The 108,073-nt window shown below is 44.3% G+C and overlaps 1 protein-coding gene and 1 long non-coding RNA gene across 5 annotated transcripts; one reads left to right on the top strand and one right to left on the bottom strand.

The window, feature by feature from the left end:
• The first annotated feature begins 14,780 nt into the window (after nucleotides 1-14,780).
• On the top strand, nucleotides 14,781-89,243 carry ZC3H12C (zinc finger CCCH-type containing 12C). 4 transcript variants are annotated; one of them, XM_082682492.1, is made up of 6 exons: nucleotides 14,781-15,060; nucleotides 51,787-52,535; nucleotides 78,702-78,841; nucleotides 83,241-83,475; nucleotides 85,356-85,462; nucleotides 86,091-89,243. In XM_082682492.1, the coding sequence occupies exons 1-6, from the start codon at nucleotides 15,019-15,021 to the stop codon at nucleotides 87,485-87,487; spliced, it is 2,670 nt and encodes an 889-aa protein (XP_082538618.1). In that variant the 5' UTR covers nucleotides 14,781-15,018; the 3' UTR covers nucleotides 87,488-89,243. The 4 variants fall into 4 exon arrangements, with proteins under 4 accessions (XP_082538618.1, XP_082538619.1, XP_082538620.1 ...); XM_082682493.1 differs by lacking the exon at nucleotides 14,781-15,060 and adding an exon at nucleotides 19,204-19,590; XM_082682494.1 differs by lacking the exon at nucleotides 14,781-15,060 and adding an exon at nucleotides 19,681-19,796.
• Nucleotides 63,873-72,402, bottom strand: LOC309840429. Its single transcript, XR_014298592.1, has 4 exons — nucleotides 72,318-72,402; nucleotides 71,686-71,798; nucleotides 70,739-70,806; nucleotides 63,873-63,927 (listed from the first exon to the last, which is right to left on the bottom strand). It is a non-coding gene; the product is annotated as an uncharacterized lncRNA (long non-coding RNA).
• Nucleotides 89,244-108,073: the final 18,830 nt, after the last annotated feature.

Consider the following 108,073-nt stretch of genomic DNA (forward strand, 5'->3'; position numbering starts at 1 on the left):
TGCATCCAAAGCACATTCTTGGGAAAATTTTAGCGTTGCTTTTGGATGTCAAACTCTACCAGAGTTGGGCGATATGACTGATTTTTTTTTTTTAATGGTGAAAGAGAAGAAGAAGGCTGTATTCTATAGTTTGAGCTCAGTGTTGTGAGAGTTTCTCCATGATCCTGGTACTTCCTGACCATTCTCCAGGAATTCTGATACAGAACAGGTTGCAATGAGAAAGGAAGGAAGAAGAAAGAAATTTCAAGATAGCAGCTGATGGGTTTTGCCCGGTTAAAAAATGGGCAGGAGGAGAGTGGGATAATTTTGCTTTGATAACATTTTCAAATGTGTGAGCTACCGGGTAAGAAACCATAACCAACCAATTTTGCACAAGTTGGGAGAGAAGGAAAATTTGCACCCAGTAATGTTAGTCTATAAGTGATGCGGTGAGGAAACAGACATGACTTCCACTATGAAGAGCCGATGCCATGGGATTCTTACTAGTCGTTTAAAATTTTGTTAGCTGTTTTCTATCCGAATGAGTAAAAAATAAGATAGAGATAAATAAATAAAACTGAGATCTGTAGCTGATTAAATATATTTCTGATGGCTCCACTGAATTTTTAACTTTTAAAAAAATTCTGAACAGTTGGATGGGGAGGAAGAACACATTCTCCCCTCTCTCATGTCTCACCGAGGCTGTACTCATGATTCTCTGACTCACTTCCATGTAGAGGAAGAAACGATCACCCAAGAGTGTACTAAACGAGCTCAGATATTAGTAATAGGATGACAGTCTGAACTCTGCTGCTTTTACTTGCAAAGCACGTATCGATCTCAGCCCGCCACAGAAACCACTGATGTATCAGGGCCTGGTTGGAGAAGGCAATCTCAGCTCTGTCTACCTCCTAACTGGCTCCGGTCGAGAGCCCCTGGGGCAGTGGGATTATTTAGAAATGATCTAGGATGCACAGTCCTGCTGCTCTTCTGCGTGTTGCGTTAGATTGTGGAATCACAGCAGACAAATGAGATGTTTATTAACAAAACCTGCAAGAAACAGTCATATTGAAGTCCCTATTTGATTTCCTATGGGAAAATTGCTGGGATCATTAATGATAATGACAATAGAACGTCTTGTGTGTAATATTTCTTTAAAATAAAGGAAAAAGAGGGGCGCGTGGCTGGCTCAGCATGAGACTCCTGATCTCAGGGTAGTGAGTTCAAGCCCCATCTTAGGTGGAGATTACTTTAAAAAATTACATTTTTAGGGGCCCTGGGTGGCTCCGTTGGCTAAGTGTCCAACTCTTGATGTCATCTCAGATCATGATCTCAGGGTTGTGAGATTGAGCCCCACATTGGGCTCAGTGCCCGCCATGAAGCCCACCTAAGATGCTCTCTCTCTCTCTCCCCCTCTCTCTTCCCCTTCTCACCCACCCCTCTAAAAAAAAAGGTAAAATAATTTATATCTTTAAAAATACATAAAATAAAGGAAAAAGAAACAAATAGGACTCAGACAATTTTAGCTACTCTGAAAGAGGTTGTGTAGGCTTCCTTCTTTTTTTTTTTTTTTAAGATTTTATTTAATTATTTGACAGAAAGAGATCACAAGCAGGCAGAGAGGCAGGCAGAGAGAGATGAAGGGAAGCAGGCCCCCTGCTGAGCAGAGAGCGGGACTTGATCCCAGGACCCCGGGATCATGACCTGAGCCGAAGGCAGTGGCTTAACCCACTGAGCCACCCAGACGCCCCTGTAGGCTTCCTTCTTAACATCAAAATGGCAGCCCAGTGTCTGACTTTGTTGGGTCCTCTGCTCCCAGATTATGATAAAAGCTCTATTGGGTCATTCCAAATAACGTCCATTCTAGCCCTTGTGTGCTATCTCATGACTTGGAAGACACCTTCTCCATCTCTCCGGCTTTTCTGCTATTTTCTTTAAGCATAAGCCTTCCCTAGTAGGAAATTCTCAGTCCTATTCTTTTATTTCTTAATTCAACAAAATGTATAAAGATGTATTGAGAGCCCACTATGTGCCAAATACCATGTTATATATCAGAGATTGTGAATGAGACAGAACCAGTCATGCAACATACGAGCGAAGGTAGGAATCAACTCAGGCTAAGTTAACTTAAGCCCTTTGACAGCTCCGCGGTTTCTCCGGCAAAAATGCAAGCTCTCTGGAGCCTTCTGGCCTTGCAGCGGTGGTCTCTCTGGGCTGAGGGACTCTGCTGACATTACCAGACACGCGAACCCCAAGAAGCAGCAGGTGATGAGACATTCCATTTGCAACCCCAGCTCCCCGGGTCATAAGGGCCTTTGAGGGAGATGCGGCTTAATGCAGGTGAAGGTTCTGCCAGAGGCTACTGACTTTTGAGAATGTTCTGATTCCCACACTACGACCCCCTCTTCTGTGCCCTGTGTTCCCTGCACACTCTGTTTAATTGACAGTAAACTACTCCAGTTCCCTGAACACACTATGTCAATTCTCCGACCTTTGCAAATGCTTCTGCTTACCCTTCCTTTGCCAACCTGTTCATCTGCCATAGTCCTGTTATTCACACCATCCCTTAAGGAATGCCGCCTCCCTGATGCCTGCTGGCTTCCCTCCTTCCTTCCCCTTCCTTTCCTTTCCCAGAGTAATCCCTCCCTCTTCCGTCCTGGAGAGGTATTCGGCAGTGGTTTCTAGTGAGTCTCTGAATTCTCATTAATCTGATTTATCTCTTGGCCCTACCACTTAGCAACTGCGATCTTGGACGATTTATTTAACCTTTCTGGGTCTCAGTTTCCTGATCTGTAAAAGGGGGCAATAATCATCTCTATCTCATTGGGTCATTAAACAAGGCAAAGAACTCTAAGGACTTAGAACAGGTTCTGACGCACATGAAGGACATCTGCCATGGATCAGGCCACATCGGGGAGCAGCTCTGTATTTCAAGTTCACTTCACCCCCTCAACTGGCAGCATCTGAAGAGCAAGAACCATGTCTAATTTATCCCTGGGCCCAGCATACAGCGGATGCACAACATGTGGGGTTTCAGCTGAGCCTAATAGTGGTATATAACATGCGAAAGTCACAATTCCTTGCAGTTCAGGGCAATTCAAAGGCAAGGGATTTTGAATGACTCACAGGGTACTAACTGCAACTAGAGGGCCGCCTCCTCCTCCCCCTCCTCCCATGCTCTCTTTAAAATTGCCTTTCCCTTCGTGGCTTAACTTCAGTCATTCAGCAGTTGTCTACCAGGTTCCCACTCCGGGCAAAGCACCGTGTGAGGCGGAGACTTCTTAGTGAACACGAGGCAGTCCTAAGCCTCTGGGAAAGAGACCAGAGGATGAGCCCGTGCAGCCGAGTCCTGCGAGAGTCACACACAGTGAGAGAGCGTACACGTGCTAAGGGAAAACCTAAGGAAATGCAATGGTCTAATTTTTGAAGTTGGAGAAGTGAAATCTGGCTGAAGGTAGGAGCGTGGGGTCTTGGGTAGCTGTCCTCTGTACCCACTGAGTTAATAGCTGCCCGGCAGCTGCCCCAGGCAACGCTTCTCTTCTTACTACTGGCAGACTCGAGGGGGCTCTGGAGAGCCAAACGCTAGGGTCTGGAGGACCCCCAGCTTCCTCTGCAGCGTGACTTCCTAGAGAAGACTCCACCCTAGAAGTGAGTACGGTTGAAGGCAAGCACGAGCTGCCTGAGGCCGTCCTCCTCCAATTCACCCCAATAATTCCTGCTTTATTCAACTGCGTCTCTCCTCGGAAGGATCCAGACTTTTTTTCAAAACACCTGCTAAAATTACACATGCATACATTTTTTTGTTGTTGTTATGGTCAGAAAGACTTTAATTCTCTTCGCATATCACCTGTGCTCTGCACCTCAAACATTCATCTGTTTTCTCATGAGTCAGACGTTTCATGGACACCTACAGGGGCACCGTGACTATTATGACCCCCCCCCCCCACCCAGGGTTGGCCTGTCTTGACATTTTAAATTCTTCGTTTCCTTTCTCGATTATCTTACACTCTGTTTTCCCACACCTGTGGGTTTGTTTATGTAGTGAAGTGATTTGGGGGAAGTGTTAAATACACTGCAGAACGTGAAAGTCAACAGAATCCCTCATCAGAGCTCATAGCAGCTTCTGGCCATCGCTCCAAGGACTCCATTCTGGAACATCCCGTCTGGTTAGCAAGGGTTGCTTTCTTCCCCTGAGTGTCACAGTAGGGCAGTTCTCTTTCATTCACACTTTTTTTTCCTCCCCATGTGAACGACAGCCGTCCCCCCCAACCCACTGTCTGTTACCAACAGAATATAATTCTAGATGTTGAATTTGAGTTTATTGGTGAAGGTTACAAGTTCTGGATGTGAGGCAGAACCGAGTTTGAATTTTCCAAACCAGTAGCGGAGCTGTGTGACTTTGGAGAAGTTACTTAACATCTCTGGACCTAGTTTTCTCATCTGATTTGAGCTGTTGTCAAGATTAAGTGAGATTATGTGTGTGAATAGCTTAACTAAGCATTGTTCTAAATGCTTTGTATGTAGCCACTCATTCGCCTCTCTCGCAAGGTGCCCGTCCCATAGGGAACTTAGGGGTAAATATCATGTCACCCTTTGATACTAAGTTCCTCCAGCCCGTGCCTCCCTTACATGCCATATTGTGTACTCCCCGGGCAACAGAATAAAGGCAGCTTTCTTGCTGTGGCTGGCCTTGAGATGTTACAGCCGCAGACACCAAGCCCTCGAGCCCCTCTGAAGGGGCCTCCGACACGCCCAGCGCGGCTGCTTGGCTGAGAGGGAGCCCGCCGCCCTCTGCACCAGCTGCAAACACATCTCGCATTCTAATCCAACAGAGCTGGCTTTGCTGACATTAAGGACGTGGTGCAATGCACAAGCTCTTTAGTTTCCAAATGAATGAAAATGACACACTGAGAGCGAGGCTGCCCACAGCATCTCGCTGGAAAACAATAATGAGTCACAGGAAACACAGAGACTGAGTAAGCACCAACGAAAGGCCAGTCAGTCCTTCATTAACATCACTTGGGAAAATATGGTCTCACTATGGAACAACCAAAAACATATGGACAGAAATCTCCCCGGCTTTTGAGGACAATCTAATTCCCATCTGGCTTATCAACCGCGTTCCTTTCAAATTAGCTACTCTGAGCGTTGACAGAGGATGCACAGCGGCCACAGGTATAGAAATGTTAAACTGCGGTATGCATCTGTGTCCAGATTGGCATTGCTAATCGACTGTGAAATAACTATTAGATACCATTAATAAGCGAGATTATTGGGGCACCTGGGTGGCTCAGTGGGTTGAGCCTCTGTCCTGGGCTCAGGTCATGATCTCATGGGATTGAGCCCCACATCAGGCTCTCTGCTTGGCAGGGAGCCTGCTTCCCAATGCCCCCCGCCCCCCGCCTGCCTCTCTGCTTACCTGTGATCTCTGTCTGTCAAATAAATAAATAAAATCTTAAAAAAGAAAAAAAAAAAAAAAAAAGAAGCGAGCTTATTATTTACAGCCTAGATGTTGGACCACAAAAATACTCCACTGGTGTTAGAAAGAGATTGTAGCTTCCTCCTGCATGTAAATACCATCAGAGGTCTGGGTAGAAATTAAAAATAAAAAATCTAAGCATATATCAAATATTTAATGTGCTACTCTTTTCTTGATGATGATGATGATGATGATTATCAGGAGCAGCAGCAGGTGGTGCACAAAAATATAACACGAAAGCTTTCCTTCAACCTATTCACTATGTTTCTGGGTGATCATTTACTCAGTATATTAACAATTATCTTTGTGCAACAACAACAACAACAAACATCTCATGGCAATGCTAGTAAATGTTCACAATTTTGAAGTAAAAAAGAATTCACTTGATATGCCACAGGGAAAAAAATTATATCAGTCAAAGGGATGAATCAATATTACTTTCACTTTCTTGGGGGCTTCTCACAGTTTGCCAACAAGGAGATTGGGAGTTGTAAGCGAAAATATCTTGTATTAACTAAACCAGGGGTTTGGTCACCAAAATCAAGCATTCTCAGAAGACACGCCTCATACACAGTTTTGATGTTTGTGGCCCACCAGCCTCTAAAGCTCTTTGCTGGGCTTGAATAACCTTAAGAGCCAGAGCCCCACTCTCACTGCTGAAGCCAAACATTCCAGGCACGGGCCCGCCCAGCCTCCTTTGCAGCTAGAGCACCGGCATGTGATCTGAACTTTGACTAGAGGTACTCATGTCAGACTGCAAACCAGCAGCTAGGGCCCAAGGAAAGAGAGATCTCATAGAGTTCATTCTGCCAAAAATAATAGAGCCAGAAGTTGCATTTTGTTTTCCAGACACACAGCCATTCCAGTGGCCCTTTCTAGCACTGAAATTGGGGTGGTGGGACAAGCTGTGGGGTCTGTACCCATCAACAGAGACATCGCTACCTTCCTGGAACCCTGCCTCGGTGTTATGTTGGGCACGGCGCCTGGCTCTGCGGCCTCCACATCTGGCTTTCAAGCCCAGCTAGAAATTATGTCCGATACCAAATGTTCTCTAATAAATTCTTTCACAGAAGACCAAACTCCTGGCTATTTCATTGTACTTCCTTTTTAAAATCTTGAACACATTCCTCCAGCTGTATCTTGTAGTTTGAGAAGACGCAGCAGCAACACTCTTCTAGATGAAGAGAGAAGAAAACAAAGAAGCACAAGTACCACGAGGCAGCTGGCAGCCTCGGGAACACATCTGCTGTCAGTCTGGGGCGTTCTCACCCTGCATTCCAGAAGGTACCTTCCTGGTGTGTACTGTCATGTGACGAGTCAGCGTTTAACTGTTCCCTCGCACCCGTCCTAGGAGCCCTCACACCCGCACTTCGGCTTCCAACCTCTTTCCCTCCACCCTGAGTGGCCCATCGGAGAGCGCCTGACCGGGAGTCATTCCCATCCACTGAAAAGAGCTTTGAAATCCGAGGTCAGCTTTCTTGTTCCGTTGGACTTTCCCTCCTTTTTTTACCCATTCTCTTTCTCCTTTCTCCTCAGAGCTTGTTCGTCTGCTTCTCTGAAGGGGAGCCTTGACTCGCCTTTCCACCATGTCCTCCTACATCTTAGAACGTGAATGGCAGGAAACTGCCCGTGTAGACTGTCCTTACTGGAGTTTGCCACACTATCCCTCATTAGCGTTACAGAATTTCTTCTTCCTGTACCTTTGAAAGAAGAGAAAAATCTTTTGTAGGAATTATAGCTTTGTGCTATCCGCAGAGAGCTGTGCCCCTGTACGTGGTATCTTAACAAAGTTTTTAGCAAGGAACTTAACAATTCAATTAAAACCGTATCTCCTACCAGGGCGCCTGGGTGGCTCAGTCGGTGAAGCATCTGACTTCAGCTCAGCTCGTGATTTCAGGGTCCTGAGATCAAGTCCCGTGTAGGGCCCTGCGCTCAGCGGGGAGTCTGCTTCTTCCTCTCCCTCTGCCCCTCCTCCTGCACCTGCTGGCTTTGTCTCTCTCTCAAATAAATACGTAAAATATTAAATAAATAAATAAATACCATGTCTCCTACTGAGCAAAAAGGTGAGTGGGGACCTGGGTGATTTAAGATGGTTACAGTTCACACAGAGCTTTCCCAAGCAAACATCTCTGAAACTATAAGCACATCCACTTAACAAAGGAGAAGGTTAGCGTGAGAGAAATTGGCTGACTTGGCCAGAGCACAGAGCTGGTTCAAAGTCGGACCGGATTTCTGAGACTCTGAGACTCCAAACCTCGTTCTCTTCCTCAATGTCGTCATATCTCTCCACTGTCCGTGTCATCTGCAATTCATGCCACATGCCTAGCCCAGAGCCACTTCCAAAGGAACTTGCTCCATCTTGACCCCTGCTGACAGGGCAAGCGCGGGCCATCCCTCTCTGGCTTCTACTGACTGGACAGCAGCAGTCAGCCGACCGCAAAGGAAGCCAGTCTGCAGGCTGGTCAGCAGCCCATAAGGTGGCTTGACACCAGAGTTTTGACTCAGCGGAGGTGACCTGAGTCAACCAGTTCCTAGCTCATTCTCATTCCCTCTAACCAGGAGACCCTAATTGACTCATCCCTTCTGTAGATAGTTGTGAATACTCTTCATGAACAAACTTGTTCAACTTTCTATTTTATCACTTCCACGTAAACATGTCCTAATAGAACAGGGCATCACGTGTTTGGAAGTTCCCAATCTTAATCCCTGATAACTACTTTTGTTTTAGAAATTTTGTGCTGTGGATTCCCTGGCCCACCCAGTCTTGGTCCTCTCGCGTGCATTTGGTCTCTGCTTCATCTGGGTGATGGGCAGCATGCTGAGTTCTTCAGAGACATGATCCTATTTAAGGCTCACAGCAGCCCCACAAGGGAAACAGTATTCATATCTCCATTTTACAGAGGAATAATGCAAAGCACGGGGAGGTGGTAGTGGTTTAGAGCAGGGTCTGCTGGAGGAGAGGAGAGGGCCAAGTAACAGATGTATTTTGAAAATGATACCAACTAGGCCTGACTGCTGAATTAGAGGTGGAAGTAAGGGAGGGGAAGGGTGAGGGGTGATGCCCAAGTAACAGCGAATTATGAAGCCATTTGTCCGGCCTAATGGTCCCCTCTGATTAGATGTTCCAGAAGCCCTTCCAGAAGACAAGTTCACCATGGCTAACACTGAACTTTCTGACTTTTCCGCAAGACCTGCTCCCCTTTTAATATTTTCTTTTTCAAAGAGCGTCACCGTCCCGATTACCGAGTGGGCGGAGGACCTTACAGAAAAGACTACAAATGAGACAAGCCGTTGAAACGACGGTCAGTGTCCTTCTCGGTATTCAAAGTGTCTTCTCCAACTTACTCATACATCTGCTAGATTTCTAGCTGCATCGTTTGACCACAAGCCTTCCAGGGGCAGACACTGTGTCTGTATTTAGAGCTGATACTGCGTGAGTATTTGCCAAAGGCCAGGCTTTATGTTCACCCCATGCAGTTCTCCCAGCAGCCTTACGAGGCAGGGCCGAGGCTGAGAGCCTGGGTTCAAATCCTGATTCTGGCCCATCATTGGGGAGAAATTACTCAGCTTCTGTGTGCCTTGGTTATCACACGGGACTCTGGCAGAATAGAGAAAAGACGGGTCACCCAGGTAGACAAAGAGCAAAGGAGGCTTTCTAGGATGAAATGAATTGCTGTGCGGAATCTTTGTTCACAAAGTATTAGGGGAAAGCTGTTGCCGGCGGAGAGAGCACTGTGCATGGAGGCCTGGGAACAAACCACACCTCGGAACCTTCCGTGACTGCCAAGGCCATTTACCCAGAGCGAGGATGGGCGACAAACTCAAGTACCTACAAGAGCCAGGCGGGTGTGGCAGTAAGAGAAGCGGGCCAGGGCTAAGACACAGGGAAGACATGCGGTCCGGGGCAACCTGGAGAGCAAGGGACCGTCTACCGGGGCCAGCCTCTGCTCCCTCTGCAAGGTCCTCACTCTCTCCCTCAACCCACACAGCTCATCTCGCCTCGGGCCTCCTGCACTTGCTATGGGCTCCATCTGGAATGTTCTCCACACGGGCTGGCTCTCCGCACGAGCTGCATCTTTCAGCTCAGATGCAGTTGAAAAGAAGGTTTCCCTTATCACAGCCCTCAGCCACCGCAGACCTGCTTCTACTCCACTCTGATTTCTCCAGAGCACTGACTAGTATGTGAAATTATTTTGTTCACTTATCTGTGCCTTTCCTCTCCTTGTGTAGTTGTATGTTTTTAAATCTAAGCTCTGTTGGAGCAGGAAAATTTCCAGCACCCACAACCAGGGCTGACATAGGAAGAGCCCCCAGAAGAGCCATTTATTCGTTTTTGAATCAACAAAGGTGCTTTTATCGTGCACCTACTCGATGCCGGGTACGATGCACTACAGAGACGGATTTGACCATCGTCCGAACTTGGGTAGTACTCAACGCCACAAGACTGGGTGAGAAAACCCAGGGCATGTGTGTGGAGCCGAAATCTACTGGGTCAGAGAGGAATTCTTTGTAGGAGTGGACAGAAAATGTAGGAGGGAAGCAAGTATCATAGAAACCAAGGGAAAACAGAGCTCGTGATATAAATTACACTCAATTAGATAATCGGCTTCTGCCTAATTATGATGAGCGACAGATACTTGGGATAACTAAGGCTTCTTTCCTTCCTTTGTCTCATTTTTGTGCCCATTTGGAAACTTCTGAAGAAAGCCTCATCTACATATCTACCTTCTGTCTGGGTTTCTAGCATATATCTCTATAGTGAGATCATGTCTGTTCCTCTTTTACCTTATTCAAGTAAACTTTCCAGAGTTTTTGTCTTCAGATAAACAAATTTCCACTTAGACATGTATGTATGCAATCTAGAAATAGAGATCTATATCTCTATGTAGAGATATCTCTGGTGTCTTATCGTTCTATATCTGCATCTGTATCTGTATCTGTATCTATCTCAGGTGATTATAAGTGCTTAAAAAAAAAAAAAAGGCAGGGTCAGGGGATGGAGAGTGACCAGAGCATATATGTAGAGGGGCTTCGTGTGAGGAGCCCTCCCCCCGACAGTGTGCTAAGAGATAGCTTCTCCAATGAGGTGACATTTGAGCAGAAATCCAAAGGACATTAAAGAGCAAGACTTGTGGATATTTGGGGAAGAGTGTTCGGGGGAGGGGGAGGTAGCCAGAAGAGCCAGAAGGCCACTGTGGCAGGTGGAGAATGGGCAGGGGAGAGTGGGAAGAGACAAGGGGTTGCAGGGTACAGAAGGGACGGAAGGAAGCGGCAGCAGCCTTCAGCTCAAGAATTCTCCAAGTCTGCTTTAGGAAGTAGGGGGACATCACAGCAGCGCCCAGAACACAACAGGTGCCCAAGAAGCACTTGTTCAATGAATGAATCCCTAAGGCAGACAGAGAGTTATTTTGAGATCTCCATCCTGGGTATCACAGCTCTTTGAATGAGCCCTAATTCAGGCAAGTTTAACATTTGATTATATTTAATCTAGTGTTTTCTCTGGATTTCTTTTTTTCAAATGTGTGTCTTATCTTTCCTTTAAAATTTTGGTTTATTTAGTATATGGGCCATGTCTTTTTTTTTTTTTTTTTTTTAATGATCCAAAGTCCAGTGCTAGAACTCAACACACAGCATATTTGATTTAATTAAATCAAGAAAGCTAGTTGAATATAGACATAGAATAAAAAATTTTCAATTGTAAGTGTTATCTCTGAGTGATAGGATAAGAGATTATTTGTATTTTTGAAACCTTACATTTTTACGTGTCCTAAGAACTTTCTACCATGAACACGTATTCTTTTGATTATTTAAAATAATACATTAGAATATTACAAGGGACTAGATGTCAAAGCCAGTGAAAACCACTTCCATTAACCCTTGTTCAAGATTCATGAAGCTGAAGTACTTGACCCTCAATTTCGTTGGCCAACTACATATATATAAAGGAGCCTTGGAAAAAGCCAGCCCTTGCTTTTGTATATAAAGAACCGACCACCAAGACAATACAAGTTACTGTATGGACCCGATCTTACAGAACTCTAAAATCTCTTACAAACATATTTTAGCAAAGTAAACACGGAAAGTGGGGACAATACATTTCATCAGGACAAGACTTTGTCCTTGCCAAAGTTTACTGAATGGTTTAAGTGCCTCGTGCAGCTATCCAGAGTAAAATACATGCCTGAGTTCCTCTAGCAAGTTCTCCATTAAAAAAGAGACTGCAAAAGACAGATAGTGCTCACTTTTAAAAACAGATGCTTGTAAAGATGACCCCGAAGGCCTAGCCCTTCTTAGTAAACCAGGATTCTGTGACTAAAACTCAAAATCAAGAGAAACATTTCAGGGAAATAGTGATGTTGTTTCAAATAAGGTAATTTTTTTTTTTAAGATTTTACTTATTTATTTGAGAGAGAGCGTGCACGAGCAGGGGGAAGGAGCAGAAGGAGAAGGAGAAGCAGACTCCCCAATGAGCAGGGAACCCATTGGGACCCTGAGATCATGAACTGAGCTGAAGACAGATGCTTAACCAACTGAGCTACCATAAGGTAAATATTTTGACCCAAATGAAGGGCCATGAGACACGGGAGTCAGTAAGTGGCCGATCTCTGTGCCAAGGTCTGGCCTGACTCCACCTCTGCCGACACAGTTTAAATCTGTGCGCTCTGGCCGGACCACAGGCTGGGTAAGACAGAAGACAGACAGTTTCTCTACGGTCAGAACTCACCTCCACCAAAGTCCTGATGGCAATCTGTGACCTACCAAAATCAGTGAAAGCCATCAGATAGCTGCTTTATGGTTCTCTCTTATAGCCTCGGTCCTAGCCCTGAGGCACTCTCTTAGGGGACCTGTGATGTGCTTAAGGTTCTCCGTGTAGCTGGACCCTTCATTTCTGGCTCCCGGGTGCTCTTGGACTGAAGATCCCTGGGATGTCTACATTTAGACAGAAGTAGCTGGCAGTGGAAATTTCCCCTGGACTTCCACTCTGAAGGTTAGAAGTAAATACCTAGAACATGTGGGCTGGCCCTTTACCCTGCATCCCTCTGCCCTTAGCCACGAGGCTCACTTACCTGTCCCCTCTCCTAGATGCTGAAGCCAGCCTAGACCCTGGATCAAGGTGCCTTTCCCACCCCAATCGCCCAACTCCCGCGGTGCGGTGACTCAGCAGCAAATGTGCTGTGCTGAGAATCCTGTCCTTCAGACAAACTGCAGCCCTAATTACGGGGCTTGGCCTTCACCTTTATTGTTATGCACTTAGTTGTTTGTTTGGGGCAACTGTCTTGCTTTAATTTGTTTGTGCATGGTTGTTTTTCTTTTTTCCTTCTTTTTTCCCTTTATTTTTATTATTGTTATTTTAAACCCAGCCCCTACCTTGTTCTGCTCCTTGCCTTGTCCTTCTAAGCATTTTTCTAACTCCCCACTCCTTCGGAGATCTGAACTCTGCCTGGCCCATGCTTTCAGAGACTGGAGGCCTGAACCTGGTTCCCCTGGCCAAGTCCTTACTGCCTTCTAACAGATCAGTGCGTTACAGGCAGCCACAGGCTGGAGAGGCATGGACTGCCATGGTTCCCAGGATGTAGCCAACCCCAGTGCTTGCTACATGCTGGGAACCGAGCAACTGCGGGTGCCCCAGGGATCAGGGCAGAGCTCCGATAGAGCGCTGACATTCTGACGTGGGAAAAGACGATAAAACAAAGAAACCTAATTATCAGTGATGGGTGTTATCAGCCCCGTGCCTCCTGCTGACTTTCTGGGAGGCCAGCAGCCTACTTGAACCTGTCCTGTGTCTGCTCCTGAGAACTTCCCGGTACACTCCCTCTAGGTAAAGCAGTCCCATCAGAAATCCTCATAGAATCGGAGCTTGGAGACTTTGGCGAGGAAGTTGTAAAAACACTGACTAATCCCAACTGCCGTTGGCTGGGAATCCTTTAGCAGTTTGGGGACCGCTCCTTCCACGTGACCGTAGGTATCTTTCCCTTGCCTGGGAAGCCCCAGAATTGCACATGTGCAACTCACGGGACTCCCGCAACTTCCTCTTCCTTGTGGCCGTGGTACCATTTCCAAAAATAGTATCTGCTTATGTATCGTATCAAATAGGAAGGGGTGGATAGTCGCACACGTCACCAATAACCGTGGACGTTAAAAATGTGTTTTTGAATAAATAATTCAAGCACCCAATTTAAAAGTTGAAAAGCTGGGGCGCCTGGCTGGCTCAGGCAGTAGATCGTATGATTCTTGATCTCAGGGTTGCGGGTTCAAGCCCCACATCTGGTGTCGAGCTTGCTTACAAAGAAAATCTTTAAAAAATAAATAAATAAATACAATTCAAAAGCTGTAAATGGCTATGGAACAAAAAGGGACCCTCTTTTGCACTCTTCCTTTCTGATAATCGTCCAGTCCACCTGCCCAGGACATTGAGCATTACCAGTATGTTGTGTGTCCTTCCAGAGATAATACAGGCACAGTTAAGCCCAGGCAGAGATCTTCTTCGTCTTTCACACAGCTGGTAGCATACTAGATTCACTGGTGTCTACCTGACTGCTTTCAAAACAACCCCATAAACATAAAGCCACTTCACTCTCTTTAATAGGTGAATGACATTCTAATGTATGCAGATATTGCAATTTCTGTAGTTTCCTATTAGGAGATATTTAGGCTTATTCCTTCTTTTTTTTTTTTTTTTGCTTTTGCTTTTGCGAATAATGCTGCAATTAATATTCTCCTGATAGTACCTTTTCACATAGGATGCCCTCTAACCTGAAAATTCCATAATTCCCTCTCCAGCTAGCTCAGTGATGTGCATTTGTAATTCTGTATACTGATTCCCTTTTAAAACAACAGATGCTTGATGCTTGCAGAGGTGATGAGGATGTTTTTGGTGCACTTGAAATTCCATGTTAAAACAAAAAAAAACTTTTACACTTCTGAGTGAGGTGAGCTGCTGGGAAACATATGGCCCTTGCCAAAATAGCCAAGCAACACCTTAGGAACATTTTTTAAAATTCAACACTAAGTGTTCATCATTCTCAAAATTCCTGTGTTGACCCAATGTAGTAAATGAGGGCAGCCACGCTGTCTGTCTCAGGTAGAAAACCAAGCGCATGACCGTATGACACAGCAGATTGAAAACCTCGCCGTTCTGCTCTCTGGTGGCCTCCGACAAATGCTAAGGGGAAAGAGAGTCGTGCTGCTAATATGGAATCTTGTGGTAACTCATCAAAAGGAAGCAGTCCTGGGATTGGCCAAGAGCACATATCTCGTGTCCCCTGGTTTCCTTTCCCTGTGAACTCAGCGTTAAAAAGCAGCTCTAAGCCGTGGCTGAAGGACATGGGCAAGAATGTGTTGTATCCCTCTGTGTCTGTCTCACGCAGGTCATGGGCTTAGGAAATGGTTGTGTAGGGTCCTGCTCTTCAGAAAACTTGACATTTCCTAGATGGTTGGAATTAACCAAGACTCCTCCGGAAGACATAAAAGACACTGAATGAAAAATCACAGTAGTCCTCGGGCTCCAGGTATGAAGCTCAGTGACTGAAGAAAATCCAGTGCTGGCCAAAGAGCACGCGATGAAGCCCACAGAAGGGGCACTTGACTTTGTCTCAACTAAGGTAAGTGCTTTGGGAGAAATGGCGGAGGCAGGGGAAATAGTTCTCTCTCGTCCTCAAGTGTGTCCTCTGGGTACACACATTTTCAATGAGGAAACACACAAGGACGGCGCTACGAGAGCTCTGGATAGAAGAGAAGCCGTTGCCATGGGGTGTGCCATTTCTGAATCTGAGGGTGACTTATGTGTCATCACTTTTGAGGTGTCCGGAGGTCTTCGAGAAGGTGGGCGGCCATTGGAAGGTGCCGGCTGAGGCAGCCAGGTGGGATGCGATGGCCGTCCGAAACTCTGGTCTTTTTGAGGTCCCAATGTGAATGTAGGTGTGGAGCAGTCTACCTGGGAGCTATAGATTAAGAAGAAGTGCTGCTCTGGCAATCATTCTCTCCCCTCTCCCCCCACCCCCTATCCCCTCACACCCCCCCTCCCCTGCCCCCAGCCCCTAATCTGTTCTTTCCAAAGCATTTGCTTTGAACTAGTGAGGCTGTCCCAGGGCTTTGCTTACTATGAAGCCACAACCACTCAAATTCTTTAATTATGTGCATTTCAGAGTCACACTTCAAGGTCCAGCCTTGATTTTATAACTAAAATACAGATCAGCCGTCTCTCCAGAATTGGTCACAGCCAATGTGCTGTATTTGCCCAATGCCTATTTTGAAGTTTTCTTGTCAGACATTCAGCCTTTGTTCCTCAGTTTCACCACCTGCAAAATGCAAAGTGGGAGCAGATGAAAATGGTCTCAAAGTTTTCTCTCATCAGTCTTGCGTTCTCTGAACTCCTTGGAATTTCTTTCCTATTTATTCTCTTTTCCTTTTAAGTAAATATAACTTGGAGTCAAGAAAAGATGATTTCCCTACTGCTGGTTTTTCTCAGAGTTGTAGAAGCGTTTTATTTTTGTGAGATTTTCTTTCAATTCTGGTTTATGTAACCACACTTGGTTATTATAATAGTGAGCATTTAAAGTTTTCATACCCTCTCAATAACATAAAAGTCTTGGGGCACCTGGGTGGCTCAGTGGGTTAAGCCTCTGCCTTCAGCCCAGGTCATGATCCCAGGATCCTGGGATCAAGCCCCGAGTTGGGCTCTCTGCTCAGCAGGGAGCCTGCTTCCTTTCTTCTCTCTGCCTGCCTCTCTGCCTGCTTGTGATCTGTCTGTCAAATAAATAAATAAAATCTTAAAAAAAAAAAAAAACATAAAAAGTCTCATTTACCCAACTCTTTGTCTTTTCTAGATAATACTATCAAACATTTCCACATGAATATCCCACTGTTACCACAAAAACATGCCTAAAACCAAACTATTCTAAACATTTGTTCAAAAAAGTAGTTCCTCTAGCCCTAAACTTCCCCTTTTTTTCCAGTCAGCATTACTATAGGTTTCATATTCACACTTGCAAAGTTATTTTGGACTTTTCCCCTTTCTTAAGTCCATCTTCGTCAAGTGTATGCAATCACTCGGTGCTTTTCAGGTCATTATGTCTCACTAAATTGTCCCCTCCTTTCCTCCCTCGCGATTTACTTCAGTAGTTCACGCCTGTTCTGCCATATTGGACGTCAGACTCGTTTCCCTGTTCCAGTCCTTCCCCTTGCAAAACCATCCAGTAACCATCACAATACTTATTTTCCTAAAGTAGGATGTTCTCCATGTCACCCTGTATTCAAAACCCTTCACAATTCCCCACTGTTTACCTGCCACGCTGAGCTCACTCTCCCGATCTCTCTCAGTCTTTGTGTCTCTGTCTGTCTCTCCCCATTTGCAGGTCTCTCTGTGATTTGGTCCTACTTGTCCCTCATCCCCCTATTTTCCACATTTTCCTGGCACTCCGTCTTTATTTATGCTGTTCCATTGATATGACCTTCCCCATCTTCTCTGTCAAAATACTACTCCTCTTCATTATCCAGCTTCATTTTTTTGTTCTTTTGAAGCCACGGTCATCTGTGCCGTCTTCCCCACCACTTCAACTTAAGGCAACTCTTCTGTCCTCTGAAACTTCATTGCCTTTAATATCCATGGCACATATTTAACTCTCCTCAGTTCTCTTGTCTTCTTAGTTTTCTTTGAACTTTTGTATGTTTTTCTCTCCCCAACTACACAGTAAGGTAACTAAGGGCAGTTATGGGACCGTGTTCACATAATGGGTCCTGATGCTAGAGCGAGACGGTGTTCTCATCCTTGTACTGTTACTTACTGGCTGTAATCTTGGTCTGCATTTTCTCATCTGTGAAATGGAAATAGTGATAGTTATTCAATTCTTCACAGGGGTTCTGTGGGCATTAGATGAAAGAGCACATGCCAAGTGCTTAGAATGGTAAGCATTCACAAAATGTTGGCAATTACAATAATTATTCATGTCTCCTAGCTCCAAAGTATCTAATCTAGTGGCTTGCTCTGTAACCACACTTAATCAATACCGAATGGGATTCGGTTGAGTCAACGAGGGAACTAAGGTAGGCTGTGTGGGTGATCTAGTGTGGACTAGGGGAACTCCTGGCATCACTAAAATCACGCCACAGATGCTGTCACTTATTGTCACCCAGCCAGACTCTTTTTAGGTTCCTGCCACTCCCTACTACTGCTCAAGAGACTTTCTGAGGGTTTGGCTCAGTGAACAAGGGATGATTTCCCAGAGCATCCCTCCCTTCCTGCCAATCGAAACTGACCTAGCTGCAGAGGGCAGGTTGCCAGACATAATAAAGGTCTTAAAGGTGATACCGGAAGAGTGGACCAGAGAGCTCTCATGGCCCCCAAGGAAACCTACCGGGCTGCTAGTTCACTTAACAGGGCCCAAGACTGGCCTGCTGAAGTGGGAAGCAGGCTCAGCGAATGCACCCCTTCGTCTTGAAGCATGAGAATACCCATAGGCACCAGCAGCAGGACGCTCACAGCCTGGAACCTCTCATCAATAGCAAAAGCGCTGCAAATGCTGGCCAAAGAAGTGGAGACATCTGTGCAGCTCAACTGAGCCATAAAGGCAGACTTCTTCTTCTTCTTTTTTTTTTTAATTTTTTTAGACAGCTGGAAATGATAAAGCTTTAGCCACAGTAAGTATTATGGATCTCACTACCATTAAGTAACCTATGCAAATTCAACAGATCCAGGCTTGACCCATATATGTGCTATTGAAAACAATTCAGAGGCAAGAAATAATTTTATTAGTGAAAAGTGCCATCGAAGGCATGAACTCTGGTGCAGTGAGACAAGTATGTACATTGGATGCACACAGACCTCTATTCTTCATATTCGAACTGTGTCATTTCAGCAAATTTTTCTAACCTCAATTTGCTGAGGGATAAAGGGGATTATAACACCTAACTCACATGGCTGTGGTGACACACAAATGAGATAATGCATTTGAAGCAGGCTACCTAGTCTGTGGCACATGCTAGGGGCACAAGCCACCTAAATTCCCTTCCCTTTCACTCCACGAGCAGATGCAGCCTGCCCAAGGCTAGGGGCGAGACACCTGGTGAGAAGTCCACAGGCAGGTGAATACGATTATTTGAGCATTACTGAGATGTTGACCTAAATGGTACCAGGTGTTGGACAATTGACAGAAGGAAGAAAAAAGGGGCTCTCCTCTCTCCGTGCTTTTCACACTTGCAACTCAGTGCAGAGGGCTGTCTCCTCCCAACCTCTAGGAAAGAGATCTGGATTTATCCTGGGCTTAACCTCGATTTTGACATGTTGCCATTTCCAATAAGGCCAGTTTTTTTGCCGAAAGAAGTCATCCTTCTCCTGGGTGAAATCCCAAGAGCTCCATTCGTGTAAGTTGCCTTGTTGGTCTTGCTAATGCGGGTGTGGTTTTTTCCTCACTACAGAATGTGGATAACGAGCAAACAGGCGCGGGAAACTCGCCCTAAGTAGGCACCTTCTCGGTTCCCTAGACTGGGGGGCGGGGGGATGGTCCGCCGTTCTTGCTGGGAGGACGAGGTGTTGCAGAGCTAAGAGGCGCCCCCCTGAACGAGGCTGGGGGAGCCGGGATCGGCGGCCGGGGACCCCCCCCCCCCACACCCGCCACCCGGCCGGGCCGGGCCGGGGAAGAGGTGCGAGGGGAGGAGGCGCGGGAGTCGCGGCGGAGCCCGACAGGTTCCAGCGGCTCCCCTCACCCCTCTCCACGCCTCCCGGGTTTTCCCCTTGGCTCGGGGTTTCCTGTTTCAGTTCTCGGTGATCTCCAGCAGCAGGTGCTGGTTTGCCAACCTCGGCTCCAGAGGAGGCGAAGGAGGAGAAGGGAAAGAGGGAAGGGGAGGAGGAAGCGGCGCAGCGGCTGCGGCTGCGGGCGGGCGGGCGGCCGAGGAGCGAGGCGGCAGGCGGGAGAGCCGGGTTCGCTGTCGCCCGCGGAGCAGCGGCGCGGGCGGCGGGCGAGCCGAAGCCGCGGCGGGCGGGCGGGCAGGCATGGGGGAGCCTCCCGCTCGCCCCGCGCCCTAGCGGCGGCCGCGGCGGCCCAGGGCGGAGGCGAGAGGCGGCCGCCCGCCGCAGGGCCCCGGGGCCGCCCCGGCTTCCAGGGCATGTCGTGATGGCCGCTCAGAGGAGACCGCAAGTAGGTTGAGCAACAATCCCGTGTGCGCGCGCGGCCGGGGCGCGAGTTGTGCAAGCCGGGGGAGGGGGCGCCGGGGCCGCGGCCCGCAGGGAGGGAGGGCGCGCGGGCGGGCGCGGCGCCGCGCGGGGAGGGCCGGGCTGGCCGCTGTCGCCGCGGCCGCTCGCCGCTTCCTCGCGGGGTCGGCCATGCCGGGTAGCGGCCCCCAGGTTGGTCCCTCGGGCGGCGGAGGCTGGGAGGGAGGTTGGCCGCGGCCGCGGAGCGGGGTGGGGGGGGCGCCCTGAGGGAGCCCCGGGAGGAGGGGGAGGGTGGCGGGACCGGGAGGCCGCGCCCGAGCGCCGGGCGGAGAGGCCGGCGGACCGGAGCGGCGGCGCAGGGCGAGCTCCAGGCCCCGGGCGGGTCGCCCCCCCCTCCCCCGGAGGTCGAAGGAGCGGGGGAGGGGGGTGGCGAGCGCCCGCGGCTCCCGGGGCTCGGGTGGGGCCGAGCGGAGAGCCCGGCTCGCCGTGGCCGCGGGCCGAGCCGTCCTCGCCGGGCTCTCGGGCTAGGGGAGGCCGGCGACCCGGGCCCCGCGGCCTAGGGCAGCGGTCCACTCCCGCCCGCCCCGGGGCACGGCCGCCGAAGATGGAGGCGAGCCCGGGCGCTCCGCACCGAAACGGACCCCCAGCGCTGCTCCTGCGGCTCCGGACGCCGCGCGCTCGCGGGGTGAGGCGTCCTCCCGCACCTGGGATCCGGCCCCAGCCATGAGCCCTTCATTCCGACCCCCGCGGAAAGCGCTCCGGCGGCCGGTCCCTCCCGCGCCCCTCACCCCGCAGCCTCGCGCGCTCTCCCGGTTCCACCTCGCGTTCGTGGTAGCTGGGCTCCTGCTTGCCATGGCCAACCCCCCGCGCGGACGTGCTCGGGATCGAACTTGGAGAAGCGACCCCCGCTCTCCTTCCCCAAACTGTCTGCCCCTTCACCCCTTAAAGCCCTTCGGAAACAGCCTTCGCTTCCAAGTGCTGATCACTCCGACTGGGAGGCTTGCCATTTGGGTAACCGTTAACAATACTGGTCTGTGCTCTGTGTTTGGTGATAAAGAGATGAAATACGAATCCCGATTTAGGGAAAGTTTTCCTATTGGTTGCAAGACTGTGTTGGAGTATCCCCAGGCCGGTGAGGCGCTTATTGATTTAGATTTTTTTTTTTTTTTTAAACCATCTTCGAATAGTTACAGAGACGCTTGGAGCTGGCATATTTAGAAATTTGGTAAAGTTCATCAATTCTTTACTCGTTTCCTTGTTTAGTTTTTCTAGAGCGTATCATAAACGGAGAGCAGTGGCTGTGTCTCAAACACTTTGGGGGCTTTTCCAGGAACCACAAGAAGTCAGCAATAGAGCGTACTACATATATGTATATAATTAATCTGGGTGTGTATGTGTGTGTGTGTCTGTGGGTGTGTGTGTATTTAATCTGTTTAGGTTGTAGAAGGTATGACTCCCATTTATTTAATCATATGTAAATGAATTTTAGCAGCAGTTTCTTTAATTGATGTCATCCAGTGTTTTGCTTATATAAACATAGCTTCACCAAATGTTTGTAAAATTACTTTACCATCTTACGTCCATTCACGTGTTTTCTTCCGATTTGGCATTCTTATTTTAAGTTACCCAAACCTGTCTATTTGAAGGTACCCTTAAATATCAGAATGATCTAGTAACCCTGTATCTATAATTCAAGATGGTTGAGTATTTTTAGTTTAAGGATGGGTTTTACTTTCAAAGTAGTTTAAATTCTACCTCAAGCCTCTATTTGGTCATCACCTGAAGCACTCAAACGTTACAAGCAAAGTAAAATGAACTTTTTAACAACACAACAGAAAGGCCAGTATTTTTTAAACAGCATTTGATCATGAACGTCTAATGAAGCTAGTTTTATTATAAAGGAAAATATTGGAGAATAGGAAACAGAAACTTGGAATGTTTGTTTGCTGATGGGAGTTTTTATTAGTCACTTCCTTTTACTACATACTTGTTTTAATTACAAGACTAATAAAAACATCCTATTTTCTGTCACTGGTTTCCCTAGAGCTATTTTCATGGATCACATTTGCCAAATTGGACCTTAGGTGCTTCATGGAAATTCTGTTTTTAAATTATTTTCCTCATTCTACAACGGGATTACCTTGTTTTCATTCTAGCAGACTGGATGATTTTTTACTTTAATTTTAATTACTGTAACAGATATAAAAGTGTTGCCATCATTTCATAACTCTTAGTACCATTTCTGTGCCCTTTTATATCCTTTTATACTCTTTTTGGGCTTTTCATTGTTTCTGTAGATAAATTTGGAAGAATTTTCTCATGCTGATTTGATAGCAGTTTTAAAGAAACGAATATAAGATAAGTAGGAAACCTTTTTTTATCTTTTTAGTTAGAATGGGGGATTGTAAAGTAATCTCCTGTTGCTGCTCACTTGACACTGGTACACTTTTATTCCCTCAGCAGATAATTTAGTATTGATCTAGGTGCTGCATAAGGCTCCTGACCTCTAAAAGAAGAGGGATTATGAACAGATAGAACATAATGCTAGTTGAAATATACTAAGTGGGACAAGCAAAGAATAAGAAATGCGGGGACTATAGTAGGGAAGGCTGCATGCCAGGTCTGAAAGGTAAGATGCAAGCCAGTAGAGCTGGAGAGGAGTCATTTCCAAGTGAATAATGCTGTGAGTCAAGAAAAGCAGGGAGTGGGTGGGCCACTGTGTCTGGAACATTAAGTAGGTGATAGGAGTAGTGAGGGATTGAAGTGGCAAAGATGGTTTCAGGATATAGTTTTTTTGGAAGGAGACATATTAAGTGAGAAGGTCAGGGCATCACCAACATGGATTAAATCAGGTTTCCAAATCCAAACTGAAGTAAAACCAAGTTAAAAATACCGAGATTCTGGGGTCTGATCTCAAATCTGCCAAATGCTGAGAAAACAAAAACAGATATTTGTGTTTTTAAGCACTAGCAGTCCCGATGGGCCTACAACCTAGAAAATCTCATGACTTCACAAAGCTTGGATTTTAAGATTCATCAAAAAACATGTTACAATTATTGCTGCTGTTTCACTAGTGGCAGTTAAGAGAAGTGAATTGAGAATATGGTTTTGTACACTTTCATCCCAGAATATGTCTCTAGGAGCTCGAAAAAGAAAACTTTATAGGATACTTGAGCTATTTCAATGAGATAGCATGTGAAAAGTACACCCTGTCTGGCACATAGTAATTTTGATACTTAATGGCGTAAAGATGATTTTCAAATCTGTAATGTGGAGGTTATCAGTTCCCTGTCTTTGCTTCAGTTTTTGTAGCTGACACAGTGATAGCTATTCTGTGCTGGACACGGAGCTCCCAGGCACCATGCTTATGCACTGCTTTTATTACCCTCGTTCTGTAGATGAGGAAGCCCAGACACAAGAGTTGAAGTAACTTTAAGTTCCACATCTAGAAAGTTGCAGAAGGAAGTTTGAACCTATGCTGTCTGACTTTAAAAACCATGCTCTAACCCCTTGGGCAGGTCTGATGCCCTGTGATTCAGTTTTTACTCTATTCCTTGAAAAGCGTGTCCTTGTGTGTACGCATATTGACACACATGGTTTGAAAATTAAGAGACGGGGGCATCTGGGTGGCTCAGTGGGTTAAAGCCTCTGCCTTTGGCTCAGGTCATGATTCCAGGCCAGGGTCCTGGGATCGAGCCCCGCATCGGGCTCTCTGCTCAGTAGGGAGCCTGCTTCCCTCTCTCTCTCTGCCTGCCTCTCTGTCTACTTGTGATCTCTGTCAAATAAACAAATAAAATCTTTAAAAAAAAAAAATTAAGAGACGCATGATAATTAGCATGATGGGTCTGGAAGATAAGAGAGGTCTGTTAACCTTTTCTCTATAAAGTACTCCAGTGACAGGACAACATGAAATCCTGTCTGGCCAAATTGTTTGAAGGCAAGGACCTTGTCTTTCCAGCAGGTTGCTTAGGACCTTAAAAGATCAGCCCAAAGGCAGTTTTGGTCTGGTATGGCATATGTTAAACAGCAATGTAGTTCCACCAAAGAGAGCATTTTTTTGGGGGGTGGGGAGGATGGAAACCTCAAAGGTTTTTTTATGAGTAGTGGTTTCAAGTGGTTTTTCCAGCACTTCTCTCTGATTGTAGTAATGTAATGTACTTAACTGTGGAGAACTTAGAAAACGAAGAGAAATGTGAACAATTTTTAAAATCCCTGTAACCCCAAGATAACTAACAACATTTTGATGGGTTTCCCTCTTTGATTTTTCTATACATTGGCAAAGGATTATTTCACTTGGCTTGCAATAGAAGATAATCCCCCGTAAAGGATAGTTTACATGGTTCTATGTCCCAACACTCATAGGAATTCTTAATGCTCCGTGACCTAGCCCACAAGCACATGTCTGAAAATAAAAAGTGTTCCGCCTTTAAGGTAATTATCAAATCCCTGAGGGTGGATAGGGGAAAAGTAGAAAATCCCAAGGTTGTCCTGTTCGCTTGGAACATTTTCTCCTATTCCGCTTTACCTTTTGCCTGGCCCACATCCCATAGTGGAGGCCTCAGCTCAGGCCTCACTTAGTTTACTCTTGTACTTTTAAGATTTGTAACAGTAGATAACGTTTAATTGTGCCAGTCATTGTTCTGGGGGCCACACATGAATTAATGCGTGTGATGCCTACAATTAGATCTTGTACAATTAGAATGTTACTGTTTATAGAGCCTTGTATCCCCCCTTTCTATCCCAAATTAGCATAAGCTAAGGATTTTCTCATGATATTAAAAATATTTCAGGGTGTGACATGTGGGTGGCTCAGTTGGTGGAGTATCCAATTTTTTCAGTTCAGATCATGATCTCACAGTCCTGAGATCAAGCCCTGGGTCCGGGTCTGCGCTTCACGGGGAGCCTGCTTGAGGAGTCTCTCCCTCTGCCCCTCCCCCTGCTCGTGTCCTCTCGCTCTCAAATCTTTGAAATGTTTTTTCCTCTATTTTTAATTTTTTTTTAACATTTTCTTCCTGAGAACGTGTCACTTTATTTAATCATTATTCTATTTCAGTTAGACATCTGGGTCCCCCCCCAATATTTTAACATTTTAATACATTAGTTGAATATCCCAGTAAGAAAAAAAAATTGTTTTCTGCATCTGTGTTCTTAGGATTCATGGATGTCATGATCAAAGAGAATAAGCTTTAAGGTTTTTGATGGCCAAAAAGCCTTCCAGAAAAGCTGCCTAGATATGTACACTTATTAGCAAAGAGCAGGAGCTAATTTCATCCCACTTTGAATGTACTGTTGACTTTTTAAATTTCTGACAGTTTGTTAGCTGAATATTAATACCTAATTTTAATGCTCACTTTTTTTTTCTACTTATAATTTAAATTGTTAAAGTAGTTCAAGTTGATTTGATTTAAAAAAAAAAAAAAAAGCAAACAGAAAATGAAAGCCACTTGCAATCTCCTTACCCAGAAATAACTAATGTGAATATTTGGACAAATACTTTCCTATTTTTATTTCCCATAGGTATACTTCACAGAATTTTTACTTGGGTTTTTAAGTAAAATCACAAGTGTTTCATAGTCTCCCAGCTTCAGGCAAAATTATTTGCTTACTCCCTTCTGTTTTCAAAGTACAATATATTTCCTCCCTAAGCCTTGACTATATGGTGGTGGTGAACTGTTTTCTTCTTTATTTTCTATCTTCTGTGTCTCTGCTCTCCATCTGTAAAACAGAAGATACTGCCTAGAGCATAGATTTGTCATAACAATTTACTGATAATACAAAATGTTGGTAAGAGTACCTTTATTATGCCTAGGATTTTTTTTTTTTTTAATCTTGTTTTAAGCTTCCTGAAGGCAGGGAATTGATGGTCTATATTGTTGTATCCCAAATCTTGTACAACACTTGGCACATAGTAGACACTTCATGAATGTGTTTCTAGTACTTAAAATGAACCTGCTGATATGGGTAGGATGAACAAAGCCTGTAGATGGCTAAGAGATAGTTACAGCAATTAATTCTGAGCAAATAACACAATTGGTACCCAAACTTTAAAAAGATTACCTAGAATGTATGATGTGATTTCTTTTTTTTTTTTTTTTAAGATTTTATTTATTTATTTTGACAGAGCGAGAGGGGGAGAGAGCACAAGCAGGGGGAATGGGAGTGGGAGAAGGAGAAGCAGGCTCCCCTCTGAGCCGGGAGTCCAATGCAGGGCTCGATCCAAGACCCCAGGATTGTGATCGGAGCCGAAAGCCCACACTTAATGGACTGAGCCACCCAGGCGCCCTAGAATGTATGAGATGATTTCTTGAGGGGCCATACACATTTGCCTCCTGAGAATATAATTAACCTTGCCTACCGCACTTAGAAGGGAAAGGATATTATAGAAGTTAATTTTCTAGAACATTTATTTTTAAAGTCTTTTTTTAAAATTTAATTTTATTTTTTCAGTGTTCCAAAATTCATTGTTTATGCACCATACCCAGTGCTCCATTCAATACGTGCCCTCCACAATTCCCGCTACCAGACTCACCTAACACCCCCCCAAAACCCTCAGTTTTTCTCAGAGTCCACAGTCTCTCATGCTTCATCTTCCTCTTTAATGTCCCCCAATTCACTTTTCCTTTCCTTCTCCCAATGTCTTTTGTGTTATTCCTTATGCTCTACAAGTGAAAACATACGATAATTGACTCTTTTTGCTTGGTTTATTTCACTCAGCATAATCTCCTCCAGTCCCGTCCATGTTGATACAAAAGTTGGGTATTCATCCTTTCTGATGGCTGTGTAATATTCTCTTGTGTATATGGACCAAATCTTCCTTATCCATTCATCTGTTGAAGGGCATCTCGGCTCCTTCCACAGTTTGGCGATTGTAGCCATTGCTGCTATGAACACTGGGGTACATATGGCCCTTTAAAGTCTTTCAAGAGCAAAACACTTACACTATTTTTTTTTTTCTTTGTTTCTCTTTTTGTTTTAAGTAAGCTCCATGCCTGACACAGGGCTTGAGCTCACAACTCTGACATTAAGAGTCACAGGCTCTACCTACTGAGCCAGCCAGGCACCCCATTTTAACTATTTTAAATGGAAAATTTTGTATGTGAATTTTTATATTTTTGTATGTGAATTTTTATATTTTTCTACCATTGAATAATATGCAGCTTATAATTTCAACTGATTGTGAAATGCAATAATAGCTAACATTTATTGGGCATTATGTCAGGCACAGTATTAAGCACTTTATCTACAGTATCTGATTTGGTTTTGCAACAATTCTATATGATTTATACTGTTGTTTTGCTGTTTTACACGTGATAGAACTGATGCCTAGAGATGTTAACTAATTTGGCCGAGGTTATCAATTTCTGGTTTATCTTAAACTAAATGACAACACTTTTTTTTTTTTTTTTTTTTCTTTTTTAAGATGACGGGGGCAGCAGGACCTGATGGCTTCTATTGATTTAGATCAGTGACTTTTTTGGTCTTTTCTCTTTGTTGTTAGCTCTTCCTTGCTGATGTTGTCATTCCCTTCCAAGCTGCTGTGCCCTGCGAAACTGAAAGACAACAGCTCATATTATGCCTAAAATAAAAGTGTCTAGGCAGTGATTGACGGCCTATAGGATGTTCAGATGGTCTCATTTGGGGAACAGAGAGATGAGACTGCACAGGGAGGGCGGGCAGGAGCTCTGCAAGCAGGTAGCATGGATCCGCACCTCCGCTCTGCCCTTGCCTGCCTGTGACCTTAGGCAAGTCTCAGCTTCTCTTTGACTTCTCATCCGTCAAACACTGTATACTTTGCAGAGTTGTTTTTACGGAATCAAGATAATGAGCATAGAAGTGCCTGGCACGTGGGAGACACTGGGTGTTATTATAAAATGATTTAGCAGTATCCACTGATTTGATTGGACAGAGACTTTGTCTCTTTTGTTTTTCTGTCCACTTATTCAGACGCTCTAGATTGTGTCCTGAGTAATTGGGATTACCAGATCTAAAAATCCTATGAGATCAAGTTTACTGTTACTGCTTTTAATATGTCCGTTTATATTTTAGATTTTTTTCCAAAGGGCTTTCAAATCTATTACTTCATGTTTTTTAGGGTGAAGCTAAAATTAGTTTTTGTTCTTTGTTCTTAGTCATCTGTACTCATTTACTATTCAAAATTATGTGGGCTTATTTTTATCCTTATTCTGTGACTTAGTCTGTTTCAGATCTTGGCTTTTACTTTACAGCTCATTTTTATTGTGTACTTACAGGGAGCTGGTTTCCCGTGTAGCTGAGGCTTTCTCCCTGTTGTCGCCTTAGACATTTTTTTGTCTTACCTTTGAGTTCTCATTTTTGTTAATTGCCTCACTGGGATGGTGATCTTTATGTATTAGATACTTTTGGGAATTTTGCTGTAATTTTAAATGACTAGTATAGACTTAAAAGGCTTAAAATGTGCAGTAAATTATCTATTTTGATAAAGTAGGTATCATTTCTGCTGTTGCTAAGATAGAAAAGTACCTTAAGCAACATAAAAGTCAGGGGCATAAACGTATGTTAAAATTGGCAGTATCATGCTTGGGAAAAAACAGGGGAAATGTTTTCTAAACTACATTTCTATTATTTTGACTACTTCATTTTATCTTTTAAAATTAAATTTTAGTTTACTTAAAACATACACTTTATCTCATTCTTAGAATCCGAAAAATATCTAAAATGATACTGAAAATCGTCTATAATTCTCACCTAGAGATAGTTTTGGTATCAGTGTTTTTATTTTTAAAATCTTCTACTCAATACAAACACATCCTTTAAAAAATGTGTGTGCATATGTATTTTGGTTATTTCTCTTCATTCAGTATGTTTTCCTGTGTCATTAAAAATAAGCATTTAAAAGGATAATTAGCTGCATGGTATTCTTCATATTTAACCACTGCAGATAAATGAAGTTCATATCGTTAGGCATTTTTTAGAGCAGTGTTTGAAAACTACTTCCCCTCAAAAAAGATTCAAATAATTTGTAAATCCCCCCAAAACAGTGCTACTATACCCAAAGTTTTCAGTGGTTATCAGGAAAACCACCTTCTGAGGTCATAAGGTTTTTATTAAATAGATTTCGCACTGAAGCTCTAATTTAGCATGTCTAAAAAGATGACCAAGTATGGTAATATGCGCTAGATGAGAATATGGTATTCGCAGATTTGGGTGGACTCTTCTATCATTGGGTTACTGAAACTTTGGTCCTGGAGTCTCTCCTTTTTTCTATAGTCTTCCGTCCATCCATTATTGTATTTTAAAATGCCGTCATCTTGCCAATGACTATCACTGGCAAATGGTTAGCTCTCTCTTTTATGCACCTGTCTTGGGACAACTCCATTTGTATAGCTATTGGTATCTGAAATGAAAATTATCTAAAGCAATTTTTATTCTTCCAAATCTTTCTTTCCAAGACTTCTTCACTTCATTAAGTGTTACTACCTTCTTCTCAGCTGTTCAAACCAAAAATCTAGAAGTTCTTGACTGCTCAGGTCCCTCTTTGCTCTTCCATAAGCAATCCAGTGCATGAGCCTTTCATTGATACATACTATGGATGAACAAATTTGTTCAGAGGCACCTGGGTGGCTCAGTGGGTTAATCGTCTGCCTTCAGCTCAGGTCACAATCTCAGGGTCCAGGATTGAGGCCCACATCGGGCTCTCTGCTCAGTAGGGAGTCTGCTTCTCCCTCTCCCTTTCCTCCTCCTGGGCCCCCACTCATTGGCTGTCTGTCTCTCTCAAATAAATAAAATCTTAAAAAAAAAAGGTTGTTCAATATGAGAAATATCTATTATCATGGAATAAAGTCCACCTGTTAATGTGTATCATTACAATGTAAATACGCCATGTAATTTACCTTTCTTACTTGTAGAGCTTCTGTGGATAGTATACGTAAGATTAGGCATATATTTGGTTAGTTTTTGAGCCATCTTTGAAGGTTTCATCAAGCAGAATTATGCTAGCCTCTTAAACCACTGACACATGTCCCGTGTTTTCCAGTGCCCTAAAATAATCGAAGTGAAGCTGGATGCTTTGAGGTTTTGCTCTAGTGCACCCATAGAAACTATAGGTAGAGCATCCTTTCTCAGGAATGGAATAGAGGCTATAAATCACCGAGTGTTCTTCCACGGTATTAACACTTGTAACCTTTTCTTAGGTCAGCTTTCATTATAGATTCCTAATTTATTGGCATGAAGATTTATGAGGAGAATCCTTTCCATTTCATTGAACTTTACTTTTGTCTTGTGAGGTAGATGCAGAACTCTCCACCTCTTGGTCACAGTTTTAGGACATTCATTATTCATTCGTGCATTCAGAACCAGCTCCATTTTATTAACCGCCTCTGCTTTTTCTTTCTTGCTTCCTCGTTTATTTATTTCTGCTTTAAATTATATTCCTTTGTTCACCTTTATTTGGTTTGCCTGCTCATTTTAACCTTCCCAATTTAAATCTTTAATTCCTTGATTTCTTGTTTTCTATTAAATACAGTTGTACGATTAATTTTTCCTTGAGTATCAGTTTGGCCACATCTCCTAGCTTATAATTTTACTTCTTATTTTTCTTTAACTATACAGTTCTTTGGAAGAGAAGTTTAATTTAGATACTGGTTTTTAAAATTTGTTTTTGGCTATCTGCTGCTATCTCCTCTCTGTTTATCATGGCCAGAGTATATTTCCATTCTCTAGGTTTCGGTTTTTATTAAATACCTTGAAAGCGGTCTTCTAGTGCAAATGTCTGCCTGTATCTCAACTTTGAAGTCAGGCCGCCTGTGGTGAATTACTCTGAGTACTTGAGATAAGGGTCATTTTTATTATCGTTGTTGCTTAAATGCGTGTGTAAACCCCAGAGTTTGACGCCATCAGCATCATTACAAGCCAGTAAATGAGAGAAGTAAATCTAATGCCTTGGATTGTCAAGGTTTTCTGACAATCATTTCTGACAATTCATCTTTGTGTGAAGATAGGATGGTGTTAACTTTCAGAATAAGCCAATCGCGCAGTTTGTTGCAGAAGTATTCGATTTCCTTCAATGGGACCCCTCAGCTCCTGGATCTGCAGGCCTGGTGTGTCCCCCTCCTCTGTGAGTGTCAGGACCTCCTGGGGCCGGGGCCGGGCCAGTGGCCCTGGTTTCCCCGTGGTCCTCGCCATGCTCTTCACCAGCAGAAGATGTGACAGGGAGCATCCTCTGAGTCCTCCCTACCGTCCCCCTCAAGATGGTGAAGCTTTGGAAATAAAAATCGACTGTTCTTTGCCGACCTGTTTATGGGAGGGATGAATAAACTGGCCAAGAGGAAGAGTAGACTCATAGACGTTACTCCACACTCTTGAACATGCGGGACAGTGGCACTTCGAGTGATTCCTGTGAGAAATTAACAAATGACCCTTGTTTCTGATGGAGAACAAAGTGCTTCAGATGGCTGCCTTTGTAATTCCCGGGTGAGCTCCCGACTGCTCTGTGTTCTCGGGTGTCTTCTGGTGGCATTGAAGAGCGAGCCGCCCGTCGGGCCCCATGTCCGCACACCCTCCCCTTCGGAAAGAGGATGTCTGCAGGGAGCAAGGGACATCTGAAGCCCACACCGTGTCCCCAGATCACCGAGATTTTCTTTCCTTAGTCAGAGACTAGATTCAGAGCACAGGGAGCATGTTTAAGGTATGATTTTGAAGAAACACTAGGAATCTGCTCCTAAGAGCCGATGTCACAGGCTGTGGCTTGGGTCAAGGTAGGAGGTTTCGGAGCCGGCCTGGGCGGCTGGGCGGCGGGTACCAGGCTAGCAGCGGCCGCTTAGCCTCGAGACAAGCCCGAGCTGCGAGAGCACCTGAGTGAAGCCGTGGCAGGTGGAGAAGGCGCTCTGGAGAGCCGGGGTGACAGCCAGAATGCAGGTTGGGCAAGTGTGCTGCGGGGGGCTGCGCCTCGGGCCTCAGCATTCCTCAGAACAACAGGCAGATTGGAAGTGTTTCTTTCCCACCTTGGTAGCAAATGAGTGAAGTTTCTGTGCATTTCGGTAGTTATGAGCGCGAATTTGTTGACCGACACCTCAGCTAAGCAGGACGGTTCCACGTGGATTTCCATTTGACCAAAATCCTGAGCTGGTTTCCTTCTACTGTGTGATAGCCGCTTCTCAGCTTTTTGTATGATCACTGAAAAAATCATCGGTCCTGGAAATCCAATAAGATTAGTGATTCATCTTAGAAAGACTGGTTCCAATGTCGCCCAAGCTTCGCTTTCCAGTAAGGTAGCTCTCTGTTTACCAGACCAAGTGGGTTAGGAAACTCTCCTAAGAGTGAGAAACTGAGTAAGCTGATTACGTCCTCCCTGCACCCCCTTTTCTCCATGCGTGTGCACCTGCACGCACACACACGTGTGCACACACACACACACACACACCTCAGAGGAGGAAAGGTGCAGGGACAAGGAAGCAGGACCACGGTGCAGTTAACAGTCTTACACTGAATGGTCTTTCATCAGTTTCTTTATCTAGGTAGTCCTTTGGTTTAACAAGCTGTTGTTCTAATACTCATTGCACCTTTACCCCTTCCTCAGGAATCCTTCACACTTAGATGTTTCATAATTATTTTAATCATGTAAGCTTCCCAGTCCCCTCACTGATCTTTCTCTGGGCGTTTTGACTTTGGGTGGAGGGAGTCTGGAAGGAGCTACTTGAGGGGCATCTTTATAGGAGATTACCGAATGGCAGCATTAAGCTTGTAGGTGTCTCCAGGGCTGGGACAGGAGGTCGTAGATGGATCCAGAGAGGAGGCGGGAGAGCAAAGAAAACGAGTCCTGTTTCTCCCCCCCCCCCCCCCGCTCCAGTCCCCCCCCCCACCCAAGTCCGTTTCCTGACTTCTGGTCCTGACTCCTGGCAGCCCTGGCCCCCTGGGTCGCACAGAGGGAAAGCCTGCAGAGTTGGGGTGGTTTCAGCAGACTTCCCCTCACTTCATCCATATACGATGTGCACACCTTTGTTCTCCCTGGCCCCACCGAATTCATTCTCCGGGCTTACACTTTGTAAAGAAAAAAACCTTCTCCTTCCCTAACAGCCCCCTCCCCCAATATCTTTACCCTGCGCCTGTCCTGCCTAACTTACGAAAAGAAGACGTGTGCTGTCCTTTTCTCTTCCCCACACCGAGGTGGGAGTTGTCATCTGCCTTCTCTGGTTCCCCCGAGGACCCGTGGGCCTTTTGTGATGTTGGCTGGGAAAAATGTGCGTCTTTATATTCCTGTCCTCTCCTCGAAGTCTCGCGTGTCCCTCCATTCCGAATGTGAGTAAGAAATCCAGTGTCAATAATAGCACATAGGACTTTCCCACCTGCAGAAACCAAAAATGTTTCCCTGTCATGTCACAGTTGAAGTGAATTCTCCAAAATACCATTTTTGCTTCTAGCTACTTCAAAATCACGGTAGTTACGAGAACGGCTTCTTCATCTTGTTCTTTCCATGTGTTCATAAAAAATATATATATATGTCACTAAAATCACAGTTTTTACATAACTTGATGACTGTATTTTACTCTGTTTGGCTTCTTTGTAGTGCCCCCCGTGTTTCTGGTTTACATGTTTAGCAGCCTGTCTTTAGAGTGAGGTCTGTGAACTTCAGGAGTCCAGAAGGGCCGTGCGGTCTGGAAGGTTGGTGAAGACTGTCTGCTGTCCGCCCCACTCCTCAACTCACTGAAGTAGCTCCGTCCCGGGCCGCTAAACGCCTTTATCCAGCATTGTCTTCTCGGTCATGATACAATATATTTGTGTCATTTGATGCCATCCATTTTTCAATACTTTTTTGATATTTTTATTTTACCTCTTCCTCTTTTTTAAGATTTTGTTTATGTATTTGACAGAGAGAGAGATCATAAGTAGGCAGAGAGGCAGGCAGAGAGAGAGGGGGAGGAAGCAGGCTCCCTGAGATCATGACCTGACCAAAGGCAGAGGCTTAACCCACTGAGCCACCCAGGTGCTCCCTTTTCCTCTTTTGTATAAATCCATTGGCTCTATCTTAGGTAATATATCTTGTTTCTTTTTTTTCCCCTGCATAACTTTTTTTAAAAGATTTTATTTATTTGACAGAGAGGGAACACAAGCAGGAGGAGAGGCAGGCAGAGGCAGAGGGAAAAGCAGGTTTCCCACTGAACAGGGAACCTGATGCGGGGCTTGATCCTGGGATTCCGGGATCATGACTTGAGCTGAAGGTAGACTCTTAACCGACTGAGCTACCCAGCTACCTCTACATAACTTTAGATACCAAGTCACCTTTTGTTTGAACTATTATAATACCTTCCTAATGCTTCTTCTTTTAGTTTATTGCCCCCCCCCAAACTTAACGCAGCTGGACTTATCATCCTAAAATACAGTTAGAAACACATCAGGGTCGCCTGGATGGCTCAGAGGGTTAAGCCTCTCCCTTTAGCTCAGGTTATAGTCTCAGGGTCCTGGGATCGAGCCCCACATCGGGCTCTCTGCTCAGCAGGGAGCCTGCTTCCCCCCCACTCCCTCTCTGCCTGCCTCTCTGCCTACTTGTGATCTCTTTCTCTGCATCAAATAAACAAATAAAATCTTTTAAAAAACACACACACATCATTCACATTGCCAGAACTCTCAGGGGTTCCCCATTACCTTTCTAAATTGTGGGTAGAGATGCCATTCTCTTTTGAAATTTTAATTCCAGTATAGTTAGCATACAGTGTAATATTAGTTTCGGGTATACACTTTAGCGATGCGACACTTCCATACACCGCCCAGTGCTCCTTGGGCAGGTGCCCTTCTTCATCCCCATCACCTCATTCACCCGTCCTCCGCTCATCTCCCCGCGGGTGACCAGCAGTGTTTTCGTTAGAGTTAAGAGTCTTTCTTGGTTTGTCTCTTTTTCCTTTGTTTTGCTTCTTAGATTCCATATAAGAGAAATCATAAAGTATTTGTCTTCCTCTGACTGCCTTATTTCACTTACCATTATGCCCTCTAGCTCCGTCCATGCTGTTGCAAATGGCAAGATTTCATTCTTTTTTATGGCTGAGTACTATTCCGTTATTTATAGACCCCGCATCCTCTTGATCCATTTATCTGTGGATGGACACGTGGGCTGCTGTCATAATTTGGCTATTGCAAACAATGCTGCCGTAATCATCAGGGTGCACGTATCCCTTTGAATTAGTGTTTTTGTATTCTTTGGGTAAATACCCAGTAGTGTGATTTCTGGATTGTGGGGTAGCCCTATTTTTAACTTTTTTGAGGAACCTCCATACTGTGTTGCACAGCGGCTGCACGAGTTTGCATTCCTGCCCACAGCGCATGGGGATGCCTTTCTCTCCACATCCTCGCCAACACTGGTTGTTCCTTGTGTTTTTTATTTTAGCCATTCTGACAGGTGAGGTGATCCCTCACTGTGGTTTTCATTTGCATTTCCCTGATGATGTGACGTTGAGCATCTTTTCATGTGTCTATTGGTCATCTGGATGTCTTTGGAGAAATGTCTATTTATGTCTTCTGCCCATTTTTTAGTTGGCTAATTTGCTTTTGGGGTATTGAGTTGTGTAAGTTTTTTATAGATTTTGGATGCTAGCCCTTTATCATACATATCATTTGCACATACCTTCTTCGGTTCACTAGGTTGTCTTTTAGTTTTGTTGATTGTTTCCTTTGCTGTGCTGAAGCTTTTTATATCGATGTAGTACTGATAGTTTATTTTTGCTTTTGCTTCCTTTGCCTCAGGAGACATTATCTAGAACAATACTCCTATGACCAATGTCAGAGACATTACTACCTGTGTTCTCTACTGTTCCCTTTTTAAAAAAACCTTCAGTGGTTTCCCAGTATCAAAGTTGAAACTCTGGGATGGCTGGCGTTCAGAACTTTTCATGAACTAGCTACAGCCTGACTTTCTAGCCTCTTCAACAGCAGTACTAATCACACAGTGTTCTGCATATTTTATTATCTCTCACATCTCTGGGCCTTTGATCCTGTTGTTCTCGGGAGAACAGAAGATGCTCCCTGTCTTCCCCTGAGCACAGACGCGTACACCATAGTCCGGCTGGGGCTGTATTGTCGCCAACCATCTCCACTCAGCTTACGTGTCACCTCTCCAAACCTCACACCATAGCCAATGTCCTTGTCTCCTGTACGGACTGATATTGCTGTTAGTGGCATTAATTTTTATATACCCTCTACTTTCTAGATGTTCATTTATCTGGTTTTCCTAGTACAGTTTTATACTCCTTAGGGTAGCACCTGTCTGCGTGTTTATACTGTCTCTCACACTCAGCATTATGCCTTTGACTTTCAAATACACGGTTCTTCAGTGAGCACATCAGTTCATGGTGAACTGACTGAAACTCTCATTCAGTTGGGTTGGGTCATCACAGAACATGCTGCTATTTTTGTACCTGACACCACAGTATCACTGCTTAAATGTACACAGTCTTAAAACGAAATGTGATCAACTAGCTAACATTTATATATAAAAATGACCTAAGAACTGAGGTACTCTATAATTAATGATACTACTCTCGATAAAATCCCTCCGTCATAAGAAATCTCTTTATTTCAAAGAAGATTTTGTTAAATAGCAATTATTTAAGGGGAGAAATCATCATGGCTTTAATTTCTCAGTAGTTAATAACTCCTGGATCTTAGGAGAGAGCAAACTCAGAAACGTGTAGCAATTTATTACTTGAGGAGAGAGTTCTGTGGCTGGAAATTAAAATGATAATGAAGTTACGTTATGAGAGAGGCGGGAGGGATGGCTGCTCCTCATCGAGAGCCATTTATTTTAAAATAATTTGTCACAGCCCACCATCTCCATTGTTAAACTGGAAGAAATGTCTCATTTTCTACAAGAAAATTCCTTGCTTCCTTTCAGGTGTCTCTCACTGTTTCTTTCTTTCTTTTTCTTTTTTTTCTCTTTTTTTCTAATTATATTTGCATTTTCTCTCTCATCCCTTTACTCCTGCCCACTGTCAGACCAGTGTTTTTCTTCTGAATCACTGGCTTTGATGTCCATGTTCCTTCTCGGCTTTCCATCAGCATCTCCTGCTGTTCTCCACTGGCCAAGGTATTCGTGACCTTTACACCTTCAGTATGTTTGGCTTTTCCAAACTAAATGTTACCCCCCCTTTCCCTCTGAGAAGCATTGCCCTAAATTATTAATTTAACAAGATTCGTGTGACAAGATCGTGAACAAAGGCATAGCCTGAGGCATTTGAACTCCCAAGTGGCTTGAGTTCTTGGTTGTGTAAATACGTGGTGAGAAGAGCTCACGGGACACCAACGGGACACCAACGTAGCCTTTGCCTCCACATTCTTTTTTGTCTAAAGAGAAAACTTTTAGAATTACATCAGGGAGAACATAAAACAATGAAAATCAGGTTTTCTGGGGGTTTTGGTTGTACAATTCCACTTTTCCTATAAACTTTAAGATAATACTTTTAAGTATTTACTATGTGCCAGACACTGTTCTAAGTTACCAAGTATATTAACTCATTCGATCTTTATAACAACCCTCTGCCATTGGGGTATTATCCCCATTTTCTCGTGGTTAAAACCGAGACACAGCAATTAAATAACTTGTCCAGTTTGCTGAGTTGTTGGAAGAGGGTATGGTATAGTGTTGGGTTTTATATCCATCTGTGCCTTCTTCCTCTTGGTCATCCTCTTTTCTTTGGGCCCCGTGCTGGAGTAGACGCTTCCCTGGGATTTATTGTCAGGTTCAGGGGCTAAATCAGATCTCTAGACCTCGTGGTGCCTTTGCAGGAAAGCGTGGCCCGGTCTAGTCAAGTTCCGTCTGGTGCACTGAGCAACTGTTTTGTCACTGAGAAAAAGTCGGGGTGAAATACCATATCCCTTTTCTAACCTCAAAATAGGGGTGCGCAACTATGGCAAAGAAAATACATTAAGGAGAGTGATAAGCCAGTCTTACGATTATTGATATAAAAATTCTTGGGGGAAACCATCTCAAAATATAATTGTATTTCTCTATTAGTCTATTAATAGAATTCACAGTGTTCACAATTCACAATAATTCTCAAAAAAAATATGATCATATTCTTACTGCTATCCACATTCCTAATTTTTTTCCTAAATCTTTCATGTAGGAGGAAAACGTATTTCTATAAATGACCTTTTCAAAGGCTCTGTACAGTGTGGTGTGTATTTGTATAGATATATATGTAAACATAAAGTTACATATAGCCAACACTTCCTGAGTGCTTACTATGTGTCTGACTTCATTCCAAATTTTTTTTTTATTTATTAGCTCATTTGGTTTCCAAACAACCATATCCTGTCTCTTTTTTTTTCCTTCTTCTTCTTTTACAATTGAGAAAAGTGAGGTCTGGGAAGGTAGACTGGCCCAAGGTGATGTATGTGTATGTTATTTATCTATGTGTGTGTACAGCCTAACGGACAAGGCATATAAAGCTTAATAATAAAACCCCAGAGGCATTCCCATCGACACTGGGAACAACACAAAATAGCCATTAATACAGTGTAATTAGACAAAAGGATTGAGTAAAAGATATAAAAATTGATAGGGAGGAGGCCATCTGATGATTTATGTTGTTCGAGATACCCGGAGATCCCCAGAGCCTGTGCGAAGCTCTGATAGAGACACGGAGACTTCACGGAAATACCAGCTTCACTAATGCTGTATGTGAATAAAATAATAACCTTTTGGACACATGTAGTAACTAGTCAGTAAATATAATGTGAGAAGGAAAAAGAAACCTTCATTCACAGCAGCAAGAACAAAAGAAAATATTTTAAGACAAACTTAGTAAGAAACTTAGGTCTCTTGTGAAGAAATCTAGAGAACTGTACTGAAAGATAGAAAAAATTTCAGTAAGTTCTTTTTTACTAAAGAATAATTTACAACCACATCCTATGAATTTTCAGGTGTACATCATAGTGATACGATATGTTTTAACGTCACAGAATGACCCCTGCGGAAAGTCTAGCTACCGTCTGCAGCATACACAGTTGTGCCGTGTCCCTGAGCACGTTCCCCGTCTGTACACAACATCTCTGGGCCTATTTATCTTGTAGATGCAAGTTTGCACCTTCCAATCCCCTTTATCTATTTTGCCTGCCAACCCCGAACCCTTCTGTGTCTGGTAACTACCAGTTTGGTTCCTGTTTGTGAGTCTGTTTCTATTTCGTTTTGTTCATTTGTTTTGTGGTTTAGATTCTGCACGAGTGAAATCATATGGTATGTGTCTTTCTTTGAGTTATTTCACTTAGCATCATACCCTCCAGGTCCATCCACGTTGTTGCAAGTGACAAGATCTGATCCCTTTCTGTGGCTGAGTAGTATTTGTGTGTGTACCACGTTGTTCTTGGTGAAACAGTTGAGCAACTCAGAGCGCTTTTTAAGAAGTATTAGGGCAGCATGGTCTCCGTCAAACTCCCAACAGCTTTTTAGTTAAAATCCATCAAAACAATTCTAAAGTATCTGGAAGCATGTATGTATAAAAATAGCCAGGATGAATATATGAAAACGAGGAGAAAACATGTAGGGAAAGAAGACTTGCACACGCAAGGTTCCCAATATGCCCTAAGTCTACGGTCTTAATATCTGGTACGCGCACCGAACGGGGAGAGCGATGGGACCCAGCGGGAAGTGTGGAAGGAGCCCAGGCTTACAGACGTTCCTATAAAGGAGGGTCCTATCCCTCCCTCTACTCAAACTCTGAAGGTTTTCCACCGCCGAATACAAGCCAGAGCCTTAGTGTGACCTTCAGCTTTGCTTCTCCCTGTGGGGTCCGTGGGCCAAGGGCAATGGCATCAGCCGTGGGCTTATTGGGATGCAGCATCTCGGACCCTACCCCAGACTCTGAATCAGGATCTGCAAGATCTTCAGGATGCACACGCTGTGAAGTCCGGGAAGCGCGGCCCTCCGGAGCGCCACGTGACCGCTTCTCCTGAGTGCGCCTTCCTGCCCTCTGTCTCCTCCCCCTGCTCGCTTGCACCCAGTGCGACGGGCCACCTTGCTGGTCCACAAACTCACTCTCCCATCAGGGCTTCACACTTTATCCTCCCTCTTCCCAGGCACGTTTCCTTTGCTTCCTTTAGGTCTCCGCACACATCTCACCTGATCACACAAGGCTTCTGGGACTCAGCTGCTTTGCAGTCTTCGCCATCACCTGACTCGTGTGCGTTGCTCATACTGTCCCCGCTCCCCACCCCACCCCACCCTGCCACTGCACTGTGAGCTTGGTGACAAAAAGAAAGACTCGCTTCCTTCCTGCTGTGTCCCCAGCACCTGGCCCCTAGGAGGTGTCCGACTGCTGAGTGAAATTGGTATTAAAAATTACAGGGGAGCTCTCTAAGAGTTCTGAAGTCGGGGTGGGGGAGGATGGTGAGCGCTGGCCAAGGAGGGGGAAGCCTTGCTTCCCACAGCCTGGGCTGGACGGTGTCCCCCAGCAGCCCTGATGGTCGGCCTCCGCACACGTCCGGCGATGGAGTCAGGCACCGGGTATTCGTTTGCACATTACACATCTGCAAATACAGAATCTGCAAATAATGAGGACCAGCCCCGCACCATTCGCTCAATAAATACTGCGTTTCTGTGCGCTCTGCTCCCAGAATTATCCATCACTCCGACGTTTGTCAAGGCCTGGCCGTGTGCCAGGCCCTGCTGGAAACTCCAATAATCCGAAGACAAATTTAACCGTGTTCCAGGGAGGGCTTCCTGGCAGAGTTGGGTCTTGGCTGAATGTTCAGGACTAACGGGTGGGATTTTTAATACGCGACGCTGTGGAGGAAGATATTTTAGAAGAACGGTCACTGGTCTTCTTAAACTTGGGTACACCTCAGACTCACCCGGCCAGTCCAAAAATACATGTCTCTAGGTATGAAACGCTGGCATCAGTGTATTTTAAATCTCCCCAGATGACTCTAGTGTGCAACCAAATTGCACAAATCATGTTTGGGTAGAATATGGGTTACGTGAAGGAAAGAGTGAATAAGGGATTTTGACTGAGGTATGGGAATGCCATCAGTTTTTTGCATATACCTGTTAGATGCCTGTTGTGTGTCAGACACTTTGCAGGGTCCTGGAGACACCTCCGAAAACAAGAGCCGGGAATCCCTGCCTTGTTCAAGTTTACAGTCGAATGGGGTTGGCAGCTGTTCAGGATGATTCAGGTTCTAAATTTAACTTATGATAGTATATGATGATTTGTATTTGGGAGGAATCTTGTCCTCACTGCTCAGAAATCTAAATTTAATATCAAAATTATTACATCGCCCTCTGATATGAATAGAAGGCTATAAAGAGAAATTCTGTTATAAACCTCTATGCTGATTTCGCTCAGCATCGTCTAACACAACCATATGTTGTGTTAGCCTCTCAGTGGTTTTCCGTTTCTTGCACACCAGGACAGTCATCTAAAACCAGTCGTGTGCAGGAATTTAAAATGACTGGTGTGAGGGCCACTGGAAGTACTAACCCAAGCAATTCATTGCACCATCTCATAAAGAATTAATAGGTAAGGCACTATTTCTGTCTTGATTATCAGGGAGAATTTCGATGGAACTCCTAATCGAGAACTTTCATTGGGTCATAGTTGGTTTGTAGTTGCTTTTGTATCTTTTATTGCATGCCATGCTTTTCTTTCCTGAGTTCCTGTACACGGTACATGCTTACACACTCTTCTAGACCATTAGTAAGAAGAGACGGACCTCATGATAGAGCTTTCTTGTAACCTATCTGATACTTCCTCTTTATAGCTTGACTCTGCCAGTCTGTCTTTTCACAGCACTCCTGGCCAAGCAGTGTTTGAATTGGTTTGCTAAGTAGAATAATTTAACGCCTAAAGAACATGCCCCGTGCCCATCCTCAGCTGGGCTGCACAGCCCAGAGAGAGCCTGATGTATGCAAATGAGCACACATGGCGGGGAAGGGGGGAGCGAGGGATGGCACGTGGACTGTGGGACATAGGTCTGTGATATCAGGAGAGAAGTTCTTCCTAGGCTTCGATGATGAGGTTGCGAATGTTACCATTACTGTAAGAGGCAAAGTGTCATTAAGTTGTTAGAATGCAGAGAATGTCTCGTCTATATTTTATGTAAGATTACAAGCTTTTGGTCAGCTTTTCCTCAGTTTCAGTATACTTAATATTACTGTGTTTTATTAGTATGGATGATGTGCTTTCTATCCCTCTTTTTAAAAATCATTTATGGCCTCTTTCCCTCATAAATTTTCTCTCCCTTCCTCCCTTACACACGAGCTGCTTTAGTAAGTAGCCTGTTTCATCGGCATTTCAGATGTCCTTTGGACTCCCTGAGCTTTTCTCAAATTCTTTGATTATTTACAAGTTTAATGAGAATTGAAGATCATCTTTCTAAAGACTTAGTTCAATGAATTTTTTAAAATACTGAATGAGAAGTTAATACTGGGAAATAATTGAAGTCTTATGCTGTGGCTTATCACTTAAAGTGACTGCAGAAAAGTTTTTCTTTTTGGACCCCTGGGAAGAAATAACTGTTTTTGTGGATTTATTTAGTATTTGTCTCTGAACCCTAAAAACAATTGGGGTGTATTTGCTTTTATTGATGTGGCATTGAGAGATTGTCAGACCCATAGAATTTTTATTTGGAGGAACATCATCTTCCCTCTTTGTTACAGGATTTTTAAATTTTTTTTAACCTTTCCCTTCATATGTGTTTTAGAAGGGGTCTGGTCAGAGTTAATTTATGTAAGTCTTTTTATCACTTTTTTTCTGTAATAGTCCTTTATAGCAAAACTTTTGTTCAATGTTGTTCAAGGGGGTGTTTTTCCTGCCTTAGTTCTGAGCCAATTGAGAAATAGACAAAGGAGCCAGGCAGATGGACATCAGAATAGCTCGGTTTTGGTGGGATTGTTGCAGGACATGACAAGAGCCCAGCTTTTAAAGGGCTTAAAGACACTGAATCTTCCAAGTTAGAAAGCTCTAACCGCCCAACCTCAGGCGGTGGTGGGGTGCAAGGCAGACTAGCAGATCCCAAGGAGAAAAGTGCCCAGGAGTGGGGCAGGGCTTTGCTTACATCCCAGGCTCACCCACCCAGTAAGTAGTAAGTCCTCCTCTGGGGAGGAGGGTAAGGCCCCGGTTGGGGGGGTGGGGATGTGAGTTGCACCAACCAAGGCTAGTCTGGTTGCGAGACCTTCAGGGAGGAGCCCTGCCATCCTCTCAATGCTGGAGCGCCCTCAGCCTGCAGCTGCCCTGAGTGTTGGCCGCAGCCTCCATGGAGGGCTTGCAGGAACAGTGCAAATAGCTGCGGGCTCCTGGAGAAGCTCACCCTGTCTTAGAAATAAAACTGCCCAGGAGCAGTGTTGTTCCCCTGTTAACTCCCTGATGGATTTTGCTCCATTCTCTTACATTGTGTGTATAAATTAGGGCTATAAATTAGGGTTTTTATTGGTGTTTGTTGTGTTTTGTTTTGTTTTTAATTCTCAAAAGTAATAGGTTTTGCTGAATTGTAACCTTTCCACCTTCGGGGGACAGCTGGGGAAATTTGATAGAACGATTTTGCTTCCATGGTGTTACTGTTCGGATCGGGAGAGCCTGTATATTAATGGGGGGAGCAGAGCCATATTAAGAGAAAGGTACCAGGAATTGGGCTTGGGTCACAGTGATGAAGAGAATTGACAGCGGCAGCAAAGCCCACGTGTTCACATTCAGACTTCAGGGAACAGACAAGGTCCTCTCACGTGGTCGAAGCTCTTGACATTAGACACGGCGTTGGCACTGACAGATGTCCGCGTGCCGCTAGAACCCCACACTGTCCTCCGTGTCCCACTCCTGTCCTCGGGAGCACACCATGCTCAGCCCTCTCCTGCGGCGCCCCAAACAGCCCAGGGTATTTGCTTGTATTTGCTTTGGGGTGGAAAGTGCACCAGGGCTTGTGACTAGGGAAGCCAGACGGGCTCTTCACCTACAGATGTTTTAATGTGCTTAACATTATCCAATACCAGCAACCAAGACAGTCTAAATACCACAGCAGGATCTGATTAGCTTTTTCAGATCACTGCCTTTATTTGTTGTTTGCAAAAAAGCCTAATCCTGTGCTAGAGATCAGGCCTCCTGCTGAGCCCGGGGGTAGTTTTCTTTACTTTGTGTTCACCAGTGGTAGGAATTAGTGAGAAGATTCCTCCTCCTCCTCCTCTCGAATTAAAGCTATAAAGTAGTAACTATAGTAGCAAGGGATAAAGAGAAGGAAGAAAAGCCAGGGCAGAAGAGAAGACTTTCTATTCATACTAAAAGAGTTTACTTTTTATACGCAAGCAAGTTTGAATATGAATTCATAAATATGGACCTCACTGTCTCTCTCGTCCCTGCGTAGCTTAAGCTTTATTAGGTTTCAGTTGTTGTAATCACTTTGCATTTAATGTACATTTTTAATCTTTATCTTACTAAATCAAACTCAGTTTTACCAAAAGGAGTATATTTACTCACTATCTGTCCTGGATTTATATTTCTTACTCCTTTTACTCGTGAAATTTCAAAAAGAAATACCACCACACTACTTTTAAAATATATATATTTTTTAAACTCTCTTCATTTTACTTGCTACCCAAGACATAACATTTGAATTCTGGATAGTTCACCTTCTAATTTGCAATAAACTGTAATGTTCAAGATGCTTTATCTTTAATGGGCTCCTGACATCAGACCATAGGCTTAACCAATGCAGAAACATTCCTGCAACCCTTGGCAGATTAAGAAGAGTTTTGCTTTAGAAATTAGTGTGCCGTGCAGACCTAATAATAATGACATTCAGTTAAATATTTTCACAGGTTTTTCTAACATTTTGGGAATGATATACTTTCATAAAATATTAAGCTCTTTTGAGGAAAAATGCAGACAAATGGTGATCTAAAGCATACTTTGTATTTTCATTTTATTTCTGGTAACTGATTTTTTTTTTTTTAAGGCTTTTAATACTCATAAGGGATGTTTTCTTCTGGGAAATAACCGAAAAATTTAAACGATGTAGAGTAGGCCTTCTAAAATCTCATTTACACTTGAGTGGGCACAGTTAAGTCCCCAGTGGCTAGGAGTCCCAACAACTCCTATCACTCCCCAAGTATTCCCAAGTCACCCTTACCGTGGGTAGCCTCGGTGTTTGTGTACGTGTAAAGAGAGATGGCCTCCGATGGTTTGGGGTGCTTTACCCCAATCCTGTAGCTTGGAAAAGCCGCATCATTCAGCCTGTGTCACAAAGTTGTAAAAGCAACTCTTGCCTTCGCCTTTCTCCTTGCAGGGGAGTGGAACGTGCAGGCGCGCCGGTGCGGGCCGCTTGGGGGCGCTCTCTCCCCGAAGTAGGTCGCAGAACGGCCGGAGAAGTCTTTTTCCTTTCCCTTGAGCCGGAGGTACTTTGGCAACATCTAATGGTGTTTAAATTTTGATTGAACTTTTGTAATAATCAGAGGCCGCTCAACCTGCAACTTATGCCACCCTCACAAGCAAGTAGTGCTTAGCCTCATAAATCATATGAGGCTTAGCCTCATAAATCATACTGGAACTTTGGCCATAAGGGGGTGGGGGGCACAGGGAGGGACAAGCTTCCTCTGGGAGGGGACTGGCTTTGGCTTATTAATAAAAACAAACAAACAAACAAACCAAACCACCTTACTTCTTCATAAAGTTAACTTGTCCCTGAGCTGAAATTTGAATATTACATCTGAACAAATTTTATGAAAAATCAAATACCTTTAACAGGCATAATGTGTTGTATCTTAGAACATAACATAAGCCTTTGTCTAGTGACATGAGTAAATAGAATCCATAATAAAAGAATTTTACATTGCTATTGGACATGCATAAGGTGAGCTGTAGGTGGGTTTAGGTTGAAGTTACATGGTTTTATCTAAAGGTACAGTCAGAGGACACATTGGGCACACAGTGGGACCACACTTGAAGTTTTATCTTCTTAAGCTATGCTCTGCTTTTAATGAACATTCTTAAATTCTGTTTGTAAGCTCTTAAACCTTTGTCTTTTGCAGTCTTTCCTTCTCTCTCTCTCTCTCTCTTTTTTTTTTTTTTTTTTCCATTTTATTGCCTTGCAACAAATTAACCAATCTCTAAAAGTATTTTGGATTTCCTGGTGTTTTCCAGGGAAATAGTTGTTCTCTAACCTTCTGTCCCATTTCACTACTGTCTCATTTAAGACAAGGGATTACTGCAGGAGCGAATTGCTACTCTGACACACCTCCTGTTCTTTATTCCTCAAAACCCCCAAGCTAATAGACTGGGAAGATAGCCTCAACTTTTTGGAAACATGCAACTTTTACGACTTCAAAATATAATTGGTTTCTTTGTTCAACACATGAAAAACAAGGAGGAGAAGCCGAAGGCTGCCCAAGCCAGGTGTTTCTTGTTGGCAGCCTGCTGCCTAATGACAGGCTCCCAGGGAGCAGCTGCCTGCGAGTCGGCTTTGTCTGGCCTATTGTTGAAGCGCACCCCTCCTGAATACACACGCTGCCCGGGGCAGACCCTGGGAATGACATCAACTTGCTTATCTTAGAAACCTGCGAACCTGACCCAGGGTGCTGAGGTTGGCTTGCATCTGCCCGGCCAACTAATTGTGAGCTCTCTGGCCCACGATTGGCTGTTCCTCCACTCGGTAATAGGTTAAGCAAAGACACTGCCATTCCATCTGTTCAGCTATTCATTGTTCTTCCTGCCTGCCTGCAAGTCTGCAGCTAAAACTGTGTTAAGGAGCCACTTACTGCTGAAGCTGCTACAGAAACCAATGTCTTTGTATTTTCCTGCGAACGTGAGTATCTGTGCTACTTCATGCCTCGCCCGCTAAACTTTGCTAAACCTTGAGAGTATTAATTTGAACTCTGAAGGACAGGAAGCACCTGAAATGGAAGGCTACCCATTGTTACATGGTGCCAAGATACAGGAAAATTCTCTCTGCAGACCTAGGTCTGGAGCCCCATCAATAGTGACAGCCTCGGGAACATTTGCACGGCGTTAGGCATGGCATGTGATCATCTGGTCCTTAAGGATGAGTTCTGACACGTTCTGATGTTTTAATAATGAATTTGGGTTTTATCTTGTCACGTTCTTGTGTTTCTTCAAGTGTGCGCTGTGAACCGGTAGTAAGATGTGATAGATGTTTCCATTGTCTTAAAAATCTGGCTTGGGGGAGACAGACTGATGCGCAGGTAGAGGTTCTGGACAGCCTGTTACTTGTAAACAGGATGATTGAGCAGTCACCTGCAGTTTCGGCAGTCACGTATAGTTCTAATTTCTCCCATCTTTTAGTTTTCCTCCCTCTGCCTTCGTTTCAAAAATCAGGCTGAAGGTGTCATTCCAAAACTACTGCTTGCAGGAGTCCTGTGATGGGGAAAGCAGGAGACAAAGACTTTCATCTGTCAGTTGGGAGGGAAAGAGCGAGCATAAAGGGTTAAAAAGAGGTTTTCATTTCTACCACATGCCCTATTGTGTGAACATATGCATGAGTCTATTGAAAGTTTTCAGAAGACGGGCAGGCCACCAGTTGCTGGTCTCCTGCAGTTCCAGGAGGACATCTGTTGCCCCAGAGCATTAACCAATCTGTTCAAAGGGCCATCCTTCCTTTGTTAGCCGGAGGGATGCAGACAACAGCACTCCCTGAAATACAATGGTAATTAAATACACGGAGACTACAGCAGTAGTATTTATTACATATTCATTATTTTATTTTCATTGTTCTCCTAGTATTGCCATTTGGATAACAACCAGAACCCACTTTATGGCATTGTAACTTTACCTTACAAACAAACAAATGGATTTAACAACATCGTGTTTTCATATTCCTAATGAATTGATATGAGGCTCTTTAGAAATAAAAAAAAATTTTTTCCCCCATTGGATTTGAGGTGAAGGATGATCCAAGTCATCTAATGAGAACTTTCAGAGATCTCACCGAATGGGGGAATTTGTGTGTCTACAACAAATTTCTAGTAAATGAGCATATTGCTTTCAGCGAATACAAAGTTTCTTTTGACAATTAAAATAATTGGTTACACCTCATCATCTACAAGATTAGCATGAAAATTTGGGTCTTTTTCAAGAACTGTTATTTGATTTTTAACTTATTAAGCCTTTAGCAAGAAAAATTATTTTCGTTTCCAGTACAGTATCTGGAGGGAATCTTTAGCTTTGTAAGTGTAGAAATCTGCATTCAGACTATTTATATTTTTGCCCAGTGCCTCCTGTGTTCATGAATATAGTGTGTAAAGGCCAATTGCAATGGATTCCTGATATAAAATTTCAAAGTTAAGCCATATTTTTTTTTGCAGTTTTGTAAGGGTTTTTTTTAATAACTATGGGAATATAAACACCGACTTGTTTTGGGTGTGACATTTTGTCTGTGCTGCTGCTTCATGAAATGAGAATTATCCTTATCAGTTAATAGTTGATTAATTTAAAGACGACCGGCATACATTGGCATTTGAGTAAATGCAAAACTTAGGAGTCTAATAAATGATTAGGAAATTAAGGAGAAAAGTATTTCCTACCTTACTTATAATAATAAATTAGGTGATGTTGTTGGAGTCTTTGCTATCTTTTTCAACATTATATTGATCATTTTTAAGGCACTGAACAAAAATAGATTCTCTACTATTCTTTGTCCTGAGATTTTTTATAATAATACCTCATAAGTTTTACACATGACATTACTTTGACAAGTACTGGCCGATGAAAATATTTTTTTTAGCTTTTAAATCCTAAGACTTGTGTTTAATTTTTTTATTGAGTGATTTCAAGGTAGTGTGGGGGAAAAAAATGAAGTCTCATGTGAAGTCAGGGCAATGTTTCACTGATCTCAAGTGAGTGAAGAAGTATTTCAGATTGAAGTTTTAAAAACCAAATGTTTCCCATCCGGTCACAACAAGTAAGGTTATTTCAGATTTGGATTATGTAGCAGAGATGATCTAGGCCTAGTAATTGAACTCCTTTGCCCATATTTGTACTATTTCATATTTAGTCTATTGATCGATTGGAACTAAAAATAACTATTTAACTGCTTGTTGTGGACAAGATGACATGGGGTAACTTTCTCTCATGTAACCAGTGAGGTACAGAACATGAAGAGAGTCCTGTCAGTGTGGGGAAGAAGTTTAACTAGAGTATCTTAAAAGAAAAAATATGGTACCTAACTAGATTAGATGTTGATTTTTTTTAAAGTAGGGTAGAGTCAGTATTAACAATCATGTTAGCCCAGTGACTATAAACTTTTTACTTCCATAGTTTCGATAGTTTGGTGAGTTGTAAATTACAAGTTAAAAGTGTATGGTATTCACTAAATACATTGGTGTATACAATTGAGTTTTCTCTGGTTTAATATTATAAAAAGCAAATTGTTGGTAATCTCATAATTTCCCTCCCTATATTATAGCCATATAAGAAAGTGATACAGTAGAGCAGATTTACACTATCATGAACACTTCTTTTTCTATTAGACTGAAGTGATAGAGAAAGATTGAGATCTTTAGCGTGGATAATTTTTAGTTTAAAAACTTTGTAGTATTTGGTTTTGTTTCTTGAATGCTGTGAAAATGAAGAATAATTTCACTTATTCTCTAAACATTTCATGTCCATGTTCCCCAGTGGCTGTGTTTTTCATGCAGTATTCATCTTGTTTGAAACTGTCCAAAAGGAAAACACTTGAGCCCATTATTAAAATAATATTTCCTAGTTCAAGTCCGGGATTTGGTCAGTGACTCATTATCTTGAAGAATTATCTCACAGCAGCACTTCTGCAAAACCCAAACTTTTCCGGGGAGATCAGAAATGCTGCCCATTAAATACACTTCCTGCGGTCGGAGCAGACTGTGGGGTTTACAGAACAATGATGTCGGAGCTTCCAGATTGGTTTGGCAGCTTCATTGTTCTCGGAGGGTAAACCAGACGCACTTAAGTCCCAGTCTCTTTTATAGGCTTTTGTTCATACCAAATTCTTGTTTCACTGGGCTGGCATTCACGGTGGCGTGTTAAAGGAGTGCAGCTTAGCAACCAGCCTCTGGTTGCCAGGCAGCCCGGCTTCCAATAGGTTTTCCTTGTTCGAGATACTTTTGGTGGGGAGCTCTGCGCAGGCCACAGTGCAGATTTTCCTTTTAACTGTATCCCTTCATTAGGATTCTGTTGTGATTTGTTACTTGCATTATGGTGTCAGTATATTACAGTAGTTAATAAATCACGGAGTGTAAAGATTTGCTTTCAAAATCCCTTCCTCGAATTCTAAATTATTGGGCTTGTGCATATCCATATTAATAGGAAAAAAAATTTTTGAAATGGATACAGCTCCGTCACAGAGCAGATGTATGGAGAGCTCTCCTAAGGAGTATTTCTTTTTATCGGCTGTGCTGTCTGGAGTCAGCAGAGCTCGATGTTGCTTTAAAAGTCATCAGCGCTGTATTACGAGGACAATGTTATCTGTCTTCTCAAGGGATACAACCTGAAGAAACTCCTGTAAAATGTGGAGTTCTACGCTGAGGAGATCTTAAATGCGGTGTTATCAAGCCAAAGATCCCATGTTCTATTCTCGAGTGTTTAACACACTTAATATCATTTATTTCATTATGGAGCCATATTTCCCTCCCTAATAAGTTCACCAAGGATGCATTCAGATGTGTGACTCCTTAGAAAAACACTTAGCATTTTCTCTTAACATTTATTTAATAGCTCCTTCCTAGTGTAAATAAGAGCTTTAGAATAGAATGTTTTTGCAGTTTGCTTTTTTAGATTATTTAAATAGGTGTCCTATGACTGTCTGAAGTCTGGCTCCCATTGCCGGACTGCCGTTATCCCTGGATGGAACCCCGGGGTTGCCCTAGGAAGTAAACTGCTCATGTGACTATGTCCTCACGCTGAAACACAAGGGCAGAAATAATTTTATTTTGCTAACCTATTCCCGGTCAAGAAATAGCAATGATTCCCAAGAGACTTTAAGGAAAATTGACAAAACAGCAAAAGTGTTTTAAACCGTAAAAGCATTCCTGTGGGAGGGAGGGAAGGCGAAGTAGGAGAGGAGATGACTCTTTAACCAAATGCGGATAGTGGGTAATTAATTATCGATGTAGTACAGAAGTATTTTCTTTTTTAAGATTTTATTTATTTATTCAACAGACAAAGAACAAGTAGACAGAGAGGCAGGCAGAGAGAGAGGAGGAAGCAGGCTCCCTGTGGAGCAGAGAGCCTGATGCGGGGGCTCGATCCCAGGACCCTGGGATCATGACCTGAGCCGAAAGCAGAGGCTTCAACCCACTGAGCCACCCAGATACCCCCAGAAGTATTTTCTTACATTAGATTCAGAAATCAAGATAACATGTATTCAGTGTACTTTAACTCATTGCTGTTAATTTCATGTGAACTGTACCATTTCTCTGCTTTCTGTAAATGTGCAGAGAATAAAGGAGTTTTCCCCCCTGGAATGAAATAGATGGCACTGTCCCTGACCCTTAGTAAGGGTAACATCCCATTAAAATGTGTATTCTGATACTATGTTCTGTATCCACAAAATAAGGATTGTTAGGGCAAAACTATTTGTCTGCTAATTGGAGTATAATTCGCTCGGTGATTATTTAGTTCTTTGTTGACTGTTGGAATTTGTTGACTGTTGTCACCTGTGCTCTGTTAGCACTCCACCTAAATTCTGTCTGGAATGTCTTCAGATTGTTGTTAAGCTTGATCCAAATTAATGTCAGTCTTTCAAGTATAGTAAGTTAACGTTTTCCTTTCTTTCCATATGGCTTTCCCTTCAAATACTCTTTACAAATGTTTATGAATTCTTTTAGAGAAAATGTACATAACCTATCACCGTTCATCTAGAACCTGCTTTTCGGCAATATTGTAGGTGTCGCTCTGAAACACTGGCCTTTCTGACAGTGGAGAGATCTCTCCCACCAAAGGTCAAGAAGTGCACGATAGAATGGGAAAAGTCACTCAAAACTGGGTTCAAAAAAAAAAAAATCCAGTTCCACTAGTTACTTTCTTTGTTGCCTTAAAGGGATTACGTGGCATTCTACTTCCAAACTTCTTTATCTGGAAAACAGGACATGGTACTATCTGGGGCAAAGGTGTTGCGAGGGCTGAGGAGATGGAGAGAAACCACCGCGCTGCATATTCCGTGGTCTGGCAGTGTACTTTCACGTTCTTTATGGGAACAGAAATGAAACAGTCCAAAATTCTAAGAGTCTTACATGTTTTTTCTCTAGGAATACGGGGTGCTTTGCATTCAGGAATACAGAAAAAATAGCAAAGTGGAGTCAAGTACACGTAACAGCTTCATGGGCTTGAAGGATCATCTGGGGCACGACCTCGGCCACCTCTATGTGGAGAGCACCGACCCGCACTCAAGTGCACCCGTGCCGTGGTCGATGGTAGAGAAGCCGACCATGGATCAAGTGCACTCGGGGAAGGAGGAGAAAGACGCGCCGGGAGGGAAGGCGAGCTCGGGCGACTCGGACGGAAGCGCACATTCTGATAACGAGTCCGAACGACTGCGCGTGTCGGTGGAGCCGTGCTTGGTGACCAAGACTCACAGACAGCTGTGCCGGTCCCCCTGCTTGCAGCCCCGCGCGCTGACACGCAGTGACCTGCTGCGAGACTTGGAGCCCGCGGAGGCGCCGGCGGCGTGCGGGGAGGCGGCGCAGCCCCCCGACGCGGTGCGGGAGTACCAGACCAAGCTGGAGTTTGCGCTGAAGCTGGGCTACTCGGAGGAGCAGGTGCAGCTCGTGCTCCACAAGCTCGGGACCGACGCCTTGATCAACGACATCCTGGGAGAGCTGGTCAAGCTGGGGAACAAGAGCGACGCCGAGCCGGCCGCGAGCGCCGTGCCCAGCGCGCCGCGGGACTCGTCGTCCCTGGAGTCCCAGCGCTCGGACTCGCCGATGCAGGAGCCGCTCGCGGACGACGGCGAGAACCTGAGGCCGGTGGTCATCGACGGCAGCAATGTGGCCATGAGGTGAGGGCGGCCGTCCGTGCCCCTTCTTCCCCTCCTGGGGGCGGGGGGCTTGCTCGCTTCGGCGTCGGTTCTCTCCCGGCGGCGGGAGAGGTCAAGATGGTCCCGCATCACAGCGCTGGCCTACGTGTGTCCTAGCTGTGTCGCCTCTGGTCTCCTGCCAGTCCGCTTGTGTGTGTGTGGGGGGGGGGGGGGGTCGGGGAGGTGGTAAGCATTCTCACCGCACTTGTCCTTAAAGACAGACACCCCCCCCCCCCCCGTAAGTCTCTCTTTCCTTTCCCGCATCCTGCTGCATTACTGTGGCATTAAAATGAGCGCGTGTCCCTGGCTGAGTGTTGACCACTGGTTGTAAGGGAAGGTCTGGAGTTCGGGGATATTTGGCACTTTTGAAATCTAGTCGGAGAAACAGTCTGTTTCTTTGCGAGTCAAATAACCATAGGGAAAACATGCCAGTTCTTTTCGAAAATTATTTTTATTGATTTGGGAACGAACCGAAGTTAGAGTTTCAAATGTCTTTTGTTTCACTTAAATGTAAATTCAGGGGGGCCTGGGTGTCTCAGTTGGTGAAGCGTCTGCCTTTGGCTCTGGTCGTGATCCCAAGCGTCCTGGGATCGAGTCCCGCATTGGGCTCCCTGCTTGGTGGGAAGCCTGTTTCTCCCTCTCCCTCTGTCTGCCACTGTGTCTGTCTCTCTCTCTCTCTGTCAAATAAATAAATAAATATTTTTTAAAAATGTAAATTCAAAAATAATTCCTTAGGAATGGGATTTTTAAAAAAGCAAAAACTTCTAATGAAGTTCTTTTTACAAATTGTGATAACATTTTAAATGCCTCTAAATTCAATTAGTATAAAGTTAATTACCCACAATGTTCTGAACACTGGTGGGGATCTAAAAATAGGGAAAGGTGTCCACTCTTTCAGAGAGCTTAGAATTTCCTATATCGTTTCTTAGGAAATGCTCTGATGTTCTCTACCACAAGTATCATCTGGAGAAGCGTCTAGACCAATGCTGTTCCATAGAAATATAATGTTGGCACATACCTCAGTTTAAATTTTCTGGTACTTATATTAAAAAATGAAACAGGTAAAAATGATAGGAAAGGACATATTTTATTTAGACGCATATAGCCAAAATATTATTTCAACATGTGGTCAATAATGAAATATTTTGCATTATTCTTCTATAGTAAGAGTTAGGACTGGCTATGTTACATTTAGAGCACATCTCAGTTCAGACAAGCCAGACTCCAGTGCTCAGTAGCACCCCTAGCCAGTGGCCGCCATACTGGACAGTCACTTCTAGAGACCTAGGTCACTTCTAGACACCATCCCACACACAAACCTGCCAAGTGCAGGTCCAGGGGTAGCTCATGCATTGACTTTTGTCACAAGTACACCAGCTAATAAGAATGTATGCTGAAATCTGGGAGCCACTGGTTTTTAGCAGGTGAGAGTAAGGGCTTGTACCAGGGTGTGAGATGGATCAACTTACAATCCTCAGTATAACCTTTTCAGGTGGAAGCAGTGTTATCTTTCTTTCATTTACAAGCAGATGAGACTTGCAAGGTATTAATTGTTTACCCAAGGAAAAGCATAATTCAAACCCAAATATGTCTGACTTCTAAGTCTGTGTACTTTTTATCGGATAATGAGAGATAGAAACAAGTTGAAAAGGTTCAAGCCAGACCTTTTAAGGTCTTGAGTGACAAGCCAGAGAATTTAAACTTGACCCTAATCCAAAGATACCTGAAGGTTTTTGAGGAGAGGATGTAGAAATAGAGTTATTCCTTATACTCATAACCTGGCAGTGATGCTTAAAGTGGATGCTGCAGGTAGGAGATCAATTGGGATCTCCCCACAACCCTTTCTCACAGACTACAGAGGGCCTTGAGCGTCCTAGAGGTATGAAGCATAGGTATGGCCTTGAGAAGACTTTCAGTAAAATAACCTCTCTGTTTAATCTTTCCCAAACTTAGCCCCTTGTAATCCAGAACTAGGAAATGGTTACCTAAGCAGAGTGGTAACTTGTAAGGCCAGAACATCATGAAATCTCCAGAAGGAGTAGTGTGGGAAGGTGATAGGATCGGGAGGAACCACCTAGAACTGTAGCCAGAAGTCAGAATCCCCAGGGGTATCTTAAAAAAAATACACCTTCTAGGACTCTACTCTTGAATCAATGGGGCTATGATAGAGCCTAAATAATAATGTATTTCTTGAGTGCCCAGGTATTCCTGGTACATAGCCAGTGTCACAGGTCATTCTGCATGAAATGTGAGTGTTTACAGGTCAGGAGAGAAGAGTAGCATGAAAAATACGAGTGTTAGAAAAACCAAGGGAGCCACACATGCCATCAGGAATGGACGGAGAGCAGGCTTCAAGGAGAGAATATCCCGTGGGTTGTACTGAAAAACGATCAGAGGACATGACAGCCAGGAAGCCACTGTTTTCAGGAATTCCATTTGGCATTGAAGATAGAGGCCCAGTTACAAGGATGTCAAGAAATTAAGGATCTGGAGCCTGGCTGGCTCAGTCGGAGGAGCGTGTGACTCTTGATCTCAGGGCTGGGAGTTCAAGCCCCGCACTGGGCATGGAGCCTCCTTAAAAATTAAAATTAAAAAATAAATAAATAGAGCTAGATCGGTGTTCTAGAAAGTTGACGGAGGAAGGGAAGAAAGAGGAGGAAGAAGTGTTGGGGGAGGATTTTGTTTAGTTTGGGGTTTAAGAATGAGCCTAGGTAAGCGGAAGAGACAGGGAAAGCGTGTCCGGAGGAGAGGAAGGCGGTAACCGGGGGACAGTAGCCGGGTGGCTGAACTGTGGAAGCCGCATTCTGAAGGGGGAGAACAAGATGGGCACCAGGGGAGTGTCTGGCACTGGAGGTAAATGCACTGTAAATGTACAGACACAGACAGACAGGAGGGGGAGAAGGGCAGGAGATTTCTAGAAGGTGGAGCCCATAGAAATGAATTCATAAGATGGATGTCATTTAGATAAGCAGTGTCACAGTCGGATCAGCCTCCTGTCCACTCCCACGACCAACACCTAGCTCCCAGTGGAAATGAAAATTTCCACCGGAAATAATTGAAAATTTGCATCTGACTCTAAAGTCCACTCCTCGCACATGGTGGAAATCCTCCCCAGGAGAACTGTGGTTCAGAACTAGGCGGCATCCTGAAGGCATGTGAACACCGTCTGTTCTGTAAGTAGAAGACGGACGTCTGCCCCCACACTCGTGCGGCCCCACCGGCTCCCCCTGCTGGACGGGCGGGACGGTGCAGAGTCTGCTCTTCTCACCATCTTGTATTTTAATCTGACGCTGGGAGTGAAGTGCTCCAGGCATCTCAGGACAGAACAAGTTGACAGGAAATTTTTAGTATAGCAGCATTATCCTGTCAGTCACAATACAATGTTGTAGCACGTCCGTAACTCTGGAAGTGCCAGAGCTCGTGAAAATTCATAGTAAACGTCTATATTCAGCCATTTGTAAGATCCCCATAAAGTAAGAGAAAAAAATCATTTAAAAATACCTATCTACTTCAGATTCAAACTCTTATTTTAACAAAAAATGCGGACAGATTTCACCCATTTCATGTCTCATAAACTAGAACATGCTTTTACTTTTAAAATTAATTGCCCACTCACGCTAAGTTAGGCAAACCTATTACATAATTTGTACACACGATGTTAAAATAATAAGTAAATGTGGGGATGAGTTAAGACTAGAATACTATTAAATTTTCCTTCTGATCTCTCAGGCAGAAGTAGTGCATATATAAGATGAATATATTTTTAGTTTCATTTAAACGCCTGCAATAAAACTGATGGAAAATGATTCTTTAGATAGAAATTAGAAGTAGGAAAGCAAGGGTATTTTTATTAAAATTACCAAAGTAGGCTTTAAAAAAAAATGAGTTCTCTCTGTACCACTTTTGTGATTCTAAGTATGTTGTTAAAACTTTCCAGCCTTCCTTTTCAGAATTGTAAAAAGCAGAATTCTTATCTTACAGGCCTGTTATGAGAACTAAAGATAATTAATACCAACTGCCCAGCATGTCATAGGTGCTCAGTAAATTATAGTTACTGCATTAGAGCTAGATTTTGTATTTCAACCCGGAATATAGTAACTAATGAATACTTTGTTATCCCAGGGCTTTTGTTTTTGGGTTTGTTTGTATCTAAAAAGCATAGCAATTTCACAGTCCATTTTATTTGTATAATTTATAGGACTGTTTTAATTCTTGCTTCAAGTTTATATTATCAGTGGTCTTCAGTGATGATTTCCCCAGTTTCATAAAGAAGACTTGGACTCAGGGCACCTGGGTGGCTCAGTGGGTTAAGCCTCTGCCTTTGGCTCAGGTCATGATCTCAGAGTCCTGGGATCGAGCCCCGCATTGCGGGCTCTCTGTTCAGCGGGAAGCCTGCTTCCCCCTCTCTCCCTGCCAGCCTCTGCCTACTTGTGCTCTCTCCCTCTCTGTCAAATAAATAAAATCTTAAAAAAAAAAAAAGACGTCGCTGACTTGGGCTCCTAGATCCAGGTGCCGTCCAAGTAACGCAGGGAGAAGCCACATTGAGATAGACACCAGAGCTCCCAGGAGAGCAGAGACCCTCCTAGGGGACCATGGAGGGAGCGTGTTTCTACTCCACGATAATTAATATGCTTTTTAAAATGTGCCACACTGATACAGGTTCTGGGCAAGTTTGCTGAATAAGCGACTGACAATGACCCAGAACTTAGTGCAGCACAATTTGTGACACCTTTTCACTGCTGAGAGTGGAGGGCATAGCATGTTGAAACAGAAAGGTAAACTACATTTGGGGAAAGCCCTAAACGTTTACATATATAGTATTAGGCACTCACAATGTGTTTGGTTTCTGAAATGTGAAACAGAATGAAATTTACATTTAGTGGAGCTGGACTAACAAATCCTGACAAAAAGTGCAGTTGATTTAAAGTCCTTTAAAAAAAAAAAAGAAAAAGAAAGAAAGAAAAAGCCTGCATATTGGTCACTGGGCAAGTAGGCCTCCTTCCTTCAAGGGGACACACACCGGGTAATGTGGATGTTCCGGGAGGCGTATGCCCCAAGTGCAGACGCGGAAGGAAAGCATGAGTAGCGTGTACGCTGTTTCTGGAATGAAATTCTGAGGCTCTTGTGGTGTTCATTCCCTCCAAGCAGCTTTACACCTTTTCAAGCCCGGTGGTTCCATCCAACTGAAGGTAGTTCAGTGGTGGGTATCGAATTCGTCTCTGTCCAAAGGTGTCCAGTAGTTTGTTTGTATTTTTCCTTAAATCCACTGCTCTTCTCATTCTCATGTGGCTTAAGTGTCTGATGACGAGTCATGCCGCTAACAATGCGGTCCTGAGTGCCACAGGGATGGGCACCTGGTAAGCTGGCCCGAGTGTCCGTGCACTTCGATGACTCAAAGTCCTCGGTGACTGTTCTGTTTGTAATCGAAGTGCGGTTCACGGACACATGCTGTACAGGCTTCAGACATCCACCGTGAGGATCTGACAGCGCCGTCCATCATTCCGGGCTCGCCATGATAAGTATTGTGACCGGACGTTACTGCGGTGATAGTGACGATATGCCCTAAGCTGTATCTTTCATCTCAATGACTTACTGACTTTTTTGTCTGGAAGTTTGTACTTCCGAAGCCCTGTATCTGTTTCACCCATCCCCACCCCCACCAGCTCTCCCACTGGCAACCCCCAGTTTGTTCTCAGTATTGGAGTGTGGTGGTTCTTTTGTTCTCTGTTCATCTGTTTTGTTTCTTAGATCCCCCATTTACGGGAAACCATAGGGCATTTGTCTTTCTCTGCCTGACTTATCTCACTTAGCCTAGTATTTTCTAGGCCCATCCACGCTGTTGCAGATGGCACAATCTCGTTCTTTTCTGTGACTAATATTCTGTGTGTGTGTGTGTGTGTGTGCGCGCGCGCGCGCTGTGGGCATGTGCATGTGTGTGTCTTCATCCATTTAACTAAGGATGAACACTGAGGTTGCTTCCATGTCTTGGCTGTTTTAAGTAATGCTGCGGGAAACATAGGAGTGCACACGTCTTTCTGAACTAGTGTTTTCCTTTTCTTTGGGTAAATACCCAGGAGTGGAATTACTTCATCATGTAGTATTACTATTTTTAACTTCTTGAGGAGCTTCCACACTCTTTTCCAGAGTGGCTGCACCAGCTTGCACTCCCACCAGTGCACAGGGTTCCCATTTCTCAACATCCTTGCAAGTTTGGTTTTTTTGTATTAAGTTGTGTGAATTCTCTATATTTTTTGGATACTAACCCCTTATCAGATATAGGATTTGTAAATATCTTTTCACATTCAGTAGGTTGCTTTTTCGTTCCGTCGGTTTCCTTTATGCAAAAACTTATTTTGGTGTACTCAGAATAGCTTATTTTTGCTTTTGTGAAACTGTCGGGTCCTGGACTTTGTTTGGCAGTTTTTGATTACTGATTCAATTTCATTAATAGTAATCAGTCTGTTCAATGTTTCTATTTTCTCCTGATTCAGTCTTGGAAGATTGTATGTGTCTGTGAATTTATCTATTTCTTCTAGGTTATCCAATTTGTTGGTGTAGTTTTTCATGATATTCTCATAATCCATTCTATTTCTGTGGTTGTTACTTTTTGTTTTTTATTGTATTTATTTGTGTCCTCTTCTTTTCATGATCAGCATACTTTAAGGTTTATCAGTTTTATTTATCTTTTAAAACAACTTAGTTTCATTGATTCTTTTTTCCTTTTTTTTTTTTTTTATCTGCTATAATCTTAATTCTTCCTTCTAGCCTTGGGTTTTGTTTGTTCTTTTTCTAGTACCATTAGGTGTAAAGTTAGGTTATATATTTGAGATTTTTCCTTTTCTTGAGATAGACCTGTATCACAATAAACTTGCCTCTTCCCGCTGCTATTTCTGTGTCCCAAAGATTTTGGACCATTTGTTTTCATTTCTTTCTCCATGTATTTTTTTAAATTTCCTTCTTAATATTTCAGTTAATCCATTCATTGTTTAGTAGCACATTTTTAAGTCTCTGTGCATTCTTGTTCTTTTCAGATTTTTTCCTTATGGATTTCCAGTTTTATATAGTTGTGGTCAGAAAATATGCTTGATATGATTTCAGTCTTCTTAAATTTTATTGGGACTTGTTTTGTGGCCTGTCCTGTAATCCCTTCTGGAGAACATTCCATGTGCACTTTAAAAATCGTGTATTCTGAGGTGCCTGGGTGGCTCAGTGGGTTAAAGCCTCTGCCTTCGGCTCAGGTCATGATCTCGGGGTCCTGGGATCGAGTCCTGCATCGGGCTCTCTGCTCAGCATGGAGCCTGCTTCCCTCTATCTCCCTCTCTGCCTGCCTCTCCGTCTGCTTGTGATCTCTCTCTGTCAAATAAATAAATAAAATCTTTAAGAAAGAAAAAAAAAACTTGCACACAAATGCACAGAACAGCATTATTTTTTTTTTTTAAGATTTTATTTATTTACTTGACAGACAGAGATCACAAGTAGTCAGAGAGAGAGGAGGAAGCAGGCTCCCCACCAAGCAGAGAGCCCGATGCGGGGCTCGATCCCAGGACTCTGAGATCATGACCTGAGCTAAAGGCAGAGGCTTTAACCCACTGAGCCACCCAGGCGCCCCAAACTACTCTCATTTTTTAATTATTTTTTTTTTCTTTTCGCTCTTCGGCTTGGTTGCTTTCCATGACCTTGTCTTTCAGATCACTGATCTGGTCTGCAGTGTCTTCTCATTGGCTGTTTATTCCTTCTGGTGTATTGTTTATTTCCATTACTGAATTCTTCAGCTCTGACAGGCTCTTTTTTATATTTTCTACCTGTTTCTATAAGTTCTGAGATCATCCACTCTTCTCCAGCTAATGGGTATCTTTTAGGATCATTATTTTGAATTTTTTATTAGGCATATTGCTTATCTGTTTCTTTTAGCTCTTTGATTTGATTTGATTCTTTTAGCTCTGTGATTTTGTCTTATTCTTTCATTTAGGACATACACCTCTGTCTCCCCATTTTGTCTAACTCTGTGTCTATTTTTATGTGTAGGTTAGCTATTTTATGGGTAGGTTAGCTGTGTGTCTTCTGGTCTCATAGCGGTCTTGTGTAGAAGAGATGCTGTGTTCCCTGCTGTGGTGGCTGATCTGTGATAGCTCTCAGCCTGGCAAACTACAATGACCCACTTTGCCTGATGTGGGCATACTAGGCAGCTTTGGTCCCCGGGCTATTGAGAGGCCTGAGACCACTGCCATGGTTGGCTTGTGGGTCGGCCGGCAGTCAGACTAATTGTCTGCAGTTAGCTTCTCTGCCACAACTCTAGGCACCACTATGGCCGTGCTCCCCGTGTGTCAGAGAGGCCTTTGGTGGTGAGTGGGGCCAGCAATCATCCTCGGTATGTGCCCTTAGCTTCTCTGCCGCATCTGCAGGTGCACTGACGGGCAGGGCTTTCTCCAGATGCAGCCAGCTAAGAGGCGGGGCTGCTGGAACTGTGGGCATGCTGGTGTGTGAGGACGTTTCTCCCTCCCCAGGCAGGAGTCACTTTGCAGTGGTGCTGGTCCCTCTGGGATTGCCTGCAGGGTGTGTTGGGGGCAAGAGCTGCTCTGGAGGTTTGCCCACCAGGATGGGTGGATTAGATGGGGAATGTCAGGGCAGGGTTTGTGTGCTGGCGAGAGTTGATAGGACTCTTACAGGCATCTGGCTCTCTGGGCTGCGGAGGGTGGGGATGAGAAATGGCACCCATGAGCACTTCATTCTTCGAGAAATCTCTTGCGGTTCTCTGCCCCTCCCTCCATCACACATTCTAAGATCAGTCAGTAAACCCCTTGCGTGTATACCCCAGGCACCTTCCAAACTGCTGTTACTGTGCTCTCAGTGGAGTTCTGTATTACTCTGGCTCTTTGGGGGACGGGGCTCTGTTTCCTGTTGCCCTCTGGCCCTCCTGAAGTTCGGCCCTCCTGAAGTTCGGCCCTCCTGCTTCTCAAAGCCAGGAGGGCTTTCTGGATGTTCTGGGGACTCACCTTCCCAGGACAGGTCTCTGGTTGCCGTGGGTGCCTGGCGTGGGGTCTGATTGTCTTGCCGCTCCCGCTTACGGGGATTCCCACCCGAGCTTTGGCTCCCACGCAGGGCTCCACCCCTCCTTTCCTTTGCAGTAAGTCTTCGGAATTCTGATTAACGGGAGCAGGTCTGCTCCGTCAGTCTCCAGGTCATTTTCAGAATTTGTTATGTGGATGCAGCTGTCAGTGAGCCCGTGGGGTCCTGTCGAGGGGAGCGCAGCGTCCTGTTCTGCCGTCTTCCCAACTCGAGGTCTTGATTTCTTCACTGTGTGTCTGTGACCTGGTCACCTGACTTCCTTAAAAGTCACTGTATCTCTATCTTTCGCCTCTGCCCTTTCGGTGAGTAGTAAACAAGAAAACACCCAGAGCCTTATCACTCCCCTGCACGCTGATGTGCCAGATTCTCCCGTGGAACAGAATGAGGAGGAGGTGCACCATTCGTCTCTTTCTGACGCAAACGAATTACTGAAACTGCACCTCCCGCCCCTCCCCGCAATCACGGCAAGTCCTCTGTCTTGGTCAGGGAACCAGGCTTTCTGGATTCAGATCAAACCTCCTGACTAGTAGGTGGGCTTTATTGTTGCATGTTTGTGCAGAGAATTAGGACAGATATTTTCTTTGCTAATAATCTCGGGTGAACCACGTTTGGCCAATAGGATCCATCCTTATATTGCATCTCTGGTAAGGACCAGGAGCCATGGAAAGAACTGAAGTAAGGGGGGAGGGGCATATCAGATGAGCCTTTTAAAAAGTTCGCTGCGGGGCACCTGGGTGGCTCAGTGGGTTAAGCATCTGCCTTCCACTCGGGTCATGATTTCAGGGTCCTGGGATCGAGCCCCACTGCAGGCTCCCTGCCCCTTCCCCCACCTCCCCTGCTTGTGTTTGTTCGCTCTCTCTTTCAAATAAATAAATAAAATCTTTAAAAGCAAAAAAAAGTTCACTGTGCAGATAAGTTTAGAGAAGGATTTCAGCACTAAGATTGCAGACAAGGAGACCTACTTCTATATGCAAAGGTTAAGTTGTGGACCACTGGGAAAAAAAAGATGAACTAGGAATATTCACTGCTTTCATGTACCAGTCACACAGCAGAGAATGGAGAAATAACGACTTCTACCTCTACCCCCCAGAAAGCTTGGGATAGGAACTGGTTATGAAGTACACATCTCAGTGTTAACAGGGATGTACACAAACATCCCAGTTGAATCACTGAAAGTTTGAACAGAAATCAGATAGAGATTTTAGAGTATGAGCAGAGAAAAATGTGTAAGTTATGATAACTTTTCTTTATATCAAGACTAGTGGGGGGCGCCTGGGTGGCTCAGTGGGTTAAGCCGCTGCCTTCGGCTCAGGTCATGATCTCAGAGTCCTGGGATCAAGTCCCACATCGGGCTCTCTGCTCAGCAGAGAGCCTGCTTCCCTCTCTCTCTCTCTCTCTGCCTGCCTCTCCATCTACTTGTGATTTCTCTCTGTCAAATAAATAAATTAAAAAAAAAAAATCTTAAAAAAAAAAAAAAAAGACAGATATTTATGAAAAACAAGCAGAGTTTAGCAATCTGTGTAACAGGATTTAGCTTCTGATCTTTAAAACGCAGAAAGGCTTTCATGTATCTAATCTGGTTTGTGAACTTCTGTGAACTTGAGAACTCCTTTCAATGTAAATTAATTTGAATATTGAAGGTCATCTTAGCCAGGCTCTGAAATTTGCTGTCCATTATTTGGTGGATCTGCTGTCCTGTTGCCTGTTCAGCATGTAAGTACAGGCCCAGTATCTAGTTAATAAAATCCTCCTGGAGCCTACTCCCCACGTGTATGGTTTACACGAGGAGAGTTCATTCAGATTTGATTTGGTTCTTTCAACAAAAATAAATCGAAAATCTGTGCAGCAGACCTGTGTGGTCCAGCATGGTGACCACTGGCCACAAGTGGCTTTGAGCTCTTGTAATGTATCTAGACCAAACTGAGATATTCTGTAAATGTAACATACATACCAGATTGCGAAAAAGTATTTGAAATATAGCTGTCACTTTTGTTATGTCTTAAAGTGATAATCTTTGATAAATTAAGTGAACTGAAATATTACTAAAGTTAATTTCAACTGCTTTTTACTTGGTCTTTGCTTTTAAAAATGCACTATACTAGATCATTTAAAATTATGCATATTGTTCCCATTATATTTCTATTAGATAGCTTCTCAGTGGAATACTTTTTATGCCCCAGCTTAATTGGGGCTTACCATTAACTAAAGGACAGCTTAATTTCCCCCTAGGTGAACATTCTAGGTGTTACTTACAGGTTAGTTGGCAGTGCCCCGTTTCTCTTACTGTCGTAAAGGAAGTCCTTAGAGACTGCAAAAAGAAACAAGCATGACTAGTTTTTTCTGTTTTTAATTATATCAGTATGACAAAGACAAATGTTAGTAATATTCCGCTGCATCTCTTTATAATCCTGAATTCACGGTTCTGGTTGTCATTAACCAGGAATTTTTTAACAGGCCAGTGGTCAGAAAACGTTCATGTTATCTCTGATGTGTTTAACTAACCTGGGACTCAGCAACAGTAGCAACCCCATTACATACGAATGAAGTTAATTACAGATCCCCTAAGCAGTGTTACCAGTTACAAGAAATAGGAAATGTTACCCAGTTATAAGAATAGGAAAATGTGACTAGGGTCTCTGTTTTCTACTTTTGCTGAAATTGAAGACCTTTTTATACCTGCTTAACAGATATGTTCTCTTCAACATCTTTAGACTAATGACCCTCTTGGGTCAGGATCAGCTAGATGTGCTTATTATTAATTTTGGCTTCAAATTATGGACCTTATAAGGTCAACACAGTCTTTCCCCTTTCCTTCTTCCTTATGTTTTTCTGTTCTCAAAGCTCTCCTGACTCCACTGCTGTTACATCCATGACCAAGTGGAGGGTGATAGTGAACTAGTTTACATTTCGTGTATTTTCATTATTGAACATCAGTGATTTTTCAGACTTTTTTTTTAAGCGGTCTAATCCTGCAGATCTTAGTAGCATATTTTTAAAACAGACAAAATCAGAATTCTGGTGGAGTCCTAGAGGTGGGCTTTTTCCACTTAAAAATTCCCTTCCCTGCTACCTAGAAGTGGCTCTGAGCCACAGTGTGGAAATGGTGAACACTGATTAAATGACTTTCAGTAAGGGAGCGTAGACTTGGTTTCTGGTGGTACATTCAGTGGTTAGCATCCTAACCAGTAGGTTTAGCTTCAGAGTGCTCTTGGTATATTGGAAAAAAGATCAGAGATCACAAATCTGAGGAGCTATTAGAGTGACAAAAGAGACATCAATCATGCAGTCGTATGAGCCTTCAGTGTAAAAGAAAATTTTGGATTTCCGTAAGACAGTGCATGGAATTCATTATACATTATCATACAATATGAAATTTAGACTGCAGTGACAGAAAGTAGGATTTTATCTTATTTCCGTATTTAAGATTCCATCCAGCTGCACTCCTTTCTCCCTATTTAAGGAACATAGGAGAGATGTGAGAATTTCTTTTAAATCAGTGAAGAAGGTCTTAAAGCCACTTTTCAAAGAGTTCTTTGAAGTTAAAATACATTCAAATGTCCAACATGGATTATGTATGATCAGGCCTAAAAATTGAGGGAAAAAAATCAAGCAATGAAATATTTGAAAAGCACCTGGATCTCTTAATAATTCAGTGTTTGCTCTCTTTATTGTGAGTATTTTCATGTTCCAGTTACTCTGTGATTAGCACCTAGTGTGCCCGACTTCCTGTACTGTGACGGAGTTCAAGCTAAACTTGAAGGACTTGGCACAAAAGATTCAAACCTGGTCCTCGAGTTTAAAGGGGTACCTCTGGCTCTTCAGTTTTTCATTGTAACGACTTAACCTTGCAAACATGTGTTCTTATGGGTAGCTTCATGTGACAATGGCCCATTAAAGCCCCTAGGGTTTACAGTCCTCCTTGGACCATCCAGTGCAGAACAGAGCGTACTTATAAGTCACATTCTAGATTAAATAAAAAATGATATATATACCAGGTTATAAAAAAGGCCATGCTCCTTGCAGCCCTCTGATAACCTTGATTACTTTTTGGTTTCTTTTGAAAACCGAAACCGTGTAGTGATCTCCAGACATCAAATGTATTGTTCTCAAAAATCACAATTTACTATCGGTGAGATTAAAGCTAACGAAGATTTTGTGGGCTTCATTTTCACTCCAAAGCAAGTTTTCTCCATCTTCCACAAATTAGGATTACAGGGTCATGAGAGTATAAAGGCACTAAAAGTTGTTCCTGCCCACTGTGTGTGTGGGACACCTTACAGACACTGCCTTGTTCATGTCTCACCTGCAAGGTTCCTGGGTTTATCTCCATTTTAAAGATGAGAAAACTAAGAGCAAGTAACTCCCACCATCACACAGAAAACTGGTGAAGAAAACACCCAAAGACGATATCATTTTCACCATACTGGGCAACTCACTAAGTCATCCCCCTGTGGTAGTCCTAGTATTGGAACTACTACAATAACTAGCTGTGCTAATGTATTACAGTATGACATTCTGTTATTTTTACAATTAGATTTCAGATCAGTTATGGGAAAATCATTTTAAGAATAGCTTTCCTTGGATCATATAAGTAGTATACTTGCTACACAAATGTCAAAATGAGAATAAAAGTCACCTGTGATTTCCAAGTTTTTTGGGTTTTTTTTTTTTTTTTTTTCATAAGTTCACCACTTTATTGAAGCATAGTTGACATACATGGTATTAGTTTCGGGTGTTCAACATAGTGATTCAGCAATTATGTGAGTGAGGAAATGCTCGGCACAGGTACCATGTGTCACTATACAAAGTCATTAAAATGTTGACTGTATTCCCTAAGGTGTACTTTCTACTGCTGTGACTTACAGCGAAGTTCGTACCGCTCAGTCCACGTCACGTGTTTCACTGTTCCCTGACACCCTTCCCCTCTGGCAGCCACCAGTGTGTCCTCTGTATTTATGGTTCTTATCATTCATATGTTTGTTTTCGTATTTGTTAGTTTTCTCCTTTAGATTCCTCATATGGAACCATGTGGTATTGGTCTTTGTCAGGCTTATTTCACTTAGCATAAGACCCTCTGGGTCCACCCGTGTCTTCATGAATGGCAAGATTTTACGGCCAAGTAATACTCCATTACATTATCCGTACCACATCTTCTTTATCCGTTCTTTACTGGTAGGTGGTTAGGTTGCTTCCCTATTGTAAATAAGGCTGCAGTAAACATAGGGGTGCATACATCTTTACAAATTCGTGTTTTCTTTTTCTTTGACTAAATACCCAGAAGGGGAATTACTGGACTGTATAGTATTTCTAATTTGGGGGGGACATAGTGGCTGAATCAATTTATGATCCTACCAATCGTGCCCGAAGGTTCTCTTCTTTCTCTCTTTCCTCACTAACATTTGTTATTTCTTGCATTTTTGATACTAACCATTCTGACTTGCTGGAAGTGATACCTGATTGTGGTTTTGATTTGCATTTCCCTGGTAATTAGGCGTGTTAGGCATCTTTCCCTGTATCTCTTGGCCATCTATTTCTTCTTTAGAAAAATGTCTGCTTAGGGGCGCCTGGGTGGCTCAGTGGATTAAAGCTTCTGCCTTCAGCTCCGGTCATGATCTCAGGGTCCTGGGATCGAGTCCCGCATCGGGCTCTCTGCTCAGTTGGGAGCCTGCTTCCTCCCCTCTCTCTGCCTGCCTCTGCCTACTTGTGATCTCTTATCTGTCAAATAAATAAATAAAATCTTAAAAAAAAGAAAGATGTCTATTTAGATCCTCTGCCAGTTTTTTAATTGGATTGTTTGTGGGGTTTTGAGTTGTGTTTTTGTTTTGCTTGTTTGAGTTCCTTATATATTTTGGATAGTAACTCTTTATTGGATATATTAGTTTTGCAAATATCTTCTCCCAGTTAGGTAGGTTGCTTTTTTATTTTGGTTTTGTTTCCCTTGCCTCGGAGACAGACCTAGAAAAATAGTGCTAACATCAATGGCCAGGAAATCACGGCCTAAGTTTTCTTCTAGTAGTTTTATGATTTCAGGACTTACAGGTTTTTAATCCATGTTGAGGTTTGGGGTAAGAAAGTGACCAGTTTCCCCAGCGTCGTTTCTTGTAGAGATGTCTTTTCCTCATTGTAGAGTCCTGCCTCCTTCATCATTGATTAAAGGATTAAATAGAAATGTGGGCTTGTGGGGCGCTTGGGTGGCTCAGTGGGTTAAGCCGCTGCCTTCAGCTCAGGTCATGATCTCAGGGTCCTGGGATCGAGTCCCGTATCAGGCTCCCTGCTCAGCGGGGAGCCTGCTTCCCTCTCTCTCTCTCTGCCTGCCTCTCTGACTATTTGTGATTTCTCTGTCAAATAAATAAATAAAATCTAAAAAGAAAAAAAAAAAGAAAGAAAAGAAATGTGGGCTTGTTTCTGGCCTCTCAGGTTAGTTCCGTTGATCTCTGCGCCTGTTTTGGGGAGCATTACCCTGCTGTTTCTAATTACTACAGCTTTGTAGTCGGTCTTGAAATACGGCTGTGGGACACCTGCAGCTGTGTTCTTGCTCCGCATTGCTTTCGTTAATTCAGGTTGTTTGCAGTTCCATGCAAACTGTAGAATTGCTTGTCCTCGCTCTGTAAAAAATACAGTGGGTGTTTTGATAGGGATTGCATTGAATCTGAAGATTGCTTTGGGTAGTATGGACATTTGAGTAACATTTATTCAATACCTTTATCCATGTGAGAGTACAGGTTTTCTAGCTCTTTCATTGCATTTCTTCCAAGGTATTTTACTCTTTTTGATGCAGTTGTAAAGGGGATTATTTTAATTTCTCTTTCTGCTAGTTCATTATTAAGGTATAGAAATGCAGCAGAATTTCATTTCCTGTGTTTCTTCCAATTTTTTTCATACCCCGGTTCTCAAAAAAAGATGCTTGATTTCTAAAATTTGTTGAGACATGTTTTGTGGCCCGTGTGTCATCTGTGCTAGAGAATGTTCCATGTGTGCTCAAAAAGGATATGTGGATTCTACTCTTTCTGGAGGGAATGTTCGGGCTGTGTGTCAGGGCTGTCTCATCTAAGTGTCCCTCAGAGCCACTGTTCGTTGATCTTCTGTCCGGGGTATCTACTCAACGATGCAGGCAGGCCGCCAGATCTTCCTGTTACTAGAGGGCTGTCAATTCTGCTTTATGTTAATATTTATGTATTTAGGTGCTCCTAGATTGAGAATGTGGGTGTTCACCAGTGTTATTGCCTCTGGTTGGGTTGATTTACCATCATGTGTTTTAAAGTTGGTTGTGATATAAATATTGTTATCCTCACGTTTTTCACCTCCATGTGCACAGCGTGTGTGTCTCTGCCGCGTCGCCTTGGGCCCAGGTGCGTCCTTGGGGCTGAATGAATTGCCTGCGGGATCATAGGCAAGTTCATCATTGGGTCAGTTTATCCTTCTGTGGCCCGGTGCCTTCGACTGCAGCTCGGGGTTTCCAAGTAGTGGCCGGTGGGCGTGTACTTCCTGCCCCTGGCCCTTCCCGTCCGTGTGTCCGGCTTGTTTCTGTAACACTTTCTCTGTTGCTTTCTTCTCTTGCTCTTTCCTCGGGAATGGTGACTTGCTTTAGGGTGATGCTGGACTTTCTATTCGTGTGTATTTATTGCAGGTTTTAGGTTGTGATTGTCAGGACAGCCTAAGTCTACAGCAGTATATCTGAACTCATGGTCACTAGAACACATTCTAAAACATAACATTTTTACCACTCCCCCCCCCCGCCCCCGCCCCTTTGAGCCGATTGTCTAATTTTTGTAGATATAATCAATTTTACTACTTTTGTCCTTTAACCTTTGTAAGTGATTGATCTGCTACCATTATGTTTGCTTTTACCCGTAAAGTTTTTTATTTTTCTTCTAGTTAGGGCCTTTTCTTTTCACTTAAGGAAGTCCCTTTAGTATTTCTTGTAAGACAGGGTTAGCGGTGGTGAACCTAACTTTCGTTTGTGTGCAACAACTTTTTCCTTCAGCTGTGGAGGACAGTCTTTGCAGCCAGAGCACTCTTGGTTGGAGGTTGTCCCCCTTTCTCCACTTTGCCTAGTCCCTGCCACTCTCTCGCAGCTGCAAACCTCCTGCTGAGAAAACGACCCGCAGACTTAGGGGCTCTTCCTTGAATGTAACGGTTTTCCTCTCTCTTGCTGCTCTGAATATGCTCTTTAATTTTTGCCATTTTAATTAGTGTCTGGTGTGGACCCCCTTGGGTTCACCTTGTTTGGGGCTCTCATTGCTTCCTGGACCTGGAGGTCTTTTTCCTTTCCCAGGTTGGGGAAGTTTTCAGCTCTTCTTTCTTGTAAGTTTTCTACCCCATCTCATCTGCTGGGACCCTTGTAATGCAAACATTAGGCCACTTGATGTCCCAGAGATGCCTTAATCTTTTTTTTGTTTTTTTGCTATTTAGCTTGGTGCTTTTTATTACCTGTCTCCCAGCGCACTGATGGTTCGCATTTTCTAATCCACTGTCATTCCCTCTGGTGTGTTTTTCATTAAGTCATTGTATTCCTTTTTCATTCACTGAAGATGTCACCGTAGTTCACATACTCTGGAGACTCACTCAGTGAGCGTCTGTGTGATAGTTACTTTGAGCCCTTTATCAGGTCGACTGGTTCTCTCCATTTTTTGTTCAGCTCCTTATCTGAGCTTTTGTCATTTTCTTTCTTTTGGATATTTCTCTCTGGCTTCATTTTGCCAGACTACGCATTACTGCATCTGAGTTCAGCTACATCTCCTGGTCTCGCAGGTAGACGTGGAAGGTGCTCTGTGGTGCCCAGTAGCACCGGGCACCCTCCTGTAGTGGCTGTCCGCAACTCACACGCGTGCTCTGGTGGGCAGACCTGGCCCTCAGCCCGGCTGCCTGCAGAGTCCACCTGCGCTACTGCTGTGGCCCGTGACTGGTAGGACTTGCCTCTGACTGGTCTGGCTACAGCCGCTGTTACCACAAGAGGGTGAGAGGCCTGACCAGGGCTGTCTGCTGGCTGGGACCAGTCCTCAGGGGAATATCAGAATTGGCTCCAGCAGGCACTGAGCCGGCTAGAATGAAGGAGGGCAAGAAGCAGCACCTTCACCTCCTGTCCGCTCCGCACACGTCCAAGATGAGTAAATCCTCACCTGTGCCCCGGATACTTTTTCCAAACTGCTGCTACGCTGCTGGGTCTCGGGCTAAGAGATGTGGTGACCTTTTAAGAGAAGAGACGGGATTTATTACATCCCTCAGCTCTCCCAGGGTGAAGCCCCACCAGTTTTCAAAGCCAGACATTACGGGGCCCTGACTTCTCAGGGCAGGGGAAGTCAGGCCCCCAGGGTCAGGGCCCCCTGCACTGAGAAGTCAGGGCCCCAGGGTCACGGGCGCCCTGCGTGGTCCCTCCCTTCTCAGGCACACACTCGGCTGGAGATGCCCCTCCCACTTGCGGGATACTGCCCCATGGTGGCCAGTGGCGGGGAGGGGAGAGCTCCTCTCTGTCTACCCGCCTCCATGTGCTGATTCCCTCTCAGGTCTCCGTTCAGTCTCAGAGGGAGTGGCGGTTCCTGGAGGTGTTGCCGCCGCATGCCCCGGGAACTGGGTGCACCCGGGATCCTCTTACCGTGCCAGCTTCCTCCCTGTCCCCCCCCCCCGCACCCCCGCCACGTTCTTTACAAGCTGGTAGCTAGTGTGTTAATCCAAACCAAACACCCAAACCAAAGGTAATTTAAACGAGAGTCCTTTGTTTTCCTTTTTCAGTGCCCTTAAAAGAATTGAAAATAGGCAGTCCCTTGTACTAGAAGCCTTGTTCCGTTTTTATATTTCTCCCTGTTTCGGGGTACTCCTCATGTCTACCACTGGACAAGTTATCATTTTAAAGTAACCTTTCCCATCCTTTGGTTAACCCAGTTAATTTTATATAGAGAGAGAGAGATTGAGAGAGAGATAGCTCTGTCTAGCTAGCTGGCTAGCTAGCTTAAAGGAAGTGTTATCTAGGAAATTCTCTTTCCTAGATATGGCTGATGCAATGGTTGGCCCATTGTCCCCCTCTTCTAAGTCCTGTTTTGAAGCCAACTACATGAAAATATGTGCTTACCTGAGTTTTTCTCTGCAGAATATGCCTTTATACCCATTAACCATCACAGCTGGTTCTCCATAGTTCTCCACTGGGAGGTGTATATGGTCTTGTAAATCATGTAATTTTGAATGCTAATGGAATTGACAAAAAAGGAGGATTCATGTACTTTTCAAATTTAGTACGGAAGTATATATGAATACATTAAAGATAGTTCTGTTAGACGTGGCGACGGTGCATGTACAGAAAAGTTGGAATAGCGAAAGGCTTAACCAGGAATATGTTTGTCAAGATGCTCTGTGTTTGTTTGGGTTCCCCTTGGTTTCCAGTTTCTAGTTCACAGGGAGTTGCTCCCTCCATAGAACAGTATCAGGGCTTCCGTGACCCCAGCCAACTTAGTAGCCCTTTCTGCAGCTCGGTCTGCAAATTAATTCCATCCCACTGTCTGGAAGCAGCTGTGTAACGAATTACAGACTCTGCCGGGGAAGTTGCGATGACTAATAAATCCGCAATTAGTTTCCCTTGTGGTTTATTAGTCGCCACTGATGGTCTGAAGTCTCTCTTCTTCCAACTTTGGCCCAGAGCCCGGCGGCTCCCCAGCACACATTAACTAGCTCAGATGCCCTGTCTCCCAGAAGTTTCAGAAACACTACCTGGAGCAGAGAATAGGGTAGCCTTTCACAGCAGATTAACCCTCATTGGGAGACAAGAGGGGATCTCTGATCCGCTCGGGAGCCTCCCAGGGGAAAGGCTGTCTGGACATAACCACAACTGGAGTGTGTGTGGACCTGGGTGAAACACGAGAAAACAACAGAAATTGCACAACACATTGCTCTAGGAGCCACAGGAAACGACAGGAAAGGACTAAGGTGAGAGGGAAAAGTCAGCTTCGTAAGGTCTGGTAACACTGCAGTCTTGGGTGAACTTTTTCCCAAAATGTTGGGAAAACTTCTTGCCCAAAGCCAGTCTCTGAGGACCTGTGTAGCTTACCAGCAAGTAGCCCGTCTCTTCCTCGTGCCTGAACCGAACAGCGAGGCTGCCACAGCAGCAAAGGGAGGCAGGGTCTCTGCTCATCTGCCCCCCGCATTGGTGTAGAAAGTGCTTCTATGAACACTGACGGACCCCTCCGGCAGCAGCCCTGCGGCTTTGCCCACGTCCCCTTTTGCAGGAGTTCAAGGACTGCCACCAACGGTGCCTCGCGGAGGAGCGGCCGCATGAGGCCGTGGCTGTCCACCGTGAGGGCTCAGCCTCGGCCCCCATCCTACCTCTGCCGTGCCAGGTCGCCGCTCCAGGCAGGCAGCCAGTATCCGTCCTCAGGTGCAGGGCTGTAGGACTGAAAACAGGCTGCTGAGGACCTTGGTGCGTCTTTGCAGATCTCTCCAGAGTACTGGAAAGTAACTCTTAGGACAGCGCGTATCAGCTCGGAAAAGGGCGCATGAACTCTTTCCCAGAGCTGATGCACCCAGCAGTCCTGGCTGACGTCTCAGAGACAAGGGGGTCCTTGCAGCCCTAAAGGCAGTCGGACTTTGCTCACCCTCTGCCGAAAAGTCGGTTTGTCTGGTTCCATACACTGCTTACCGGGCTGAGTCCTCTAGTTTCCCTTTCTGCCGAGTCATCAGGGCAGCGGTTTGCTAGGCACATGCTTTCATCTAGGACATCTCTTATCCAAATTCTCAAGACTCCTTTTTCCTTCTTTTTCATCATTTCTGCTTCCCTGGCTGTGTTCTGCCTGTTGAATGTAGGGGATCTTGGAGGCGGAGCTCACATCACAACAGTTAAGTGGAGGCTGGCAAGTCTCTCTCTTCCGCAGGGAAGTTATTCTCAGACCCCAAAGCCATTGGGAAGTGGCCATTCCAAAAAGTCTCCGTCTCTTTCTTCTCAGTCCTGGACAAAGAAGGTGAACGGGAGTTAGGGGAGGAAGAAGCAACAGCAAAAAGGCTTGAGAACCAGGAGGAAGGAGCTTAGTGTTTCTTAATGCATGCTTTATGGCTGTGGCAGTTCATTCTTTTCTTCCTGATATTCAAAGATACCAGTAATCCTTTTAAGTAGGTTTTGTTTTTGTTTTTGTTTTTGTTTTGGGGGGGGGGGTTAGATTTTATTCATTTGACAGAGAGCATACGCAGGGGAGGGAGACTGATGTAGGGCTCCATCCCAGGACCCTGGGATCATGATCTGAGCTGAAGGTAGATCCTTAATGACTGAGCCACCCAGGCTCCCCTAAGTAGGGTTTTCCTAAAAATCCCTACTTCAGATGAGCCTTTCTCTGGTTATCTCAAAGCAGGATTTTTATAAGCATGCTTATATTCCAAATATGACAGTAAAATAAGTCTTTTAAAGAAAGGTATCTGCTGGTAGACTTCTTGTATTCTTCTACCATTTCAGCCAGTGGAGAATCACATGCAAACTTTGAGTTTGTATTATACAAGAACTCAGAATTTGCCATGAGAGTTTAGAATTGTCCCCCGGAACCCAATCCCCCTGAGTCAACAGGACAGGTTTCATCGAACATTCAGGGTCTCTTACCTAATCAAAGGTGGGCACAAATCTTCCAGCCAATTCAGCATCAGAAGGACTCCCATGAGGTATACCATCTTTATTGCCAAATTGTTGAAATAAAAAAGAAACCACGGCCCAAAGGAACATGCCAGCTCATAAATATAGAATTAGCTATTTTTACTACTGAGAAAATGCATGCAGACAGAGCCCACAAGTGACTACAGAACTATAATGAATTTTCTTCTCTATTTATATGGAATTAAAACTTCAGTTCTTAAACATCATCCTACTTATTTTAGTAAATACTCAACAGACAGTTCATTTGCACCAGGAGCTACAGCGTGCTTGCTCTGACGTCCTGTTGGTATAATTCTTTGTCAGAACCTCCTACAAGCATCCTGTCCAGCACACGTGGTGACGCATGTCCTTGAACACGCCTCAGGAAGGGGAGATAAATTCAATCTCCTAAGCTCTCCTAGTCTGTACAAGTCCCATCTCCAGTTTGGAACCACCTATCAGTTACCTGCTTGAGCTTTCAGTATTTTGGGGGATGAATCGGGGCCTTGGTAGCAAGGCAACAGCAACCATTCCAAGGATTTCGTGGTTAGCACTCTTTTCCTTGGTCTGATCAGGAGAAGATGGGCTGGAAAAGTGTCACAGACTCAAGAGACCCGCTGTGCACTTCCACACTCGCCTGCCTCTCCTCGCCCCATGTGTGCTTCTAGTGTGGGTCAAGCATAAGAGCCAGTTGCTAATTGCGTTAAATCTGGTTTCAGACACATGTGGGGTGTTACTATACCTGGCTATGGGTTACTCTGTTTTAGAGGAAGCACGCCATCAACTTGACAGAGCCCCGCCACACTGTTCTCCCGGGTGGTTATACCAATTTACACTCCCACCTGTAGTGTCTGAGTTCCTCCTTTCACACATCCTTGGCAACATCTGGTGTTTGCAGACTTTATTTTTTCCAATCTGATGGGTGTGAAGTGGTGTCTCATTTTTGGTTTTAATTTGCATGTCTTCACTATTGAGCATCTTTTCATATGTTCGTTGGTCATTTGGGTTTCTTCTTCTGTGAATTCACTGTTCATATCTTTTGGCTTAAAAAAAAAAAAATGGTTACCCATCTCTGTGTGTAGGAATACTTTATATAGTCTGAGCACCAGCCTCGTCTTTGGTCCTACACATTGCAAATACCTTGTCCCAATCTATGGCATTTTTGTTTATTCTTTTGCGTAAAGCTTTATGTACTCAAATCTGTCCTTCTTTTCCTGGATAGCACATGGCTGTATGTCTTCTGTAGTATTTCCCCAGCAGGGCGCCTGGGTGGCTCAGTCAGTTAAACCTCTGACTCTGGGTTCCAACTCGTCCTGCTCTCAGGTTATGGGCTCGAGCCCCATTTGGGACTCTGTGCTCAGCACAGTTGGCTGAAGAGCCTCTCTTCCTCTCCCTCTACACCTGCCTCCCCCGACCACTTGCACATGTGCACATGCTCTAAAATGAAATGTTTTTTTAAAAAGGTGTTTCCCCATCCTAATATGTGTGCCCTGTAATTTCTTTTTAAAGCTTTACAGTATTTTTCATGTTTAAATCTTTGTTCTAATTCATTTTTGTGTGTGATAGGAGATAAAAATACAGTTGTTTTCCATGTAAATAATCAGTTGCCCTAGGACCATGGTAAATGGTCCCGCTTCATTAATTTCTAATGTCACTTATACACGTGTATTACCTTCAGCTCACTCTTCTGTTACATTTATTTTTTTTAATTTTTGCCTGTATCAATATAACCTCGATTGGATTTCTGTATTTTTATACTGCGTTTTGACAGCTAATGAGACAGTTCCTCCTCTTTGGTTCAGCCATTCTTTGTCTATTGTTTTCCCATTCTAATTTTATGATGAGCCTCTCAGGTTCCCTAAAGTCCCTTTTAAGGACTCTTATTGGAATTGCAGTGGACTTAACAGATTAATCTAAGAATTGCTGGCTTCATAAATAGAGTCTCACCATCCATGAAAATAGTATGTTATTGTTCCTTTCATTCGAGTCCTCACTTATGCCCTTCAATACAGGCTTTCCATTTTGGTTTGCTACATAAAGCTCTTGTCTATTTTTTCCTCTTTAGATTTTAGTTTTTGTTACTTTAACAAATGGGATTTTTTTTTTTTTTTTTAAGATATTAGAGGGAGTACGCGCGAGGAGGGGAGACAGAGGGAGAAAGAGAATCCTGATGCAGTCTCCCTGTTGAGCACAAAGCCCACATGGGGCTTGATCCTAGGGCTCTACTATCATCACCTGGACTGAAATCAAGAGTGCGGCTTAACTGACTGAGCCACCCAGGTACCCCTACAAATGGATTTTTTCAAATTTTTAGTTGGTTTGCTAGTGTAGAGCAATACAAATGTTTGAACTAGAACCTTGTATCTTCAGGGTAATAACACTGTCCAAGAATACTGTCCATATGATACAGTTTTTTGCTGTCTATGGAAATCTGTTCTAGGGCCTAGTACATAACCAATTTCCTAAGTCTTCCACATGTATTTGAAATGATTTCTCGTCTTGTGCAGCGCTTTGTCTATGTCCATTAGGTCAATCTTGTAATTAATCTGTCTTCTTACTACATTTTCTGCTTCATCATTCAATTAATGATTTCTTTCTATTCATTGAGTCATCTTTTGCATTACTCATTTCTCAATTATTAAAGCATCCTTGTGAATTCTCTTTTTACTATGACTTGATAGCTTTTTTTGTCCATCTAATGTTTTTCCATTTTAAAATATATCCATAGAGCTTTCCAAGTTTACTTTAGTGTAGCTATAAATGATAGAAAACTTGACTATAGTTTCTTAAATCGAAGGAGGTATTTTTTTCTCAAAGAACAAGGTCAGAGGTAGGCATGGGCCCAACCGCCCAGAAACCGGGGCTCTTTGTCTGTACATCACCCACACCATGTCACCCCTCATCTCTTGTGGGCTTTCTCCCTGTGAGCTACTATTGGATGGGGGAGGGTTGGGGGGCATGGAGGGGGCAGGAACAGCCCGCACCGTCAGCATCACATGGGCTAATACCTGTTTCAGCCTCCAGAGAATCTCTGTCCCATGATTATAAACGATTTGCTGTTGCCACACATTTTGTGAACATTCTTTGCAGAAAGAGAAGATTTTATCTTGTGGTGAGTCAGATGTGACCATTTCCCTTCCCAAGTGAAGTCACCGGGAGAAAGTGCGGACGCAGTGCTCTCTTTAGACCCAGAAGCAGTTAAATGCTCAAGCCTCAGGAAACCACATGTCATTAACAACGAGCAAGGCACAATAATACACTTAGATTTCAGAGCATTAATACGAAATAAAAATATGATCTGTTTCAGGGAATGTTTGTAGTTAGGAATAATAAATTGATTCTCTCAAGAACTGATACCAGTGTTTTGTGGAGTTTTTCAGAAGGCCGGTTTCAGTATTTGCTATGAAACTCTGCATCACTGTGTGTCGTCTGCTGGGCATTGGCAGGGCATTCAGTAGACCGACTTGACCGAGGAGCTAGGACCTCAGACTTGCCCTGCCCTGCTTCTTCCCTCTCAAACTTCCCCAGCATCTGAGTCCACCTGTCCCCCTGCCCTGGACCATCCTGTGGAACACAAACCATCTAGTGGTTGGCATTTGGAGGCCTCAGGATGTACAAAGCAAGTTGGTCTGTCTCTGTTTTGTCCTTAAAATGATTATTTAGATGGTTCTAGTCCTTCCCAGGGGTTTAGTAGAATGTGTTAATATACCTAATATTTGATTTGTGCTAAAAATTAACAGAGCATTTACTTACCTTACTCAGCCCTCCTCGGCCCAGAGAAGTAAAGATCTGTCTCCATTATGGAACTCCAGCTGAAAAAAATATAAAAACAGTTGTTACATTCAGAGGAGGAGACTATTTCTTTTAAAACCGTTAGAATCGGTGTTAATTTTGTACTTCTTAGGTTCAAGTGCACAGGCAGAGCCTGGTGCTAGATAATTGAGTGACGGCACTTTCATCTGACCGTTTCCTCATGGGCACTAAGACTACGTAATCCAATTTTGAGTGCCCTTTTGTCATCATTAATCCTCGGTCCGACACAGTACTGTTAAAACCAGGTGTCTTTTCATTAAAGGACATGGGAAGTGTTTCTTACAAACAATGTAAGCCTTGTGAACATAAATTTCCATTCACAGGGGTTCTTCCTAGGTGACTTCTTTTCACATCTGACAGAAGTTCTGGCTGTGGTGGAGACCCCTTCCTTTTCTCCCCATCCTGATTAAACAGAGCTTGTAGCTTCATACCAGTTAGCCTTTACAACTTGGTATTGAAAAACTCACTCTATTCTCCCCACAATGATGATCCCAGTTTTCCTCACAGAGCCTCACCTTTCCAGGATCTCTGTGTTTCTCTGAGCTGTACGAGTCCATCTTAAATTTGAAGTCCATTACTTTTGCAATTAAGTGGCCATTTCTGCTTACAGATTAGAATTGAGTTGAATTTAGATTGTGTGGTGTCTTACGTGTTCTAAAATCACCTTTCAGCCATGGAAACAAAGAAGTATTTTCCTGCCGGGGAATCAAGTTGGCAGTGGACTGGTTTTTGGAAAGAGGCCACAAAGATGTTACAGTTTTTGTTCCGGCTTGGAGAAAAGAGCAGTCCCGACCCGATGCTGTCATCACAGGTAAGCCTGTGAGCGGTCTGGTCGCGGCCTCAGACCTTCCCCAGGCGGGCCATCGGACACGGTCAGGTGTTGCGCTGCCGAAGATGTCCCTCTGTTTACTTGGTCTGTGTGACCGCCCCATTCCCCGCGGCGAGACCTCGGTGTTGCTGGTCTTTACAGACTCGCTGCTGATGATAAGAAAGCAGTAAGATCCTTGCTCCGTAAACCAGCGGTTTGGGGTTTTTGGTTTTCCTGTTGTGATTTAGAAGCTTTTTACTTCAGATTTTGTAAAGTTGTGACTTTGGGACATGCCTAGGAGTCAGGAGACCTTGGTTAAAATTCTGAGCCACCTCTGCTTCTCATCTGCAGTATAAAATCACTAACATAGTTCAAAACACACTGGCAGGCCCCTGGGGGTCCGCTCTCTGGGGTCAAGTAGAAGGAAGGGACTCCATCTCAATAAAGTGTCTCTATTTTGCGTTATTTTGTCATTTTTTAATGTATGCATTTTAGGCAGAAACTGCTCGTGATTCTTGCTGAACATTTTGATGAAGTTAACCATTCCCTCCCCCTCTGTCCACCTCCAACATTAACAGAAATGGAGGAACCTGCATGAGGAAAACTATACTTTTCAAATCAAAAACAGAGAGCACAGGCTATGTACCTGAAGGGAAGATTAATCATTAAGTCATTACTTGAGCTGGCATAAGGGCGTGCTCGAGTCAGAACTGTGCAATCAGACTCTAGTCTGTGTTAACTGTCAAGGGAGGAAGGTGCCAGAATTCAACCAGGAGCACCAAGACCCTGGGTAACACTCTGAAAAAACACATTTAGATCCTCATCTTCCTCCATGTAACAGTGCATCCCACATGGTTGAAGAATCGTCAGAAACAGTCGTTGCATGGCTGGGGAAAACTTTACTAATGGTAGAAATGACAAAGGAAAAGATAAGTCTCATTGCATGAAAATGTATGCTTCTGTGTTTTGGGAAGTTTTCTTTAAAATGAGATCTTTCATTTGCCTAAGGGAGAAAAGAAACAAAGAATCCATATCCTTAATGTCTAAAGAGCTCATAGACACTGGGAAAGCAGACTCTGGGCTCTCCTCTGTATATAAAAGGTAACATGGTAGGAACAGGCAACACAGAATGCAGTACCCAATAAGAGAAGCAATTCACAAAATGACAAACTAAACAACTCTTACTTTTCACCCACCAAAACAGCAGAGATTGGAGAACTGGTAAGCCTCCAGGAGCTCCTCCTTCACTGCTGTGGAAATAGGTTGTAAGAATCTATCTAAAAAACAGTTGAGTCTTAAAATATTAATATTCTTAGATCTGCTGGTTCCCCTTCTAGGCATACTTCCTCAGAAAATAAGCAGAGTTACAGGCAAAGATTTACGACCACAAAGACATTCAGTGCATGATTACTTGAAATAGAAAGAAAAAAAAACGGAAATGAACCATACATTCACTATAATGGTTTGAGTATTTAGAATATTTAGGCAGAATTTCTCATGAGCTGAGGAAGTGCGCTTTTCCATAAAAGTTTTATTGTGTTGCACGTACATGTACACACGTACACACATGCATATTTAAGCAGAGGCAAGAACAGAAATACATAGAGAATGACTAGAAGGAAATATGCCAAGGCAGTCCCAGTAATTGACTGTCAATTACTGACAGTGACTCTGTCACTCTTTATGAGGTTTTATGTTTCCCTCCTTCTGAGTATTTCCCCTTACTTTCCTAATTTTGCTCAAGGAACTTAGAGTACTTTAAAGTCAGGGGGAAAAATAAATCGAAAAGGAGAAAATATTTGAACATGTAAATGACTGGAAAGAAGGTAAAATGATCACGGGCATGACATGTGTGTCTCAGTTTAATTTTTAACATAGCCGCGCACCAGGGCTCTGGACCACACCACTCGACCCTTGAACAACAGAGAAATGGACTTTTTACCGTACAGAACTGTAAACATATTTTTGCTTACGATTTTCTTTGTAACATTTTCTTTCTAGCTGACTTTAAGATGTAAAGATATAAAATACACATAACATAAAAGATGTGGCTTCTACACGGTGGTTAAGTTCTGGGGGGGGAGTCCAAAAGTAAGGGGGTCAGCACCCTAACCCCTGCCTTGTTTAAGGGCTGCTCAAAGGTCTGGAGGTGTTTTCTCCCCCTGGGTAATACTTCCAACTAAAACCTTCAACCAGCTAAAACCTGGTAAATAGAGTAGTCCATTATTTTTCACTGTACAAAAAAGGAAACTTGACCATATTTTCAGGCTCTCCCATGGAGATTCCGAATAGCACTTTTTTCCAGCAAGGTAACACGGATCTTACAAGCACGGAGCTCCGGGTCAGGTGCTGTGCTGGGAAGGAGATTCGGTTCCACTCAGTAGCCCTTACTGAACCCGGATCTATGTCAGTTAGGATTACTGACCCTGACTGGTGTCCTTTTTACCTCATTAGCTATCCTAGAAAAAGCAAATTAAGCAAGGTGATGTTGACCATTTTTCTATGATCACTTCATGGCCTATCATGTATGAGCAAACACGCCCACAAATAAAGTAGCATGGCTGCTTCCTGAACACAGTGGCTAACTCGGAAGACCTCAGAAGCACCGTCTCTAAGTGCCCCACATGTTCATTCTCCAGACACGACTAGCTCCTGCTCTGCTCCTGGGCAGAGCGCTAGTGGGAACAAACATTTTGAGGGCAGGTACCACGTCTCATTGATCAGGGCAACACACAGAAATACTTACTTATGACAAATCCTGTAGCTGAGACGGAGCTTTGGGGTGTGTCCTGGTCTTCTGTAACGAAGAGACCAACAATTCCGTCTGTTAAAGTGCAGCTGAACAGTGTTGAGAGCTTGGGAGACGCTGTGCTCTGTGCTTGTCCCTGTCACAGCTCCCTGACTTCCAGCTTCCTGACTGCATCGGAGGCTCAATACGGTAGGACTGCCAGATAGAGAAAATGCCAGAACCTGAGATTTACCTATGATTTGCTGCTTCTAATACCCACATGTCCTCCAGTTCTACTCTGCTGCTTTTCTAAACCAAAGTTCTGGCCTGGATGAAATCATGTCGGAAATCATGAAATCTCCATGCCAGCTTGGGAGTCAGCCGACACCTAATCCTGCTTCTGTTCCCTCCCCGGGAGCCTGGCTCACCCCCGCCACCCTGCGGGGTGATTACAACCCTTGCTTACCTAGTCTGCATGCCTGTCCCATGACGGACACCTTCCTGAGAAGAAGCTATTCTTAATGTTGGTGGCCATTGATACGTGACGCACTGTAGCACAGGCCTGCCACATCCAGTCCCTGAAGACAGAGGTTTTTTAAAAGTTAGCAATTCCAGTTAACAAACATGGAGAAGTAGCCTTTAAAAAAAAAAAAAAAAAAAAATCATGAGGTGCCTGGGTGGCTCAGTGGGTTAAGCCTCTGCCTTCGGCTCAGGTCATGATCTCAGGGTCCTGGGATCAAGCCCCGAGTCGGGCTCTCTGCTCAGCAGGGAGCCTGCTTCCTCCTCTCTCTCTGCCTGCCTCTCTGCCTACTTGTGATCTGTCTGTCAAATAAATAAATAAAATCTTTAAAAAAAAATCATGACCTCATGATCCTTGGCCGGAATGTACAATAGAAAGACAGGAAGGAGGTAGAAGAACCAAAGCAGGAAGAAGGCAAGGTCGAGAGAGCATTTTTATCATTAATCAAAGTAGAAACCCCAGCCCCTTGGGGGGGGGGGAGCTACTAAACAAGTCGGAGTTCGTCCCGGGTGCTGTGAGCATTGCCCACAGAAGACCGCAGGCTCTTCCCTCTAGCTCCCCTCACTCCGCCGGGGCTGCCTTCGTGGCTAGTCACTTCTAAGCTCTTCCCACAGCCCAGCCTCGGTGAGGACACTGCACTTGTCGCCACATGTGTCCCGGGAAAGGACACAAAACATGCACCAGTCACGTCTAACCGTTGTGACTTCCCTGCCTCCGTGACCCTTCCGCAACCTCAGACTCTTCTCCTGCCACCTCAGTGACTTTTGCTCCCGCTTCTCAAACTCTTCCCCCTCCCTTCCCCTCGTCAGAAAATAGGACAGAATCAACGGGGTTTGGCGGGGGGAGGGGAGTGCACCCCTGAGCCTCACACGGCTGTGTTGTCAGAACGGCTGGAAAACACCACTGAGCAAGCTGATGTTTATTCTGTTAAAGTTTGAAACCGTGTTTAGTCACCTTGGGGGCTGTTTTTAAAGGCTTTATTACCGTAGTCCTCAAGGAAAAATACTGGGAGTTAAAAATGTCCTGTAAATCATATCACCGGTGAAATGATGGCATCAGTCCGGTCCCTCTCATAAAAGTCACGTTGTACACGCGTCGCCCTCTGTGTCAGGGATGTACTCACTCCTGACAGTCGGCCCCACTTGTCCTTGCAGATCAGGAAATCCTGCGGAAGCTAGAGAAGGAGAAAATCCTGGTGTTCACGCCGTCACGGCGCGTGCAGGGCAGACGCGTGGTGTGCTACGATGACCGGTTCATCGTGAAGCTGGCTTTTGAGTCAGACGGGATCATCGTGTCCAATGACAACTACAGGGACCTGGCCAACGAGAAACCCGAGTGGAAGAAGTTCATAGATGAGCGACTATTGATGTATTCCTTCGTCAACGACAAGTAAGTGACCCCGCTCACGGACCCCCGGGGGTCCCACCGCCCTGGCCATCCGGGCCAGCTGCGGCCTGAGCGCTCGCCCCGCCGGCCACAGACCAGACCCAAGACACGTCTCTTCCCGTGGCTGACTCACCCTCTGCTCCTCCGTGGTAGGAAGGAAGCCGTGTAGGAGGGACAGGGCCCACGCAGCAGGGAGTGCACACGGCCCGTCTGTCAGAACCAAGAGGGATGGTTCTGGAACAGATCAACCCCCAAGACACTGCCTTTCCAAAGCTACCCAGAGCCTTACATCTATTTTTAAGTTATGTGATTTTTTAAATCCTATTCCAGTGGTAAGACTCCAGTCACCACTGGAGTTGGTAAATGGGCAGAGCACCATAAAAAAGCAGTCTCCTGAGAGCTAAGTTTATTGACAAATGAGGGGGGCAGGTTCACCTGTTGGTAATCAAAAATGCAAACTAAATCTACAAAGAACCTGTCTTTCACCCATTTAATTCACAGAAATATTTTTGCATGTGCTTTGTCCTGTTAAAGATGGAACGAAACTGTTCACACAGTTTGCCATAGGTCAGCAGAAGCCTTGGAAATTCGCGTACCCTCTCAGGCCCTCATCTCCTTTCTGGGAGTATATCTGAGGGGAAAAGACCAGATAGGTTAATTTCTGTATTTTTTATAATTGCAACAATTCAGAGGCAGCTAAAGCTACAGCAGAGAAGTTGGTTAAGCCACTCTGCACCTAGTAGAATATTCTCTGGCTCTTTGATTAGGAGCATGAAGTCTCTTGAGGAACATGGACATTTATGTGTTAAAAAGACAAAACACAAAATTATATTTGTGTTTGGGAAATGTGTATGCATACAGAAACGACTCAAATGCAACACATAAATGAAAAATAATTGTATTCAGGTCATAGGATTGAGGGACTCTTCTGTTCTTAATAATGCTGCCACGTTGACGCTCCCCTAAGAGTTGGTCTAACATTCACATGTTCTGGGTAACTGCTTGGCCCATTTCAGATTCTACCACTGTCCTCACAAGTAGCACAACTCCTCAGCTGTAACTCCTTCCTGTCGTGCTGTGCAGGCTGGGAACTCCTGTGTCCGGGAGATTTTGTCCATCTCTGCCGAGGCACAAAGAGAATGGGCAGTCTCAGCTGTGCCATGTGAGCTCACATCAAAGTCCGCTAATTAGGAAAGTGTATTAATCTGCAGAAATTAATACCTGAAGGGCCCACTGTCTGGAAGACGGGCACGGGGGTACGCACGGCCTCGGGCCTGGACTGGGGCTGGGACGGTGTCCATCTTCCCGTCCACTGCTCCTTGCTCACCCGGCCTCTGTCCTGGACAGGATCAAGGCTCACAGCGCCCTCCTAAAATGGCCTGGTGCTGTTTTCTGAGGTCCTTACAGAATCCCGAGGCTGGCAGGAAGAAAGAATTCATGAGACCATGCAAAGCTCAAAACTTAGTTGAGTTAAAACCAATACAAGTTCAGCTTGACATGTTTCACTTTTGTGCTCATTAAGGAAATTCTGTGTACTGAGATTCTTTACCCCATAGACAATGAATCGAAAGACTTGATGGAAAATGTTTTAGGGGCACCTGGGTGGCTCAGTGGGTTAAATCCTCTGCCTTCAGCTCAGGTCATGATCTCAGGATCCTGGGATCAAGCCCCACACTGGGCTCTCTGCTCGGCAGGGAGCCTCCTTCCTCCTCTCTCTCTCTCTCTCTCTCTCTGCCTGCTTGTGATCTCTGTCTGTCAAATAAATAAATCAAATCTCCAAAAAAAAAAAATGTCCTTAGAGTGAATCAATCTCTACCTTCTGTCTTCAGAATTAAATTATCAACCTCCTACTCAGGGATCACTTTTCGTTCTATCCCTGACAGGTTCATGCCCCCTGATGACCCTCTTGGCAGACACGGCCCCAGCCTGGATAATTTTCTGAGGAAGAAACCTATCGTTCCTGAACACAAAAAGCAGCCTTGTCCATACGGTAACTTTCCTTAGAACTATTTAATATACGCCTTCAGAGCACAGTCTGTTGTTAAACTTTTGTTACTAAAAATAAACATGTTATGTTTTGGACAGTATAGTATGTGGTTCTTTGGATTGTAATTAAATTTAAGAAAACATCTTAGCCGTGAAAAAACGTTATTATTTTTACCTAGTCAAGTTCAATGCATATGCATTTCCCAAAGTTAAAACATGATTCCAAAAACTCTGCTAGTCCAGGCAGGTCAAAATGTGGAGTTCTGACCTCGAGCCACACCTCAGACAGGCAGGGGCGAGCGCGTCGCCGTGGTGCACGTGGCTCTCCAGAACAGAAGGTCCCACTTCTGAAGCCAGATGGGAAGAGGATGGGCAGGGAGGAGGTGAGGGCGCAGGGCATTAACCCAACCCTCGGGAGGTGACTCAGTCACCCGGCCAGTGGGTCGGTCGCTCTAGAGAGGACCGAAGCGGGGACGACGGAGAGGGGCAGGTCTCCCGAGGAAGGGACAGAGGAGCAACTTCGTGTCCCTTCCATTTCCGCCTTCGTCTCCCGAGTTACAGCAGTCGCGCCAGACTGAGCCGCCGGGGCCCGGTGGGGCGCTCCTTTGCCTAATCGATGTTCCTCTCCGTAGGGAAGAAGTGCACCTACGGCCACAAGTGCAAATACTACCATCCCGAGCGGGGCAGCCAGCCGCAGCGCTCGGTGGCCGATGAGCTTCGGGCCATGTCTAGAAACACCGCAGCCAAAACGGCCAACGAGGGAGGGCTGGTGAAGAGCAACAGTGTGCCCTGCAGCACGAAAGCCGACGGCACCGCGGACGCCAAGCGCGGTGCTCCCAAGAGGCAGTCGGACCCCAGCATAAGGACCCAAGTCTACCAAGACCTCGAGGAAAAGCTTCCCACCAAAAACAAATTGGAAACCAGGTCTGTCCCTTCTTTAGTCAGTATCCCGGCTACTTCCACCGCAAAACCCCAAAGCGCTCCGTCTCTAAGCAATGGCCTTCCATCTGGAGTTCACTTCCCACCTCAGGATCAAAGACCACAGGGACAATATCCTCCGCTGATGATGGCAACCAAAAATCACGGAACGCCAATGCCTTACGAACAGTATCCCAAGTGCGACTCGCCCGTGGACATCGGATACTATTCCATGTTGAACGCGTACTCCAACCTGAGCATCTCAGGCCCACGAAGTCCGGAAAGGCGTTTCTCCCTGGACACAGATTACAGGATCAGCTCCGTCGCCTCTGACTGCAGTAGCGAAGGGAGCATGAGCTGTGGGAGCAGTGATTCCTACGTGGGGTACAACGACCGGTCCTACGTCAGCTCGCCCGACCCTCAGCTGGAAGAGAGTCTCAAGTGTCAACACATGCACCCGCACAGCCGCCTTAACTCCCAGCCCTTCCTGCAGACTTTCCACGACCCCCTAGCTAGAGTGCAAAGTTACAGTCACGAAGAACCAAAGTACCATCACAAGCCTCCTCTGCCCCACCTGGCCGTGCACCTGCCGCACCCCGCGGCGGGCGCGCGCTCCAGCTGCCCCGGCGACTACCCCTCCCCGCCCGGCTCCGCGCACTCCAAGGCGCCGCACCTGGGCCGCTCGCTGGTGGCCACGCGGCTGGACAGCATCTCGGACTCGCGGCTGTACGACAGCTCTCCCTCCCGACCGAGGAAGCCTTACTCCCACCAGGACGGGCTGGCGAGCTGGGAGCGGCAGAGCTACGGCCTGGACGCCTATGGCTACCGGCAGACCTACTCCCTGCCCGACAACCCCACGCAGCCGGGCTACGAGCAGTTCCCCTTCCAGAGCCTCCCCGAGCCGCCGGAGCCCGCGTGGCGCGTCCCCTACTGCGCGGTGCCGCCGGACGCCCCGCGGTACCAGGACAACCGAGAGAAGATCTACATCAACCTGTGCAACATCTTCCCCCCGGACCTCGTGCGGACGGTCATGAAGCGGAACCCGCACGTGACAGACGCCCAGCAGCTGGCCGCCGCCATCCTCGTGGAGAAGTCGCAGCTGGGCTACTGAGAGACGATGCATCTTCGTGGTGTTTAGTAGTTTTTTGTTCAGCTCAAATGCTGAGGGAGGTTTGCTACAATAGCACACGTGATCTCCTTGGCGCAAGGAGGTTATATAGTATCCATTTATGTGAACTACTGTATCATGGAATCTGGACGTAGAGCCCCCCAGAGCGGAAGTGGCACGGGATCGCTTTACATCCAAACTTTTTTTTAAAACCTTTCCTTTTTAAAAGCTCTCTCCTCGGCTGGAAGTTGTTCCAGTTTGATTTATTAGATGTCTCTGTGATCTTTGATATTAATCTTTGGTGCATCAGGGGTTTATATGCAGCACTTTTTATCCTTGTTTCGTGTTTTATTACCTTGGTGTTTGTCTATCAATTGCAAGCAATTACAATACTTTCCGAATGTCGGACCTTTGACTAGACCCTAGCCAACTATTTTTGCAAGCCAAGCTTAATTGGAATCTTTTACAGCTTTTTAAGTTATTTTTATTTGGGGAAGGTGGGCTTCTTTGTGCTATAATCATTATTTATAGAAACAAAGATATACTACAGCACTGACTTTATATTTTAAACAAAATGTAAGTTACCAGTTTATATGGAAATGGGTAACAGTCTATATTAGAATGATTTACAGTACGGCACTTTTCATTGTTTTGTTTTTGTTTGGATTTTTTTTTTCCCTCCCCGTTAGGTAATTAGTTAATTTAATATGGTTGACTTAAAGGAAAGCAGATGCAATCAATGGAAAAAGTTGTTTCCATTTTTTTTTTTTTTAAGAAGGCAAAAGCCGTAACTGTGCCAGTTTAGAGCTTTGTGACCCAGCGCTGATGTGCTTCTAGGCAGTAGAAAATGGAACTGAATTCCCAGATTCTCATTAACCTGTATTTTTAATGTGTTCGTCCTTTTTGTTTCGGGGCACAGCAAGACTGGATAAAAGAACCCTTTCACAGTACTTGCCTGTTTTTAATGAATCTAATTATTCTCAATGCAACTTTTATATTTAATATACTCTTCGCTTTCCTGCTATTTATCAAGGCTGGCCTGAGGTGGGTGTACGTGTTGAGGATATGCAAAATTTATTGATACTGCACTATAGGAAGGGTGGTGGAGGCATTTTAAGTGGTAACTTAAAAATGTTTGTAAGATACTGTATATTTTCCATTTTCCTGAAGGTAGTTTTTGGGGGGCCTGTTATATTATTAAGGCCAGATTCTTGCCACAAATAGTGTAGTTTTAGCTACAGACTAAAGTCTGTTCTAGTATTAGTAAGGGATATTTCTGGTTTCAAAGTGGGTTTTGCTAGATGCGAATTCCTTTTTGTTCTCAGCAGACAGACCTTTGCATTGAGGGTAGAGGGTCGTGTACCTCACACGACTTCACTGTCGCCTCCAGGCTCCGAATTTCACTTTGCGCGACAGACTCCTAGTCTGTGTCTGTCGTCTGCCTCGATGCCCTGGGTATTCTGACCATTCTCCATGCTACAGTTGGAAGTAAAGCCCTGAAAAAGCCAGAAAGTACCTTTTACTGTTGATACAAATTGTATCTTTTTAACTATAAGAACTATTTTGATTTGTAGATCTAGTGAAAACACAAATGTGTAACTATGATTAGACTTTTGGGCAACATTTTATCCCTTATTTAAGTACAAATTTTTAAAGTAAAATTGAGGTCTAGGATAGGGTAGAAAAATAAAAGTAACAATTTAGGTAAATAAAAGTGTCTGTCTTAGTTTTATAGACTATATTAAAATATATTCAATACAGTTATTGGCATTTTCTTTCTCCTAAAACTTACCTAGTGAGAACTTAAAAATAAAGGTAAAATGCTGCCTGAAAATAATGTCCAAGCACCTTTGACTAGGATAACATTTTCACTACTTGTGTGACACTGTGTGTTGCATGAAGTAGGATTTGGGTATACAGTAAATGCTTCTAAAAGGCATTGTGCATATTGACATATCCAATAATCTGAACCGTGTTCAGCAAACTTAATTCAGGAAAGTGGTGTTCTACACAATTACTGGTGGTGTGGAGCTGAGTGTGGCCCTCCTCTGGACCCAGAAACAATGCAGACGTTGCCACACACACCATCTGAGCGAGGTCTGGGGGCGACCCTGCTCGCTTTGTCAGGCTCTTCTCCCTGATTCCGTCGGTCACTCTCCGTAGAACAAGTTTAAGTGTAGGAGTAAACGAGTGCCAAAACTAGGGTTACAGATGTGGAGTACCTTTTCTTTTAGTCCTGTTCTAAGCCTTTTCTTTTTTTTTTTCCAGTATGAAATCCTTTTTAAATTGTAGGTTTCGCTCCCATTTTCGTCACGTTAGCATTTTCACTCTTGAAGACTCTGCCAAAGTGCACTAAACCCGTTTCAGTGAGATCGCCCGTGCTGCGGATCTCACTTTTAGTCTGAGCTCCTCGTGGTGTCCGCTTACTGATCGCCCGTGCTGCGGATCTCACTTTTAGTCTGAGCTCCTTGTGGTGTCCGCTTACTGTCTGTCGCCGCTCCGTGCGTTCCGGACTGGGGGAGGGGAGTGCAGCTCGCCACTTCCTGTCCCGAAGTGAATAGCCCTCAACTGCTCACACCGAAATCCTTCAGTATAGTGACCTGTGAAGAAAGAGCAGTTTTCTTAGGTCAAGCGGACAAGGTGTCCCCCTCCCTTTTTCTTTTCTTTCTTTCTTTTTTTTTTTTAAAAACACCCGTGTTGCTTTCAGAGCTTAAGAATGAGATATTTGGCAGAGTTTTGATACAGCAAATTCTTAATTCTCTAAAGCAATAAGTAAAAGGATCCATCACTAAATTAAATCCATAGCTGACTCCGAACCTTCGTTGTAGCCAAAACTTTAACCTTAATCCTATCTTCTACCAGCCGTGCTAGTAGGTAACTGGAGAGGGAGGGGTTAGCAGAGAAACTGCCCAGAGTGGTCCACTGATCGGAGAGAAAGAATTTGGATTGGAATATTCTGCCCCCGAACGCTGGACAGTTGACTGTCCTTTCCCCAGTAATTAGCCGGTTCACTGTCTCTGTGTCTCCATACAGAGGGAGCAGCATGCAGCTGGCCAAATCCTGGCCCTCACGGTTTCCTCCCTGCGCGCAATATGTCCGTTTTTCCGTCCGTTTATGACCTCTGTATCCTGATAGAGTTTGTCTCTGACCTCAACATTTGAAAGAAACGCATGCCAGTATCCAGAGTGTGAGGATACTGGTAGAAACTTGAACTTTGTGCTTTTATGAAATTTCCTTTATGAGAATATGTAATATAACTTTAAAAAGAGCATTTTTATATGTATATACATACATGCCTACATACTTGTCCTGAAGTATTACAGACGGGAGAGGGTGTCATGCCGTTGGTGGCTCACCTTCGTTCCCTCCGTTGGACTCTGTCTGACTTGTGGAGGACCAAGCCTGGAGTCTGGAGGACCAACCATAAGATTCTAGAACCACTTGAATGGAAAGCAACTCTTCAGTGGTTTTATTCCTGGTATTTTTAAAGAGTTATTTTGATAATTTTAATAGAATGTGTAATTTTAAAACACACAAAAAACTTAAAGTAGTATTGATTATACAGATAATTATTTAACATGTCTTTTATGGTTGTATCTATGTATATGGACAGTAATATATTTATAAAACAAATATACTTTACGTTGTAGCTCTTAGTTTGTGATAGGTTAGATAGGGCTTGAGATATGTATGTGTGTGTGCTTTGAAAACTCTCAAGCTGTCCCCTCTCCTCTTACCCCCCCCCCCGCCATTTAATGGCACTGGCCCTAAGGTAGATTTGTTTCTGTTCTCGTTTTTGCTCTCCGACTGACTTACTCAAGGCGAGCTTTCTAGGTCTAACACCCACAAATAAAATGGAAGTGTCAAATCCAGGAACTACACATGTGCATTAGCGTCAGAGAAAGTGGAGCTGATCAAAGTTAGAGAAACACGCGGTGTTTCCAATGGGCCTGGCCAGCTCCCGAGGGCAGGGACTGACCAACTCTCTCAGTCACGGATCAGGCAGGAACTAGTCCGGGCCTGGGGAATCCTCTGGTTTCTCCAACCTGCTCACCGCTGCTCACACGGCACAGAAGCCGCCGCAGACCAGAGTGTCAGTGAGCAGGGTAGCTGTGCGGGCTGGGCTGGTGGGCAGGAGTTCGAGCGTCCCTGACCCAGCATGGCTCAGCCGGAAGTTCTGACCCATGATAATACAAGAAATGAGAAGTGTTTCAGCTGACATTCAAACACAATGTTATTACTGATGGCCTTCAAAAGAGGATTTCGAGATGGCCCTATTAAAGCATCTTAATTTCCTTGTTTCTTCTGTCCTGTCCATTACTTATTAGAGATACTTCTCAGTGTTAAACCGCACACAAAAAAAGCATTCTGTCAACAGATGTTTTAATAAGTATTGAAGTTTTTTCATGAACTTTGTATTTCTATTGATAAATGGGAATACCTTACCTACATTTCATTTTTTAAGGGCCTCACGGACCAAAAATTCTGTTGTACTTTGACAATTAGCATGTAATTAGCCACAAAATATTTTAGACTGTGTTTGTCAGTTACCTCTTTCTGCTGGTTTTTTGACTTCTAAAAAATGACAGATGTGCCCTTCTTTAAAAATGGTTTTAAAGAAGAAAAATATATTGTAATTTCACATACTATAGCTTTATTCTGTAAGATTAAAAATTGTGACTAGTGTAATTGTAGCTAAAATGTGCATTTGCTGTATTGTGACTCTTAAGAAACCAAGCGTATCCCTGCTTTCTCTGTCCAGACCTTTAGTATAGATCTTTTTAGACACCTTAGGACTGTCGTTGGTGAACGATATTGTTGACACGATCATGTGTGATTTTAAATTCATTGAAACTACATACTGCTGACCGTGTTCGTTCTCAGTGCTTGATAAATTGTGTTGACATTATAACATTTTCATAAGATCATTAAATAGTTTTGAACGTTACCATCCACTTCAGTCATACTTTCTTTTAAAATTGGAATACAACGCTAGCTTTTTAAGTGTTTACGGTTCAAAATGGTTATTTTTTTCTTTAAATGCCATCTGTTAACCTTCTCTTTATTTTGTCACAGTCACACTGTTATGTATTAGGAGTAGCTTTTTCCCTATGGTCCCTAGTCTGAAGATTTAAAAACAGTTTAAGGGTTTGACCCTTTGGCAGTTAATTTTTTTTTTTAAAAGTCTGTCCATCTTTTAATTCAGTCTGATAAAATTTGCAAAACTTCACTTTTAAAACTTACCAAGTTGGTCAACTGTCTGTATAAGGTATTTCAGTTGAATAACTGTTGTCCATTAAAGCTTTCAACGCCTCTCTTACTTAAAGCATCGTATGTCTCAAGGGAAGAAAAAAAAAATAAGACTGAAAAACAATGGCTTGTTTTTATACAGTGTATGTTTTAGATCTTCTGTTTTTTGAAATTATATGTTTCCTACATAACACAAAATACCCACAAACACGCAGACCTCCTCAGAGACCTAAACCCACCGCTGCTGCTCGCAAACCGGATGACGGATCTCATTGTTTCCTGTTAGACTGTCCCCGCCCCCCCCCCAACCCTAGTCCTATGCTGATGGAATTTCCAATTTGGTCCCTCCAACTTTTCTTACAGGAAAATAAGGTAAAGAATGTTTAGAACAACCATCCAACAAACCGGCAATTTTGTTTATCCTCTGTTTGTTCTCTGTGTCTCTGTCATGGAATTTTTACAACTCCAAAAAGCAGTATTTGAGACTTACTGGAAATCCATATCAGAACAGCGATGTGAATCTGCCACTGGGAAAAAAAAAAATTAAAAATATCTTTTTTTAATGGTGGTTTGTTTTTGTGTCATGACAACATTGACCTCCTACAGCAGCACAGATGCTAAGTAATCAGGAACCCCTTTCTCTAGTCCCGCCGTTTGCCTACAGGCCGTGGTTAGAAACACAGGATACACACATGTTCACTACCAATGGGTCAGAGCCATCATTAACTCATGGGAAATTTGGAATTAAAGGCCAAAGATAACTAGTCATTCCTCACTATTCTAATAATTTCCCACCAGTCATTAACCTAAGCTTCTTAGGGCCTTCTGCATCATCTTGTGACCTGATGAGGTCTCTGTTGTATGTGTCTTGTTTGCTGCTCCCTCCCTGGCATGAATCAAGCTTAGGATCCCACTAATGCCTACTCTAAGTAGGTTCACCTCTCATTTGATACCCACTGGGAATTGAAAATAGTCTGTCATCTGTAGTCACAAATCCAAAATGGTCTCCTGATCTTCAGGATCTAGCATACTCATGTTCTAGGTCTATGTCTAAGGAACTTCTATTTCCAGATCAGGATTTTTTTCCCTCCATTGTTTTTCAGTTTTTCATTTTGCTTCTTGATTTTTTTGTTTTTGTTTTTGTTTTTGTTTTTGCTACAATCACCATTTGTCAGGTGTTTTCTTTCCCCCTCCCTCTTCCCCGTAAGCTCTTTACCTGGGATCCGGAGTGAGGGGATTCCTCTCCTCACCGGCAGCAAATCTAACTGTGGTGCCCAGCTGTAGCGGCAGAGAAGGCAGCAAGTTCTAAGTCTGTGTGAGGCCGGAGGGGCGGGACAGGCTCCGGGGAGGCGCCCAAGGAGGCAGCTTAATCCTCCCCGTCTCGTTCCTCCGTCTCCTTGCTCCTTCCTCAGAGCGAGGATTCACATCCTGATGAATCAAGTCATGCTGGAAAAAGGGAGAGTTGAGACAGAAACTCAAAGGTTGAGTTTATTTACAACAACAATACCTATCACAGGGTCTCTCACCAGTTCAACACCTATGAACATTTGTGCCTCAGCCACAGATGCTGTTTTAAAGATTTGTTTTAGAGAAAGAAAGCAAGCAGGGGGCGGGCAGAGGGTGAGGGAGAGAACCTTAAGCAGTCCCCACACCCACCACGGAGCCCAAGGCGGGGCTCAATCCCACCACCCTGAGCTCATGACCTGAGCTGAAATGGAGAATCAGATGCTTAACTGAGCCACCTAGGCACTACTTGGCCTTAAGATTTTTTTAAGGCAACTTTTTAAGAACTGCATTCCTCTCCGTGCCGCTCTCAGAACTGCCACTGGCGTCCACCCTCTGTGTGCAGAGACGGGCGGATTAGTGACCAGAGAGAACCACCACCTCATCTGTGGCCTGTTAGGACCAAGTCAGACCCTCTGCACTCGCACATGCATGTGAGAGTTGACCTAGTCCTGGTTCTGCAAATGCGAAGCACATAAACGGTCGAAGACAGTGCATTCTTTTCGGTTTCCACTCATGCACGGTGCCCTTCTTAGGCATCCTTCGAGAAGCCCCCTTTAGTGCATGGGCTCTCACAATGCCCACCGTAAACACGACACCTTTCATATGAAGGGGCTGCCATTGGCAGTTCCCAGGCCTTCTATTTGCACAAATCCAGCCTGAGACTAGAGCCAGACAAGTTTAATTAGGTGGCCCAGCCGATTCCCTTCGGTTCCCCAGGAGAGCTCAGTGAGGGGCAGAATTCTCCAAACGCAGGAAGTACGAAGCTTACGAAATGCACTTTTCACCCACCTAATGCCCTGCCCTTCTCGCTCTTGCCCAGAAGCCTCTGTGGGCCAGCGACCCAGCTGGGCCACCCCCTGGCACTGTGAGCCCCGCCAGCACCCCACACTGGGCGCCAGGACATGGGCTTCTCCACCCCCAGGCTTCATGACTCCTTTCTCCCCACTCCACTTTCCAAACCCGTAATTATCATTCATTTCGGGCAACGCTCGAGTACGCACATGGGAAGACTCACGGAGATGGCAAACACAATCGTCACCGCCCGAAGAGCTCTTCAGTCCAGCCCGGGAGGAGACCTGCGGGGTTGTGCATGACACCGAATGAACACGGCGAGGACCCAGCACGCTGCAAGGCACGAATGCAAGGCGCCTGGAGATGCCGGGAATTCAGAATCCGTCAAGGGAGATGCAGAGCACATGCACATTCTTCTAGCTCAAGCTCAACTTCATGGCCTCTGTGCACGCAGGGAGGCATACAGCCATGGGCGGGGCCCACAGCCGTGGACGGGACCCGAGTGGGACCGGAGGCCACCCCTGGCCTCGGGGCAGCACAGTGATGCACCACCCGTCCCAGGGGCCTAAAAACATCGGTGCCTCCATCCTCCCTGCCTTCACCAGCCGCCCTCCCCAGCTCCCCCTGGTTCCCAGTCATCCAGAAAGATCAGGATTCTGCACTCTGCTCCTTCTCTACACCCACAACCCCACCCCTCCAGAGGCTGCCTGGTGACACTGAGCTCACCGGGTAGCAGTGGCCATGGGAGTGGGGAAAGAGGACCCTGGCAACTGGCCTGGGAAGATCCTGATCCCTCGAAGATGAATTTAATATACAGACATCCAAGGCCACCTTCCAGATGGAAGCAGAAAATGCCCCGTAGCTAAGAAGGTGATGCAAGGAACATGGGAATCCAGCCACGAGCTCCAGTCATGGTGCAAAGATATATGTGCATCAAGGACCGAGCAGCCAGGCTCTAGGCGTCCCAGCCGAAGCCAGGCAGCTGTGTCGCAGCTCGCTTCCTTGGCCCTTAGGGAGCCAGGGGTGGGTGTTCCTAGCTGGCCATCTTGTGGGGGGCTGTTTGTCCCTATAGACAGGCAGCACTGCCACCAGGGTGCCTTCCAACCCTTCTCTGCTGACCTGGAGGGGTACCTGACTCAGCCTTGGGTCACAGCACAGCAGCACCCGCTAAGCTCTGCCCACACGACCCTCAGAGACACTGCGTTTCTGAGGCAGGGGGTCCTCCCAGAGGAAAAGAGCACATTCTGAGAGACAGTGGCTCTCTCCGGTCGTAAAGCAGATAATGGCAGCTCACAGCAAAACGTGGGCCTCCCTGGAGCTACGCTTCTCCTGATGCGCTTCTTGGAAGCCCTTGACCTCCACCTCCAGCTCCTCCCCACCACAGACAGTGCCTGCATGATGAAGGCAGGACGCCTTATTATATCATCACAGCCCGCCCAGTCCCGGTGACCAACAGATGCACTGTCTCACCCCACAGCCATCGCAGACTCAAGACCCCTGACCCTTCCCAACCAGCAGCCGGCAAGGCCCCGAGCCCTCTAGGCAGCACCCTACAGGCAACCCTTCTTCACCAGCCTCCACCAGACAGAATGCCCGGCTCCACAGCAAACCCTAGCCGTCCCTACAGCTTTCCCTGGCCTTTCTAACAGAGAGGAGGCCCACGCTCCTTTAGGACGGGCCTCTGTGGGGTTGGGCTGTAAGATTTCAAGAAGTTGGCTGGTTGACCCACGGCCTTTCTCCCTTGGGCCAAGTCAGTGAGCCTCAAGAACAGTGGCTGTGTTGGGCTCAGTTTTGCCCTATGACTGATTCATTCATTCATTCATCAGTTGCTAAATTAGCTCTTGTTGAGGCAGGTGCTGAAGACGAAAATACCTGGAGAGAATGGATGATTACCACCACCTAATTCATGTTCAGGGTTACAAGTTAGCTATAATGTCTCTTGGCTTCTGCCCAGGAAAGATCATAGTCCAGGGAAAAGGGAACAAGGGAAGCAGTCCAGGAGGCTTACGACCAGTGATGCTGCTTCGGGCAGTCAGGCGATGGCTTTAGGGAGCAAGAGAACATACTAGTCAGAAGGAACATGCACAGAGGGCAGGCGTGCTTCAGAGCACCTTCCAAGGACAGAGGGTTTCAAGTGGCTGAATTGCTTTGTTCTGTTTTAAAGTGGGCTCCATACCCAGTGGGGCATGGACCCCAGTGCAGGGCTTGAACTCACGGACACTGAGATCAAGACCTGAGCTGAGATCAAGAGTGGGATGCTTAACCAACTGAGCCACCCAGGTGCTTCTGGACTGGCTGAGTTACTGAGTTCATGGGGATCAAGCTAGGAGATACACAGAGGCCAGACAGCCCATGCCCCTGTGTGAGCAGCTCGGACTGAAGCCCTCACCACCAGCCCTTCCGTTTTGTCATGCCTGCCTCAAGAATTGAAGTGCTTTATGACAGGATGGCACTGGCACAAAAACAGACACTGAGATCAGTGGAACAGAATAGAGATCCCAGAAATGGCCCTCAACTCCATGGTCAATTCATCTTCAACAAAGCAGGAAAGAATGTCCAATGGAATAAAGACAGTCTCTTCAGCAATTGGTGTTGGGAAAATTGGACAGCCACATGCAGAAGAATGAAACTGGACCGTTTACTTATACCACACACAAAAATAGACTCAAAATGGCTGAAAGATGAGACAGGAATCCATCAAAATCCTTGAGGAGAACACAGACACAGGCAGCAACCATTTCTACCTCAGCCCCAGCAACTTCTTCCTAGGAACATCGCCAAAAGCAAAGCAAAAATCAACTATTGGGACTTCATCAAGATCAAAAGCTTTTGCACAGCAAAGGAAACAGTCAACAAAACCAAAAGACAACAGACAGAATGGGAGAAGATATTCACAAATGACATATCAGATAAAGGGCTAGTATCCAAAATCTAGAAAGAACTTATCAAACCCAACACCCAAAGAACAAATAATCCAATCAAGAAATGGGCAGAAGACATGAACAGACATTTCTGCAAAGACATCCAAATGGCCAACAGACACATGAAAAAGTGCTCATCATCAGGGAAATACAGATCAAAACCACAGTGAGAATACACCCTCACACCAGTCGGTATGGCTAAAATTAATAAGCCAGGAAATGACAGATGCTGGCAAGGATGTGGAGAAAGGGGAACCTCCTACACTGTTGGTGGGAATGCAAGCTGGTGCAGCCACTCTGGAAAACAGTGTGGAAGTTCCTCAAAAAGTTGAAAATAGAGCTACCTTATGACCCAGCAATTGCTGGATATTTACCCTAAATATACAAATGTAGGGGCACCTGGGTGGCTCAGTTGTTAAGCATCTGCCTTCAGCTCAGGTCATGATCCCAGGGTCCTGGGATCAAGCCCCATATCGGGCTCCCTGCTCAACAAGAAACCTGCTTTCCCTCTCCCACTCCCCCTGCTTGTGTTCCTGCTCTCATTGTCTGTCAAATAAATAAATAAAGTCTTTTTAAAAACCCACAAATATAGTGATCCAAAGGGGCATGTACACCCCGAAGTTTATAGCAGCAGTGTCCACAATAGCCAAACTATGGAAAGAGCCTAGATGTCCAATATCAGATGAATGGATAAAGAAGATGTGATATATATATATTGCAGCCATCAAAAACCCCAAAATCCTGTCCTTTGCCATGACATGGATGGAACTAGAGGGTATTATGCTGAGCGAAATAAGTCAACCAGAGAGACAATTATCATATGATCTCTCTGATACAAGGAATTAGAGAGGCAGGGCATGGAGTCGTGGGGGCTAGGGAGGGATAAAATAAGACAAGATGGGACCAGGGAGGGAGAAAAACCCTAAGAGACTCTTAATCTCAGGAAACAAACTGAGTATTGCTGGGGGGCAGGGGGAGGGATAAGGTGGCTGGGGAACAGACATTGGGAAGGTTATGGTGACTGCTGCGAATGGTGTAAGACTGATGAATCCCAGACCTGTATTCCTGAAACATATAATACATTATGTGTTAATAAATAAATAAATAAAATACCTGATGCTGTAAAAAAAAAAAAGAAAGAAAGAAAAGAAAAGAAAGAATTGGGGTGTGAAGTCCCTGCAAACAAGTAATACTGGGTCCAGTAAAAATACTGGAGGTTTGTAAACAGAAAGCAAATGGTGGATCACAATTTTGAGGAAGACAAATCTAGAAGATGGTCGGCAACGGGGGGCCTGCTACGGTTGCCCCTCCCTTGAGAGGGTCAACAAGATGAACTCAGTGTGTGGAACAGGAGCCCTTGCAGGGACTCGCCTCTGAAGTCGACTCAAGTCAGACTTTTAATTTGGGTGGTGGTGGGTGAGGGTTTGGCCACATGCCCATCCAGGCCATGTAAGACCCTACGTCAGTCACAAAGAGTGTCACCTAAGGCCACCGTCCTGAGCACTGTGCGGGTCCAGGGCAGCCCGCCCAATGTCAATATTTGGCCTGCCCGGGTCTCTAAAGAAACTTCTAGAACATGAACCCCTTCTTCCTAATTCTTCTCTCCCCCACCCCCTCCGCATAGCAACCAGAATATTCTCACTGCTGTGAATAAGGTAGGTCACTCTCACACTGGAAACCCCCGGGTAGGTTTTGCAGACTCATCCTTCAGGCCTCACCCCACTGCTCTGGGTGAGAGCCACCTGGTCGCAAAAGGTCAGGTCAGATGTCTAGATCGGGCAGCCCATCAGTGATCAGCAGGGTGAGCGCCGGCCATGGCTCAGGGTGTCCGGATCTGCTCCCACCCTAGGCTGGCCTGGGTCCTCCCCACAGTCGTCTGTGGAGCCTTCCCCACCCTAGGTGCAGAGCTGAGTCTTCCCATGCTGGGAGCATCCCCCGCGGAGACGTCTTCCATCGCCTCTCTGAGGACAGGTCTCACCCCGCACGGTCACCTGGCTCCCCCGCTGCTCCATGGGCAGTCGACAGCAGCACCGTCACCCCAGGAAGCAGGGTCTCTCGGACGCCACTCCAGGGAAACCCGGCCCCTTCCCAGCCTCCGGCAGCTTCCCAAGCTGCCTTCCATGTGCCCCCGGGGCATTTCTGCCGGCTGCCCTCCCCACCCTGCGCTTGTCCCCACGTCCCTGCACGTTTCCCACCCACACTTCTGCAGTCTGTCCTCAAGTGTCCCCTTCTTAGTGAAGCCTTCCTGACCACCAGCCCTGAAGTTGTTGTTGCAAAGTTGCAGGGTCCAAGATGGCAACTCAGAAGACTGTGAATTTCCCTCCTTGTGGACTCACCGTACCTTTGCAAGTCACCCCAAATCTACATCTGCACATAGGCAGTTCCTCCTGAACAAGAACGGACGGCTGACAAGACAGCTTCTGCTCGCCCAAGGACAAGGGGACACAGAGAGAACAGTGGGAGAGACATAGCCCACCCAGTGTCGCCAATGCAGCAGGGAGGGGCAGGACTCAGGACCCAGAGCTGATCTGTCTGCCCTGGGGCTCTACAAAAAAAGTTGCACTTGAAAAGGACAACCAGAATATAAAGCAACCATCCCTAGAGCATCTGCTGAACGGCCAGCTGGAACGCTCTCCAGGGTCAAGGTGCTGGTGAGTACAACAGCTGGCACCCCCCCCGCCCCGCACTCCAATGGCACAGACAGGAGCAGGGTTCTAGCGCGCCCCTCTGCCTGCCACCCCCACCAGCCCCAGACTCCCCAGGGCAGACCCCCAAGCCGCAGTGAACACCATTGTGTATGCTCCCCTCCACTATGATAGTGCAGACGGGAATGGGTCCCAGCGCCCTTGCCAGCCGACCACGTCAGCAAGCCCCAGGCCCTGACCCCAGATCCCCTGAGGCACAGGAAAAAGATGAAGTTAAAAAAAAAAATAGAATAGAAAGAATCCAGCTCTAGAACTCTTGAGCCTTCTGAGGTTCAGAGGCACTGGCAAGCACCACTGTTTACATTACCCCTTCACCTCGACAGCAGGAGCTGGAGCAGGGTCTGAGCACCACAGCTGACCGGCCAGCTCAGTGAGACCAGGGCCTCGAGGCACGCCAGCTCTAGCCATCCCACCAAGCCAGCCCCAGAGTGATCCACAGTGGGACATCCCTAAACTACAGCTCCCACCATCTCACCCAAGTGACACAGACACAAAGCCACCCGGAACACCTAGGCCCACACTAGCTCAGCTTCAGAGGACTCACAGAACATTCCAGAACCCCCCAAGCATGCACCCACTTCAGTTTCAGCAGTCTGGCCAGGATTGTACCAGGATCCCCTCACCCACACCTACCTTTCCTACATCACCCTGCCAGAGCACCCCCTTTACATAGCATGCCATGACATCCCAGCCTGTATCCGCATCAAGTCCAGCCCCCCCCCCCAAGGGTGTCTCCTGCACAGAGAACCTCAGGATACCCAGGGCATCCTCAGCACAGAGGGCGACAGGACCTCCCTGGCCTGCACCTGCTTCAGCTTCATGTATCCTTAAGGGGTGCCTCTGGGAGATAGTCCTGGGGCTACCCAGGTTACACCTGCTCAGGCTTCAGATTTCCTGCCAGGACACCCTGCACAGAGTCATGGGACGGCCCCAAACATGCTCCGATGGCTTCCACTGCCCAACCAGGAACTCTTTGTGTGGAGAGCCCAGAGACCACCCCAGCTCACTTCCAGGTCATCTCCGGCCATCACACCATGCAGACCCTAGCACAGAGTGCCCCGGGACCCCCATCTGAGCCAGCCACAGCTCAAGCCAGCCAGTCAATATCACCAAACACACAAAATCTCCAAATGGGACACCCATACACAAATCATTCCTACAAGTTTAGCAGTAATAGCTGTTCCACATATTTCACAGGAACAAACACAGAAAGTCAAGCAAAGTAAGGAGAACGAGGACTATGCTTCAAATAAAACATGGTAGAAACCTCAGAAAGAAGTAAATGAAACAGAGAAAAGCAACCTACCCAATAGAGAGTTCAAAGACATGGACATAAAGATGCTTACCCAACTGGAGACAAGAGTGAATGAGCTCCATGACAGCTTCAACAAAGAGATCACAAATGAGAACAAGAAACAGTCAGAATCAAAGAATAACTCAAATGAAAAATAGACAAGAGGGAATCAACAAACAGATTAGAGACTGCGGAAGAAAGAATCCATGATCTGGAATACAGAGTAATGGAAAGCACCCAGGCTATACAGCAAAAAGAAGAAAGAAAGAATATTTTTAAATGAGGATAATGAATGCATCTCGTGGATAATATCAAGAGAATATGCATGTTTGGGGGGTTCCAGAAGGAAGAGAAAAAGAGGAAGAAGTCAATAGAAAATCTATTTGAAGAAATAAGAGCTGAAAGCTTCCCTAATGTGGAGAAGAAAACAGATGTCTAGGTTCAGGAAGCACAGAGGGACTTGAACAATATGAATGCTAAGAGGTTTAGGCCATGGTGTATAATAATGAAAATGTCAAAGATTAAAAATGGAAAGAGAATTTTAAAAGCAGCAAGAGGAAAACAACTAGTTATGTATAAAGGAAACCCAATCAACAGCTACACTATCAACTGATTTTCCAGCAGAAAATGCAACAACCAGAAAGGAATGACACGATATAGCCAAAGTAAAGGAAAAAACCTACAACCAAAACCACAATCCAAGCAAAGTTATTATTCAGAACTGAAGGAGAGAGAGAGAGTTTCCCAGACAAACATAAAATTAAAAGAGTTTATCCCCCACTAAACCAGCCTTACACAGGCAGCTCTTTCTGCCCACAGGTCTTACCCATGCATTACTAAAAAAAATATATTTTATATATTTATTTGACAGAGATCACAAGTAGGCAAAGAGAGAGAGGAGGAGGCAGGCTCCCTGCTGAGCTGAGAGCCTAATGTGGGGCTTGATCCCAGGAACCTGGGATCATGACCTGAGCCGAAGGCAGAGGCTTTAACCACCCAGGCACCCCAAAAACACCTTTTTAAAAAAGATTTTATTTATTTGACAGACAGAAATCACAAGCAGGCGGCGGGGGGGAGCAGGCTCCCTGCTGAGCAGAGAGCCCAATGTGGGTCTCAATCCCAGGACCCCAAGATCATGACCTGAGCAGAAGGGAGAGGCTTAACCCACTGAGCCACTCAGGTGCCCCATAAAACCAACTTTTTAAACCAAAAAATAAATTAACAAGCAAACAAACCAGTGTTACAAAAACTGTTAAAGGATTTCTTTAAGTGGAAAGAAAAGGCCACAATTAGGACAAGATTACAAAAGAAAAAAAACACTTCATGAGTAAAAACAAACATATGGTGAAGGTAGTAGGTCAGTAATTTATGAAGGTAGTATGAAGGCTGAAAAACAAAAGTGGTCAAATTATATTCAAAAAATTAGTTAAGGGACTTGTAAAATATGACAACATACACATTAAATATGAGAGGGATAAGGGGGGATAAAAATGGAGTTTGGTTAGAATGTTTTTGAACTTTAGTAATTATCAATTTCATATAGATTACTACAGACTTAGGATGCTGTATATGAACCTCATGGCGACCTCAAACCAAAGCCTATAAAAGATATACAAAACACAAAAAGAAACTCAAGCACAACATGAAAGAAATTCATAAATCACAAGCAAGCAAGAAACAGAAACAGAGAAGAATAACAAAAAAAAAAAACAGAAAACAATTAACAAAATAGCAATAAGTAAATACCTATCAGCAATTTTTTTTAATTTTTACTTTATTTAAATTCAATTAACATATGATGTATCCTTAGTTTCAGAGGTAGAGTTCAATCAGTTGTATAAAACATCCAGGGCTCATTACATCACATGCCCTCCTTAACGCCCGTCACAGTTACTCCATTCCCTCACCTACCTCCTCTCCAGCAACCCTCAGAGCAGTATCGTTTCATTTAAGTGGTTTAAATATTCCAATCAAAAGTGTGACGGAACGGATTTTTAAAAGACCCATCTATGTACTGCCTGTAAGAGACTCACTTCAGACCTAAAAAAACATACAGATTGAAAATAAGCAGATGAAATAAGATCGTTCACGTAAAAGAAAGAAGAAGAAAAAAAAAAAAAGATCGGGGTAGGAATACTTACATCAGACAAAACAGACTTTAAAACAGAAAGTATAACAAGAGACAAGGAAGAGCATTATACAGTAATAAATCCAACAATAGTATGGATTTATAGGTTCACTCAGTATTAAAGCAAATGCATGATAAAGAGTTTCCTAGACAAAAACTCCTGACCACTAAACCAGCCCTGCAAGAAATATTAAAGGGAACTCTTAAAGTGGAAAGGAAAAACCATAAGTGACAGTATGAAAAACAGGAAACACAAAAGCAATAAAATTAAGAATTTTTTGTAAAATATTCATCAAGGGATTCACAAAATAAAAAGATATAAAATACATCACTTTATATCTAAAATGTTGGGGGAGGGGAAGAGTGGGAGTAGAGAATGGGTTCAAAGTTAAGTGACTATCAACCTCTTAGAGATTGCTCTATGCATATGATATATACAAACCTAATGGTAACCGCATCACAAACTACTAATAGCTATGCAAAGAATAAAGATATGCAAAGAATAAATATAAGATATGCAAAGAATAAAGAGAAAAATCATCACTAAAGTAAACATCACTAAAGAAAACTAGCAAACCATGAAAGAGAGCAAGGGAAGGATCAGAGTAAAACTACAAAAACAGCACCAAAACAAGTAACAAGAGGACAATAAATACATATCAATAATTATTTTGAATGTAAATGGACTACATGTCCAATCAAAAACACAGGATGACAGAATGAATAAAAAAACAAAACCCATCTATATGCTGCCTGTGAGAGACTCACCCCAGACCTAAAGACACCTGCAGATCGAAAGTGAGGGGATGGAGAAACATCTGTCATGCAAATGGATGTCAAGAGAAACCCAGAGTAGCAACACTTATATCAGACAAAACAGACTATAACCAGAGAAATGGACATGATGTAATAATAAAGGAGATAATCCAACAAGAAGACACAACAATTATAAACATTTATGCATGCACCATGGGAACACCCAAATACGTAAGGAATACATAAAGGAACTAATCTATAGTCATTCAGTAATAGTAAAGGATTTTAAACCCCCCCCCCCCCACTTACATCCATGGGCAGATCATCCAAACAGAAAATCAACAAGGAAACAGTGGCTTTGAATGACACACTGGACCAGATGATTTAAACAGATCTACTCAGAACATTCTGTCCTCAAACAGGGGAATCCACATTATTTTCAAGTGCACATGGAACATTCTCCAGAATAGATCACATATTGGGCCATAAAACAAGTTTCACCAAATTCAAAAAGATCAAACTCTTATCATACATCTTTTCTGACTGCAATGCTATGAAACCAGAAAACAACCACAAGGAAAAAATCTAGAAAGACCACACATACATGGCAGTTAAATAACATGCTACTTAATAATGAATAGGTCAACTAAGAAATCAAAGAAGAAATTTAAAAGTACATGGAAAGAAACAAAAATGAAAACATAATAGTCCAAAAACAGTTCTAAGAGGGAAAGTTTATAGCAATACAGACCTACCTCAAAAAAAAAAAAAAAAAAAAACAGGGAAAATCTCAAACTTAACTTACACCAAAAAGAGCTAGAAAAAGAATGACAAAACCTAAAACTAGCAGAAGGAAGGAAGTGATAAAGACTAAAGCAGAAATAAATGACATGGAAACTAAAAAACAATAGAACAGGTCAATGAAACCAGGAGCTTGTTCTTGGAAAAGATCAATAAAATTGATACACTACTAGCCAGACTCATCAAAAAGAGAAAAAGGACTCAAATTCACAAATGAAAGAATAAATAACCAACACCACAGAAATACAATTTTCAGAGAATATTATGAAAAACTAGATGCCAACAAATTAGACAACCAAGAAGAAATGGATAAATTCCTAGAACCATGTAACCTTCCAAAACTGAACCAGGACGAAATAGAGAATTTGAAGAGATTATCACCAAGGAGATTGAATAAGTAATAAAATAATCCCCAGTGAACACCAGTCCAAGACCACAAAGCTTCATAGGTGAATTCTACCAAACATTCAAAGAAGAGTTAATACCTCCTCTTCTCAAACTATTCTGAAATATAGAAGGAAAAATTCCAAATCCACTCTAAGACTTGCATCACTGTGATACCAAAACCAGATAAAAACACCACAAAAAGAGAGAAAGAGAGTGAGAGCCAGAGAGAGAAGACCAACTAGAGGTCGATATCTCCCATGAATGTAGATGCAAAAATCCTCAACAAAATACTAGCAAAATAAACCCAGCAATGCATTTAAAGAAATCATTCACTAAGATTGAGTGGAGCTTATTCCTGGGATGCAAGGGTGGTTCAATATTTGCAAAGCAATCAATGTGATACATCACACCAATAAGACAAAGGATAAAAACCGTATGATCATATTAATAAATACAGAAAATCATTTGACAAAGTACAACATCCATTCATGATGAAGCAGGTTTAGAGGGAATATACTTCAACATAATAAAGTCTATGTAGGAAAAACCCACAGCTAACATTCTCAATGGGGAAAAACAGAGCTCTCTCCCAAGGTCAGGAACAACCACTCTCACCACTTTTGTTCAACCTAGTACTGGGAGTTCTAGACAAAAAAATCACACAAGAAAATGAACTTGAAAGCATCTAAATTGGTAAGGAAGAAGTAAAACTGTCACTATTTGCAGATGATATGATGCAAATATAGAAAAGCCCAAAAGACTATACCAAAAACCTACTAGAACTGATCAATGAATTCAGTGAAGTCACAGGATACAAAATCAATGTGCAAAAATCTGTTGCAGATCTACCTGCTACAAATGAAGCAACAGAAAGAAAAATTAAGAACATAATGCCATTTATAATTACACCAAAGATAATAAAATAACCAGGAATCAATTTAACCAAGGAGGCAAAAGACCTGTAATTTGAAAACTATAAACACTGATGAAGGAGATTGAAGATGACACAAATGGAAAGACATTCCATGCTCATGCTTCATGAAACAAATATTGTTAAAATATTTGCTCTATATTATGTAACAAATATTCTTAAAAATGTCTATACTACCCAAAGCAATCTACACAAAATACCAACAGCATTTTTCATAGAACTAGAACTTACAATCCTAAAATTTATATAGAACCACAAGAGACTCCAAATGGACAAAGCAATTTTGAAAAGCAATAGCAAAGCTGGAAGTATCACAATTCCAGACTTTGAGTTATATTACAAAGCTTTAATAATCAAAAAAGTATGATACTGGCATCCAAAGAGACCCATTAGGTCAATGGAACAGAGGAGAAAACCCAGAAATAAACCCACAATTATATGGTCAATTAATCTTCAACAAAGGAGAAAGAATAGCCAGTGGGGAAAAAAGGACATTTTTAAAAAATAAATGGTCTTGGGAAAACGGGATAGCCACCTGCAGAAGAATGAAACTGGACCACTTTATTATGCCATACACAAAAATAAACTCAAAATTAATTAAAGTTCTAAATATGAGAACTGAGACCATAAAAACCCTAGAACAGAGCTCAGGCAGTAATGTCTCTGACACTGGCCTAGCAACATTTTCCCAGCTATGGCTCCTGAAGCAAGGAAAATAAAAGCAAAAATAAACTTTTGAGACTACATCAAAATAAAAAGCTTCTGCACAGCAAAGGATACAACCAACAAAACTAAAAGACAACCTACTGAATGGGAGAAGATATTTGCAAATGACATATCTGATAAAGTATTAGTATCCAAAATATACAAAGAACTTACATAACTCAATACCCCCCCAAAAAAATGTTGTAAACCTGAAACTAATAAAATGCTGTATGTTAACTGCCATAATTTTAAAAACACCAAAAATTCAGGATTGACATATATGATACGAAACTTCAATCTGTATCAAGCAGGGTCACAATGGGGTTTAAACATATATGCAACCACATTGCCAACATTTTTCTCAAATTTAACACACAAGAGAAAAGAGCCTATAGTTTTGGAATTTCTTTTAA

This window comes from Mustela nivalis (genome assembly GCF_964662115.1).
Source record: "Mustela nivalis genome assembly, chromosome: 9".
In the NCBI taxonomy this organism is placed as follows: Eukaryota; Metazoa; Chordata; class Mammalia; order Carnivora; family Mustelidae; genus Mustela; species Mustela nivalis.

Bases quoted from the DNA above. Each gene is read 5' to 3' on its own strand.
- ZC3H12C (XM_082682491.1), top strand. From the start codon at position 20,209: ATGGAGGCGAGCCCGGGCGCTCCGCACCGAAACGGACCCCCAGCGCTG. The intron at 78,842-83,240 runs GTAAGCCTGTGA...TTGTCCTTGCAG, and splicing joins ACCCGATGCTGTCATCACAG to ATCAGGAAATCCTGCGGAAG. The intron at 83,476-85,355 runs GTAAGTGACCCC...TATCCCTGACAG, and splicing joins TATTCCTTCGTCAACGACAA to GTTCATGCCCCCTGATGACC.